Source organism: Polypterus senegalus, chromosome 5, assembly GCF_016835505.1.
Source record: "Polypterus senegalus isolate Bchr_013 chromosome 5, ASM1683550v1, whole genome shotgun sequence".
Lineage (NCBI taxonomy): Eukaryota > Metazoa > Chordata > Cladistia > Polypteriformes > Polypteridae > Polypterus > Polypterus senegalus.
The window spans coordinates 205020986-205165164 of record NC_053158.1 but is presented as its reverse complement, the minus strand read 5'-3'; the positions used below and the strand labels follow the sequence as shown (position 1 = coordinate 205165164).

The 144179-nt window shown below is 43.7% G+C and overlaps 3 protein-coding genes across 5 annotated transcripts in view; all 3 read right to left on the bottom strand.

Moving 5' to 3' along the window:
• The window catches only part of ranbp9 (RAN binding protein 9), a 133963-nt gene extending 109847 nt beyond the window's left edge, over positions 1-24116 (bottom strand). Inside the window, exon 1 of the mRNA XM_039754005.1 lies at positions 23358-24116. Within this exon, the coding sequence (XP_039609939.1) occupies positions 23358-23574 (217 nt within the window). The 5' untranslated portion in view covers positions 23575-24116. The remainder of the gene's footprint in view (positions 1-23357) is intronic.
• Positions 24117-41614: 17498 nt separating this feature from the next.
• Positions 41615-104838, bottom strand: mcur1 (mitochondrial calcium uniporter regulator 1). The gene is made up of 9 exons (XM_039754004.1): positions 104485-104838; positions 91760-91879; positions 88516-88619; positions 80554-80655; positions 77375-77416; positions 70299-70370; positions 56747-56800; positions 47963-48077; positions 41615-43949 (listed from the first exon to the last, which is right to left on the bottom strand). Exons 1-9 carry the CDS (start codon positions 104735-104737, stop codon positions 43894-43896), a joined length of 918 nt encoding a protein of 305 aa, XP_039609938.1. The 5' UTR covers positions 104738-104838; the 3' UTR covers positions 41615-43893.
• Positions 104839-128366: 23528 nt separating this feature from the next.
• The window catches only part of rnf182 (ring finger protein 182), an 18793-nt gene continuing 2980 nt past the window's right edge, over positions 128367-144179 (bottom strand). For 2 of the 3 annotated variants that reach the window (XM_039754002.1, XM_039754001.1), the window contains exon 2: positions 128367-129582. In XM_039754002.1, the coding sequence (XP_039609936.1) occupies positions 128626-129372 (747 nt within the window). In that variant the 5' untranslated portion in view covers positions 129373-129582 and the 3' untranslated portion in view covers positions 128367-128625. Of the gene's footprint in view, positions 129583-132010; positions 132060-144179 lie in introns of those variants that run through there. The other variant, XM_039754003.1, reaches the window with a different exon arrangement.

Genomic DNA, 144179 nt, shown 5'->3' with positions numbered 1-144179 from the left:
GGAAAATACATTAGCATATTAAATATAGAGGAGTCGGAGTCGGGGAGTCAGAAGTACCGGAAACTAAGGAGTTGGAGTCGAAGGATTTATCTAGCGACTCCACGGCCCTGGTGATAAGTGCGGCTCAATAACCAGGGCACATTTCTCACTCCTGTGTTTATTCATTCCATTAGATACTTCTGGAAAAAACAAAAAAAATATATATATATATCGGTGTGAATCATAGACAAGAAACGCATTTCCATTACGGTACGATGATATTAGTAAAATTATATATCACCATATTAAGAAATTATCAAGGTGCAGACCTAAAAATGTAAAAATCACTAAGATGTAGTCCTTCTGATGCCATTTATTTCAATACATTTGATAACTTGACATCAAGTAAGATTCTCTTTTAGTCATGTAAACTGCAATTAAACAAATGAAACTGAAAACGGATGTGCCAATAATAAATACTGTTTTAGAATAAAACCTGTCTGGCAGCAGTGCACAGAACTGCCTACAATACAACATGCCCACAATGTGCCACCCTGCTAGGAATGTTTTCATGCAACTCGGAATACAAAATTCCAGGGGTGCGGTACAACGGCTGACCCTGCGCTCTGACCTCCGAGGTCACGTGAAAAGACACATTTCCCCTCAAGGAAATAATAAAATACTCCAAATTAAATCAAAATATCCATAGCCGCGGTCAAAGTGCAGCAAAAGTGTGAGGGCAAGAAAAGTGCTCTGTACAAGAAGTACGCAGGCAGAACCAATTGTCACCTCAGTCATGGCCAAGTGCCACATTCCCATCAGTTCTTATACCAAAGATTTGTGCCGGTGTCTCCTGAATTGAAGATTCCACTAATCCCCTACAGCTGACTGGTCAAGAGTCCTGTCTTCAAATCAAAAGCTCAGTATTAAGAGGAAGACTTTCCAGTTTATGATGTGCACCAATGTGTCTGTCTCTAGCTAACAATAATGTAGCATGTTGTGATCAAATGAGCGGATAACTGATGTGTGCATTATGTGACACGAGTAAAGGGAGGCTTGCATCCCATTGGCTTGTATTATACAACCATTTTTTACATTCATTATTCATCAAAACATGAGATTACATTTTTTTTTATTGGTTGCCATTACAAAACACATAGTGTAAGTAGCAGATCACAAAAATATGTGCTCTTCACCTTGTTGCCAGTCTCCTTCAACGGCAACCTTTCAGGCCTAGCGAGGGGCTTTTGCTGCTTTCGCAGGGTCTTCTGGGTATTTTTCAGATTACTGGATTTCAAGATTAAGCCTAACACACTCTAGCTTTATTATAAAATATAACGGTTTACATTATAAAATATATTATATGTTCATATTATATATAAATCCTGATGGAAGCGGCCCAACTAATTATGCTGCAAACAGGTTTTTTTTAAGGCCAATACTGATTTCTGAATTCATGTTACTGCATCGGACAATCCCAATACCAATTTTTTTTTTCTTTTCTTTATTCCATCATAAAAGTTTTCACACTAAGCACCTGCAGTTGTATAGAAGCCTTATGTGTGTCTTATGTGCTATATTAAAGTGTCAGCTTTGGTATTTTAAAAAATAACCTATAGACCACAGGTGTTCACTGTTTATTTTTGTGACCATAAAAATACCAAAAATAAAAAGAAATTTCCTTAAAATTAACTAATAAAATCTGAACAAAAATATTTATCCATAATACATATAACATAAAAGAAAATAAAATGCTTCTCATAATTACAAGCTGTCATATTGTTTAATTTATTATGTAATGAAACAAATTTTATTCAAAACAATAGCTTTCACCATTCCTCTAACAACAACGTACATATATGTGGATTGATGGATAGAGAACTCTATTACATAAAAAAATCTTGAGACGAGACTATTGCCAAGAGATTTTTTCAAGTCCCACCCTTTCCTTCTCACCATTTCCGGGTCACGGCCCACGCCCGCGGTCCTCTCACCTCTCATTCGTGTGAATGCTTTTGTCAGACTCAGTTCCTGCGCTCTCAGCTCTTATCAATTTTTACGTTTTCCTCACTTTAAGCTCCCAATAAAAGAAGACTTATTATGCCCAAATCTTATTGAATGGGTTATCAACAGAAGAGATGAGTACACGGGCAATCATAGCACCGAGAAACGATGAAGTCCAACGAATGAATGCAAAAATTGTCGATCGGTTACACGGCAAATTGGTTAAATACGTATTACTAGACTCTGCTGAAACAGTTGGTGGTGATGGAAGATGAAAACATCAACTTACAATATCACGAAGAATATCTACAACCGTTAACACCGGCCGAATTACTGTTTAAAGAAAGACGTATCGAAATGTTATTGCGTAACTAATGTCTGAGTGACGGGCTATGCAAGTGACGAGATTAGTTGTATTGAAAATTGGGTGAACAATTCTGACAAGAAAGTTAATGTAGCACATCTTCAGGGGATAACACCAAAGAAGATCTTGATATGCCATTCTTATTAAAATGTTTACCGTTTCCCGTTAGAATAACTTTTGCTATGACAATTAGCAAATATTCAAAAAAGTTGTTTTATTTATTAGAGTGAAAGAAACGAAATGCAATCACATTGTGTTGTCAGGATGCAACTCCAAACACGAAATCAAAATTCAATGCGATTTTGACAAAAAGTTCATTCCAAATATTGTTTTTACTTAAGTTTTACAGTAAAAGTGTAAGTTTAAAAAGTATGTGTGTTAATTTCAAAGCCAAACAGAACGAAAACCTCTAACGCAACATGAAACAATTTTCTTTCAAATTATGATGTTTTACTTTTTTTTTTTTTAATATGTTTAATTACTCGCTGTAATGTAAAATAGTTTGTTCTATTATGCATATGTAACAATTCCCATGAAAATAACAATCTGTTTAAATTGTACATCCGCATCCCCAAACACGAGCGGCAGAACCATAAAGTGGCTAGCGGGTAGCGCAGGCAGGGGGTTGCGAGCAGGGGGCAAAGCCCCCAGTAGATAGATATAGATAAATATTAGATATAGATATATAGAGTATATATGTGTGTACAATGGAAGAAACCTTAATAATAATAATAATAATAATACATTTTATTTGAAAGCGCCTTTCAAAACACTCAAGGACACTGTACACAATAAAAAATAATAATAAAAGTAAGAAAATAAAAAGCAGGCAAAAGAGCAGGCAATTTACAAGATCATAAAACATAAAACAGTTCCAAGATAGGAAAATGGAGAAAGTTATGTGGGATAAGCTATTTTGAATAGGTGAGTTTTTAGTCTAGACTTAAAAAGAGAGAAAGAAGTGATGTTTCTTATTTCAGGAGGTAGGGAATTCCAAAGTCGAGGAGCAGAGCAACTGAAAGCCCTGCTCCCCATAGTGGCAAGACGGGGGACAGGGACAGAGAGAGAAAGAGAAGAAGAGGATCTGAGACACCGAGATGGGATGATGATCTGTACCAAATCAGAGAGATATGGAGGAGAGAGATGATGAATAGCCTTAAATGTATACAGAAGTATTTTAAAATTAATGCGATATTTGACCGGAAGCCAATGGAGCTGCTGGAGAACAGGGGTGATGTGGTGAATAGAAGGGGTCCTGGTGATAATACGGGCAGCAGAGTTCTGAACACGTTGAAGCTCATGAATTGATTTTTGAGAAAGACCAAAAAGAAGTGAATTACAATAGTCAAGCCGAGAAGTAACAAGGCTGTGAACAAGAATGGCAGTGGCCTGTGGAGTAAGAAAGGAACGGAGACGATTGATGTTACGCAACTGAAAATAAGCAGACCGAGTGACATTATTGATGTGTGAATTAAAAGACAGAGTACAGTTCAAAGAGAGACCCCTTTCCAAGTAGTCTGGGCGTGCAGTGGGTGTCAAAAAGAAAAGGGGGTCAATACAATATAATACAATACCCAGAACAGAACAAATCCTCAATACAGTATAAAAATAAAAATATTACAAGTATGGAGCAGAATTTAACAGTAGATGATATCCCATAATATGATTTGGATTTGTTTAGAGTCCTGGAGACCTCAGCCATCAAGCTGCCTCCCCCTATTGGCCATTCCACACCTGAAACAGCCAATCCGACGACAGGACCCCACTTTCCCACGATTCCTGCGATCCTCCATCAGGGATGACTTTACCTCAGGTAGGCAAAACAACTTGTCAGGTGGGCCGTGGCACCAAGTGTATACACACACACACACACACACATTCCCATTATACAATAAATCAGTCCGTCTCCAAGCTTTTAGTTATAGAATTTTAATAAATTTCTGTGTTTTATCTCATATTAATAGCTTGACGGGGGACTTCTTTTTATTCCATATCGATACTGATTTTACACTTGTATTGATCATGTTGTATTAATAGATATTTTCCATTTGCTAACTATTGGAAACACCTCTATTGGGTAAAGTTTCAAAAGCATTATATTTAAGAAAACTGAACAACAGTTGGCCAGAGACCCTCCACCGCTACCTCACATCAGTCAGACTGCAGTTTGCTGTTCATGAAAGCCACTGGGCCACCACAGGCCTCTTTGTGCTCCATTTTTAATTCTTTTACAAAGTGCTGTGAAAACGCGTGGATTTAATGGAGTCTTCTGACATGCAGAACTGCATTCCAGTATTGCCATGACTTCTGCATACGACTTCTTCTTCTGGCTGCTCCTGTTAGGGGTCATCACAGCGGATCATCTTTTTCCATATCTTATGACTTTTGAATATGACTCACTGTTATGAAACGTTGAAATGTAATAATTAACTCTTGGATGAAGTAAATAAAAAACTGAAATGCTCCAACTTTATCAGTGAACCTCATCGCTGAACGCACCTGAATGTTACGCCACTCCGACATCGTCTAACCTGTTTACATTTAGTTTTATTGTTCACATTCCTTTGTGTCCCACATCATTCTTTGTAATGACTGTTTCTCGCCTGTTGCCTTTATGTAGCTGCCCCCATATTAGCCGATGATGTGACGGACGCCATGTTACTTCTGCAGCGGAGGGTTACATTGAAGTCGTCTCTGAACTTTACCCTAAAAACTAAACAAAAGCCCCTTTGCGAGAAAGAAACAATGAAAACAGCTTTGTTTAAGAATTACAGGTCACAGTGCAGCTAAGAATGACTCCGTTGTGATTTCTGACTCATTTCCAATTATTTTTGTCTGACTGGCCAAGTTCGTTTGTCAAGTGAGCAAACCCGATAAAATGTGTGCAGACGTACGGTGGATTCATAAAGCATTGAGACCACTTCACTTTCTACACACTTCACTTTTTTGTATATTTAATTTGAAATGTCCTGCAATTTGCACTAACTAACTTAAATTGATTAATTGGCAGAGTTGAAGATGCTGAGATTTTCGTTCGGAGTAACAAGGGTGGACAGGATTAGGAGTGAGCACAGTGGAGGGTCCACACAAGTACGACAGATTGGTGACCAAGTGCCAGAGGAAAGATTGAGATGGTTTGAGTGCGTGAAGAGGAGAAGAGATGCCCCTTCGGTCTCAGCTTTCAAGACTCACGACTTCAGTTTAGCACACCCTGACTAGAGCTGCTGATTAACTGTACAGACTGCATCTCTGTTGTTAGTCATTAGCACTAAAACATAAGGAACATGACAGCTGTAACTGGATACTAAACCTCACCTCTTCTGTTTCTCTTCTTGGTACTCAAATGTGGCACTTGGTGCCACGGCCCACCTGCCAAGTTGTTTCGCCTGCCTGAGGTAAAGTCATCCCTGATGGAGGATCGCAGGAATCGTGGGAAAGAGGGGTCCTTTCATCGGATTGGCTGGCCCAGTGCTGCTTCAGCTGTGGAATGGCCAAATGGGGGAGGCAGCTTGATGGCCGAGGTCTCCAGGACTCTAAACAAATCCAAATCATATTATGGGATATCATCTACTGTTAAATTCGGCTCCATACTTGTAAATTTTATATTTTTTATACTGTATTGAGGATTTGTTCTTTTCTGTGTATTGTATTGTATTGACTCCCCTTCTTTTTGACACCCACTGCATGCCCAACATACCTAGAAAGGGGTCTCTCTTTGAAGTGCCTTTCCTAAGGTTTCTTCCATTTTTTCCCTACAAGGGTTTTTTTGGGAGTTTTTTCTTGTCTTCTTAGAGAGTCAAGACTGGTGGGCTGTCAAGAGGCAGGGCCTGTTAGAGCCCATTGCGGCACTTCTTGTGTGATTTTGGACTACTATACAAAAATAAAATTGTATTGTAAGTGAGGGGGACATCGGAAAAGAATGTGGAGAATGGGACCACCAGGTGACGAAAGGAAAAGAGGAGGTTTCTAGATGTGGTGAAGGGTGTGGCAGAGAATGACGTGAAAGATGCAGAGAGACGGATGATCTGCTGTGGTGACCTCTAAATCGGAGCAGCCAGAAGAAGAAGTTGAAACTGAAGAAAAAGAAGAATCTGCACTCAATAATTTCTAATAACAAAATGACCACATGGTTTGAATAAAAGGTTTGCTAATGTATAAAAAAATCAAAAACTGAAATTGTTAATTGCTAGAAGTATTCAAACACTTTGCTTTGGGTGCCTTCCTTCTGCTTTCATTCACCAATCTCAAAATCAGGGGACCCTAACTCTGGTCCTGGAGGGCCGCAGTGGCTGCAGGTTTTCATTCTAACCCTTTTCTTAATAAGTGACAGTTTTCACTGCTAATTAATACAATTAAGTGTGCAAAAAAAAAAAATATTTAAAAAAATGTACTTACAAATGCACGAAAAAGAAAAAATAATTTTTTCTGTAACCACAATTTCCGTGGTTATATGTGACTAAATAAAATTGTGGGGCACACGTAAATTAATTCATTCAGTCAATTAATAGAATGGATACTTTCATCATTAAATATAAAAAATAAAACAACAACATTGTAATTCCCCAGCATGCTAAACAAGTTTCAAAAATTGTTTGAATCAACTAATTTATGTGCACCCTCAGAATTTTATTTAGTCACATAACCACGAAAATTGTGATTAAAGAAAAAATTATATTTAGTGCATTTATGAGTAAAGTAAATAAAATTATTTTATACATTTTACTTTTTACTGCGGTGGGCTGGCGCCCTGCCCAGGGTTTGTTTCCTGCCTTGCGCCCTGTGTTGGCTGGGATTGGCTCCAGCAGACCTCCGTGACCCTGTAGTTAGGATATAGCGGGTTGGATGATGGATGGATGGATGGATTTTACTTTTTAGTCTGAGTATTTTGCAAATGATTTTTCTTTACTCATTTTTCATGAACAGGAAGCTTCTTTAAAAGGATTACATAATAAAGCTTCTTTGCAGAATTATTTGAATACTAAAAAGAATGATATTTTGGTCTCAGTTTTTCTGTTCCGGCTTTTATGGGATTAGCGATCGGTCGCCGCGAAAAAATGATATCGACGACAGAACGGCAAACTAACGGCAAAATGTCCTCACCGTGATCATCGGGGCTACGCCTTCGCAAGAGTAAACGTGTAAAGTCGGCCGGCGTATTGACCCCCTCAACTCACTGGAAAAGGCAAGTGGGGGGCAATCCGACGCGTCTCTCACTTGTATGCTCCGATATCGCATTATATTCTCTCTCCGTCATTGCTGTCTGTGTGTTAATTGGAATCGCGTAACAACCGATTACGGCGGATTATTGTAGTGTTATCGATACTGAACACATATGCACAATTTGAAGAAATTCACTTCACCAAAAGTGGGTTTAAAATCAGTTGCAAGATTTACCCCAGACAAACGGACACAGAAGTTAGGTTAAATAAAATCGTTTAATAAAAAAGAAGGGGTGCGGATACTTTCTGAATCTACTGTGCATGCCATGTCGTATGAGCCCTGCTGCTGTAGCCGACTGCAATCGGTCTTTCTCTGCGTCGTATAAAGGACAGTCAAGTTAGAGGCAGGTGGAGTCGAAACAGAAGTTTTTATTTTCCTTTCCAAAAAACAAAAAGGTAAAAAAGAAAAGGGCGTCACATAAGTGGCTTCGCCTCTATGCCTATTAAATAACAGAGATGGGGAAAATGATATCGAAGTTTGTGTCGGTCAATCTGAAGAGTAGCGAGTCGAATCATTGTGTCGGAAACACCACTGTCATGTGACCCGCGACGTGTGAAGCTTCGAACGCCATCAGTACTTCCCAGTGCACTTTATTGGTTTGACAGCTTTGGTGCTAAATTATCAGGTAGCCTATATAAAACACTTCACTCTCATTCAACAATGTTGGATTGTGAGGACAGAGGGATTTGGAGAGCTTTGATGACAGATGGCGACTAACAGCGGAAAGCGGCGTTCAAAAGTTAAATAGTATAAATGGACGAGGACCTTAGCAGAATAAAATGAACACAGACTTACTTCTCTGACCTTTTACTGGTGAAATGAGACTGAGACAGTGAGTGCTGCTTCACTTGCGCTCCTGAGAGTTTGCCTTGACTTCAGTTAACCACCAGATGTCACTCTTCATACTGGGGCTGAGGCTTCAAAGCTTCAAATTTTGTTCGGCACAAATAGAAAGAAAGCCTCAAAGCTTCATGAGGATTCATTTTCCCCATCACTATTAAATAATAAATTAAATCAATTACAAATTGTTTTAAACAAATCTATTAATAATCAGAAAAAGCTTGGGGAGAGCTGAAAACACCACCTACCCCCAACAGCCTCCACTGTGTTTCCAGCATCAGAACCAAGAAACGTGGTGCATGCGGGTTGTGAGGTGTAACGCTAATTAACACCCATGTGTGTCCTGCGGTGGGGTGGCGTCCTGCCAGGTTTTGTTCCAGCCTTGCACACTGTGCTGGCTGGGATTGGCTCCAGCAGACCCCCGTGACCTTGTGTTATGATATAGCGGTATAGCGGGTTGGGAAAATGACTGACTACAATATATTATATAAGTTGTTAATTTTGGGTAAGTTCATAACTAAAACAAAGCAAAATCTTAAGTAAGTAGGGGGCTCTGCACCTACACGCTTCGCTTGCCAAACCCCCAGGTGGGCGCTACCCGCTAGTCACTTCAAGGGCTCTGACGCTCGCGTATGGGGAAGTGGATGTATAACTTAAACAGATTGTTATCTTCATGGGAACTGTTACATATGCTTGATAGACCCAACTATTTTACATTACAGCGAGCAATTAACCACAGTAAAAAACAGTTAAACATAATAATTTGAAAGTAAATTGTGTTTCATGTTGTGTTTGAGGTATTCGTTGATTTATACGTTTTCGTTCTGTTTGGCTTTGAAATTAACATGCAAATAGTTTTTAAACTTACACTTTTCATGTAAAACTTCAGCAAAAACAAATTTTTGAATGAACTTTTTGTCAATATCGCACTGAATTTTGATTTCGTGTTTGGACTTTCATCGTGACAACGCAACATGTGACTGTCTGCGAGTGAATTTCACTTCTTTCTCTCTTATAAAGAAACCAACTTTTTTGAATGTTTGTCCCTGTGATTTGTTAATTGTCTTTGCCAAAGCTATTCTAATGGGAAACTGTAAACGTTTTAATACGAATGGCCTATCGAGATCTCCTTTGGTGTTTCATGTTAGATGGACTACATTACCTTTCTTGTTGCCTGTCAGAATTGTTTGACAAGTTTTGAATTACACTAATCTTCTCCCATTGCATAGCCACTCAGACATCGATTACGCAATAACATTACGATACGTCCTTCTTTCAACAGTAATTCAGACGGTGTTAACACTTGTAGTTAATCTTCGTGATATTGTAAGTTGATGTTTTCATCTTCCGCATCATCACCACCAACTGTTTCAACAGAGTCTATTGATAACCAATTTGCCGTGTAACCGATCGACAATTTTCATGTTAATTCGTTTGACTTCATTGTTTCTCGCGGCCATATTTTGATAAATGGGTGATTCTAAACTGGACCTTCATAAGTGTGTGTGTGTGTGTGTGTTGTGACCTCTGGCCGGCTTGTCATCCTGGTCAATACCCCCAGGCCGCCAGATGGAGCCCTCCCTGCAGTATGGAGGTGCCCCGAAAACCAGCAGGGAGTCATGGACTATGTAATTTTTATACAAGACCCTGCTGGATACCACAGGGGCCGCAAGAGGGAGCTGCAGGGAGGACCAAAGACTTATTTGTGCCCTATGACCCGGAAGTTCGTTGAGCTTCTGGGGTGAAGAAAAGAACTTTTACCTCACCCGGAAGTGATACAGGATCACATGGACTGGGATTGGGAACATTTCCGGGTCAGGGAATATAAAAGGACTGTGAGAGCTCCCAGACGGCGAGCTGAGCTTAACGCCTCTGAGGATTGGAGGATTGTATTATTGTGATTATTGTGATTGTGTTTATGAGTATTGTGGAGGAGAGGGTGCTTTGTGCACTGTGGCAATTAAATAAAGTCGAGTATTGGACTTTTAACTGGTGTCTGGAGTCGTGGACAGGGGTTCAAGAGAGCGAGAGCGCCCCCTATCTGTCACAGTGTGTATGTATGTATGCATGTTTCTCTGTGCTAGGACTGCCCGTGTACTCATTTTTTTTGTTATTAACCCTTCGGGATGAAATTCTTTAATGAGATTTGGACATCATAAGTCTTCATTTATTGGGAACTTAAAAGTGAGGAAAACATAAAAATTTAAAAGAGCTGAGAGTCGCAGGAGCCGAGTCTGACAAAAGCATTCACATGAATGAGAGGTGAGAGGACCGCAGGTGTGAGCCGTGAACCAAGATTTTCTTTTTTAATAGAGAGACATGTTACACTTTGCTACACTGCCACAAAATGAAATTGTCACACAGGCTATCATGAACATCAACAACATGGCTGCCCCTCTAATTAGTAAAAACTGTTTTCAAAGGAGGCCATCTGTGAAGCTGTCAGCTTATGATGGCAAGGGACAAAAAAAAAAAAATCATAATCAGAAGATTGCTGCTGTAACTATGAGTGCACTTACAACTGGCGACTCCATTTGTGCAAACCCATGGACACGAGAGAGGAGAGTGAGATGAGAAGGGTTTTGATGGAAAAATAGTGGTGAGGCCATGACAGAAAATCAAAGACGACATACGAGTAGCTACGTCAACCTCTGCCTGCAAGGCTCTCTGGGAAATACACAAGGTGGAAGCAAGCCGTCTGTATGATTGTAGTATTTCCCTCTACTTACCATTTACCTGTACTCATCAAGTTCATTACTGAGTTGGTCTACTGTTGCATTTTAAGATTAACACACACACACACACACACCCTAATCACAACAGTGCCCTATGAAAGACACACAAACACACAGCTGGTTAACCTCTGGCACTTTAAAACACACAAGTGCCTTATGAATAACACAGCACCTGTCATTCTCTCAGCACTTTAAGAGACTTACTTATTATCGGCACAAACAACATACCATGTTTTAATGATACCTAAATATTACTTTTGGTCTACAAGAATACATTTAAACATACAAAGGCTCAGCACTCTTGACTGTAGGCCATTTATCAGCCACGAATGCCTTACTTGAAGTCCTGTTCCCTACTATCGGGTGGAGCTCTCACCCTCAGCCTTAACACTAGAATTACCAAAGCCTACGAAAAACTTGCAAATCCGGCCAACCATAAATCCCTTCGCACTTCTCTGTCAGCGTCTTCTGTCTTGTAAATGTAAATGTAATGTAAATTAAGACAAGTGGCAATCAGCCTACTATTCCATCCACCACACCGCCACAGAACGTGCACAAAGTTCTCCCTGTTTCAGCCTTCATTATCTGGAGATTAGAATGGAAATTATAGATTGTTACTATAGTTTGTCTACATTTTGTCATCTATTACTAAAATCCATCCATCCATTATCCACCCTGCTATATCCTAACTACAGGGTCACGGGGGTCTGCTGGAGCCAGTCCCAGCCAGCACAGGGTGCAAGGCAGGAAACAAACCCCAGGCAGGGCGCCAGCCCACACACCAAGGACAATTTAGTATCGCCAATGCACCTAACCTCCATGTCTTTGGACTGTGGAAGGAAACTCACGCAGACACGGGGAGAACATGCAAACACCACACAGGGAGGACCCGGGAAGCGAATCCAGGTCTCCTAACTGCGAGGCAGCAGCGCTACCCACTGTGCCACTCTATTACTAACATCTGAAAAACATTTCTGTTTTAACAATATGCTTACACAGATTACTGCAGAAACAGAACACACATGAAATGCATGCGTTCCAAATAATCTATTAGAGCACACACAAAAAAAAATGAAACCCAAACACTATAAACAAAAAAACAGCCCAATTTGGATCGAAGACCCCAAAACTAGCAATGCTGCATTCAAGCCCTTGTTCTACTTTGTAATTCGAGGCAGTTTTAGTCTGCTTCATACAAAGAAGACCCCCAAGATGTCCGGCTGAATGAAGTAGGGGCCTGAGCTGCAGTATTGTTCCTGCCAGAAGGAATCTTTACTCCACTGGGCCCTGGAGCGAGACCCATAACCTGCACACTGATCCAGGGGCTGGCCCTGCGCTCGGAGCTCCAAGGGTCACACAAAAAGACAAAGTAAATCCAATCAAAGTGTAATCTGCTCAGTTAAGTCAATAAAAGGTGACGTGATCTTTCACTTCTTGTTGCATCCGTCGATGGCCAACACGATACAACTAGGGAATCCATTCCTGGACGGGTTTATCTATTCCCATATTTATATAATATATATATATATATATATATATATATATATATATATATATATATATATATACTGTGATTTTGGGCTATATACAATAAATTGTATTGCAGTGTATTGTATTATTGGGCGGCATAATATACAACAAATAAATTGCAATTCTGAATGTATTAAAATCTTCACATTTATGAAAACAAATAATAGAAATGTTAGTGACTCATTGCAAACACTTTTGTAAAATGTAAGAGTGAAGTTCTGCAAACAATGAAAAGCCAAGAAGTCGGCAGATTTTAGCATTGAGGAACACAAGTGCTGTCACCGAGGCAGTACAATGAAATGTGACAAATGGCACTGATTACATCTTGTCAGCAATACACATACAAACTTTACAACAAGCATGAAGTGAGCACTCAAGTAAAAAGAACATTGATGTGGCCTTTAGTGAACAATTGTTCAGAAAAGTAACAACAACAGTAGTGTCTTTCTTGTATGACCCAAAAATCACACGAGGAATGGCTCAGTGGGCTTTAACAGGCCCTGGTTTTTGACAGCCCCCCAGCCTCAAGTCCCTAAAAGTGAGTCAACACACGATACTTTTGACAACCCCATCAGAAATACAATGGTTAGAAGAGACTGTGAATAAAAGGCATGGTGGCAGTGGGCTTTGCCAAAACGACCTCTCTGCGGGCCCCACAGTGGCACAGTGGTCAGCACTTCCACTTTTGCGGATGTAGAATCTTGGCCTGGGCACTTCTCGGTGTGGAGTTTACATTTTCATCACTGGTTTCTCACCACATCCCAAATATGTCACTGCTGTGGCCCCGTGTGACAATGTGGACCCTGTGATGGCCTGCTGCTCCCCTCAGTGATGCTTCTGGAACAATCTGGACGAGAACAGGCCATTCAGGCCAACAAAGCACATCAGTCCTCTCCACTTAATTCTTCCATTTGGCCGTTCAGTCCAATGTTACTCGCTCCAAGTGGTTTAAAAAATGGACGGATGCGGTTCTCAGTGTTTCCCACCAAAAGTTATTCAACTGGCCACCAGTAAACAACTTGCCACCACTGCTTAGCACTCAGCAGATAGGCGACTGTAGCACTCTGTTGGTGGCAGGAAAATGCGTTTAAAAGGGACAATCGCCATTCTACAACTGAGAATTGTAAGATGAAGTAACTGGTCATTTTAATTTGTCACCAGTTGCTCCATTACGCTAGTCTGCCTTAATCATCAAGATGGTCGACTTTTACTGTTGTGACCACTACGGAGTATACGGATGACCGATGGCTATGCTGTGGCACACGTAACAAAAAACGATTACAGGCTGATTTGTCTATTCAGTGGCAGCAATTATTTGTTGCCGGTCCTCATAAATAAAACGTTCCGGCAACGTGAAATCAGTTGGAATTCAGTGAGAAATCTACGGGGACGACCTAAACCTCAAAATCAGGAATCCTTAATGCCAGACGACTGTGTGCTTTCGAGGATTCAGGTTCGCCTATTCAGTGGCTGCGTTCACGTTACAGGCCTCGTCGCTCAGTTCCGGTTTTTCCTGATGTATAGGCCTCTCGTGCCCGAAATCCACGACCATCGTGCCCATTCCAAAAAAAACGAAAAGTCTGCTAACCGGTCTTAGCGACCGTCGACCAGTCGCTCTCAACTCCGTTCTTGCAAAGCGGTCTGAATGACTGGTGATCCGTCACATTAAAGCTTTTGTCCCAGCTGAGTTCGACCAACACCAGTTGGCATACCAGGCAAACAGAAGGACCAAGGATGCCATCTGTGTGGCTCCCTCTCGCACCTTGAAAAGGCCAACGCCTACACTGGAATGCTCTTTGTTGACTTCAGCCACCATACCAAGTTAGCTGACCGACAAACTCCCAACTCCCTCCATGTGCAACTGGCTACTGGATTTTCTCACCAAAGTGAGCTGGACGAGCACACACAACACACTGGTGTGCCACAGGGCTGTGTGCTAGGCCCTCTCCTCTATGCCCTTTCTACCCGTGACTGTAAGCCCACCCACGTATCAGACATTACTGTTAAGTTTGAGAATGATTTGTCATTGGGCTCAAATCAAATAACGATGAAGCCGCATATACAGTATGGAGGAGGAGGAGGAGGCTCAGACCCTCCGACTTCCAATTTCAGTGCCCACGCGGCCCTGAAAACATCCGATTTGAGTCACATTAGGGCAACGAAAATCAGATTCGAGTCCCGTCAGCCTGGTAATGTGAGCCAAGCCTTACAGACTTGACCACAGATTCACAGTGCACTGCCGGCTTGGTTTTTTGTTAGAATAGCATCCTGCTACAATTTTCTCTCTTTATCATCGTCATCATCATCATAATTATCATTACTATTATTATCATTTACAGGGAAGAGAAAAAAGAGGAAGGCCTAAGAGAAGGTTTATGGATGTGGTGACGAGTGGAACAGAGCAAGATGACGAGGACAGGAAGATATGGAAGATGATGATCCGCTGAGGTGACCCCTAACAGGAGCAGCCAAAAGAAGAAGATGATCAAACTATTATTCTCGTGTTTGTTTTTCTGTTAGAATAGCAATCTGCTACAATTTCTTTATCATCATCATCATCACTATTATTATTATCATCCATTTGTTTGTTGAATTCCTCATTTCATTGTTTCAGCGCCCATCAGACTGTTGAAGACATTACCACAATCTGGATGACAACGGGCCACTCAGCCCACCAAGGCTCGCCAGTCCTGTTCATTTAATTCTTCTAAATTTCCACAAGGACCCTAAAGTCCTCCTGTCCGTCACGCTACTTGGTCAAGTATTCCAGGTGCCGGGGGTTCTCTTGTGTAAACAAAATGGCGTGCAATAAACTGAAACCCCAGACAGGTGGTCTCCATTGGACTAATTCTTTGCCATCTACAACTGATTGGCAGTGCCAGTAATGATTTAGGGAGCTCAGAACGCATACGCATCATGGCTGCCACACGTTCCCAGCATTCATTTGACGCATCCTCTAAGATTAACGTGACGCGTGTGCCAGTTGAAGTACCAGCAAAAAGTCGGGGGGGGTGGAGGGGGTGCAGTGTGAGAACGTCAGGGTCTCCGTTTACTATCCTCACGTGACAGAAAGCCACTTGGAAGATCCTCCAGGATCGAGGAACGCGTGGCTCGATGTGGTGAAGCACAATGCCGACATGCAAATGCATTCGTGGTGCTCTTATATTCAAGCATCGCATATCACATACCACCTTCTGTAACGCCTTTAAGTTACGAACACGGTGAAAAGGTGTATTTTGTGATTAAAGTGGAAATTCCATCTTAAATCTCAAAATGTCCACTTTAATCTCGTAGTTTACTTTATCATTAAAGCAGTAAAGTCGTAACCGGCGTCTTAAACACCAACGCAGCTGTTAATGGCTACGCGCTGCTATGGGCTTCCGCCTGACCGGACAGCAGCAATCGCCACACAGAACACGTGACAGGTGCATCTCAATAAATTAGAATATCATCGTAAAGTTCATTTATTTCAGTAATTAAATTCAAAACATCAGTCAGCTATTGTCTAACCCGCATTATCCTAACTATAGGGTCACGGGGGTCTGCTGGAGCCAATCCCAGCCAACACAGGGCGCAAGGCAGGAAACAAACCCAAGGCAGGGCACCAGCCCACCGCAGGGCACACACACACCAAGCACACACTGGGGACAATTTAGAATCGCCAATCCACCTAACTTGCATGTCTTTGGACTGTGGGAGGAAACCCACGCAGACACGGGGAGAACATGCAAACTCCACACAGGGAGGACCTGGGAAGTGAACCCAGACGGGTCTCCTAACTGTGAGGCAGCAGCGCTACCCACTGCGCCACCATGCCGCCCCAATTCAAAAAGTGAAACTCCTATATTCTATTGATTCATTACACACAGAGTGATACATTTGAAGTGTTTACTTCTTTTCATTTTGCTGATTATGGCCTACAGGTAATTCAGTACCTCAGAAAATTAGAATATTGTGAAACAGTTCCATATTGTAGACCTCTGGTGTCCCACTCACTCCACTCAGCTAATTAACCCAAAACACCTGCAATGGGGTCCCGAGCCTTGAAATGGTCTCTCAGTCTGCTTCAGTAGGCCCCACACAATCAGACTGCTGACTTGGCAGTTGTCCAGAAGATGGTCATTGAGACCCTCCCTCCACAAGGAGGGTCCTAAACCACAAAAAGTCACTGTTAAAGACGCTGGCTCTTCACAGAGTGCTGTGTCCAAGCAGATTAATGGAAAGTGGAGTGGAAGGGAAAAAATGGGGCAGCAGAAAAAAGGGGCACAAGCAACAAGGAGGAGCGCAGCCTTGAGAGGATTGTGAAGAATTTGGGGGACTGCGGCTGGAGTCAGCGCTACATGAGCCACCACACACAGACACGTGTTTTGGGGACGTGGACTACAGCTGTCACAGCATTCCTTGTGTCAACCAGAGACAACATCAGAAGAGACTGGACTGTTAACAGCTCAGTGGCCCCAAAGTCCTCTTTTCAGATCCAATCGAGGTCCGAGAGCCTGGAGGAAGACTGGAGAGGCACAGAATCCCAAGTTGCTTGAGGGTCCGCTGTGAAGTTTCCACAGTCAGTGATGATTTGAGGAGCCCTGTCATCTGCTAAAGGTTGGTCCACTGTGTTTCTATAGGCCGCACCAGTGTGTTATAAAGCCTGAGCAGGACCTCCTGTGACTTGTACTCCACACATCAAGGCGCTATATAAACTAATATCCTTCACCGTCACTTCAGTCCACTTCAGTCATGTCACCTCTGAATCTCCATTTGGTTCAGTGACTCCAGTCTTCCCTCCATTGTTGGTCTCTGTGGTCCAGGATCAGCTTTGTTACTTGCCTCTGCTGTGTCCTTTTTGGAGCCTTGAGACCCAAACTGCAGCCAGGACTCCAGATGAGGCCTCACCAGCCTGAGCGTCACCTCCTGTGACTTGTACTGCACACGTCAAGGCGCTATATAACCTGACAGTCTGTTAGCCATCTTAATGACTTCTGAACTCTGTCAGGAAGTCGATAGCTTAGAGTCCACTGTGACTCCTAAATCCTCATAAGATGGACTCTCGATTTTCGGACCCTTCATTGTGTATTCAGTCCTCACATTTTTACTTCTCATGTGTAATTCTTTACATTTACTGACTTTAAATTCAATCTGCCCGAGCCTGTCTGCTGTCCGAGTCCTTCTGTGATGAGATAATGGATTCCAAATTATCTCCCAATCCACCTATCCTGGTATCATCTGCCAACTTAACCAGCTCGTTCCTTATATTCCTATCTAATATAATTATTTATATACCCTGGGGCTCCGCCCCCTGTTCACTTCGCTCGCCAACCCCTGGGTTTGGTTAACCGGATATTTAATTTAAAGAGATTGTTATTTTCATGTGAATTGTCACATATGCATTCTTTTCACTTGGACTTTAAAACTCCAGTTAAAACAATATTAGGAATGAACTTTTCTTCAAGATCGCATTGAATTTTGATTCCGTGTTTCATCGTGACAACGCTACACATGACTGAGCGTGAGCGAACTTCATTTCTTTCTCTCTAACAAATAAACCGACTTTTTCAAATGTTTGTCCCTGTCATTTGTTGTTTGTCACAGCAAAAGTTATTCTAACGGGAAACATTTTAATACGAATGGCTTATCAAGATCTTCTTTGGTGTTATCGCCTGAAGATGGACTACATTACCTTTCTTGTCAGAATTGTTCACCCAATTTTCAACACAACTAATCTCGTCCCACTGCATTGCCCGTCACTCAGACATCAATTACGCGATAACATTACGATACGTCTTTCTTTCAAAAGTAATTCGGCCGGTGGAAGGCCAGATGGTGTGAACGATTACAGATATTCTACACGATATTGTCAGTTGATGTTTTCATCTACCATCGCCACCAACTGTTTCAGCAGTCTAGTGATACGCCTTTAACCAATTTGCCGTGTAACCGACTGACAATTTTCACATTAATCCGCTGGACTTCATCGTTTCTCAGTCCTAGAATTGCCCGTGTACTCATTTCTTCTGTTGATAACCCTTCGGGATGAAATTCTTCAATAAGATTTGGACAGAATACGTCTTTTTTAATTGGGAGCTTAAAGTGAGGAAAACGTAAAAACTCATAAGAGCTGAGAGTGCGGGAAATGTGTCTGTCAAAAGCATTCACACCAATGAGAGGCGAGAGGACCGCGGGCGTGAGCTGTGAACCAGAAAAGGTGAGAGGAGGTCAAGACTTGAAAAAATCTCTTGCAATATCTATCTATCTATCTATACACATATATGTATGTATGTCAGAATTGTTCGCCCGATTTTCAATACAACTAATCTTGTCCGGGATTGGCTCCAGCAGACACCCGTGACCCTGTTTTAGCATATAGCGGGTTGGAGAATAACTGACTGACTGACTGACTAATCTCGTCCCACTGCATAGCCCATCACTCAGACATCAATTATGTAATAACATTACGATACGTCCTTCTGTCAACAGTAATTCGTGCAGAGGAAGACCAGACGGTGTTAACGGTTGTAGATATTCTTCACGACATTGTAAGTTGATGTTTTCATCTTCCTCACCATCACCACCAACTGTTTCAGCAGAGTCTTATGATACGCATTTAACCAATTTGCTGTGTAACCGATCGACAATTTTCACGTTATTTCGTCTAACTTCATCGTTTCTCGCTGCCATATTTAGATGAATGGGTGATTCTAAACTAGACCTTCATAAGTGTGTGTGTTCATTAATAAGCCCTTTAATGGATTGGTGTCTGTCCAGGTTAAGTGCCGGAATGCACCTGCCGACCATGGTCTTGTTAGAAAATAGTGCCTAGTATGGCGTGACTTAAAGAATCTCATGGCAAAAGTCTCCGTCTCGCGGGATTTCCTTTCAAAAAGTCGCGTCTCATTGCAGGATTTGTTTTTTATTAGAATAGTCAAGTTGGGTGAGCATGCACTGGTACAGTGCGTCGCCGCACCCACTACACGGTGAAACAACTCGGAATCCCGGTTGGCAACCTCCCAGGCAGACACGCGGTCCTGTCCCACCCTCCGGAAAGGACCCTCTATCTGCCACAGCCTGGTGTTACATGGGCGACTCCTTGGAATTAGGTCCCCAACAGCGAGGCTCTTATGAGCCGGATCACCCTCGGGGAAAGGCACCACATGGCCGTAGTGCCGTAACTGACGCTCCCTCACGATGCAGGTCATGTGCCTCATTCGGGACTCCATGAGCAACTATAATAGATATTAAAAATAGCAGCAGCCCCCACACTGCCCCCTGCTGGTCGCCACCCTTAACATCGGCAAATTCTGATGAGGTTATTGGCACCATCACCCTCTGCTTCCTGTGTCTGAGCCAATTCTGCACCCATCGACACACCACTCCCTGAACTGCCACTTCTTTTAGTTTGGTGCCCAACCTCTCATGTGGCACCTTATCAAATGCTTTCTGAAAGTCCACATTAATAACATCATCTGCTCCTCTCTGCTCGTACCCTTTTGTTGCCCCCTCATAGAATACCAGCCTGTTAGTAAAACACGACCTCCCTTCTTCTGACCCCATGCTGACTCTCCTGTCCTTGCCATGTGTTGCTCAATCTTCTCCTTAATAATTCCTTCCATTAATTTTCCTCTGATGTTTCATGTTAAGCTTACTGACCCTATAGATGCTCTGATCTGCCCTGTTACTCTTTTTATATAATGGGATGATATTTGCCATTTTCCAATCCTTCAGAATCTCTCCAGTGTGCAGTGACTTCCTAAAGATGTGTGTCAAGGGTTTCTATCCATACTTGCTAACCTCCTAAATATGATTTGTTTGATTTCATCTTATTTAATCTGAGCTGCTCTTCTCTCTCTACAGTCCCTCAGCACCTCCTTAGTAGTCCCTGTTACCGCTCTGAGGTTATCCACTTGCTCACTTGTGAACACCTCAGAAAAATGTAAGTTTAGTTCATCTGCTATTTCACTGTCTGTATCTTTTAATTCCCTTTACTATTCCTGATGAACTTGACCTCCGCCTTGACTGTTCTCTTATTACTAAAATACTGAAGAGAATCTCAAGGGGTCTTCTTTCTCCTTATCTGCTCTATTCCTCTCCAACTGTCTTTCAGCCTCCCTGATCTCCTTCTTAATGGTGGCCCTCATGTTCTCATACGCTCTACCATTCACTTTGCAGTCCTTAGTCTTATATGACTTATACAGCAGTTTTTTTCCTTTGCAACTTCTTTTTTAAATCTTTATTAATCCACTGTAGAGTTTGTTTGTTTTTTTTTAAGTTTTATGTCATATTTGTGATTTTGTTTTTTTTTTTTTTTTTTTGCAGCACAGTCCTCCAAGAGTAGCGATTCCATCCTTTTTGCCAGTTTACTTGTGTTTTTACATCTTTACGAAACACACCTTTTCATTTAACATTTGGAACGTCTCCGTCTCTTTGCAAGGTTCCCTGAACCTGCTGTCGCTCCGTCCGGGGTATGACGTTAATCTCCACCCAGCCCTACAAGGAGGTCCTCTAACTTACAGAGAAAAATGTGAGTGTGGGTGGCAAGACTGGCACTCCAGCCACCCTAAAAAAAAAAACCCTCCCTCCGTTCCAGTGTGGTGCCGGGGTGTCACCCGCCGCACTCGGGTCCCAATCCGGCTGGTTCTGTGGTGGGCTGCGGCTATCGATGCATTGCTGCCCACCTTTGTTTCTCACCCGCTGGGTAGCCGTTTACTGAAATAACCAAGCGTTTAGACCCAGGGGTGTCCAAGTCCGGTCCTGGTGGGCCGCAGTGGCTGCAGGTTTTCATTCCAACCATCTTCTTCATTAGTGACCAGTTCTGGCTGCTAATTTTTTCTGTCCACCCTGGCCATCGGACCTTACTTATTCTATGTTAATTAATGTTGACTTATGTTTATTTTTTATCGTGTCTTCTATTTCTCTATTCATTTTGTAAAGCACTTTGAGCTACATTGTTTTGTATGAATATGTGCTATAGAAATAAATGTTGATTGATTGATTGATTCTGCTTTAGTCTTAATTAACTTGACTCGGGCCCCATAGTTGTTTCTTTTCCCTTAATTAGCAGCCAAACACTAATGAGACGCAAAACGCGCTGCCACATGACCAGCTCACCTGTGCCCGTCACACAATACCTAAAAATAAGGAAGGCTGGAGGTCTCAGTAAGGGTTAGGGTAATACAGGGCGGTCTCCGAGGTCACCAACACATTAGAAAAAACAGAACAACAATAGTGTTGGAAATGTCTGCTGTGGCGGAATGAGAGCAGCAACAAGTCATGGAATTAAAGAACGGCTTCTCATTAAGGCGCCCCAATTCAGCTGGTCATCCGTCGACTCATTTCTGTTTGGCTGCCATTTAATGAATTAAAGAATCAATTCAGAGGACTGAATCCTGAAAAACAGGGCTATTGAAATAAATGGAAATGAACTGAATTAGCACTGGTCACTGATTAGGGAGAGGGTTAGAATGAAAACCTGCAGCCTCTGCGGCCCACCAAGCCCAGAGTTTGACATCTGTGGTTTGGAGTATTGATTTTTTAATATGCTAGTTTTAAGTTTAATTATGCAATATACTCCCCCTCCCTTCCCTTGATCTGTCGCTGTTGATGCATTCCACTTGCTTTGTAAGTCGCCTTGGATAAAGGTGTCTGCTAAATAAATAATGGATGGTGCAACAATAAAGCTACTTGGACGGGCCGGGACGCCAATCCCTCCTCTTCAACACGCAAACCCATCTCGAAGATGCCCCTGGCATTAGACTGGCATGCCCTGCTGACGTCGCCTTCGCCATCATTTGAATGAGTGAACGCCACTGATTTCGATGCTGCGCATTTTGCTCGCTGCCATGGAAAAAGTGTTAAAAAAAAAAAAAGGATCCGAATTCCCGATTAAAAAAGCGCTTCCCGTTTACCCGATGCGGGTCACCGCTGCTGTCATCTGGGGGGCTGTGCGGTCGCTACGCACCCTGCTGCCGATTCTCTATTTTTTATTTTTGAGGCCTACGTAGACACGCGAATGACACGGGCAAAAGGGAAACGTGTCACGCTGCCTACGCTACAAACGCGCATCAACGTAACCGACGACACTTTTTTATTTATTTTTTTTCTCGCTCTCTCGTTCTGTTCTCAGGGCTGCCAAACAAAGCAAAGTTGACGGCGCTTCCCCTTAAGTGCAGGAGGCTCGGACGCGGGCCTGTCATCTGAAGCGCAGCGGTGCGGACAGGAAGCGCAATCGACGCATCCTTGTGGGGCCGTCCGCTCACCCGCTTCCCGCCGGCGGGTCACCCCGCTGCTTTATGTAACGACGCCGCGTCGATTTCTAATAACAAACACAATCCCCTTCTCCTCCCCCGGCACTTCTTCAATAACAATAACCGTCCATGTTTATTTACGGGCGTTTGGTGCCTCGCATCCCCGTCCATCACAAACCCGATTGGGCGGGCAACGCACGCGAAACCGGGGGATTCAGTGACAGTCGCAGCGGAGGAAACCGCCACCTCCGCCGCACTCACTCCACCCGGCCGCTCGCTTTTGTTGAGGCCTGCGCCGTCATCCATCCCCCTACAGGTTGTTTAGCGAGTCTCCCAAAATGATTACGTCGGTCGCCTGCCACAAGTCCGCTTCCCCCCCAAAAAAGGGAAGGATGACAGCAACGACACCCCTAATCCTCTTCTTCCCCCCACCGCCGTCGTGACTCGTACCTTTATAATGCACTCGAAGGTTGTTCTGAGAGAGTCCGATGTAGCTGAACTTATCCTTGGGGCTCCAGGATCGCGGCAGTGGGGTCTCCTGCTCGTTGACCGCCGGGTACAGTCGCTTCAGCCGATGGTTGAGCTCCTTTTCCTGCTCGTTGAGAGCCGAGTCCCCGTGTACCACCACCGACATTAGGGAGACACAGCCCGAGGACTGTCCGGACATGGCGATGACAGTGGCCTTTTTCTCCCCCGTCTCTCCCCAATTATCGTTGTTTTTAATGAATCAGAATGCGAATAAATGCAACAAAGCTGCTAACAATAACTTGAGCGTCGTCAACGATTCCACGGGAGTCAATGTCAGTTCAGAGAAAAGAACGGAAAAGCGGGCCGATGTGAGTGGTGCAAAATCCAAGGCAAGCGGACAGGAGATCTTTTGTTTGTTGTGAATCCGCAGCCCCGCAGATCTGATTGGAGCCGCGAGTCTCGAGTGAAACTAACAAACAGACTTCATGGACCTCGGGCGGCCGCGGAGAAGAGCTGAGCTGAGCAGAGCGAAGCACACAAGACAGGCAGCGCTAATCGAGCCGCGCTCCTCAACTCGGGGTAGGCGGGGCGGTAGCGAACCAGACTGACAGGCACTGCGAATGGATAACCGAAGAAGCCTTCATCCATTCCGTGGTTATCAGGTCGCCCTTCCGACGCGAGGAGAAAGAGTGTCATCCTCGGTGAAGGTCCGCAACAGAAAGGAGTCCGGCGTGGCCTCAATTAGGCTGCCGGCTCAGTCTGTGCTTTATGCTCGATGGCGCCTCTAGTGGCAGGGGAGGTTCCAGTTATCCGTCAGTCCCCTGGAGAAATACTCAAGTCGAATGGATTAGGATTCATACAAGGGTGACTTGAATATTAACAGGGCAGCGTGATTGATAGATAAGAAAGGCACTCTATAATAGAGAGATAGACAGATGGCTAGGAAAGGCACTATATAACCGATAGACAGATATAGTGGAAAGGAAAGTAACTATATAACACAGATAGATAGGAAAGGCACTATATAACAGATAGATAGGTGAAAAGAAAAAACACTGTGTAACAGATGCATAAAGGGACAGATAGATACATAGGAAAGACACTATATAATAGACAGAGAGATAGACAAAAGGATAGAAAGAGTCTGAAAATCCAATAAAGAGATAAGACAGAAACGAAAGGCATTATATAACAGACAGAGTGATAGATAGGAAAGGCACTATATAATACATAAGTAGATAGGAAAAGCACTATATAACAGATAGATAAAGGGATAGATAAATAGGAAATACACTGCATAATAGATAGGTGGCTATGGGAGGCACTATATAACGGATAAAAAGATAGATTGGAAAGGCACTATATAATAGACAGAATAACTGATAAAGAGAGAGACAGATAGGAAAGGCGTTATATCATTGACAGAGTGATAGATATGAAAAGCTTTATATAATACATAGGTAGATAGGAAAGGCACTATATAACAAATAGATAAAGAGATAGATATATAGGAAGGGCACTATATGACATATGGATAAAGAAATATATATCCATATATATTATATATATATATCTCTCTATATAATACATAGAGATAGACAAATGGATAGAAAAGGCATTTTATAAATAGGTAGACAGATATGTAGATAGGAAAGGTACTATATAATAGGTAGGTAGATAGATAGGAGAGTGACTCTGGGCGTGTGGCATCCCATCAAAGGTTGGTTCCTGTCTTGCACTGCCTGGCAATGTCTGCTACTAGGATGGGCTCCAGGTGTCCCCGCAGCCTTGGCATGTACCTGTAAGGTAAGTGGGCTCATAATGCCGATGCGTTATAACGATTGATCACAGCACCCCCTTCGGGACAATCCACTTCTTGATTCAAGCCACTAATCAAAAAATGCTTCACCCATCCCAACGTTTTCAGATTGTCCTTCTTAGAAAAAGGGAAAGAGTCGATGTGTTGTAACTTATCATCCACATCTGGAAACACTTCGCAAAATGATCAAAGAGCTTCAACCCAAGGAACAGAAAGACAATAAACAGAACCTCCCCTCCTTGCATGCAGACAACCGCCGAACCTCAAACAACTGATTGTGAGAAACTCTATGTGTGGCACATCTCCCTGCCTACACAGCGGGTGTGGCACCTGTGCACAGATCTACACGACAGGTCTGGTAGTTATACCACGTTGCCAGCAGGAGCATAAAATAAAAGGTCCGTTCACAGCAAATCTGCTAATATGCACATGATTATGTAGACTGGGCGGCACGGTGGCGCAGTGGGTAGTGCTACTGCCTCGCAGATAGGAGATCCAGGTTCGCTTCCTTGCAGGTTTAGGTGTATTGGCGATTCTAAATTGTCCCTGGTGTGTGTGTGCGTGCCCTGTGGTGGGCTGGCACCCTGCTCGGGGTTCGTTTCCTGCCTTGTGCCCTGTGTTGGCTGGGATCGGCTCCAGCAGACCCCCGTGACCCTATAGTTAGGATATACCGGGTTGGATAATGGATGGGGGCGGCACGGTGGCGCAGTGGTAGCGCTGCTGCCTCACAGTTAGGAGACTCTGGTTCACTTCCTGGGTTCTCCCCGTGTCTGCGTGGGTTTCCTCCCACAGTCCAATGACATGCAGGTTAGGTGCATTGGCGATCCTAAATTGTCCCTAGTGTGTGCTTGGTGTGTGTGTGTATGTGCCCTGTGGTGGGCTGGCACCATGCTCAGGGTTTTTTTCCTGCCTTGCTCTCTGTGTTGTTTGGGATTTAGCTCCAGCAGACCCCCGTGACCCTGTAATTAGGATATTGCGGGTTGGATAATGGATGGATGTTTGTAATGTGCCATCTGTTGGAATGAAAAATGTTCCCATTACTAAAATGCATTGCGTTAGTGATGCACCACCTGTTGGAGACATATCAAATTGTGTGTGAGTGTGTGTGTGCCCTGCCCAGGGTTTGTTTCCTGCCTTGTGCCCTGTGTTGGCTGGGATTGGCTCCAGCAGACCCCTGTTACCGTGTAGTTTGGATATAGCGGGTTGGATAATGGATGGATTATGTAGACCACAAAGTGCCCCGACACTGGAGTGTATGTGGAGGAAACTGAACAGACAATGCGCCAGCGAATGAACTCCCATAGACTTCGTATCAATCAGACCAGTGTCGATCTTCTGGTGGCAGCCACGGCCACAGCATGAAGGATCTGAGGGTCTCTGTGCTTAGGGGGACTTTCAAGACCCAACAGAAGCGGAGAGAATGGCAATACAAACTTCTGCTTAAATTCAATACTCTACAAAATGGTCTGAAGAGAGACAAGAGTTTCATGAGCAGATATGTGGACTAACAGACTGAGTGACCAGCTGACCACACCAGAGGCTCCAGTGATGCTTATCTTCTCTCTACATTTTATTAGCTCATTGTTCTCTTCTTTCAGGGTGAATTCATCTCAGGTTTATTCATTTTGCTAACATTTGAACAAAAAGGTTGTTAAGATGAAAGAAAAAAATCACTTTGCTGTCCCAATATAAGTGAGAGGATTGTTCAGTTTCTTTGCTACACTTTGCCTGATGAAGGAGCCTTAACTGCCTCGAAAGCCTCGCATTTGTAATCTCTTTAGTTAGCCAATAAAAGGTGTCATTTCACCCTGCTGTCTCCTGTATCAATCAATGGCTAACAGGGTACAACACTCTACTGCTAGGAAAATCAATGAAGATGTGGCCCCCTAGTGGCTAAGACATTAAACTGCAACTCGCTCGACGGCCAAAGGATTGCCCACCGTTATTTAACAATAAATATTTACATTCATAGAGCACGTTCTCATTATTCAAAGTGCTTTACATTGAGTGTGTGTGTGTGTGTGTGTTTGGGGGGGGGTTACTTCATCCACAGCTAATGTCCTGCACCCACCTGGATTATGTAGTGGCAGCCATTTTGTGTCATCACACATTAGCTATTTGGTGATGAAGGGATGGCGAAAAAGACAGAGAGACGACAATTACAGACAGGCGATGATTAGAGGGCCAGGCTGTGGTGGGCAATTTAGTCAGGACATATCGGGATACCCCCTACCCTTTATGTAGGATGTCCAGGGATCTCTGATGACCGCAGAGAGTCAGGTCCTCTGTTTTTGCATCTTATCTGAAGGACGGCTCCATTTTTACAGCACAGTGTCCCTGTCACCACCCTGAGGTATTGGGGTCCACACACAAACCACAACAGGCTCACCAACATCTCCTGCAGCAAGCAACCCATGTTTTTGTGCGTGTCATGCCAAAGAGGGCCGTGGTCCTCCTTTTGGTGACGGTCGTTCATAAAGGTCGGATCAAAGAAGTGTCACATGTTAGGTGGTGAAGGGGTGAGGCAGAAAGACAATTAGAGACAGGGGATGACTAGGCCGGGGTGGACAATAGGACATCAGGATACCCCCCTACTCTTTATGGAGAATGGATCTTTAATGACCACAGAGTGTCAAGATCCCAGTGTCACATCTCATATGATCAAAGGTCACCATATACTTACGGCCCAGTGTCCTCGTCACTGCACTGGGACATTAGGATCCACAAACAGACCACCAAAAGGCCAGCGCCCCCTGCTGGCTTCACCAACACCACTTCCAACAGCAACCCACATTGCGGAGGGGGGCTGCAGGTTTTTGTTCCCACCCAGTTTCTTAATGAGAAGTCAATGATGGCTGATGAAGCCCTTCGGGCTCAAGTGACAATTTGATGCTTCGTTGCAGTGGTCTCACTTGTTAAGATTGTTATTTCAATCTTAAACCGCTGCATTGTCTTCTTCTTCATTCGGCTGCTCCCGTTAGGGGTCGTCACAGCGGATCATCTTCTTCCATATCTTCCTGTCCTCGTCATCTTGTTCTGTCACCCCCATCACCTGCATGTCCTCTCTCACCACATCCATAAATGTCCTCATAGGCCTTCCTCTTCAGCTCTATCCTTAGTACCCTTCTCCCAATATACCCAGCATCTCTCCTCTGCACATATCGCCTCACTAGCTTTGTCTCCCACCTGAGCTGACCCTCTAATGTCCTCATTTCTAATCCTGTCCATCCTCGTCACACTCAATGCCAATCTTACCATCTTTAACTCTGCCACCTCCAGCTCTGTCCCCTGTGCCACCGTCTCCCACCCATATAATACAGCTGGTCTCACTACTGTCCTGTAGACCTTCCCTGTCACTCCTGCTGATACCCGTCTGTCACAAATCACTCCTGTCACTCTTCTCCACCCTGCCTGCACTCTCTTCTTCACTTCTCTTCCACATTCCCACTACTCTGTACTGTTGATCCATCCATCTATTATCCAACCCGCTATATCCTAACTACAGGGTCACGGGGGTCTGCCGGAGCCAATCCCAGCCAACACAGGACGCAAGGCAGGAAACAAACCCTGGGCAGGGCGCCAACCCACCGCAGGGCACACACCAAGCGCACAATTTAGGATCGCCAATGCACCCAACCTGCATGTCTTTGGACTGTGGGAGGAAACCGGAGCAGACACGGGGAGAACACGGAAAACTCCACACAGGGAGGGAGGACCCGGTAAGCAAAGTCAGGTCTCCTTACTGCGAGGGAGCAGCACTACCCACTGCGCCACCCGTACTGTTGATCCCAAGTATTTAAACTCCTCCACCCATTCCAGCCTCCCTGGTACGCCGATGAGCTCAGAGCTATGAAAGCCATTAGCCGGCGTCCTGAGCAGCTTTATAAGAAGACGGGCCTCATAGTTCACACACAGCTTTACACTGAGAGAGCGCAGACTTAAATATGGAGATGTCCTTAACACGTCTCGCTCCAACTAATATATAAATGGTGCCAAGTCTTGGCCTAGAACTCTTTTTTAGGACTGTTAATAAACTCCTCCAGCTCCCTCTGCTAGCATGATGCCCTAATACAGCTGAACAGAGTCAGGCTTTCCTACATTTCTTTTGACACCAAAATTGATCAAAGTGATCCGAGTTTCCCCTCCACACCTCAATCACTCGCTCATTCTAATCTGCCATCTCCATCATCAAGACTCACTTGTTTCTCGCTCGCCTGTTGACTCTCCTGCCATCTCTGAACTTATTAATACCTGGGGGGCTTCACCCTCTGCTCACGTCGCTCGCCAACCAGAGTGTTTGGTTTACCCGATACACACTTTTAAGATCTTTTGGTTTTTCTTTGAATTGTTGCTATTTCATTAATTTCAATTTTATTTTAGAACTTCTGTAAAAACAATAGTTGGAATCTTTGGAGTCTTTTTAATGAGGTCAGTGGGACGAGTTTAATGACTTTGTACCCTAATTCAGGACAGGTCTCTCTCTCTGGAATCATCAGCAGCTCATCATTTTATTTTGCAAAGTAACCGACAAATGCATGCGAGGTAAACTCCGTTTTTGAAATTCTCAGACTTAAACTTCAAAGCCTTACAATATTTCAATACTTCTGACAGATCCTGTGTCCATATATTCGATCTCTATTCGCCTTTTAGTAATTATTTCTCTTTCTTTGCGCTAATGTGATGCTTACTTTCTTTTTTTTTTTGACACTCGTTTTTTTTCTGCTTTCCTATTCTGTCTCTTTCTCTGCGTGTGTTTCTACGAGTCTTTTGAATTCCACTTTTCATTTTCTCTAACCTGCTCTCCATGTGTTTGGCCTCCTTGTTTTCTAACCTCTTTATGACGTTTTACTTTGTTTTCTACTCTTTGTCTTTTATTTCCGTCCTCGCTTTGTCCTCCTTTTGTTTAACGACACCTGGTCCGTGCTGATTATTTTCCCTTTTTCAAGTAATAATTTCTGTTTGTTTGCACGCCTGCGATCTTTACTTTCTTTTTCTTATACTTTCTAATTTTCCTTCTTTCATATTCTTTAACTTTCTCCACGTGTATCGCACAGTTTTTTTTAAGCCTTTCAAATTCCACTACTTTCCTAATCTCTAGCCTGCTCTGCACGTGTATAGCGCCAGCGTTTATGAACGTCTTTATGAAGTTCTACTTTGTCCTTTAATTCTGAGCCCGATTGGACCTGCTTTATTTAACAGTTCCACTTGTTCCAGGCTGATAATTACTTTCCTTATTTTCTGAACTTGCACCTCGATTATTCTTTTTCTTTTTTTTCTCTCCAACGCTTTTGAGTCTCTTTTCTCTGCGATGCTTTCTTCTTCGTTTAGTCGTCGACGTTTCATTAATAACGTATTGTCCTTATACGCTTTATATGCGCCGAGAGTCCTGGATCTGCGTCTGCTCAGAGCCTCTAAACGACTGAGTGAGTTGCTGCCCGTGGTCTTACTTGGCGCGTCTTGCAAGAATCTCATGTTCTACGTCATCGCGGGACGGTCCGGAGTCAATCTCTTGGCACCAAGTCTCATGTTTAACTCTTTCAGGGCGGATGTGGACTTTTGTCAAAAGGAGGAGCGGACGATGGTAACCAACTGGTTTGTGACAAAACAAACTGTCATGTTTTAGCTGGACTCTCGTTGCTTGAAGGAAAGTTACCTTCATAGGTTTGACCGAGATTTCCTGTGCTCACACGAGTAGCAAGGCGCAAACAACGGCAAAAATGGCACTGACATCTTGGGAGAGATCAAAGCGGATGTGTAAAGCAAAATGCTCCGTGGGCGACGTTTTGCCTGTTATCTCTAAACTGGACTATGACTTGTCGAACTCCGATTTTGATACAAGTGATTGAAAATGAATGCGAGGTTCCCGGCTAATTGTGGTGCCGACAATGTTTGCCAGAGAGGACTGCCGCTTAACAATGATAAGAGGAAGACACCAGATTGCAATGCATTGCGACCGTGATCACTGCTGCTGCCCCAGCCACCCCAAGACAACCTGGCAGCCCCAGCATGCAGTGACAGATGTTTTATGTTGACTTCGGTGTGAAACCATTGCTTTTCAGAGTTTTTTGGAAGAAATATTTAGCCCTCAAAGAGTTAGATAGATAGATAGATAGATAGATAGATAGATAGATAGATAGAAAGGCACTATATAATGATAGATAGATAGATAGATAGATATGAAAGGCACTATATAATAGATAGATAGATAGATAGATAGATAGATAGATAGATAGATAGAAAGGCACTATATAATGATAGATAGATAGATAGATAGATAGATAGATAGATAGATAGATAGATAGATAGATAGATAGATAGATAGATAGATACTTTATGAATCCCAAGGGGAAATTCACATAATCCAGCAGCAGTATACTGATACAAAGAAACAATATTAAATTAAATAGTAATAAAATGAAAAAATTAAAATAAAATTAATGTTAGCATTTACTCCCCCGGGTGGAATTGAAGAGTCGCATAGTGTGGGGTCTCCTCAGTCTGTCAGTGGAGCAGGACGGTGACAAAAGTCTGTCACTGAAGCTACTCCTCTGTCTGGAGATGATCCTGTTCAGTGGATGCAGTGGATTCTTCATGATTGACAGGAGTTTGCTTAGTGCCCGTCGCTCTGCCACAGATGTTAAACTGTCCAACTTTACTCCTACAATAGAGCCTGCCATCTTAACAAGTTTGTCCAGGCGTGAGGCGCCTTTCATCTTTATGCTGCCTCCCCAGCACACCACCGTGTAGAAGAGGCCGCTCGCCACAACCGTCTGGTAGAACATCTGGAGCATCTTACTGCAGATGTTGAAGGATGCCAGCCTTCTCAGAAAGTATAGTCTGCTCTGATCTCTCTAGTACAGATCATCAGTATTGACAGTCCAGTCCAATTTACCATCCAGCTGCACTCCCAGGTATTTATAAGTCTGTACCCTCTGCACTGTCACCTCTGATGATCACGGGGTCCATGAGGGTCCTGGGCCTCCTAAAATCCACCACCAGTTCCTTGGTCTTGCTGGTGTTCAGGTGTAGGTGGTTTGAGTCGCACCATTTAACAAAGTCCTTGATTAACTTTCTGTACTCCTCCTCCTGCCCACTCCTGATGCAGCCCACGATAGCAGCATCATCAGCGAACTTTTGCACGTGGCAGGACTCCGAGTCATATTTGAAGTCTGATGTATGTTGGCTGAACAGGACCGGAGAAAGTCCAGTCCGCTGTGGTGCTCCTGTGCTGCTGACCACAATGTCAGACCTGCAGTTCCCGAGACGCACATACTGAGGTCTGTCTGTAAGATAGTCCACGATCCATGGCACCAGGTGTGAGTCTACTCCCATCTCAGTCAGCTTGTCTCTAAGGAGCAGAGGTTGGATGGTGTTGAAGGCGCTAGAGAAGTCCAGAAACATAATTCTTACAGCACCACTGCCTCTGTCCAAATGGGAGAGGGATCGGTGTAGCATATAGATGATGGCATCCTCCGCTCCCACCTTCTCCTGGTATGTGAACTGCAGAGGGTCGAGGGCGTGACGGACCTGTGGCCTCAGGTGGTGAAGCAGCAGCCGCTCCATGGTCTTCATCAGATGTGACGTCAGAGCAACAGGCCGGAAGTCATTCAGCTCACTAGGACGTGATACCTTTGGGACAGGAGTGATACAAGATGATTTCCAAAGCCTCAGGACTCTCCCCTGTTCCAGGCTCAGGTTGAAGATGCGCTGTAGAGGACTCCCCAGTTCCAACGCACAGGCCTTCAGCAATCGTGACGATACACCATCTGGACCCGCTGCTTTGCTGGCACAAAGTCTTTTCAGCTCTCTGCTCACATGGGCTGCTGTAATTGTGGGTGGGGATGTCTCACCTATGCTGGTATCAGCAGAAGGATGTTTGGAGGATGCAGTACTCCGAGGTGAGAGTGGGTTAGGGTGGTCAAACCTGTTAAGGAAGTTGTTCATCTGGTTTGCTCTCTCTCGATGGTGGCACCCCGCTTCGAGCTGCAGCCAGTGATGATCTTCATCCCATCCCACACTTCCTTCATGCTGTTGTTCTGCAACTTCTGCTCCAGCTTTCTCCTGTACTGCTCTTTGCCGCCCTGAGCTGGACTCGGAGTTCCTTCTGCACGCACTTGAGCTCATGCTGATCACCCCCTTTAAAAGCCCTTTTCTTCTGGTTCAAAAGGCCCTTGATGTCACTTGTAATCCATGGCTTCTTGTTAGCGTAGCAGCGTACTGTTCTTACTGGAACTACAATGTCCATACAGAAGTTGATGTAATCAGTTGTGCATTCAACAGCCTCTTCAATGTTCTCACTATGTGACTCAAGCAATATATCCCAGTCTGTAGTTCCAAAGCAGTCTCTCAGTTAAGGTCTCCGTGGCCAATCTCTCTAGTCTCGCGGGTCTTTCAAGTGTCTTCTGTGATCTTAACATGAAGATCACGTCTCATCGCCCTACTGTTTTTTTTTTTTTTAATAATAGACAGGTAAGTCTAATTGCTCCTCCTGTCTGCTTGATCCTGACCCTACTCCTCTGCTCATCCATAATTAGTATTCCTGTTGCCTCACTGATACAGGCAGGTCTTCTTTTCAGGTTCTGTCCCTAGTGCTGCAGTTACCCTAACCCTTAACAAACCTGCGCTGGATCCTCCTCGTCGTCTCTCCAGTTACAGGCCTGGCTAAGGTGATGGATCGCGTGTTTGCTACACAACTCTCTCTGTACTTTTCTTCTAGACTGTTAATACACCATTATGAGCCTTTTCAGTCACAGCACAGCACTGAGTCGGCTCTTCTCCGGTCCCCTCATATTCTTGACCTTCTTGACTATTTGACCCTGTTAATCATGATCTCCTCCCGTCACGTCTCTCTGGTTTAGCCCTTCAATGGCTCACATCGTATCTCTCCGTTTGTCACACTCGGCTGATAGAAATCCTCCACCTCACCGGTGTCACGTGGTGTCCCTGAGGGTTCAGTCCTTGGGCCGTTACTCTTTCTACTTTATATCCTTCCTTTGGGTCTGATTATTCACAGACTGCTATGCAGACGAGAGACAGTTATATCTTAGGACAGACTCGCCTCCCAGCGCACTCACGCACTGCAGAACTGATCTTAAGCTATCTTCAACTCTCAAACTCAAACCAAAAAACTGAACTGTTACTGGTAGGCCCAAACTCCCAACTTTCTAAGGCACCCAATTTCTCGGTTTCTGTTGATGAACTGGTGTGGTGCGGAGGTGTCACTCGTTGCATGGCTGCACTCGGGTCCTAATCTGGATCCTGCGTTGGTTTGTCGTGTGGTGGGCATCAGCGCCCGCTCCTAACCTGTTGATGGCGCGCTTGTCAAACCTGCTCCAGTTGTCAGAAATCTTGGTGTTTTGTTTGATTCATCGCTTAACTTTGAGCTACACATCAGGTCCATCCATCCATTATCCAGCCCGCTGTATCCTAACACGGGGGTCTGCTGGAGCCAATCCCAGCCAACACAGAGTGCAAGGCAGGAAACAACCCCAGGCAGGGTGCCAGCCCACCACAGGGCAAAGACACACACACCAGGGACAATTTAGGGTCACCAGCGCACCTACCCGGCATGTCTTTGGACTGTGGGAAGAAACCTGGGGAGAACATGCAAACTCAACACAGGGAGGAGCCAGGAAGCGAAACCAGACGGGTCTCCAAACTGCGAGGCAGCAGCGCTACCCACTGCGCCACCGTGCCGGACTATAATAACACCCCATACTAATCATGGGACTCTCCTAATATTGAGTCCTGTCACAAGTCACTACTTATTGAAATCTCTTTCCTTACTGTAACACGTGATGTTCTTCTCTCCATCATCATCATTTCATTAACGCTTGTATTTAACGCAAGGCAGGAACCAATCCCGGGCTGGGTGCCAACCCACCACAGGGCGCACACACCAAACACAATTTCGGATCGCCAATGTACTTAACCTGCATGTCTTTGGACTGTGGGAGGAAACCTGGGGAGGACATGCAAACTCCACGCAGGGAGCGAGGACCCGGGAATCGAACCCAGACGGGTCTCCTAACTGCGAGGCAGCAGCGCTACCCACTGTGCCACCCCCACATTAGGCCTCTTTCCAAAATGTCATTCTACCATCTGCGTTACATTGCCCGCCTCCGTCCATTTCTGTCCATTAAATTCTGATTCATTGTTTCATGATGTCTGCAATTCCCTCTTCATTGGCCTCCCAGAAAAATCTATACAGAAGCTCCAGGACGTCCCGAACTCAGCAGCCTGAGTCTTCACCCACACCGAGCGTTTTGCTCACATCTCCCCTGTTCTCTCTTACCGGTTCTATCAAGGACTAAATTGAAGATTCTGCTTCTCGCCTTCACAGCCCTGCATAACCTTCCCTCACTCAGGTGTCGCTCTCTCAGTCATCTCCTTACCGTCCCACGCGCCAGACTCTCCGCCCTGGGCGGCAGGTCCTTCAGTGTTATGGACCCTCAACTCAGAGTTTGCTCCTCTTTCTGCACTTTTAAATCTCAACTGAAAACTTTCCTCTTCGATGAACTTTTGTCATCGGTGTCATTTTTTTTTTTAACTCTGTATGTAACGAGACCTTGGGTTTGTGATAGGCACTCAATAAATGTAACTAATTGTTATTACCTTCGCCAATTCTACTCTCCTCATCCTCACCATTCCACTGACCTCCCACTCATTCACACACATGTATTCTGTCTTGGTGGTCCTACTGACCTTCATTCCTTTCCTCCTCATATCTCCACCTCTCTAGGGTCTCCTCAGCCTGCAGATCACAATGTCTTCAGCAAACATCACAGTCCATAGAGACTCCTGTCTAATCTCGTCTATCAGCCTGTCCATCACCATTGACAATAAGAAAGGCCTCACAGCCGATCCCTGATGTAATCCCACCTCCGTCACTCCTACCGCAGACCTCACCACGGTCACACTTCATATCCTGTACCACTCTCACGTACTTCTCTGCCACTCCCAACTTCCTCATCCAATACCACAGCTCCTCTCAGTCCCCTGTCATTTGTTTTCTTCAGGTCCAACAAAGACGAAATGCAACTCCTTCTGTTCTTCTCTAAACTTCTCCATCAACATCCTCAGAGCTAACATCTCATCTGTGGTGCTCTTTCCTGACATGACACCATCCTGCTGCTCACTAATCATCACCTCACTTCTTAACTGATCTTCCACTACTCTTTCCCATAACTTCATGCTGTGGTCCATCAATTTTATCCCCCTGTAGTTACTACAGCTCTGCACATCCCCCTTATTCTTAAATATCGGCCCACCAGTTCACTCCTTCTCCACTCCTCATCATCCTCTCACTTTTAATAATAATAATAATAACTAATAAAAAACAATTACTGCAACAATCTACTATTACATGTACAACTGACGCTATTGAAGAAATTCAGTAAATCACCGAGTCAACTGCGCTTGAACTGGCTGCACACCGATGCCAACACTGAGGCTGGCAGGCTCATCTAGTGTCGAATCCCTGTGAAGGTGATGCTGATCCACTAGGGGGTGCCAGGGGTCCTGAGTGGGCTGCTCAATGAATGTACGGCGCGGACTGATCAGCTCCAGTGTGCTGGCAAATTGCACTGGGAATCGACTATAACCAGTTGCGTTGGTTTAATGGTTAATACCGTTAACGATGTGCGTCTCAATTTTACATTTTTCTCTAAACAGCTAGAAAGCTGCCTGTGCCTGTCAGCTCAAGACCACCTGCTTTCACTTACAGTGGGCCGGTGTTTCCCCAGCCTGCTCGGACAGTAGCATGAGGTGACGACAAGCCAAGGACCAACGTGTGTTCTATCAGAGGACTAAGCGCCATTGTCTTAGAGCTGCAGCCCCCATAACACTTTAGCCTTGAGAGACGTCAGTGCAACCAGAAACAATCCATTTGAGGGGCTCAGTATCTCATGTCAGGGTCCCCCTGTGACTCGGACCTGCTGGTGGGAATCGATCAATAAGCGGGTGTCAGGCCCTCGTTCATATCCTGTACCACTCTCATGTACTTCTCTGCCACTCCCGACTGCCTCATCCAATACCACAGCTCCTCTCAGTCACCCTGTCATTTGCTTTCTTCAGGTCCACAAAGACGCAATGCAATTCCTGCTGTTCTTCTCTAAACTTCTCCATCAACATCCTCAGAGCTAACATCTCATCTGTGGTGCTCTTTCTTTTTAGAAAATCAATCTATTCGACCAGAATTGAAGATTGTTAATTGATATTTTTATGAGAAATGCTGTGGAATGATTCCAACTTTTACAGATGGCTCAAAAGAAACTACAACTGGAAAGGTTGGGCAGCTCCTTATGTGCCAAACTTCCAGGTTAAAACAACTAAAAGAATTTCAAGTCATTTATTTGTATATACAGCCAGATTAGATGCAGTCATTCTAGGTTTGCAGAGGGTTGAAGAAATTGTGCCAAACAGGGGAGCTGTTATCCATTCTGATTCGTATGCAGGACTGGCGAGTATTAAAAATGGGCCGACTCATCGTAGACTGGATTTGTTATTGGCGGTTAATCGGATTTTATTTTGCCAACAAATTTGTGGTTTTCTTATTGGTTCCTGCACATAAAGGCCTTGAGGCGAATGAAAGGGTCGATGGCGCAGCTGAAGAACGGCTTGTAGTGGATATAAATACAGTGGTACCTCGGTATACAGTGGGTACGGAAAGTATTCAGACCCCCTTCGATTTTTCACTCTTTGTTATATTGCAGCCATTTGCTAAAATCATTTCAATTCATTTTTTCCCTCATTAATGTACACACAGCACCCCATATTGACAGACAAAAAAAAGAATTTTTGAAATTGTTGCAGATTTATTAAAAAAGAAAACCTGAAATCTCACCTGGTCCTAAGTATTCAGACCCTTTGAACCCTCAGTATTTAGTAGAAGCCCCCTTTTGAGCTCATACAGCCAGGAGTCTTCTTGGGAAAGATGCAACAAGTTTTTCACACCTGGATTTGGGGATCCTCTGCCATTCCTCCTTGCAGTTGGTGGACAGCCATTTTTAGGTCTCTCCAGAGATGCTCAATTGGGGGGCTCTGGCTGGGCCATTCAAGAACAGTCACAGAGTTGTTGTGAAGCCGCTCCTTCGTTATTTTAGCTGTGTGCCTTTCATATCTATCTATCTATCATATAGTGCCTTTCATATCTATCATATAGTGCCTTTCATATCTATCTATCTATATATTATATAGTGCCTTTCATATCTATCTATACCTAATAAATTATATAGTGCCTTTCAAAGCCCTCACTCACTCACTCACTCTATCTATTATATAGTGCACTGACTCATCACTAATTCTCCAACTTCCCAACTTCCCGTGTGGGTGGAAGGCTGAAATTTGGCAGGTTCATTCCTTACAGCTTCCTTACAAAAGTTGGGCAGGTTTTATATCGAAATTCTACGTGTAATGGTCATAACTGGAAGCAGTTTTCTCCATTTACTGTAATGGAGATGAGCTTCAACGCCGTGGGGCGGAGTTTAGTGTGACATCATCACGCCTCCCGTAATCACGCAGTACATAGAAAACCAGGAAGACCTCAAAAGCGCTGAAGAAAACATGCATTATATAATTGAGAAGGCAGCGAAACAATAAGAAGCGGCGAGTGACATATACAACCATATTCATGAGTTCTGCTACTTGAAACAAAGCACGATGTAAACCTACACTTTAAATTAAGTTCATAGACAGGCTGCGCTGGCGTTTGTAATTTAGTGCCTGCCCATATAAGGCCGTCCGTCAGCGGCAATCAATAGCAAACTCCACTAAATATTCACGGGTGAAGGACTGTGCTTATGGAGAGGAAGATGAGATGGTCAGGGTGGTGTTTGACACAAACTCAGCGAAACTGCGAGAGAAAGTTTTAAGTGCCAGGACTAAGGTAACATTAAATACAGCCATGGACATAGCGAGATGGCACCAGCACAGCTGGGAACCTTCGATGCAGTACACGAGTGGCTCACGTGAACTGGCGCAGTGCACAGATAAAAGCAACAGTTCCAAAGAGCTGAACAAAACCGAATTACACAATTGAAAAGGCAGCAAAAATATGAAGCGTCTGATACATACAAGCATATTCATAAATCCAGCTACTGCGGAAACAAAGCACACGTGGAAAAAGTCAATGTCCCGCTAAAGGAAGACAGTGTAAAAAACCCGTGCATGCAGTGTGTCAGGTCTCAGATAAAGAAGAAGGCGAGCTGTTTATTGATGCAGTAAGAAGCGAATCGATGAATGAAACCTGTCATCTTTACAGCGATTGACAAACACGGAATGTAACTTGAACACAACACATCCTACAAATACGAACCTGATTGAAAGAAATAATGATAATCAAATCCTTGATGACAGCAACACTCAGTAACACTCACAAAACAAATACTGTATATTGACAGTCATGTTACGTTATTTTTAAAATGTTCCCTTTTCTTTTCTAGCTTTTTAACACACTACTTCTCCGCTGCGATCGCGCGGGTATATATATATATATATATATATATATATATATCCCGATCTACATACTCGAATAATGGATACTTTATTAGCCATCAATGATTGTTTTGGTAAAGCCATACTCAGTGTATTCATTAGATGAGCGGTAAAAAGTAAGAGCGAGGGAGGATGACTTATTGAGGCATGCAGGCTGTAGTCTTGCGTCAACTCTATCTGAATTGCGATCACATTTGAAAAAATATATCTTTTCAAGTTCTATTTAGTCCATATGTGTCAAACTCAAGGGCCGGGCCACATCCGGCCCGCGTAATTATATCCGACCCGAGATCATTTTATATACTGTATTATTGTTATTAATGGCCGGGTATATGAAGCGCTGGTAACACAATAAACTACAGATCCCATAATGCAGCGCTTCAGCTGCCTTGCCAACACTTACGCGTTAATCAAGTCTACCTTATGATGCTGCAAGTTATTGCGAAGCTAGCTCACACGATGCTGAAGAGAAAAGTTGATTCTGAAAATAGAGCCTTTAAAACCGATGGGAGGCTGAGTATATGTTTACTGAACCCGTGTGTCTCATTTGTGGAGCTAATGTGGCTGTAATTACAGAATTTAATCTAAGACGGCACTATGAGACAAAACATCAGGGTAACCTGAATGCAATGCAGAAGATACAGAAAGCAGAAGAATTAAATAAGAATCTGACACTTCAGCGGACGTTTTACCGTGCACAATCACAAAGTGATTTCAAGTGAAGCTGCTTTTATGGGAGACACAAATGCACCAGTGCACTTGCCCCACTTTCCCTGTTGCCAAGTAATGTTAAACCAAGTCGTCACTACGGTGTTCCCAAATCGCACTTTGCTGATAAACTGGCGCACTGAGTTTGCGGCGCTTTGGTGACTTTGAAGAACAAAAAGTCCGTCTACATGCGGCTCGAACCTTGTGCATGTTTGGTAGCACATATCTGTGTGAGAAGCTCTTCTCAGTGATAAAGACTAACAAAACAGCACACAGGAGTCGCCTCACTGATGAGCACCTGCAATCCATCCTGAGAATCTCCACAACACAGAACCTCACACCAAACAGAAACGAACCTGTGGCCAAAAAGATGCCAGGCGTCCAGCTCTAAAATGACATCTGAGCAAAGACAACTGAATGATTTGATTTGTTATTGCTGAAAGGAACACATTTTATTTATATTTCCAGGTTTTGTTATGCAGCATGTTCATATTTGAATTTGTATAGTTTTGACAGGATATATTTTTATGGAGAGCAAAATCTTTTGGGATATTTAAAATCTAAGTTTATTTTTATATAAAATTACATAAGAGTAAAGAAATTTGAATGTTTGTTCTTTTAACGTTTACTTTATTTCTAACTTGTATAATTTAGACAGGATATATTTTTATGGAGAGCAAAATATTATAAGTTGTTTAAGGTTTGAGTTGATTTATTCACGAATAATATTCCTGTCTGTTTTTACCATTCCTACCAAAGATATTTCTGTCGACTAAATAAAAATTCCTTCTATTTAAAATTTAAATAGAACTTGAACAAATCGATAGTTCATAATATCCACAGACTTGCGTAAGAGCGGGAGTTATCCGTTTTAACAAGCAGCGTATTGCACTGATCTGAAATAGCTGTGTGTGTATTTATGTGTGTGTATATGTATGCGTATATATGTAGATATATATATATGTATCTATATATGTATAGATATGTGTATATATATATATATGTTTATGTGTGTGTGTAAATATATATATATATATATATATATATATATATATATATATATATATATATATATATATATATATGACAACAACACTCATCACTCACAACAGTGACAAAACAATTACATTGACAATCAGGTTACGTTATTTTCAAAATGTTTCCTTTTCTTTTTCATTGCTTCTTTAACACACTACTTCTCCGCTACGAAGCGCGGGTATTTTGCTAGTCTATTATATAGTGCCTTTCATATCTATCTATCTATCTATCTATGAAGAACTGGGCAAGAACTGCTGAATAATCCACTCTATCGAATAGGAAAACCTCTGGGTTTTGTAGGCAGTGTGACCAGCAAGAAACGGTAGAATAAATCATATTTCACTGTGAAGCGAACAAAGAGGAAAGGAAACAACTTCAGGCAGCAATTCAAGCAATGCAGGTTAACGGTTTTACTTTTGAAAGATCCGATTAGTTATGAAAGTATTCGTAGCGTGTGTCATTTGGCAATTCTTCATTATTTAAAACCTGTAGAGCTTTAGGGGGGTACGTTAGTTTGAGTCCTAAACTGAAGTTTATTTTTTTTTTTTCTTCATATTCTGCACTACACTCCAGTCCAGTAGGTGGCAGTAATGTGCCATAGGTGGGTCTGCCAACTGCCATAAAAAGACAACAGAAGAAGTAGTAGAGAATGATGGATGGATCTACTGAGGAGAGCAGAACCCGGCAGAGTATTAGCAGTGGGGCGGCTCAGTGATTGGCTGTAGAGTTACTCCTATGGGCCAAGTTAGACTCTTTGAGTTTTATTAATTTAGACGTGGGGCTGACGTAAGCCATTGGTAACTGAAGGGCTGCTATTTGTTCCCTACTTTTCGGTGGGTAAGGCAGTGACACAGTGTGGGTTCATTTTTAGTGTGTGGTTTCGATTTTGGGATACCCACATGTATGTAATTCATGGGACTTAAGTGTATTTTTGAATATCATTTTTCTTGTCACCGTGTATATTCTTTACTTTACCAACTATCCTTGTGAATGAATAAAAGAAACCTTTTTTATGTTTAAACATCAGCTTGCTTTTATTGTGCCCATTGCTTGATTTCTTTTTCTGCCACTCACAATACCCGGGGATAGCAGACGGCCCCATGCTACCTGCCAACAGTTAGTTAATCAGACAACGAGCTCAACCATAAGGCCAAAGAGCAGCTTCAAAACAGCGATGTGAGCAGGTCGCAATCGAGTCGACAATTTGTGGTAAGACTGCACAAAGGAATTAGGGCATGGGAAAGGCGCTATAGAAATAAAACGGATTAATATTATTATTATTAAAGCCTGTTCACCCACAAGCAGCAAGACCCTTGGTTTTGCAAAAAGGAAAGGAGGAGAAAATGTCAGATGTGCAAGGCCTGTGGACACTCAAGGCTGTCATGGCTGCCCAACGTGCATCTGCTAAATGCTCACTTGAAGAGGCTGAAGACTTGCACCATCATTCAGTGTTTTATATTTAGAATTCAGACCAATGTGCAGCGATCAGTTTTCACTTTGGCATTAAATTAAAGGCAAAAAACACTGTACTTGAATTATAACAATAAGAAAATGAATGGATTTTATGCCATTAAAATCAAATTACATTTTTGTTCGGTCCCGCCAGCATCCAAAAGAATGGGGCCAAGTTTAAAGGGTTAACGTAGACCACTTTGCAAGGACTGGGTTTCAATTTGACATCAGTCTCATTCTATCGATGTTTTAAAAAAAGCTAACTTAAGCCCACTTGTGATCCTTTGTTGCATAAAAATAAAATGTGCAAATTCCCAAGGGACCATTTTTTATTTTTATTTATTTTAAGTCAGCACTACGGTGGGACTCAAATAAATGGCTACCATCACATCATCCAATTAGATGCTGCACATGAGTAGGGTTTGAAGTGGCTCCCCACTCACTCCGTAAAGCGCTATATAAATGGAAAGAATTATTAACAACCACCAGCGCGATGCAGAGCGTTATTTAGAAGTCCTCGCCAGCAGGGGGCAGACTTTGCCTCCTTTTGGAGTAGATTTTTAATTTACCGTAACAAACTGAGACATTCCTCAAGTCGGGGTGGCAGCGGGTCCACAGCCCACCGTGCACGAGGCACAATGTAATATAAACAGTAATCTTAAAACCGGACAAAATGTATAAAAATAACAAAGCACAGCCACAAAAATCCCATAATTAATGACTGATGGGGAAAAAAAAAGTCAACAATTTTTAAGGCACGGAATGGTATTTAAGGTCGACGGTGACATTTCCACCTAAAGAAATGTTTGTACGTATTTTGTTAATCCTGTTACTCAATGGACAGAGAAGATGTGCACATCTACAGCAAATAAATAATACTGGCAAACAGTAAGTATAAATGGCAGCCGCAGAATAACATCATTTACAATCATAACTCGGATTTTAAAAATCAAAATCAGGAAGGTGTATGTTTGAGGCACCACAGGCCACAGGATCCCATCACGACTCTTAAATCCAAAGGCGGTAGAATCCGAGTGCAACAGTCAAACATGTGAACACGGAACCTGAAAGAGCAGAAGAGGAGAAGGTGGTTAGAAATGAGAATGGAATTAGGGAATGAGCAGCTGCAAAGCAGAGTGACGGTCAAATACTGTTAGGCAAACATGAAGCATTCAATGGAGCGTTTCGTGGAGACCCGATAGATAAACAGACAGACAGACACTTTATTAACCCCAAGGGGAAATTCTCATACTCCAGTAGCAGCATACTGATAAAGAACAATATTAAATTAAAGAGTGATAACAATGCAGGTATAACAGACAATAACTTTGTATAATATTAATGTTTACCCCCCGGGTGGAATTGAAGAGTCGCATAGTGTGGGGTCTCCTCAGTCTGTCAGTGTCTGTCGCTGAAGCTGCTCCTCTGTCTGGAGATGATCCTGTTCAGTGGATGCCGTGGATTTTCCATGATTGACAGGAGTCTGCTCAGCGCCCGTCGCTCTGTCACGGATGTCAAACTGTCCAGCTCCGTGCCTACAATCGAGCCTGCCTTCCTCACTAGTTTGTCCAGGCGTGAGGCGTCCCTCTTCTTTAAGCTGCCTCCCCAGCACACCACCGCGTTGAAGAGGGCGCTCGTCACAACCGTCTGGTAGAACATCTGCAGCATCTTATTGCAGATGTTGAAGGATGCCAGCCTTCTGTTGAAGTATAGTCGGCTCTGTCCTCTCTTACACAGACCATCAGTATTGGCAGTCCAGTCCAATTTGTCATCCAGCTGCACTCCCAGGTATTTATAGGTCTGCACCCTCTGCACAGTCACCTCTGATGATCATGGGGTCCATGAAGGGCCTGGACCTCCTAAAATCCACCACCAGCTCGTTAGTTTTGTTGGTGTTCAGGTGTAGGTGGTTTGAGTCGCACCATTTAACAAAGTCCTTGATTAGGTTCCTATACTCCTTCTGATGCAGTCCACCAGCAGTGTCGTCAGTGAACTTTTGCACGTGGCAGGACTCCGAGTTGTATTGGAAGTCTGATGTATGTTAGCTGAACAGGACCAGAGAAAGTCCAGTCCCCTGCGGTGCTCCTGTGTTGCTGACCACAACGTCAGACCTGCAGTTCCCGAGACGCACATACTGAGGTCTGTCTGTAAGATAGTCCACGATCCACCGATGCCACCAGGTATGAATCTACTCCCATCTCTGTCAGCTTGGCCCTAAGGAGCAGAGGTTGGATGGTGTTGAAGGCGCTAGAGAAGTCCAGAAACATAATTCTTACAGCACCACTGCCTCTGTCCAAGTGGGAGAGGGATCGGTGTAGCATACAGATGATGGCATCCTCCGCTCCCACCTTCTACTGGCATACGAACTGCAGGGGGTCGAGGGCGTGGTGGACGTGTGGCCTCAGGTGGTGAAGCAGCAGCCGCTCCATGGTCTTCATCACATGTGACGTCAGAGCGACATCTTCAACAAGGGTGTTGCTTCCTTCTGCTGAAACCGTCACTCAAATACAGCACTGCAAACCTAGAGTTGTGATTTTGATAATACAAACACCCTAAATGTGCACCGTCAAATGGGGCAACGGGGGCATGGAGCACAAATTAAAATATCTGTGGATGATGACAGGTGATTATCATTAGAAAGTTCACTTTAAGGAGTTCTTTCAGTGTTTTAGATATAAAAAAAAAAAACAAAATCAAATAGGATTTCAGATATACTACGGACATCTTCTTCTTCTTCCCTTGGCTGCTCCTGTTAGGGGTCACCATAGCGGATCATCTTCTTCCATATCTTCCTGTCCTTGTCATCTTGTTCTGTCACACCCATCACCTGCATGTCCTCTCTCACCACATCCATAAACCTTCTCTTAGGCCTTCCTCTTCTCCCCTTACCTGCCAGCTCTGTCCTTAGCACCCTTCACCCAGTATACCCCTCATCTCTCCTCTGCACATGTCCAAACCAACGCCATCTCGCCTACCTGACTTTGTCTCTAAACCGTCCCACCTGAGCTGACCCTCTAATGTCCTCATTTCTAAATCCTGTTCATCCTCGTCACACCGAATGCTAATCTTAACATCTGCCACTTGTGTCACCGTCTCCAGCCCATATAACACACCTGGTCTCACTACCATCCTGTAGACCTTCCCTTTCACTCTTGCTGAAACCCATCTGTCACAAATCACTCCTGACACTCTTCTCCACCTGCTCCACTCTTCTTCTTCACTTCTCTTCCACAATCCCCATTACTCTGTACTGTTGATCCGAAACTCATCCACCTTCACCAGCTCTACTCCCTCATCCTCACCATGCCACTGACCTCCCTCTCATTCACACACATGTAGTCTGTCTTGGTGGTCCTACTGACCTTCATTCCTCTCCTCTCATCTCATATCTCCACCTCTCCATGGTCTCCCTACTCTCACTACAGATCACAATGTCATCAGCAAACATCACAGTCCACAGGGATTCCAGTCTTATCTCGTCTGTCAGCCTGTCCATCACCATTGACAATAAGAAAGGGCTCAGAGCCGATCCCTGATGTAATCCCACCTTCGTCACTCCTATCACAGATCTCAGCACAGTCACACTCCCCTCGTTCATATCCTGTACCACTCTTACATACTTCTCTGCCACTCCCGACTTCCTCATCCAATACCACAGCTCCTCTCGGTCACCCTGTCATTTGCTTTCTTCAGGTCCACAAAGACGCAATGCAACTCCTTCTGGCCTTCTCTCTACTTCATTATCAACACCCTGAGAGCAAACACGGCATCTGTGGTGCTCTTTCTTGGCATGAAACCATACTGATGCTCACTAATGCACCTTATCTGCGTGTCCAGCCAGTTGGTATGCCTCTGTTTTTCCAGCATTCTAACAGATGACGCATCATAGACATTAACACTGCATGTACGAATCCCATACCAAGTGGCACACAGTATATCTGAGAATAAACATCACACACATTAACACTGCTTTCAGGACTCCCATACCAAATGGCACATAACACAGACCAAGACATAGCATTGTCCGTTCCTACAGATGGCACATCACAAATGTTTGTGCCACACTATCTGTTGGAATGACAACATGAACACATTTTATTACCTCAAACATAAGACTTTTAAAAGATAGGTTACAAGCGTCTGCGGTGCCACGTTGATTACTGAGATTTCAATGCGTCTGAGACAGGGAATACAGCTAGTGTGCAAATAAAGCATGCAGAACTGGGAATCAATGATGCATCCATCCATTATCCAACCCTCTATATCCTACCTACAGGGTCATGGGGGTCTGCTGGAGCCAATCCCAGACAACACAGGACACAAGGCAGGAAACAAACCCTGGGCAGGGCACCAGCCTACCGCAGGGCACACACACACACACACACACACACACCAAGCACACACTAGGGACATCGCCAGTGCACCTAACCTGCAAGTCTTTGGACTGTGGGAGGAAACCCACACAGACACGGGGAGAACATGCAGACCCCACGCAAGCGAACCGAGGCCTCCTAACTACAAGGCAGCAGCGCTACCCACTGCGCCACCGTACCGCCCATCAATGATTCAGTTCAATTCAATTTATTTTTGTACAGTGATCTTCACCGAGTGCAGACAGAGTGCGCAGTGACCCGTTCTCAAGTAAAATGCAAGTATAAATTGTGCAGATTACTAAATGCGGAATTAGAGCACAAAATGATGATGTGTTTAAACAGAAAGGAAAAAAATAGCATGAAACTGACTAATATAAAAGGCCTGCGCCATCTGTCCAGGGATTCTTTGTTGAACTCTGGCCAGCTGAAAACAGAGGAGAGGAAAACCATAAACTCCAGTCCAGCATCATCAATGTCAGGGGGTCCTCAGTCAGTCAGAACAGAAACAGTTTTGATACCTTTAGTACTACAAGGACCAGAAATGCTTAATGAAATGCTGTAAACTGCTACTTCAGGGGAACATTTAGTACATTAAGGCTTTAGGGGATCAAGGTGCCCAACAGCACTGGACAATAATTCAAACAAAGGAACAGCAGGTTGAAATCTAAGCAGATTTAACACCAAAAGACATGAAATCATCTCACCTGCAAGATATTTTATCGTATCCAGTTTATGGGATTCCAGCATGGTTTTCAGACCTGCTACTTCTGTGTCAATTTTTCTGATTGTTTGTGTTACAGCTTTGTCTTGTTCTGCATGCTATCCTTGGCCAGAAAAAAACCAACAAAAACATATATATTATGTATACATATATTTATAAATAAAATACATCATATGTGTATATGTATATTGAAAGTTGATGCATGCAATTCCTACAGGGGAACCAACTGGGGTGGATTACTTACAAACTCTCTGTCTGTATAAAATCAGTGTTATGATAAACTGTGCTGCACTACACCCTCCGAAATATCATCACACCATACACTGCTGTCATAATGGCAAGAAAAAAGGCAATTAAAGGGAGAAAGAACGAGCAGCTTAATCCTCAAAAGTGGATCGGGGTGTGGCAATCAGCTTTTTTTTTAAGGTTGACACCGATCACCAAATTCATGTTACATGATCATCCAACTCCGAAACCGGATTGTTTTTCCCCTTTATTCCTTTAAAATGGCCGGAGTGGTGGCTCTGAGGTGAGGGATCCGCACTGCCAATCGGAAGGTTGCCAGTTGAAATCCTGTAAAGACAAGAAGTGACTCGTTTGGCCCTTGAGTGAGGCCCTTGATCTGCATCCAGCCCTGCATGTAGGCCCTCCAACCGGCAGGGAAAAACCTTTGGCACTCCAGCCCCCATAACAAACCTCCCACTGTTTCATACCATCTGAACTAGTATGGTGCCGTCGCGTGGCAGCACTCGGGTCCTAGTCTGGGATCTTGAGGTGGGTGCAGCAACGTGCTGTATCAGCGCAGGCTCCTAACCTTACACTCTGTCTCTCTCTCTCTCTCCTTTAAAACGGTTTTTACACTAATCTCCTGCATAACTAGACAAACAGAAGTCATATACTATATTACAATGTATTTTCATAATTAAACTATACATGTTATTTGTTCATTTTTTATCAACAAAACAAAATTCTGTACGCTCATTGTTCAGCAACCATAAAATACTAAAATAAATAAAATGTATTTAAAATACACAATTTCTAATAAAATATGTACAAAAATACTTAATCCATAATACATACACATAATACATAAAATACTTCTCATAATTACAAGCTGACATATTGTTTCATTTTCTCCAATAAGGTGCCCATCTCCTACCCTGATGTCTAACTATCTGAAACAAGGCTTAATTTAAACAAAAAAATAAGTAGTTTTCACCATTTCTCCAACAGCAAATGTTATATATATTGCACTACCGTTTTCTGCTATTAATATATATACACTTACTAAATGTATATACATGTTTTTTGTCTTCTTCAGTGCATCAACTAGACATATACAGTGGTGTGAAAAACTATTTGCCCCCTTCCTGATTTCTTATTCTTTTGCATGTTTGTAACACAAATGTTTCTGATCATCAAACACATTTAACCATTAGTCAAATATAACAGAAGTAAACACAAAATGCAGTTTTTAAATGATGGCTTTTATTATTTAGGGAGACCCATTGTTTACTAGGCAGCATCTTCAAATTCGTCTTTATCCTTTTCTTTTGGACAAGCTCAGCTGTCCAAACTCAAGCAGTGCCCGTTTTAATTTAAAGGACAACATAAAGGCCTGAATTCCTTAAAGTAGCTTATCTTGCTGTTTGTCTAGTTGCACAGGGTGACTTCTTCAATGACCTTTTCTTCAGTTTATTACTCTACTTTCCTTAACGTAAAAGCTAATATACCAATCGGCTCTCGTTCACTGATAAAATGATCCTCCACTCGCTGCTCTTTGTGTACACTGCAGAAAGTTTCCTGCCAAAGAGTTTGCGAAGACAGGTGCTGGATCACCTACCATAATATCTCGTATAAAGGAGCACTACAAAGCTTAGAAAAGCAGGAGCTGAAAGGATCGTTTTTTTTTTTGTGTGTGATTTGCCTTTTAACCGAACACCAATCGAGTTCTTTTTTTTTTTTCTCCCCCAGTGAAAATGATCAGATTTCAGTCGGTGGCCAATCGATGGGAGCATCCTTACTTTTGGAGGAATTGTAGGGAAAACCAAGGTGTCAGTGAGTACAGATTTCTAAGCCATCAAAAGGAAAATTAAAACACTGACAGGAACACATCCACCAGACTCGATGCCACAACAGAATTAGAGGACGAGATTCGGAGAGCCAATGGGGATCTCGCAGGACAGTGATCAATGTAACCAGTGTCACTTTCAACTGTGAAGAGGACGCTATGAGCTGCAATAGGCAGTAAGAAAGCCTTGGCCAAAATGGACCTAAGTTTTAGAACACCCCCAATGCTTTCAGTTTTTATTTCAATTTATGCAGTTTAATATTTCAATGTACTGTGAAGTTAAAGCATAGAAAATTATACTTGCTCTACACCACTAGTGTATGTATGGATGGATGGACAGATTAAAGGTGATAGATAGATATGAAAGGCACTAGACAGACAGACATGATAGATAGATAGATAGATAGATAGATAGATAGATAGATAGATAGATAGATAGATAGATAGATAGATAGATAGATATGAAAGGCACTAGACAGACAGACACAGACAGATAGATAGATAGATAGATAGATATATGAAAGGCGATAGATAGATAGATATGAAAGGCACTAGACTGACAGACAGACAGACAGATAGATAGGAAAGGCGCTAGACAGACAGACAGATAGACATGAAAGGCTATAGATAGATAGATAGATAGATAGATAGATAGATAGATAGATAGATAGATAGATAGATAGATAGATAGATAGATATATGATAGATAGCTATAGATAGATAGATAGATAGATAGATAGATAGATAGATAGATAGATAGATAGGAAAGGCACTAGACAGACAGACAGATAGATAGATACATACAGTCATGTGAAAACATTAGGACACCCTTTGAAAGCATGTGGTTTTTGTAACATTTTTAATAAATGGTTATTTCATCTCCGTTTCAACAATACAGAGAGATTAAAGTAATCCAACTAAACAAAGAAAACTGAAGAAAAGTCTTTTCAAGATCTTCTGTAAATGTCATTCTACAAAAATGCCTATTCTAACTGAGGAAAAGATAGGACACCCTCACATGTATTCCCTCTTAAATTGGCTCAGATCTCACACAGGTATATCACACCAGGTGCACATAATTAGTAGATCGTTACTCTGCATGTTGAATGAGGCTTGCCCTATTTAAACCTCAGACATTTAGTTTGGTGTGCTCCTGACTGTTGAAGTGAGAGTGAGCACCATGGTGAGAACAAAAGAGCTGTCAGAGGACTTCAGAAAAAGATTGTAGCAGCCTATGAGTCTGGGAAGGGATTTAAAAGATCTCAAAAGATTTTGAAATCAGCCATTCCACTGTCCGGAAGATAGTCTACAAGTGGAGGGCTTTCAAAACAACTGCCAACATGCCCAGGACTGGTCGCCCCAGCAAGTTCACCCCAAGAGCAGACCGCAAGATGCTAAAAGAGGTCTCCAAAACCCTAAAGTGTCATCTCGAGAACTACAGCAGGCTCTGGCTACTGTTGATGTAGAAGTACATGCCTCTACAATCAGAAAGAGACTGTACAAGTTTAACTTGCATGGGAGGTGTGCAAGGAGGAAACCTTTGCTTTCCAAGAGAAACATCGAGGCCAGACTGACATTTGCCAGAGATAAAGTTGACAAAGACCAGGACTTCTGGAATAATGTTCTTTGGACAGATGAGTCCAAAATTGAATTATTTGGACACAACAGCAGAGGACATGTTTGGCGTAAACCAAACACAGCATTCCAAGAAAAGAACCTCATACCAACTGTGAAGCATGGAGGTGGAAGTGTCATGGTTTGGGGCTGCTTTGCTGCAGCAGGACCTGGTCAGCTCACCATCATAGAATCCACGATGAATTCTACTGTGTATCAGAAGGTGCTTGAAGAACATGTGAGACCATCAGTTAGAAAATTAAAGCTGAAGCGGAACTGGACCATGCAACATGACAATGACCCAAAACATACTAGTAAATCAACCAAAGATTGGCTGAAAAGAAGAAATGGAGAGTCCTGGAATGGCCAAGTCAAAGTCCAGATTTGAATCCCATTGAGATGCTGTGGGAGTGACTTGAAAAGGGCTATGCGTGCAAGAAACCCCTCAAACATCTCACAGCTGAAAAAGTTCTGCATTGAGGAGTGGGGTAAAATTTCCTCAGACCGATGTCGAAGACTGGTAGATGGCTACAAGAACCGTCTCACTGCAGTTATTTCAGCCAAAGGAGGTAACACTCGCTATTAGGGGCAAGGGTGTCCTATCTTTTTCCTCAGTTAGAATAGGCATTTTTGTAGAATGACATTTACAGAAGATCTTGAAAAGACTTTTCTTCAGTTTTCTTTGTTTAGTTGGATTACTTTAATCTCTCTGTATTGTTGAAACGGAGATGAAATAACCATTTATTAAAAATGTTACAAAAACCACATGCTTTCAAAGGGTGTCCTAATGTTTTCACATGACTGTAGATATATGAAAGGCGATAGATAGATAGATATATAGATAGATAGATATAAAAGGCGCTATACAGATAGATAGATAGATAGATAGATATAAAAGGCACTAGACAGACAGACAGACAGACAGACAGACAGATAGGAAAGGCACTAGACAGACAGACAGATAGATAGATACATAGATATATGAAAGGCACTAGACAGACAGATAGATAGATAGATAGATAGATAGATAGATAGATAGATAGATAGACATGAAGGCTATACAGATAGATAGATAGATAGATGATAGAATAGGAAAGGCACTAGACAGACAGACAGATAGATAGATACATAGATATATGAAAGGCGCTATACAGATAGATAGATAGATAGATAGATGAAAGGCACTAGACAGACAGATAGATAGATAGATAGATAGAAAGACAGACAGACAGATAGATATGAAAGGGCTATACAGATAGATAGATAGACATGAAAGGCGCTATACAGATAGATAGATAGATAGATATGAAAGGCACTAGACAGACAGACAGACAGACAGATAGATAGATAGATAGATATATGAAAGGCGATAGATAGATAGATATAGAAAGGCACTAGACAGACAGATAGATAGATAGATAGATAGATAGATAGATAGATATATGAAAGGCGCTATACAGATAGATAGATAGATATCAAAGGCACCAGAAAAGACAGACAGACAGATAGATATGAAAGGCGCTATACAGATAGATAGATAGATATGAAAGGCACTAGACTGACAGACAGATAGATAGATAGATAGATAGATAGATAGATAGATAGATATGAAAGGCACTAGACAGACAGACAGACAGACAGACAGACAGACAGATAGGAAAGGCACTAGACAGACAGACAGATAGATAGATACATAGATATATGAAAGGCGCTATACAGATAGATAGATAGATAGATAGATAGATAGATAGATAGATAGATAGATATATGAAAGGCGCTATACAGATAGATAGATAGATAGACATGAAAGGCGCTATACAGATAGATAGATAGATAGATAGATAGATAGATATGAAAGGCACCAGACAGACAGACAGACAGACAGACAGATAGATAGATACATAGATATATGAAAGGCGCTATACAGATAGATAGATAGATAGATAGATAGATAGATAGATAGATAGATAGATATCAAAGGCACCAGAAAGACAGACAGACAGATAGATATGAAAGGCGCTATACAGATAGATAGATAGATAGATAGACATGAAAACGGCTAGACATACAGATAGATAGATAGATATATAGATAGATAGATATAAAAGGCGCTATACAGATAGATAGATAGATAGATATGAAAGGCACTAGACTGACAGACAGACAGACAGATAGATAGATAGATAGATATATGAAAGGCGCTATACAGATAGATAGATGGATAGATAGATAGATAGATAGATAGACAGATAGATATGAAAGGCGCTATACAGATAGATAGATAGATATGAAAGGCTTATACAGATAGATAGATAGATATATAGATAGATAGATATAAAAGGCACCAGACAGACAGACAGATAGATAGATAGATAGGAAAGGCACTGTACACTTTTATATGTCCCTAATGGTGAAATTTGGCTTTTTACAGAAGCTCTTTAAGTAAATAAACATATAAATAGGTAGATACATAAACAAATAAATAAATATTTAGACACACACTTTGGACTGAACACAATCCACAATGATTATAAAACAAGAAAATTAAAAAGAAAGAAAATTTCTGACTTGGCTGTCACAGTCCCAATGAGGTGTTATACAGGTGTATTGCTACTAGTATACAGTAAAGGGGCCCCAGTTGCATTTTGTGACAGACCTCTGCTGAATAGTTCATTGGCTTATATATCACAGATATAGCTAGAATCAAGTATATCCATGTATCTATCTAATAAATTAATCATTTTATACATATACATAAATATATACATGGGCACATACACATATATATTAAAAAAAAAACACACACACACAAACTTAACATGCCTGTATCTTTGTTCTGGGTAGACAGAATTTAATTTGGCTTTTACAGAAATTCTTTCAATAAATAAATACATTAGTAGACAGACACACACTAGGAGGACTAAAAAGAAAGAAGATTTAAGAAGAAAAAAAATTCAGACTTGACATTGTTCATAGTGGCACTCGCTTTTATTGTTTTTCATTCTCTCCTCCACTTCTGCCCTCCAAGGGGTCCATAGTGTGTTCCATAACTGAGCCTGACCTTTTAATTACCTTGTTGATTTGGTGGTCCTCTCTTGAAGTGATGTAACCAGCCCAGTACACCCCACTGGCCATCCCAGAGTTATAGAAGGTGTGAAGGATGTCACATCACACATTAAGGGAATGCAGTCCCCTAAGAAAAAGAGCCTGCTCTTCCCTTTCTTCTGTAGTTCCTCTGGGTTACGAAACCAGTCCAAGCTGTCATTGATGGGGACCCCTCAAGTATTTGTAGGAGAGCACCACATCCCCTCCCTGACTACAAACCAGAATATGACACCACCTGTGCATAAACATTTATAAAACACACACTGGGCCGGCTTTGGCATCTCTACTGATCCAGGAAAAAAGGTGAAAATCATGAGCCCAAATTAAGGGTAGATTGAGGCCCCTCGCTCTTTGAGCTTTATGTGAGGCCAGCATAGATGTGAAGGTTAAGAGCAGTTGGGTCTCCCTTAGGGTTTATCGCAAATTGGATCAATGAACGTGAGGGGTTAGGCACCAAAGATCATCAGGGGCCACACACTCCCAGCGTCATGTACATGTTGTGTGAAGCTTGTCGCATCAAGCCAGGAAGGCTCTAGGCTGGAATGGCTGCCATAGTACTGAGGTTTTCTTTTTTGCAAACATTTCAAAAATTTTGTTTTTGCTTTGTCATTCTGAGGCATTGACTGTTGATTAAATAGGGAGAGAGTTAAGTTACCGTATTTTTCGCTCCATAAGGCGCACTTTTTCCCCAAAGAAGGGTGGAAATGTCTGTCGTCTTATGGGGCAATAAATGCGTCAGACCGTGATGTGTATTACGTGACAAAAGTCAACATCCAGGGGTAGAGGGCGACAATCAGCTGTTAATGGCGACCAAACTCACCGTTACGTCACAGGCATTCCCTCACTGCTTGGAGGAATGTTGGACTCATTATCTCGGCATCTAATCCGTGCGTGTGCGTGAGTTGCAAAATGTAAACAAAGGCAAGATGGCATCGACATCTCACGAGGGAGCGAAGCGAGTGCAGGAAACAAAACACTCAGTAGACGATGCTTTGCGCATTATCGCGGAGTCGTATATTTTGTTGAGTGTGATCAGGAGATCGCGCGAGAGAGTGAGGAACTGGCATCAGCTGATCGGACACCAGCCGATGCCGCCCAGCCGAGTACACAGCCGACACATCTATGGCAAGGCTCGCGTGGGAGAAATACCCAGACATTGATCCGTGGGAGCCAAACAGGCTACCGGACTTCACAAGATGGCACAGCTTGCTGTTGGACTCGACAGATTACCAGCCGCTGGACTACTTCAGGTTGATCTCCCCTGATGCCGCTTCTCAGCTGCTGTCAGACGAGACAAACAGGTTTGCAGAGCAATTTTTTGAATGGCGGGCTGGGATTGCATCGCATTCTCGTTTTTCAAAGTAGAAATCCACAACAAAAGACGAGATGAAGGGCTTTGTGGCATTACAAATAGAGATGGGACTAGACTGGGGATATAACTTCAGGGAGCATTGGTCCAAATGCGCGTTGTCCCCTGGTGGCTTTGGACAGGTTATGCCGCGTGATGATAGGTACACACTCCTGCAAAATGATTGTGAGCAACTGAGCTTCATAAATTCTGACACTAGCGATGAGGAGTTCTTGAAGTTTCCAGAAAACCGGAAGAGTGCATGAACCTTAAAGTCTCTCCTCATTTGTTAATGACAGTGATGACGGTTCTTAATACCGCTGTTGACTTTACATGGTTGAAGTATTATTCTGCTATATTTTATTAAACATATTAATTAGTACACCATTTGGCTCTGAATATTTTTTTTCTTGTTTTCCTCCTCTAAACCTAGGTGCGTCTAATGGTCAGGTGCGTCTTAAGGAGCGAAAAATACGGTAAATGATTTTTACTATTAAGGCTGCAACATCACAAAATGTGTACAAACGAAAACCTGGCCACCCTAGATGACCACCTCAATCCCCTAAATGACAAAGCCGGCCCTGGACAATCATAAGATACGGATATAATATTTAGTTATTTTCACTTACCAGCTCAACAATTTCACTTCTTCTTTCCAGAAGATTCTTTTCATGTTCAGCATACTAGAAGGAAAAAGCAACCAAATTATATGTCAAGCCCCCACATCTTACATACCACTTTAATAAATCTGCAATCTCAATACTTAAAAAGGACCAACGTTTAGCTGACACTTTGTTTAAAGCACCACAGAGGAGAACGATTGTCCATCTACTGAACAGACCAACAGGTCAGAGAAAATGAACTTTTCAGATTTCTGTCAAAAGTGAAGTGCTTACCGATTGATTAAATAAATAAATAAATAAATAATGACCAAAACTGTAAGTCAGGGGTGTCAAACTCCGGGCCTGGAGAGCTGCAGTGGCTGCAAGTTTTCATTCTCACCCTTTTCCTAATCAGTTTTCATGGCTAATTAACTCCTTTCTCCTTCATTTTAATAGCCCTGTTGTTAAGGATTCAGCCCTCTGAATTGATTCCCTTCTTCATTAAATGGCAGCCAAACAGAAATGAGACGTGAAACGAGCCTACAGATGACCAGCTAAACTGGAGCTTCAAACTCCAACCAATCTCTTAATGAGAAGCCGAATCTTGCTGTTAATTCAACCCGTTATTTAATTCCGTGGCTCATCGCTGCTCTCCTTTTGCCACAGCAGACATTTCCAAAACTGTTGATTTTTTCTAAGAACGCCGTCAGAATGTTTTGGTGACCTGAGAGATCAACCTTACTGTACGATGGGCACAGGTGAGCTGCTCATATGGCGGCTTGTTTTGTGTCTCCTTATTGTTTGGCTGCTAATTAAGGAAAAAGAGACAACTAAGGGGCATGAGTCAAGTTCATTAAAACCAAAGCAAAAGAAGTTAATTGGCATCAAAAACTGGTGACTAATGAAGAAGATGGTTAGAATGAAAACCTGCAGCCTGTGAACCTGCAGCCACTGAGTTCAACACCCCTGCTGTTAGTAGATTTGCCTGTCGTTTCAAGTTTATGTAAGAATGCACGGCTAACATCATGTATTAGACTTTAAAAATCCTGCTTATACAGTAATCCCTCGCTATATCACGCTTCGACTTTTCCGGCTTCACTCTATCGCACATTTTATACATAGGCATATTTAAATATATATCGCTGATTTTTTGCTGCTTCGCGGGTTTCTGCGGACAATGGGTCTTTTTATTTCTGGTATATACTTCCTCAGTTGGTTTACCCAGTTGATTTCATACAAGGGACACTATTGTCGGGTGGCTGAGAAGCTACCCAATCAGAGCACACGATTAAGTTCCTGGGTGCTGATTGGCTCGGTGACGGAGCTCAGAATTCAATTCCACTTTGCGCTAAACAGGAAGTCTCGTCTCGATCATTCAGCATCAATGTGTTTCGCTGTTTAAAGGATTAAGTTTCGTCAACGAGCTGCTCGATGTCCACTCCGAAACGCTGAGTGACGAAGATTTGGCCAAGATGACCAAGTCAGTGAGTGAGGAAGATAAGGAACAAGAGGATCCAGCACAGGAAGAAGACGCCAGCCTCACGACCATTCTACAAATCTCCAGACATTGGTTGATGAATGGGACACGCAAATGATTCGTTCTTTGCAATTTAGAAATGCTATTGACGACGCCACGCCTCGTTATACAAATGAAAAAGCAGCGCCAGCAACTGCCCATCACGATGTTCCTTACCCGCTTAACACCGCCGAGTACGCCTTCAGTGGAAGAAGAAACTCCAGACGACAACGCCGGTGCTACACAGTCGCCTGAAGAGGCTCCTTTAGAAGAGCTGTAACGCTCTCCTTTGTTGTGCAGTAAAATGAAACTCATCGTTATTGGACAAATCGTCATGTCATTGTTGGAGAGTAATCATAATTAATTTTCTACGTACAGTACTTAGTACATGTACGTACGTTTAGTGTCACTGTACACACATTTTACTGTATACAATTTCTCTTGCATTGTACGTATTTATTGCTGGTGGCCTGTCTATCGTAATGGCTGTAACACACGTGATATCAGAGACGCTCGATATCTTTAAAATAATATTTAGGTTTTACTGTATATAAACAGCGTGTTTACATACATAATTTCAATGAATCTTACCCAATATCTAAGAGAATACAAAGGGTTTATGCTGTATAACTGTGCGGGAAATGTTTAAAAGAGTGTGGGAGAGTTTATAAGGGCGTAAAATATCTAAAAATAGCCATTTAAACATATGGTGTTTAGTTTGCGGATTTTCACCTATCGCGGGGGGTTCTGGAACGCAACCCCCACGATTTAGGAGGGATCACTGTAGTTTATAAAGCCTTGAATAATCATCTGCTCCATCCTATATTTTAGAAGGCCGGTCACCTTAAACTCCAAATCGTAACCTTAGATCTTCAAATGAGGGTCTGCTTAAAACTCCAAGAGCTAAACTTAAAAGAAGTGGTGAGGCGGGCGGCCTTCTGCTGTTATGCACCTCAAATCTAGAATACGAGTTTACCGTTCAAAATTCACCAAGCTAATATAGCGGAGCACTTTAAAAAAAACCTGTGAAAACCCCGTTATTTTAATATGGCTCTCTCATAACTTTAGTTTAGTGTAACCCTGATATTCTGCATATGCATTGAATTATCGTCTTTATCATGGCTCCACAATCTGTACTAACCCCTACTTCTTCTGCTGTTCTCTTTCCAGTTTTCTGTGGTGCTGATCTACACCACTGCCACCTGATCAGGGCACCATGCAGTCCCCACACCTGCAGACTGAAGGCCAGAGGTCCACATGACCATCATCGTCTAATTCTTCTACGTGAAGCCTGAAAATTGATTAACAACTTCAACAGGTCTGACCACCCTAACCCACTCTCACCTCGGAGTACTGTAACCTCCCACCCATCCTTCTGCTGATACCAGCATAGGAGAGAGTTTCCCCCAACCCACAATTACAGCAGCCCAGGTGAGCAGAGAGCGGAGGAGACTTTGTGCCAGCAAAGCAGCGGGTCCAGATGGAGTATCACCACGACTGCTGAAGGCCTGTGCGTTGGATTAGGGGAGTCCTCTACAGCGCATCTTCATCCTGAGCCTGGAACAGGGGAGAGTCCCAAGGATTTGGAAAACATCTTGTATCACCCCAGTCCCAAAGGTATCACGTCCTAGTGAGCTGAACGACTTCTGGCCTGTCACTCTGACGTCACATGTGATGAAGACCATGGAGCGGCTGCTGCTTCACCACCTGAGGCCACAGGTCCGCCACGCCCTCAACCCTCTGCAGTTCGCATACCAGTAGAAGGTGGGAGCGGAGGATGCCATCATCTGTATGCTACACCGATCCCTCTCCTACTTGGACAGAGGCAGTGGTGCTGTAAGAATTATGTTTCTGGACTTCTCTAGCACCTTCAACACCATCCAACCTTGGCTCCTTAGGGACAAGATGACAGAGACCGGAGTAGATTCATACCTGGTGCCATGGATTGTGGACTATCTTACGGACAGACCTCAGTATGTGCGTCTCGGGAACTGCAGGTCTGACATTGTGGTCAGCAGCACAGGAGCGCCGCAGGGGACTGGACTTTCTCTGTTCCTGTTCAGCCAACATACATCAGACTTCCAATACAACTCAGAGTCCTGCCACGTGCAAAAGTTCACTGATGACACTGCTATAGTGGGCTGCATCAGAAGTGGGCAGGAGGAGGAGTATAGGAACCTAATCAAGGACTTTGTTAAATGCTGCGACTCAAACCACCTACACTTGAACACCAGCAAAACCAAGGAGCTGGTGGTGGATTTTAGGAGGCCCAGGCCCCTCATGCACTCCATGATTATCAGAGGTGACTGTGCAGAGGGTGCAGACCTATAAATACCTGGGAAGGCAGCTGGATGATAAATTGGACTGGACTGCCAATCTGTGTAAGAGAGGACAGAGACAACTATACTAACTTAGAAGGCTGGCGTCCTTCAACATCTGTAATAAGATGCTGCAGATGTTCTATCAGACGGTTGTTGTGAGCGCCCTCTTCTACCTGGTGGTGTGCTGGAGAGGCAGCATAAAGAAAAAGGACGCCTCACACCTGGACAAACTGGTGAGGAAGGCAGGCTCTATTGTAGGCACAGAGCTGGACAGTTTGACATCCATGACAGAGCGACGGGCGCTGAGCAGACTCCTGTCAATCATGGAGAATCAACTGCATCCACTGAACAGGATCATCTCCAGACAGAGGACTAGCTTCAGTGACAGACTGACAGACTGAGGAGACCCCACACTATGCGACTCAGGGGGTAAACGTTAACATTATACAAAGTTATTGTCTGTTATACCTGCATTGTTATCACTCTTTAATATTGTTCTTTATCAGTATGCTGCTGCTGGAGTATGGGAATTTCCCCTTGGGGTTAATCAAGTATCTATCTATCTAAAACCACGTGGACCGATTGAGATCATTTGTGTTAGGTGGTCTGGGTGGTCTCGTGGCCTTGGAACCCCTGCAGATTTTTTTTTTTGACAGCCCTCTGGAGTGTTTTTTTTTTTTTTCTGTCCTCCTGGCCATCAGACCTTACTTTATTCTGTATTACTTAGTATTGCCTAATCTTATTTTTCTTTTTTTCTTTCTTTTTTTTTTTTCAAAGCCCTCTGAGCTCCATCTTCTGTATGAAAACATGTGTTATCGGCCTCAGGCCTAGAGGAACCTGGGCCAGGTACATGCCAAGGTTGTTACAGGGAGTAGACACAGCGATATGATGAAAAGGCATAAAAGAAGCAGGCAGCAGTCACAAGTCTCAGACCAGACTTCTCTGTTCTCCTTTATTCCGATATGCCTACAATAGGCAACACACAACGACGCCTCCATTTTCTCAGGTAGCTAAGGAGAGCCGACCTCCCCTAGAAGCTGCTGGTTAATTTCTATAGATGCACGATAGAGAGCATCTTAACTAACTGCATGATGGCCTGCAGGTCCAACAGCTGCACCAAGGCTGCGAAAGAAGCCCTGCAGCGGCTCGTAAAAACAGCAGAGGCGATTATTGGGACTGAACTGCCATCACTCAAACTCTTGTGTGAGAAGGGCCGAAAACTCATCCTGGAAATTCTTTGTTTGAGCTCCTCCTGTCAGGAAGACGCTTTAGGTCAATCTGTGTATGCACAAAAAGACTAAAAAAAGAGTCTCCCCTAATCCCCCACAATCTGCCATAAACTTTGTGAACTCTGAATCTCCTCAGTTTGAGATAATTTTAATTGAACATGTGCGATAAGCTACATTGGTAATGTGCAATATACTAATGTAATACAACATATAATATGTAATGTACTATTCATTAACAGGTGCAATAACAATTTACGCTGCTGTACTTTGAGCAATAATTTGCTCTGGTTACTCGATCACTTAACACTGTATACAACATATTTGGAATTGTTTGACTTTTCTTTAAATGCACCTTGGGGCTGTCACAAAAAGTCATTTAGTTGTGTTACACAATGACAATAAAGTGATTAAACGGTTGAATTCTCAGTTACCCAGAAATATATAAATGCTTCAGTCTCTGCATAGATCAATCAACATGACGATCAGTGAAACAATGGTGCTTGCCAATTTCCTCTGCAGAACAAATACTGTAAACACATTCACTTTGGTTCAACAGTAGTATTATGGTCAGCTATCAAAAAGTACCTGATTAGAAACCAATGTCTCCAGAATCACATCTGGTATCACCACATTGTGTGTGGGTGACATACTTAATCAGAGCAGTCGGACTATTCAAAGCAGGTGACTCTTTAGCAAGACAGGTAAATATTTACAGATAAAGTAAACAGTATGTGAACCCCTAGGAATTCTCGCTATTTGTGTCTAATTCCCATATAAAACCTGGTCGTATCTTTGTGTCAGTCACAATAATGAACAAACACAGTCTCCTATAACTAAAGAGACACAGACTGAGACTTTGTGACCATATTGAATAAATCCTTCAAACTGTGAAACTGAAGGTTGGAAAAAGTAAGTGAAGCCTAAGCTAAGGACTTTTTAAAAAGCTCATTGCAGTCTGAATTTCGCACACGTGGAGTCCATTTAATGAGACGAGTTCAGCGGTGCGGCCCAGAATGACTCTGATTGATGATAAACACGATAAAGTTGGAGTTTCAGCTTTTGACAAGAAGCATATCCAGATGGGAATCACGTCTCGCACAAAAAAGCTGTCAGAAGAGCTACGATGGAGAATTGTTCATCTACATGAGGCTGGAAAGGGTTACAAAATCATCTTGGAGATTTGAGATATTCATCAGTCTACTGTTTGGCAAGTTGTCTGTAAATGGAGACAGTTTGGTATTGAGGCTACTCTGCCTAGAAGTGGGCGCCCTGCCAAGATGACCCCAACAGCACAACGCCAAGTCAGCAATGAGGTAAAGAAGAACCATTGAGTGACAGCAAAGGACTTGAAGAAGTCATCAGAACTGGCGAACATCTCTGAGTCAACTATAAGAAAAACATTGAACAAGAAAGGAGTCCATGGCAGGACACCAAGAAGGAAGCCACTGCTATCAAAAAAAGAACATTGATGAACGCCTGAAGTTTGTGAAAGAGCACCTGGACACTCCACAACGGTAGTGAGAAAATGTTTTGTGGAGTGATAAACCAAAATTGAACTATTTAGGAGGAACAAGCAGAACTTCATTTGGCGTAAAAAGGGCACCGCATATCAACATCAAAACATCATCCCTACAGTAAAGTATGGTGGAGGAGGGAACATCAGGATTTGGGCCTGCTTTGCTGCGTCAGGGCCTGGACAGCTTGCCGTCATTGAGGGGAAAATGAATTCACAATTTATCAATAAATTCTCCAGGATGATGTGAGGGTGTCTGTCTGTCAACGTAAGCTCAGAAGAGGCTGGGTGATGCAACAGGACAACGAGCCTGCAAATCCACAGCACAACGGCTTCAGAAGAACAAACTCGGCCTTGTGGGGCGGCCCAGTCAGAGCCCAGACGTCAATCCTACTGAGTGACTTGAAGAGAGAGAGACACACAGAAGACAATCAAAGAATATGGAAGAGTTAAGGAAGCTCTGCAGGCAAGAATGGGCAAAAATTCGATGTGCAGTTACAGGAAGCGTCAGGTTGAGGTCATTGCTGCCAAAGGAGGGTCACCCAGTTATTCAATCCCAAGGTTCACTTACTTTTTCCACTACCACTGTGAACGTTGAATGCGTTTGTAAAATAAAGACATGAAAGAGTAGAATTTGTTGTGTGTCATTGGCTTAAGCTCATGGTGTAGATCCGTACCTGTGACTTAGATGAAGATCAGATCACTTTTTATGACCAATTCATGCAGTAAACCAGATCATTCCAAAGGGTTCACATATGTTTTACTTTGACTGTATGTCCTGTAGATCAGGGGTCGCCAACTCCGGTCCTAGAGGACCACCGTGGCAGCAGGTTTTCATTCGAACCCTTTTCAGAATGAGCAACCTGGTTTTGCTGCTAATGAACTTCTTTTGACTTGCTCTTGAAGACTCAGATCCCTTAATTGTTTCTTTTTCCTTAATTAGCAGCCAAACAATAATGAGACACAAAATGATCCAAAACAACTGGCGTCCGCCATACAATATCTGAAAATTGAGAAAGATGAAGGAATGTTGATCTGCTCAGGTCCCCAAAACATTTTACCAGTGCTCTTAGAAAGAGAAAATTAACAATTTCAGAAATGTAAGCTAATGTACCACGAGAGCAGCAACAAGCCATGGAATTAAAGAACGGGTTTAATTAACAACAAGACTCGGTGCCTAATTAAGCAACAGGGTGGAGTGAAATTGGTTGAAGTTTGAGGCCCTGACTTAGTTGGTCTTCTGTTGACTCCTTCACTTCACATTTCATTTCTGTTTGGGTGCCATGTAAGGAAAGAAATGAAGCAATTCAGAGGAACGATGAAGAAATTCTGGGGAACTAATCTTGAAAAAGCAATTCAATTAAAATGAATTAACAAGAAGTTAATTAGCAGCACAAACAGGGCACTCATTTACAAAAAAAGGGTTAGAATGAAAACCCGCAGCCACGGTGGTCCTCCAGGATCGGATTTGGCAAGCCCTGCTGTAGATAGCCATCAATGATAACCTGTAGCAGAATTTTCCAGAAATTTTGCCTTTTCTTTAAAACACTGGTTTATCGCCCAATTACACCAAGCAACACAGAGAAATGTAATTTCCTTTAAAACACTAAATTCTAGTCCATTACACAGGTGATACAAATAAATGTTGTTTTTGTTGTTGTTGTTGTTGGTACAACATGATAAAGTGTGCAGAAAGTGACGGAGTCTCACTACTTTATGAATCCACTGTAGGGCTGTTCGATATAACGATATATATCGGATGACAATATGAAAACGTCTATCGCTGCACATTACGCTATCGTTTGTTTCGTGGTGTCGTAAAATAAACTGTTTACGGCAATATTTTTTTCATTGTTTTGATGGCCACCACGTGGATGCAGACACACTAGCATGGCTGATGAAGACGAGGCAACACCAGGTAGCTCCACACAGAAGGACGTTGTTCCTAAACGAGGGCTACCTCTGTAGTATGGAGATGGTTTGGATTTGAAGAGTCTGGCACGGACCAGAAAACGGTACTGTGCAAATTATGCTGCAAACCGATCGCTACCACAGACTCCAACACGACAAACCTCTTCTACCACCTCCATAAAAAGCACGTGGCGAGCATGCAGAGAGTTTACAACTGAGAGGCAGGCCACGTAGGATATTACAGTTGTAAAGGTACTATTTAAACGAGCATGTTAAAAGCTTGGAAGATTAATTGCTACCAAAACAATTTGCTTAAGGCATAATTTTCCCTGCAGCGTTTGCTGTCAGCATTAATCTTGTTAAAATTACGTTTACGCCACAACTGCAATAACACGGCAAATCTCCGTTAACGAGTTACAGCGGATGCGCCCGTGCTTGGGGCTGGGCGGCATCAACACGTTAGCGCCGTCCAGTCCCACGCACGGGCGATCAGCTGTAACTCATTAACGGTGATTTGCTACACTACGATGTGCAAATTAACATTTTACTAGAATGTAGCCTAAAAAATATTATATTTAATATTATATATTTAATATATTTTTGTCGTAAGCCTTATTGCTGCTACAGTTTGAAGTACAATGTTTACATTTGGTTTTGACAGTTAATGTTAGACTTGTATTTATTTTGTTTAAAGGGTTTATTGGCCTTATATAGTTTAGTTGTTAGTGCTTTGATCCTTTTATATTTAATATATGTTGTGAGAGTTATTGCTGCTACAGTTCACATTTTGTTTATGTCAGGCATTTTAAATAGCAGTATTTTATATTGGGCCTTTAGTAATTTATTTTTGAAAAGTGTTTTATATTTGATACATTAACATTTTATGTTTACATTCTAAGTCAAACATTTGCTCAAATGTTCTAAATAAAAGAACAGAAAGAATTACAAGTTGAGTACTTCTCATTTTTGATTTTTTTAATTTAAATGAAAAAAAAGGAGTGGTGATTATATAAACTATTCACTGAATACAAAGAAAATGTACTATATCGTGATATCGGGATATGAAATGAAATATCGGAATATAAGATTTTGGTCATATCGCACAGCCCTAATCCACTGTATGTCTGTACACATTTTATCGGGTTTGGTCACTTGCCAAATGAACCTGGAGGGTCAGACAAAAATAATCAGAAATGAGACAAAGTCATTTTTAGCTGCACTGCAATCACAGTGTCGGTGACAAAGAGAGCTGGATTGTGGCCTGTAGTTTTCAAACAACACTGTTTTCCGTATTCATTTTTTGTAAAGAGGCTTTTCTTTAGCTTTTCAGGTTCAAGTTCAGACAAGAGATAATTGTAACCCCCTGCTCTAGAAATGGCATGGGATCTAACACATCATCAGTTAATATGTGAGCAGTTGTACAACAGCAATCTTATATTTAAACGTCTACGCGTGGATGTGTCTGTCTGTCTGTCTGTCTGTCTGTCTGTCTGTCTGGCCCGGAAGTGCAAGGCTACAGAACGAAGCTGAAAGAGCCAGCAAGGCGGCCACAAGTTAACGAGTCGGAAGAAGAAAAAAGAATGAGGCTACAGCATGAAGCTGAAAGAAAACAACTCCGTCGCCAAAGTGAAATCACTGAGGAAAGACAAAACACGCTTAGCCGCTAACACACAAGCGAGTCGAGCGTATCGGCAAAACAAAACCTCCAAGGAGAGAGAAACTCACGTAGTCACATGACAGACCACAAAGGCGAGCACTTCCGCAAAACGAAACCGCCGACTCTGCATTTCAATTTGTTTTCTGACAACTTCAATAGTTTCCAGGAGCCCGGGCTTTTAACAGCTAGTGGTGATATAAAGCCTGATGTGACCCTGTGATGTCATCAACAAAGGGACACAAAAGAATGTGAACAATAAACTAAAAGAAATGAAAACATGTACAACAACGTCGGCGTGGTGTAACATTCAGGTGCATTCGACGACTAAGTTAACCGATACATAACCGATTTATTTACTTCATCCAATGTTTGTTTGCTGTAACAGTGAGTCATTTTCAGTAGGAACAGCTAGAACTCAATGCAACCCTCTGTGTTAGCAGATGACATTAAATCAGCACACGGAGCACAAACAGGTGGCTCTCATACACAGTAGAGTGCAATTCAAGTGGTGTGACAATGACATCGACCGATGTGTGTTCGTGCTGGAGGGTCTCTGACTATCTGTTGTGCAGTTTTCTTTTTCTAAAAGTGTACTCAATAGGGTCGTATCCAATAATTTGCAAGTGAAAAATATCTATTTATACAAAATGGCCGAATCTAGTATAAAATTAGTTTCAATATCATCCAAAGCAGCTGAAATAAATTCCCCATCTAGCTATTAATATTATTATAAACAAAATAATTCATTAATATTATTTAATTTAGTAGGAACTTGGAAAGGAGCTAATTTCTGATATGACGGGCAATATGAATGGTACACGAAGGGCCAAAAACATCAGAGGCTTTACCACAGTTGTTTGTGTATATCTGGGAGTGAAGCCTCTGAAGCCCCCGCACCTCCCGACGTCACTGTCCATTTTTAAACCTGCCCTGTGTTTATATCAGTTAGGGCAGCTGCACCTTTCCTGTGTTAGTAATTCACTCAAACACCCCGAACGTTGATAATGTCGGCTCTTCTCAATATTGTTCAATCAATTCAGTCTTTGATATGCTTACACATTTGCTTTCCCCTTCCATTTATTTCTAGAGAAGTGGCTTTTTTGTAGTCAGTTCCTTAACTCAGGAGTCGCCAAGTCTGGTCCTGGAGGACCACCGTGGCTGCAGGTTTTCATTCCAACCCTTTTCTTAATGAGTGACTTGTTTTTGCTGCTAAGCAGGGATGATGAAGCAGCATACAGAGATGAGGTGGAACGGCTGTCTGCGTGGTGTGAAGACAACAATCTATCTGTCAGTGTCGACAAGACAAAAGAGATAATCGTGGACTTCAGAAGATCACATCCTGCCCACATCCCACTCAGCATCAACGGTTTAAATATGGAGACTGTTAGGAGTACCAAGTTCCTCGGTGTGCACATAACTGAGGAACTTACATGGACGCATAACACCTCATCACTAATCAAGAAAGCCCAGCTGAGACTACACTTCCTGAGGCAGCTGAAGTGAGCGTGTCTTCCCCATTCCATCCTCACCATGTTCTACAGAGGAACCATTGAGAGTGTTCTGACCAGCTGCATCACTGTCTGGTATGGCAACTGCAACATATCTGACCACAAGCGCCTGCAAAGGATAGTGAGGACAGCAGAGAACATTATTGGGGTGCCTCTCCCTTCACTACAGGACATACTTTACAAACGCAGTGTCCGCAGGACCCCTTACACCCCCTCACATGGACTTTTCATACTTCTGCCATCCAAGGGAAGATACTGCAGCATCAGAGCCAGATCTGCCAGGCTGCAGGAGAGATTTTACCCCCAAGCTGTCAGACTCCTTAACACCAGGCTGCCCCTGGGATCTTCCACACGGCCTCAACCAGCTCTAAAAACAGAACTTTTATACATGCAGGACACTTTCCTGCAAAGACGAGTGAGCAGGTAGAAAAGAACTGAAAAGTTGGGAGCTGGGAGGTAGAGTGACGGCGAGGAGGAATATTATTATTGTTATTATTATTGTTTATTGATTGGTTTATGGGGGTGATTGCGGTGCACTGTGGCACAATTGAAAAAAGAAAAGAAATTAAAAATATTTCTGGTACTTTTACCAGGTGTTTTGAACGTTTGTCTATGGGGTTTGAGGAGCAACAGCGCCCTCTAGTGTCACACTACGTAACTTTCTTTTCGAACTAAAACGTAAGAGCGAGTTCTATCGCATTTTACAGCTGATTACCATTCTCTACTCCTGCATTTTTACACCTTGCCCTCTATAAGCAAAAACTGAACGAAGAGTTCCTGAAATGAAACTGGCACACAGAAGAATATCTTCAGGTTTCAAGAGCACGTTCACTCACTGCACTTAACCCGAGACCTCAGAATTCTCTCCTGTATAAGTGACAGATTTATTTGCACAAATGCACATAAAACTTACATTATGCATTTACATTTAAGGTGTAGCATTTAAACAAATAAGACTTCAAATTCCATGGGAGCATCTGAGACGCACCTTAAGCGGAGCAAGCTGTGCTTTTGTGATATTTTTCAAAAGATGCCTTAACTACGCTCCCGGACAAATGTTTTACAACACCTCCGTTGTTTCTTCAAATGTAATCAGTTGAAATGCAATGAATGACCTAAAATGGTGAAAAGGTAAGCAGTAAACTGTCAGAGGTTTACATTTAAAACTTAGCAAAAACTGAAAAAAGGGAGATTTGAGAACAAAACCAATGGGCCATCTTCAGGGAGCGACTAACAGGTTACAACCTACAGATGTTCTGCAGCAATTCCTATATATAAGAATATATATATACAGGGTGACACAGAAAAACGGGAACTTTTGAAATGCGTTAGTGGCAGCCATGTACAGTTGGCAGCACTGCGGAACAGGGACCTTGAGCTGTAAACAATCTCGCCATTTAGTAATCATGGATCAGTGGAACGGTCAACAGCGTAGTTTTGCCATAAAAATGTTTTACAAAAACAATGATAGTTTGGAAGGTGCACAGAGGGAGTTCCGACGTTTTCTCAACTTAGGGTGTCATGGTCAGGTTCCCTCGAAACACGCGATAAAAACTTGGATTAAAAACTTTAGAGAGACTGGATCTGCTCTAAAAAATAAACCAACAGGACGACAGAGAAGTGCTCGTACTCCGCAGAATATCGAAGCTGTACGCGTTTCAGTCTTACGGAGCCCACGGCAGATTGGAAGAATGCATACGTACAGGAGGACGCCATCTACAGGACGTAATTTTCAGACATTGATAATTTGGATTTCTGTCTCTTAAAAGACAAGTTGTAGTGGTTCAATTGCTGCCAATAAAATGTTTTTGTTGGATTTCTTCTATTTTTATTGGGTTTTTCAAAAGTTCCCGTTTTTCTGTGTCACCCTGTCGTAGCTGAAGGAGGAAGCTTTCGAGCACTGCAGGCTTTCCGACTCACTTACCATTTCTTTGACTCTGCTCTTTTCCAAATTCATATCCATAATGGCATCAGAACGCACTTTGTTCATTTCGTCCTGCAAAAAAAAAAAAAAAAAAAAACAATAGTGATGTCACTTGAATGACACACAATTTGTTTTCAGAATACTAATAAACTATTAACAGAACAAAACATTCAATAATAACAATAATAATTCTTCACATGTATATAGTACTTTTCTCATTACTCAAAATTCTTCAGTGAGTGGGGAGCCACTTCAACCACCACTAATGCTTAGCATCCACCCGTATGATGCGATGGCAGCCTTTTTTTGTGCCAGCACACTCACCACACATTAACTGTTAGGTGGCGATGAGGGGTGAGAAAGATAGCCAATAAGAGAGAGGGGATGATTAGGGGGCCAGAACGACCAGGCCGTGGTGGGTAATTTAGTCTGGACATAGATACCCCCTACTCTTTAAGAAGGATGCCCAGGGATCTTTTATGAGCACAGAGAGTCAGGACCTCGGTCTTATGTCTCATTCAAGGGACAGTGCCATTTGTACAGCACAGTGTCACTGTCACCTCACTGGGGCATTGGGATCCACATCCAGACCACATAGTAAGCAGCCCAAGCTGCTGGCCTCACCAACACCTGTTTCCAAGATGGTTTCCCGGGTCCAAACGTGCTTAGCTTCAGGTGGATGACCTCTTCTGAAGTGCATGTGGTATTAAGAGAATGGGCCCATTTGGCTTTTCTTATGAATCACATTTGTAAAATATCATCAACATCAGATGATCGATAAGATGATCTTTTCAACTGCAAAACCTGGTAATTTGCTCCGTGTATTAACAATTCCCAGAGTGAATTAATATTTACTAACAAATAGTACTCAATTTACCTTTAGCCTTATTTCATCGCCAGAAGCAAGTATTTCAGCAAAAAACAAATAGATTTTTAAATTCAGGTTTTATTAACCTCCTGAATGTCTCTCATGGATAAGCTGTTACAGTCCATTGTACAGTACAGTGTTAAGCCTGAATAACCCTTGGGACAGTATACTGCTGCCATCTAGTGGATAAAGTAATATTATGTTACAAACAAATCATGAATATTTCTATGTGTTTTGCCACTTTACGGTAATTCATCAATATTTATGAGTGGGGTGGAGTCTTCAACCAAAACAATAGCATTTTAATGAGAAGCTGTAAAGCCAGTTTTAGAACAAACAGAAACTGAACCATTACTGTAATAAAACAATAGCAATCTCAATGGGAAATGATCAACTAATGTTGATATGGACGGTGAACTGATGCATACGGTACTGAACGACCAAACCGCCATGTTATGCCTCATATATTCGGTCACCTGAAGGTTCACCAAGGTGCGGGTAAGTGTGAGGCAAAACGATTGCAATCAAGTGGAAGGATAAGAAAGATGTTAGCCCTCTAAGCAATGTTCACAATGCAAAGACTGTTAATGTTCATGTTGGGGAAAATGAAGTCACTGTGTGGTGTGGCAGCCTACAACAACACTAGGGGTGCATCGATTGGGTGGATCAGGCGCTGACCTTCTGTCCTCTCATGCGCAAGCAACAGAGAAAACCTTATAAGAAAAGTGCACGCGTCTACAGTCTCGGTTGTGACATCGGGCTGTGCATTGGTGACTAATTCACAAAATGTCACACAAAGGAGGCGTAGTAAATTGACATCAGTTCAACAGTAAATACTAGATGTACCTTTCCAACAGTATTTATGTTAATGGTTTGGAATTTACAAGTTGCTGTTACACCTTGCTGAAACAAATTCTACGTTTTTGCCTCTCTTTCCAAGGTAAAACATAACGCTAAAGAGGTTAATGTATCTTAAACAACAGTAAATATCTATATATATAATTCACTAAGGCAAGACAACCATGGAAAGCACGCCGAAAGGGGCGTGGATTCACTAAGCCGCCGACAAGTTAGACACCTATGCCGCATGCAGGAAGGAGCCACGCCCACCAACTCCAAGACCATTGTTTACGACAACTCACAGAGCCACGCCCACCAACTCGGATACGACGATACAGAAAAACCGGCGTCATTTATATTCGTCTGTTGTAGAGGTCACATGCAGCTCTGACCCACGTTGACTGTTCATTGAGGCATGTTTCTCACGGAGGTGAATCGCCATATGCGGCGTGTAAAACTGTTTGCGAGGGGTATCCCATGGGATCCTTAAAATGTTCCTTTACAACTGAGGTTAAAACACAATGAAGTGAGCAGTCTTTAAAAAACGAGTTTTCGGTTACGACGCACGACCGCGTGCACCATAGCAAACTGTCTTACACGCTACATTCAGCAATTCACATCCGCGACAAACATGCGTCTTCTTAGATACTCCTGCACTTTGTACACACCGCCCTCCCACCGTGGTCGGGTGTCTTGGTGGATTATATATAGAAAGGCAGACAAAACCGCACAGAGCAATGAAAAGTCTACGTGAGTCACGGGTGCATCTGGACTGTGCAAAGACGACAACGACTCGAGTGATGAGTTAGAGGTGGGCACATGAGCAGGCAGTGCATACTGGACGAGAAATCAGCAGACTAGCATGACGGAGGGAGCGGAGTGGATGTCCTTCTCCTCTCTTCCCGTTCCACCCTCCGCACCACACGGACGATTGTGTGTTGGTTCGTTCCGTGCATTGGTTAAAACCCAATGAAGGAAGCAGTCTTTAAAAACCAATAAGCCCTGTGCCTCTGTTTCATTACCGTCTCACCTGCTTCACCAATGCAGGCCCTGCAACAGGGCAGCCAACGGGGTAACCAAAGTCTTTGGGTTCAGGGGAGTATGGTTACAAAGCTGAAACTTAAAGGAATTGACGGAAGGGCACCACCAGGTGTGAAGCCTTTCGCTTCATTTGACTCAACACAGGAAACCTCACCCGGCCCGGACACGGACAGGATTGACAGATTGATAGCTCTTTCGATTCTGTGGGTGGTGGTGCATGGCAGTTCTTAGTTGGTGGAGCGATTTGGCTGGTTATTTCCGCGAGCGAGACTCCCGCCTGCTAAATAGTTACCCGACCCAAACAGCGGTCGGGGTCCAAATTCTTAGAGGGACAAGTGGCTTTCAGCCATGTGAGATTGAGCATTAACAGGTCTGTGATGCACTTGTATGTCCGGTACTGCACGCACGCTACACTGAATGGATCAACGTGTGTCTACCAGGCGTGCGTAAACCATTGAACCCCATTTGTGATGGAGACCGTGGCTTCCAATTGTTCCTCACGAACGAGAAATTCCCAGTACGTGCGGGTCATACGCTCGCACTGATTACATCCCTGCCCTTTGTAAAGCCCCCGATGGTCGGGTGACTTGGTGGATTATATATTAAAAAAAAGCAGCGGAACCGCAAAGAACAATGAAAAGTCAACGTGGAAACCGACTGAGGCGGTGTTTGGAAAATTAACAGTCAAGCGTGACTCACAGGTGCGTGTGGACTGTACACAGGTAGGGAGTTGGGGCGGGCAGCGGGCAGTGCGTACTGAGCGAGCGCCGTTCAACCCCGTCCTTCGCTTTGGAAGGAGAAAGTGCGACGGCACTCCTCCGTCACGGACAATTGTATGTTGGTTCGTAGCATGCATTGTTGCAATGTTACTTTTCTTGGTGGTTTATTAAATTACGGATTTTTCAAATGTTTATTTTTTCCTCTGTGCTTAAAAATCATTTAAACAGCGGCCTGATTATGCGGCGTATGCTACACCGCGGGTTGGCTAGTACTTAATAAAATATTAAGAACAAGTCCTGAGAAAGAGTATTTAAGGGGTCCATTGTAAGTTTCCCTCCTCCTTTCATTTTCTCTGAAGAGTAGCAACATGGGGGTCACAAAACAACTCTCAAATGACCTGAAGACAAAGATTGTTCACCGTCATGGTTTAGGGGAAGGATACAGAAAGCTGTCCCAGAGATTGAAGCTGTCTGTCTCCACAATTAGGAACATATTGAGGAAATGGAAGATCACAGGCTCAGTTCAAGTTAAGGCTCGAAGTGGCAGACCAAGAAAGATTTCGTATAGACAGAAGCGACGAATGGTGAGAACAGTCAGAGTCAACCCACAGACCAGCACCAAAGACCTACAACATCATCTTGCAGCAGATGGAGTCACTGGGCATCGTTCAACCATTCGGCGCACTTTACACAAGGAGATGCTGTATGCGAGAGTGATGAAGAGGAAGCACAAACACAGCCGCTTGAGGTCTGCTCGAGCACATTTGGACAAGCCAGCTTCATTTTGGAATAAGGTGCTGTGGACTGATGAAACTAAAATGGAGTTATTTGGGCATAACAAGGGGCGTTATGTATGGAGGATAAAGAACACAGCATTCCAAGAAAAACACCTGCTACCTCCAGTCAAATATGGTGGTGGTCCCATCATGCTGTGGGGCTGTGTGGCCAGTGCAGGGACTGGGAATCTTGTCAAAGTTGAGGGACGCATGGATTCCACTCAGTATCAGCAGATTCTGGAGACCAATGTCCAGGAATCAGTGACAAAGCTGATGCTGCGCCGGGGCTGGATCTTTCAAAAAGACAACGACCCGAAACACTGCTCAAAATCCACTAAGGCATTCATGCAGAGGAACAAGTCCAACGTTCTGGAATGGCCATCTCAGTCCACAGACCTGAATAGAATTGAAAATCTGTGGTGTGATTTAAAGAGAGCTGTCCATGCTCAGAAGCCATCAAACCTGAATGATCTCGAGATGTTTTGTAAAGAGGAATGATCCAAAATACCTTCAAGCGCAATCCAGACTCTCATTGGAACCTACAGGAAGCGTTTAGAGGCTGGAATTTCTGCAAAAGGCGGATCTACTAAATATTGATTTCATTTCTTTTTATGTGGTGCCCACATTTATGCACCTGCCTGACTTTGTTTGAACAATTATTGCACACTTTCTGTAAATCCAATAAACTTCATTTCACTTCTCAAATATCACTGTGTGTGTATCCTATATGATATATTTAACTGACATTTTTAATCGTAACAACCAACGATTTATACAGGAAAATAAGGACTATTAACAAGGTTGCCCAAACTTTTGCATCCCACTGTATGACATTAATAGGTGATATCCCTCCCATAGTGATACGGCGGTAAAAAAAATCACATAAGAGAAAATAACAATTTACGCGGCATTACAGGCGAAGGAAGCCAAAGCAAGACAATTACCCAGGTGGGAACTCAGTGTATACAGTCTGCCATTTTTCATCGCTGTGGTGGAAGGCTTTTCAGGACGGATGACGATATCACCCATCACCGAAAAATGGCAGACTGTAGAGATCAAGATCCTACCAAATTAATCAATTCATAGATTGTTTTTGGCAAATGATTGGTCTCTCTTAAATTGGTTTTAGTTACTGAGTAAAAATCATTTTGTCAAACTCAATTTATAGAAATGCAGTGGATACGGAAAGTATTCAGACCCCCTTCAATTTTCACTCTTTGTTATATTGCAGCCATTTGCTAAAATCATTTAAATTAATTTTTTTCCTCATTAATGTACACACAGCACCCCATATTGACAGACAAAAAAAAGAATTTTTGAAATTGTTGCAGATTTATTAAAAAGAAAACTGAAATCTCACCTGGTCCTAAGTATTCAGACCCTTTGCTGTGACACTCATATATTTAACTCGGGTGCTTTCCATTTCTTCTGATCATCCTTGAGATCACCTTCATTTGAGTCCAGCTGTGTTTGATTATACTGATTGGACTTGATTAGGAAAGCCACACACCTGTCTATATAAGACCTTACAGCTCACAATGCATGTCAGAGCAAATGAGAATCATGAGGTCAAAGGAACTGCCTGAAGAGCTCAGAGACAGAATTGTGGCAAGGCACAGATCTGGCCAAGGTTACAAAAAATTTCTGCTGCACTTAAGGTTCCCAAGAGCACAGTGGCCTCCATAATCCTTAAATGGAAGACGTTTGGGACGAGCAGAACCCTTCCGGCCAAGCTGAGCTACCGGGGAGAAGAGCCTTGGTGAGAGAGGTAAAGAAGAACCCAAAGATCACTTTGGCTGAGCTCCAGAGATGCAGTCAGGAGATGGGAGAAAGTTGTAGAAAGTCAACCATCACTGCAGCCCTCCACCAGTCAGGGCTTTATGGCAGAGTGGCCTGTCGGAAGCCTCTCCTCAGTGCAAGACACATGACAGCCCGCATGGAGTTTGCTAAAAGACACCTGAAGGACTCTGAGATGGTGAGAAATAAGATTCTCTGGTCTGATGAGACCAAGATAGAACTTTTGGCCTTAATTCTAAGCGGTATGTGTGGAGACAACCAGGCACTGCTCATCACTTGTCCAATACAGTCCCCACAGTGAAGCATGGCGGTGGCAGCATCATGCTGTGGGGTGTTTTTCAGCTGCAGGGACAGGACGACTGGTTGCAATCGAGGGAAAGATGAATGCGGCCAAGTACAGGGATATCCTGGACAAAAACCTTCTCCAGAGTGCTAAGGACCTCAGACTGGGCCGAAGGTTTACCTTCCAACAAGACAATGACCCTAAGCACACAGCTAAAATAACGAAGGAGTGCCTTCACAACAACTCTGTGACTGTTCTTGAATGGCCCAGCCAGAGCCCTGACTTAAACCCAATTGAGCATCTCTGGAGAGACCTAAAAATGGCCGTCCACCAACGCGTTTACCATCCAACCTGACAGAACTGGAGAGGATCTGCAAGGAGGAATGGCAGAGGATCCCCAGATCCAGGTGTGAAAAACTTGTTGCATCTTTCCCAAGAAGACTCATGGCTGTATTAGCTCAAAAGGGTGCTTCTACTAAATACTGAGCAAAGGGTCTGAATACTTAGGACCATGTGATATTTCAGTTTTTCTTTTTTAATAAATCTGCAACAATTTCAAAATTCTTTTTTTTTGTCTGTCAATATGGGGTGCTGTGTGTACATTAATGAGGAAAAAATTAATTGAAATGATTTTAGCAAATGGCTGCAATATAACAAAGAGTGAAAAATTGAAGGGGGTTTGAATACTTTCCATACCCACTGTAATTTGTTCTATTAATCCAATCAAAACAATAAAAAAAGAAAATCCTTACTGCTAGCTGCGTCTTCAGCTGCTGAAGTTCAATCTTCACCTTCTGAAAAAGAGTCACAGGAATTACTAAACACATCAGATCACAGGAGCTTAAAATAAGTTAATCAAGTTTCTGCCATTAGGTCTGTAAAGGATTAATCACTACAATAACAACAACATTTATTTCTATAGCATGTTTTCATACAAATGATGGAGCTGAAAGTGCTTTACAAGAGGAAGATGGAAAAAAGAAAAAATATAAAAATTAGGCAATATTAATTAACAAAGAATAAAGTAAGGTCTGATAGCCAGGGAGGACAGAAAAAAAACTAAATCTGCAGGGGTTCCAAGGCCACGAGACTGCCCAGCCCTCCCTCACTGAGAATTCTATCTAACATCAATGATCTCAATCAGTCAACTCATAGTATTGTCTTGGTCTATAAGATTTGGTTTACCCAACATTCCAATGGTGTAGAGCAGGGGTCCTCAATCACGGTCCTGGAGAGCCGCAGTGGCTGCAGGTTTTTGCTCCAACCCAGTTGCTTAATAAAAAGCTCTTATTGCTAAAGTAACACTTCTGCTTCACTTTAGTGATTTTGAGCCCTTATTGCTTCATTTTGTCTTAAACAGCTATTTGAATTGCTCCTTATTATCAATAACATGCAAATGACAAGAGAGAGCAGCATTTCTCCATTTAGCTTCTTTACATTGACACCTGTGTGTATTTATCTGCACTATTGGGTTTAATTAAATACTTGAAAGAAAAATGAAGAGAAAAAAGTGAAGGACTGAGAATTACTCGTCCATTTTAGCCTTCAAATCATTTGCATGATAGAAAGGGAACGAAAATCTAGGATATGAGAATGAGCTGACATAGCAGAGTTCATTTAATTTCATAGCTTGTTAGTGCTTTATTGGCAAGAATTGCTTTCTAATTAAGCAACCAGGTCAGAACAAAAACCTGCAGCCACTGCCGCTCTCCAGGACTGGGACTGAGGACACCTGGTGTAGAGTAAAGCCAGCAGCACATGACAGAACTTCTAGTTTATAATCTCTAAGATAGATAGAGGATAGATAATCTCTTCAACTGAGAATTTCAAAAAAACACGACGAAGAACCACAGGGATGACGGGTTACAGAACGACTTTCCAGCACAGATTCACATGTGCGAAGTATTACAAAGTAGCCATTTTTCTCACAACCAACAATTTGCTGCACGAATGTTGTAGTGTTGTAAGGATATTTTCCAGGTACGGCAGTTTCATCAAAACAATTCGAACACCGTGACATTGCACCATCAGATAAACACTTCAACACAGACTTCAGCTGGGAGGACTGCAGCACGGTGATGATGGCTTCATGTGACTGAGTGAAGTGGGGGGTGTAGCAGGCTGCGTTCTGCTAATCTACATATTTGCTATTAGCGTAGAGATAAGGATCTACGAGCTTCTTGGCGTAACTCAGGAAAATTTAATGAGGTTGGAGACAATGAAAAAAAATCGTAAGCTTCAGGGATTCTAGTGTTAAGGGGGTGTCTGTACATTTCAGTCACAGAGTGCAGAAACAAAAACACTTTTTCTACATCCAGTATTTACAGTGGGTACGGAAAGTATTCAGACCCCCTTCGATTTTTCACTCTTTATTATATTGCAGCCATTTGCTAAAATCATTTAAATTCATTTTTTCCCTCATTAATGTACACACAGCATCCCATATTGACAGACAAAAAATTTTTTGAAATTGTTGCAGATTTATTAAAAAAGAAAAACTGAAATATCACATGGTCCTAAGCATTCAGACCCTTTGCTCAGTATTTAGTAGAAGCCCCCTTTTGAGCTCATACAGCCAGGAGTCTTCTTGGGAAAGATGCAATACGTTTTTCACACCTGGATTTGGGGATCCTCTGCCATTTCTCCTTGCAGATCCTCCCCAGTTCTGTCAGGTTGGATGGTAGCGTTGGTGGGCGCCATTTTAGGTCTCTCCAGAGATGCTCAATTGGGTTTAAGTCAGGGCTCTGGCTGGGCCATTCAAGAACAGTCACAGAGTTGTTGTGAAGGCACTCCTTCGTTATTTTAGCTGTGTGCTTAGGGTCATTGTCTTGTTGGAAGGTAAACCTTCGGCCCAGTCTGAGGTCCTTAGCACTCTGGAGAAGGTTTTTGTCCAGGATATCCCTGTACTTGGCCGCATTCATTTGTCCCTCGGTTGCAACCAGTTGTCCTGTCCCTGCATCTGAAAAACACTCCCACAGCATGATGCTGCCACCGCCATGCTTCACTTTGGGGACTGTAATGGACAAGTGATGAGAGTGCTAAGGACCTCAGACTGGGCCGAAGGTTTACCTTCCAACAAGACAATGACTCTAAGCACACAGCTAAAATAACGAAGGAGTGGCTTCACAACAACTCTGTGACTGACTGTTCTTGAATGGCCCAGCCAGAGCCCTGACTTAAACCCAATTGAGCATCTCTGGAGAGACCTAAAAATGGCTGTCCACCAACGTTTACCATCCAAACTGACAGAACTGGAGAGGATCTGCAAGGAGGAATGGCAGAGGATCCCAAAATCCAGGTGTGAAAAACTTGTTGCATCTTTCCCAAGAAGACTCATGGCTGTATGAGCTCAAAAGGGAGCTTCTACTAAATACTGAGCAAAGGGTCTGAATACTTAGGACCATGTGATATTTCAGTTTTTCTTTTTTAATAAATCTGCAACAATTTCAAAATTCTTTTTTTTGTCTGTCAATATGGGGTGCTGTGTGTACATTAATGAGGAAAAAAAATAATTTAAATGATTTTAACAAATGGCTGCAATATAACAAAAGTGAAAAATTGAAGGGGGTCTGAATACTTTCCATACCCACTGTAGATATGAAATAATGTGACAGTTCAAGCTACTTAGACCAGAAGTCCACATGACCGCCATCATCAAGTCCTTCCATGTAAATCCTGAATACCATGAGGACGGATTGAGATAATTTATGTTAGGTAGAACGCCTAGAGGGGTCTGGGCGGTCTCGTGGATTGAGTACCCCTGCAGATTTTATTTTTTTCTCCAGCCGCCTGGAGTTTTTTTGTTTTTTCTGTCCTCCCTGGCCATTGGACCTTACTTTTATGCTATGTTAATTAGTGTTCTCTTATTTTAATTGTAGGCTCTTGCTATTTGACAAGGGTTTAGTAAATTGGAGTAAAAAAATTCACTCACCTCATTTTCTGCTCGCAGAGCTGTGAACTCACTTTTCTCGAGGATAACCATGTCTTTTTTAACAGAAGCTATATGAGACATTACTTGTTGAAGCATAATTTCCTACAAGCACAAAATAATAATTGTTAGGCTTCCTAAAAATAAAATTCAAGTGTAATAAAGGTTCAGAAAGGCATATTTACTAACATATAATGGCATTTCTTGCAAATCTCCATGCCATACCATTTTCAAAACCTACTTATGTCCTTAGCAGGGTGGGTGGAGCCAATCCCAGCAAACAAAGAGACCGGGATAGGGAGAGAACACACACACAAGCCGATTTAGTATCGCTAATCCACCTAACCAGCATGTCTTTGGACTGTGGGAAGAAAACTTCGTTTAAATCTAATAAATGAAATGTCTCTGCTTTATTGTGGTAGTAAGAAATTGAACAGACAGCACATTTATACGGACAAAACTGATCTGCTCTTAGACTGCCTCAACAGTATGTGTTTTATACAAACAGACTTACAGACAGACCTCAGTATGTGCGTCTCGGGAACTGCAGGTCTGACATTGTGGTCAGCAGCACAGGAGCGCCGCAGGGGACTGGACTTTCTCTGGTCCTGTTCAGCCAACATACATCAGACTTCCAATAAAACTTGGAGTCCTGCCACGTGCAAAAGTTCACTGACGACACTGCTATGGTGGGCTGCATCAGGAGTGGGCAGGAGGAGGAGTATAGGAACCTAATCAAGGACTTTGTTAAATGGTGCGACTCAAACAATCTACAACTGAACACCAGCAAAACTAAAGAGCTGGTGGTGGATTTTAGGAGGACCAGGCCCTTAATGGAGGAAATGGAGGTGACTGTGCCCAGGGTACAGACCTATAAATACCTGGGAGTGCAGCTGGATGATAAACTGGACTGGACTGCCAATACTGATGCTCTGTGCAAGAGAGGACAGAGCCGACTATACTTCCCTAGAAGGTTGGTGTCCTTCAACATCTGTAATAAGATGCTGCAGATGTTCTATCAGACAGTTGTGGTGAGCGCCCTCTTCCACGCGGTTGGTGTGCTGGGGAGGCAGCATAAAGAAGAGGGACGCCTCACGCCTGGACAAACTGGTGAGGAAGGCAGGCTCTATTGTAGGCACGGAGCTGGACAGTTTGACATCCGTGGCAGAGCGACGGGCACTGAGCAGACTCCTGTCAATCATGGAGAATCCACTGAACAGTGTCATCTCCAGGCAGAGGAGTAGCTTCAGTGACAGACTGCTGTCACCATCCTGCTCCACTGACAGACTGAGGAGACCCCACACTATGCGACCCGAGGGGGGTAAACGTTAACATTATACAAAGTTATTGTCCGTTATACCTGCATTGTTATCACTCTTTAATTTAATATTGTTTTTTATCGGTATGCTGCTGCTGGAGCATGTGAATTTCCCCTTTGGATTAATAAAGTATCTATCTATCTAAACTATTTGTGGGAACTAGAGTTGTCAAAAGTATTGAAACGTCGACAAGTATTTTAAAATTACTTCAATACTCATTTTGTAGAAAAGAATATTCTTAAAGATGATGATTTGCATTTATCTAAAGAGAATCATAAAGCATGTTTGAGAACAAGAATTATATATTCTGACGCACATTAGCATAGTAAGGGTTAAACCTTTAAAAGCCCTCGCTTGTCTATTTTATTATCTTTCTCTTTGCAGCTGCTAAGCTTAAAAACTTCATTCAAGGACATTGTGTACTTTTAGAGGGCTAATTGTTTTAAGAAATGCAGCCACTGAGGCTTTGGCCATGAGAGAAAACCAGATAGGCCGTTCGCTTCCATTTGCAGCGGCTGGGCTTCTGCCGACCTGGACAGGTGATGACGAGTCAAGGAAAGTGTACCTCATAAGAAACAGCATTTTTGTTTTAGGGGCGCAACTGCCCCAACCTCTAGCCCAATATCTAATGTGTGGGTCTGCCTGATTCTGACTTACTGGTGGGAATCGATTGATAAATAAGTTTTGGACACCTGCACAGGGTATGAAGTAATGATGGCAGTTTGGTCAGGTGATGGACATTAGATAATGATGGGAAGAGCCAGAAGGGGGAAGAGTATTTTGCATAAGTGATTTTGCTAATTGCTCGTTTCACTTGATTTGGGTCTGTGTATGCATCATGCAAAAAAACTTGATTCTGCCTTCCTGAAAGTGCATGTGCCTTCTTTGAGCAGTGTGATTCTCCCACAACACTTTTGTGCCAATTCCGGTGGTTCGTCGTGTGGTGGGTGCAGCAATGAGCTGGCAGTGCACACTCCCAACCTCATTTTTCATAACACAGATTCTACTTCCTGCATCACGAATGCACTTAAGTTAGCTCTGGCTTTTGAAAATTGAGCCTCATAGGCTATCAATCAGCATGACTAGAGTTGCAGGCCAGTAAAAAGGTAACTTGAGTGGCATCAGAGCCTTCACCAGCACACTTAACGCACAAAGAGGGCAGGCAGAGTGGCATCTGGAAATGCTTCGTCTTTGTGGCAAACAGGGTTGGAAAACCACAAGATACATGCCAGCCTGTATGCAGGATTTGCTAGCACACAAACCCAACTGAAGGGGCTAACACGACCAGTTTAGCCAAGCATTCCAACTTAGAATCGGAAGAGATACAGTACACCCCCAAAATTTGCGGGGGTTACGTTCCTAGAGCACCCGCAAATTGTGAAAAAACGTGAGTTTTGGATGTGGTTAAAAAATGCCTATTTTTATAGTTTAAACCCTAAATACAGTACGCCCCCAAAGCACTTTAATTCTGTTGCGAACTCAGCTTAATACATTACCTAAAAACAGAATGTAAAGGTAAACCCGTATACTGTGCAGTACTGTACTGCTATGTCTCCCGCGGTGCTAAAATGTAAAATACCGATGTTACCGCTATCCGTACTATAATTCATGCAAGCGCGTTTTCTTTGGTATGCGCTGTCGTTTTTTTTGTTATAAGCAGAGTAAATACATCATTTCATTTAATTAAAATACAGCAAAATGTACGGGTACTCACCAATGATGAATGATATTGATGATGATGATGATGATGATGAAGTAGCTGTGCAGTACGATGCAGAAGATTTAAAACTCTTCGGGTGGCGCCTCTTCTTCCGGCGCTTCAGGAGTCGTCGTATCTTTGGACGGCTCTTTTTCTGGTGGGGTTTCATGCTGACTTTGCTTTCTAGGTTTCAGGAACATTGTGATAGGAAGTTGTGTCGTTGTTTCTTCATGGTGGTGGGGAGCGTTTTATATGTCTGAATGGCAGCATCGATGCCATTATTAACTGTGAGAGCCCGAACCATATAGGGATCCCATGCTTCAATCATTCCTTGTAACTCCTTCGACGTCCGAATAATCTGGGACAGATTGATCCACAATGCCAAAGCAGATTCTATCCTGACTATATTTTTATTCCTTACGGTTGTTACCTTTTTTTGGCACATTCACAGAAATGTACAGATATGGTACTCTGGATCGCTGCTTTGTTTTTTCTTTATGTAGCGTACGGTGCTTTCATTAATGCCATAGTGGCGGGGTACTGCAGCATAACATTTTAGTTCCCGGAGCAAATCCAGTAATTCAACCTTCTCCTGGAGTGTGTTAAATTTCTTCTGGCGCTTAGGCTTAGAGCCAGAAGCATTAGAAGGTGCAGGGCGATTCGACAACATCGTGTGCGTTGTGACAGATTAAGGGTATGCTCGCACCCTTGCACCCTCAGACACCACGTCAGACACCAGGTAAAAGTCCAATAATGATATTTATTATAACAATAATGTGCACAAAGCACCCTCCACTCCCAAATACTCCAATAACAATAAATAATACCAAATCCTCCAATCTCCCAGACGCTTAGCCACCCTGCCTTCCAACTCAGCTCGTCTGTCTGGGATCTCCCAGAGTCCTTTATACTCCTTGACCCGGAAGTGTTTGTCCCTCAGTCCATGTGACTTTCTATCACTTTCGGGTCAGTAAAAAACTTCTCTTTTCTTCATCCCGGAAGCACGTCATTTCTTCTGTCCATGTGAGTGGGACGTACTTCCGGAGTGTAGGAAAATAGTCCCTGGGCCTCCCTGCAGCGACTCCTGGCGGCCCCCATGGTATCCAGCAGGGCTGTGCATTTAAAGACCACTGTCCATAATTCCCTGCTGGCATTTGGGGCACCTCTACGCTGCAAGGAGGGCTCCATCTGGCGGCCTGAAGGTATTGGTCGGGGTACATGGCCGGCCATATCTTACAGCGTTGAAGAACAAAATGAAAACAATAACAAAATGGAAAACACGAGGACACTCAGCTGGAGACGCGTCACAGGGCAACAGTTAATCAGCAGCAAGGAGAAATGAATAACGCTCTTGGATTGGTTACTTTCACCATCCCAAATCACGTTTCCCTCAGTGGCTGCCTCCTGTTCTCTCTACAGCACAGTATTGCCACGAAAAAAGCCGTAAAAAATTGCGGAGAATATTTGCGCTTTCCGCCAACAATTTATAGTTCGGTTCTAAGGAAAAATCCACGAACGACTGAGTCCGCTAACCCTTAACCGTGACTTCGCAGGGGTCTACTGTATCTTATTTCTAAATTACAGAAACATTAATAAGTATAAGAGACACATCATATAAGCTGTACCACATGCACTTCAGAACAGGTCATCCTCCTGAAGCTAAGCATATGTTGAGGCCTGGTCAGTCCTTGGATGGGAGACCAATCAGGAAAAGCTTGGGGTGTTGCTGGAAGAGATGTTGGTGAGGCCAGCAGGGAACACTTACTTGGTGGTTTCAATGTGGATCCCAATGCCCCAGTGCAGCGACAGGGAAAGTGCGCTGAAAAAAATGGCACCGTCTGTAAGAGTTGACTTTGAATCCTGATCCAATGTGCACCTAGCATTTGTCGGAGTGTCATATCCTTCTAAGCTGATGCTGTTATTTTATTATTTATTACTATGATAAATGCATTTTCTCTTGTTTTATATAACGCTTAAGAGAAAATGTTATATTTTTGGTATATCATTGTTCTATTGTTATGCGCTAAGTTTCCTGTTGATGGCAAACTTAAGGAACATATGGTTGAGAACATAAAAATGAACGTGCATCCTGGTGTACTTTTAACCCTCCTGAAAGGACTATAAATCATCTGAGTTGTCACGGTTGATTGTAATTATTTAAGATATCAACATTTGTCATGTCCCGTTAGCAACTAGGTGTAACCAATCATGTTAGAAGTTTTCCGATTATGTAATGATTTTTTTTTTTTGTTTGTTTTGAGTGGTGTCCTGATCAATGAGTTATGTAAACAGAGCACAGGGGACTCTTTTTTTTCTTTGCAAAAACACTAGCATGACAACTTTTTGCCTCTTGCGAGATTTAGATAAAGAATAATGTTTTGACGCTTTCTCCTGCCTGTGTTTTATTGTTTAAACTAGCAAAATACCCGCGCTTCGCAGTGGTGAAGTACTGCATTCAAATTTTTATTAAGAAGAAAATTAAACCTTTTTAAACTGTGGGACAATATGCCAATAATTATCTGTTAAAGATCTCTTTGTATACCACTTTGTCAGTTCGGCCCTCCGGTTGTAACATGACCAAGCTGTGCGCTGAGCTTACTCTGAGCATGTAACGTACAGTCGGCCATGTGAACAGTAATCTTGTCTCAAATCTCACAGCTTGGATTGCTGCTGTCATAATCGGTTTGAGTTTCATGGTTTGTTTCAATTACGACAGTATTTGCAGGATTTGTTGTGTTGAAGAGACATTCGGCATCTGTCAAGCGTTGTAAGTATACAACCAGTTTCATCGATAAAATCACATCCAGCTTTTGAGAGTTTAAACATTCATAAACATCAAAGTGTCCACTACTGAAATCGTCACCTGTGAATCTAAGATGTTTAAGAGGCATTGGCGGTTGTCGAAAGGTGTAAAATATTTGGCCATTTCGGTACACTTGAAAGCGACAACCGAACAATTCAGCGGCAGCCATCAACTCACATGCAGATCCATAGGTGAAGGGCTTAAGCATTTCACTCTTCTAGTGCTCCTGTGTAGTCTAATTATCTCCTGTACCGTCATCAGTCCACACCTTGAACCTGTCCAGTCATTCAGTACATAAGACACAATGGATATCAAGAGTGAGCCTGATATGGTCGTGCAATATGTAACAAAGAGAATGGAAAAGGCAGGTGGCATCTCTGGGCATGGAAACCACTCGGTAAGTGACAGTTCTTTGATCGATAGAATTTCTTGAAGATGGGCCCATAAGTAACAAAGACTGTTGAAAAGTTCAATATGGCGGCCGACAGTGGCATCATACCACCGAAATAAGTATGTACATTGGTTTCAGTTAGTGGAGGGAAGCCGCCTACCAAATTTCGAGAAGATGGGGCCATAAATAAGAAAGTTCAACATGGCGGACGTTGTTGACCGTTATGACCATTACGCGTAGAATTTCGAAATGAAACCTGCTTAACTTTTGTAAGTAAGCTGTAAGGAATGAGTCTTGCAAATTTCAGCCTTCTACCTATACGGGAAGTTGGAGAATTAGTGATGTTGGAAAATTCAATATGGCGGCTGACAGTGGGGTCATACCACCGAAATAAGCACGTACATCGGTTTTGGTTAGCGCAGGGAAGCCGCCTACCAAATTTCGTGAAAATGGAGCCATGAATAAGAAAGTTCAACATGGCGGACGTTGTTGACCGTTATGACCGTTACGCGTAGAATTTCGAAATGAAACCTGCTTAACTTTTGTAAGTAAGCTGTAAGGAATGGGCCAGCCTTCTACCTACATGGGAAGTTGGAGAATTAGTGATGAGTCAGTCAGCCAGTCAGTCAGTGAGTGCTTTGCCTTTTATTAGTATAGATTAGGGCATTCTAGTGCGAGTGTCTGTATTCATAATTTTCTTCTACATGTCCTTTGGATGAGATGTACAATCGAGGACCTGACTCTCAATCGTTATAAAATATCCCTGGGCATCTTTCATAAAGAGTAGGGTACATCACAACGTGCTGGCGAAGCTGCGCCTACTCATCGTCATCCCCGGTCTCTAATTGCCTAACTGTCTAACCCCTTCACCAACCAACTGGCACAGAATGTCTACCATCACATCATCCAGTTGGACATATAAACCTGTAAACTCTCGTATCTGAAGTAGGGATGTGACATTATTTTTTTCTACAGGTTAAAATGTTTTAAGGTTTAAAGGTTTAATGCATCAAGACAAGGGTGTGCAATTATATTTACAATATCTGCAGGCCAGTTTCGATCTGTGATGCTCTTCAGGGGGTAACATTCTTTACAACCACAAAAATGTATTTCTTGTATAGCCCAGTATCACACAAGGAGTGCCTCAATGGGCTTTAACAGGACCTGTTTTTTGACAATCCCCCCCGAGCCAAGAAAAATCTCCCGGGGGGGGGAATGCAAGAAAGCTCAGGAAAGGCAGTTCAGAAAAGGACCCAACAACCACCCTCTTCCAGTTAGGCTGGGTGTGCAATGGGCATCAAAACAAAATGGGGTAAGCATAACACACAAAACAGAACACAAGTCATCCTCTTCACAGAGCTTGATGGCCAATCCATCACGGCCACTTCAAGAGTACAGAGCAGGACACACTACTTTGTTCTTGCCCAGCACTCCTCCGACAAGTGAGGCGCAGACCACCGCGACAACTCTTAAGGCAAAATGCACACACAGATTATACATTAGAATGCTAAAAATAAGCCTTATTATTCATGCTGGCAGTGATGAAATTCCTTGTATCTTGTAGTTGTGTGCTTTTAAATCAACACAGTAAGATGACTGTTTAAAGATGAGCTATTTACAGAAAGGAAAAACTGCATTTTAATAATAAATACTTAGGTTGGAAGTATGTGCTGATTACAGCTCGTTGCCTCACCCACCACATGACAAACCACCCGAATTGGGAAGCCGAGTGTAGGAGCTTTGCAAAATTTACCTGCTGGACTTTGGTCACCATATCTTTGTGCACTAGCTCCACGAAGGACTTCAGAATTTGAATTAAAGAAGCGACAATTACTTCAGCCTGTGAAGTGGACAATCCTGCAGAGAAGAAGAAATTTATGTTAGCTCTAAACTGCCACCATGTAATCAGAAATGCATACATTAAGCTGATGTAAGGACGGTTCTCTTGGGCAGGGATTTTGGTTAATTAAAGCAGGCCTGACCTGTCACTTTCAGGAGGAGACCAGGAGTGATTAGAGCAGGAGCTCTGCGCACAGAGAGGGAAAAGGCGCTATGTGGGTCTTAGAAGAGCACAGGCCATAAATAACGTTGTTCAGATAGATGGTAGTTATCCATACTTGGCAAATTTCATAAAAAGCCCTCTAAATGTGCAAAACATGTCGGTATTTAAAATGGAGAGGGACCGTCCAGAAGCCGTCTGCACTCTGCTACAATGGCTTCTCTTCAGCCTGGATATGTATGTACAGATGATTATACTACATTGTATAATGGGAGTGAAAGCTGCATTTTAAACCATGTTAAAATTTATTGCCTGACTGCATTATATAAATACACAGGTTCAAGTATATCCTACATTTTTATAAAGGACACAATCCCAGGGAGCATGTGCCCGCCTGCCTGCCTGCTTGGTTTGAGACGTATGAAAAAATATGCGGTTAACGCAGAAAGACATCACCAATTGAAGCTTTATGAATAATGGATACTTTATTCGCCATCAATGACTGTTTTGGTAAAGCCATACTCAGTGTAATCATTAGATGAACGGTAAAAAAGTAAGAGCGAGGGGAGGGTGACTTATTGAGGCACGCAGGCCAAACCACAATAGCACGCGGGCTCGTGTGAACACACAGGCAGCACGAGAGACAGCTGGACGCTTTAAGGTAGGAAGGCAGTTAAAGAATGCACTGGACTGTTTCCAGCGATCTGTTCGTAGCGTGTATTGTTGCAATGTTACTTTTCTTGGTGGTTTAGTAAATTACGGATTTTTTCAAATGTTCATTTTTTTCCCTGTGCTTAAAAAAGCGTGGAGCAAGCAAGCGATGCCTGTGTGTGTGTGTGTCGCGAGTGCGCGACACACACAGGCAGCGAGAGCGCGACATACACACACACAGGCAGCGCGATTGCGCGACATACACACACAGGCAGCGCGATTGCGCACACACACAGGCAGCGCGACACACACAACGCAGTATGCGCGACACACACAGGCAGCGCGACACACACAGGCAGCGCGAGACACACAGGCAGCGCGACACACACACACAGGCAGCGACACACACACAGGCAGCGCGATTGCGCGACACACACAGGCAGCGCGAGGCGCGACACACACAGGCAGCGTGAGAGCGCGACATACACACACACAGGCAGCGCGAGGAGCGACACACACAGGCAGCGAGAGCGCGACACACACACAGGCACACACAGGCAGCGCGAGAGCGCGACACACACAGGCAGCGCGAGTGCGCGACACACACAGGCAGCGAGAGCGCTGACACACACAGGCAGCAGCAGCGCTAGCGCGACACACACAGGCAGCGCGACACAGCAGGCACACACACAGCGGCGCGACAGACACACACAGGCAGCTGAGAGCGCGACACACACAGCTGACGCGCACACACACAGCTTGCGCTGACACACAGGCAGCGACACACACAGGCAGCGAGCGCACACAGGCAGCGAAAGAGAGAGCTGGACGCATTAAGGTAGGAAGGTAGTTAAAGAATGCACTGGGCGGCGCCCTTGACTGATTTAACAAAGAATTTGGCCCCAAATATTGTGGTATGGACTGAGAAGACAGGCGCTGCATTTAGTGACTTAAAGCAGGCCCTTACGTTGTTTTGATGGCACCTAACTTTTCTTTGCCTTTCATCCTCCAGACGGACGCTTCGGACACAGGCCTGGGTGCCGTGCTGAGCCAAAGTGTCGATGGTGCGGAACACCCCATCATGTTCCTGAGCCGGAAATTGTTGGACCGGGAGCGAGATTAGGAGAGAGAGAGACGCTACTTGCAGCAAGTGAGCGTAGACAAAGTGTATCCATACTACTCGTATTGCAAGACATCGCTTGTTTATCAAGTCAAAATTTATTAAAAATTTTTGCTCGTCTTGCAAAACACTCCTAAACCGAGGTTCCACTCTATTACATGTAGGAAGTAAAAATGTGGGGTTTGAATACACATTAGGAGGTCTGAAAATTGAGAGTCGACCTTGTGAGAAGGATTTAGGAGTCGCAGTGGACTCTAAGCTATCAACTTCCAGACAGTGTTTAGAAGCCATTAAGAAGGCCAACAGAATGTCAGGTTATATAGCGCCTTGATGTGTGGAGTTCAAATTACAGGAGGTTCTGCTCAAACTTTATAACACACTGGTGAGGCCTCATCTGGAGTTCTGTGTGTAGCTTTGGTCTCCTGGCTACAAAAATGACAAAGCAGCGCTAAAGAAAGTCCAGGGAAGAGCGACTAGGCCAATTCCAGGGCTACAGGGGAAAAGTTATGAGGAAAGATTAAAAGAGCTGAGCCTTTACAGTTTAAGTAAAAGAAGATGAAGAGGAGACCTGACTGAAGTGTTCAACATCATGAAGGGAATTCGTGCAGTGGATCGAGATGGAGTTTAAAATGAGTTCATCAAGAACATGGGGACACAGTTGGGAATTAGTTAAAGGGAAATTTCACACAAACATTAGGAAGTTTTTCTTCACACAGAGGACCACAGACACATGGAATAAACGACCAATTAGTGAGTTAGACAGGAGGACGTCAGGGACTTTCAAAACCCGACTTGATGTTATTTTGAAAGAATTAAGTGGATAACACTGGTGAGTTTGTCAGGCTGAATGGCCTGTCCTCATCCAGATTGTTCAAATGTTCTAAAAAAAATAAATACATAAATAATAATAATGCCCTGTGGTGGGCTGGTGCCCTGCCAGGGGTTTGTTCCTGCCTTGTGCTGGCTGAGATTGGCTCCAGCAGACCCCCGTGAACCTGTGTTAGGATATAGCGGGTTGGACACTCACTGACTGACTGACTGATATAATAATAATAATCATAATAATAATAATAATAATAAAACAACAAACCCTTTGTGCTGATCTTGTCCTGGTTCCTGGTACAATTAGTAATGCAGCTCAAGGGGACCACCTCTCAAAGTTCACTTTATTTACCGTATTAGCAAGTCATTTTCTCACATACAAATAAAAAAAACCGGGGGGCTCACCTTGGTCTTCAAGAAGCCGTACAACTGCATGGGTATCAAAGTAGAACTTGCTGGATTCAGGTGGAGGGATGTCCACTTTCCTTAAGCCATACTGCAGGAGTGCTGCTGATGTACTGAACTCTAAAAGGATGGGAAGAAAATGCAAATGGTGAGTCAAGTGTAGAATATGCGATTGTGTTCCAGTTGGCACATGTATTGCCAGATGGAAGGGATGATAACAGATTTCGTATGCGAGTCATAAAAGCAGCAGCCGTGAACGCGAGTACGTGATCTTTCCTGCCTTAAAGTGCAAGTATCCTTCCTCATGGACCCCAAACTATATAACTGTTACAATGTAAAGAAATGAGGCAAAAAAATAATCAGAAGAGTTGTCCAAGAGCCAAGGAGCACTCGCAGAGAGCTTCACAAAGACCTGGAATTAGCAGAAAACAAGTAGTAATGCACTCAATGGCTATTCTGCATTTGAAATCTGAACTCCTCTGCTGTAACAGTACATTTACTGTAGATATCTCTCTATTATATAAAAAAATCTTGGGATGAGACGTGACTTTTTCAGAAAGATACTTTCATATCCCACGAGACAAAGAGTAGATGACAAAGTAGAACGTCGTAAAGAATTCAAAAACGTTGGCGCGTTTACACATGCAGAGCCGGTAGAGATAATGGAAGTATGAAAATTCGAAAGTCTCCAAAAAAATGATAGTAAAGATCACAATAGCGCAAACAAATGGAAGTTATTACTCGGTGAAATGACGGAACAGCAAAAAGAGATCGAATATATTGTTTCGGATTTAAACTTTAAGTCGGAGACTTGTAGATCGTCTAATTTGTGTTGCCATCAGGGAAAATTAGTGTTTCTTTCCTAATGAAGAGGCATATCTGTGAGGATTAAAAGATTTGTTATTTGGTGAAAGTGAAATCCTCATAGGGCAGCACGGTGGCGCAGTGGGTAGCACTGCTGCCTCGCAGTTAGGAGACCTGGGTTCGCTTTCTGGGTCCTCCCTGCGTGGAGTTTGCATGTTCTCCCCGTGTCTGCGTGGGTTTCCTCCCACAGTCCAAAGACATGCAGGTTAGGTGCATTGGCGATTCTAAATTGGCCCTAGTGTGTGCCTGGTGTGTGTGTGTGTCCTGCGGTGAGTTGGCACCCTGCCCAGGATTGGTTCCTGCCTTGTGCCCTGTGTTGGCTGGGATTGGCTCCAGCAGACCCCCATGACCCTGTGTTCGGATTCAGCGGGTTGGAAAATGGATGGATGGATGATGTCACATAGTATGATTTGGATTTAACAGCTATTACCATACACTGATAATTTCTATTATTTATTACATATCTATTGGGGTGGCACGGTGGTGCAGTGGGTAGCGCTGCTGCCTCGCAGTAAGGAGACCCATCTGGGTTTGCTTCCCAGGTCCTCCCTGCGTGGAGTTTGCATGTTCTCCCCGTGTCTGCGTGGGTTTCCTCCCCCAGTCCAAAGACATGCCGGTTTGGCGCATTGGTGATCCTAAATTGTCCCTAGTGTGTGTGTGTGTGTGTGTGCCCTGCGGTGGGCCGACACCATGCCCAGGGGTTTGTTCCTTCCTTGCATTCGGTGTTGGCTGAGATTGGCTCCAGCAGACCCCGTGACCCTGTGTTAGGATATTGCGGGTTGGATGATGGATGGATGGATGAAATCCTCATACGCTGACACGCTGGACTCCAGATGAGGCCTCACCAGTGTGTTATAAAGCCTGAGCAGATCCTCCTGTGACTTGTACTCCACACATCAAGGCGCTATATAACCTGACATTGTTAGCCTTCTTAATGACTTGTCTGGAAGTTGATAGCTTAGAGTCCACTGTGACTCCTAAATCCTTCTCATAAGGTGGACTCTCGATTTTCTGACTGCCCATTGTGTATTCAAACCTAATATTTTTCCTTCCTATGTGTAATTCTTTACATTTACTGTCATTGAATTTCATCTGCCGAAGCCTGTCTGCTATCCAAGTCCTTCTGTGATGATATAACGGATTCCAAATTATCTGCTAATCCACCTATCTTGGTATCATCTGCCAACTTAACCAGCTTGTGACTTACATTCCTATCTAAATCATTAAGTTAAGGGCTCAGGGACCAGCAGAGTGACGTTTATGGGATTCAAACCGGCAGCCTTCTGATTGCTGGCACAGATCCCTGGCCTCAGAGCCACCACTCCACCCTAATCTATAAAAGATGTATAAAAATGAAGCTACGCAACACAAACAAGCACCAGTAACAGAATTTAAAGCATCAGATATGTTTGGCGTGACTTTTGCTCCAGAAGAACTGAACATTTATTAAAAGTCTAAACAAAACTTATTATGTGAATTTGCAGAGCCTTGGAAAAAAAGAACAGTCAGATGTGAAAATGCGCACAGATAAATAAAGCAAAGGCCTTCACTGCAGGACAACACACAACATCTCTAGCTGCAGTTTTCCAGGGTCTTGACTGCCCACCTGTATCAGTCCAGCAAATAACTAAACAATGTGCTGAACTAGGCGGCACGGTGGCGCAGTGGGTAGCGATGGGTCCTCCCTGCGTGGTGTTTGCATGTTTTCCCCGTGTCTGCGTGGGTTTCCTCCGGGTACTCCGGTTTCCTCCCACAATCCAAAGACATGCAGGTTTGGTGCATTGGCAATTCTAAATTGTCCCTAGTGTGTGCCCTGCGGTGGGCTGGCACCCCGCCCGGGGTTTATTTCCTACCTTGCGCCCCAGCAGGCCCCTGTGACCCTTTAGTTAGGATTTGACGGGTTGGCTGATGGATGGATGGATGTGCTAAAGTGGTGGAAGGCCTAATTCATATATAGCAGGGATCTTTCACTCACGGTCCTGGAGGGCCACAGTGGCTGCAGGTTTTCATTACGCAGGGCTCTAGACTAACTTTTTGCACTGGTTGCACTGGTGCGCCTAACTTTTTTTCTTAGGTGCACCAGCACAAAAGTTAGGTGCACCCAAATTTTCAACCGCATCACATTTAACACCACAGTTTTACAAGTTCACTTTATTTATTTATTTATTTATTTTATTTATTTATTTGTTGTTTGTTTTTTAATCGCTGTCCATATAGGCAATATTGACTTGTAAATGATTAACTAACAATCTGGTCAATATAAAGTTCTTTATTTGAAGGCAAGCACAATTCTACAAGAAAGGTAACTTACTGAAAAAGTGTTGGTGCTTAAAGTGCTTTACTGAGCTGAAATTTAAACTTAAAAAATCTCAAGATAAATTAACTAAAAAGAAAATCTAAATTAAGTGTTTTAAGGGCTTCAAACTGAACATCTCATGGCTCAATGTCTTATGGACTATCCTCCATTGCAGTCACATGCCCTCGGATGGCCAACTCCTGTAGTTTGGCCTTCTTGATCTTTGGCCTTGACTAAACCAGCTGGCCACACTCTCTCTAGCATCAAAATCTTCCAGACTTGGGCATGAGCATGCTCGACCTCAATGTGTCCAATAAGTATATTCACCGCTCTTCCTCTCCACAAGATACGACCGTACACAATGACGCATTCCTTTGTGGCGATATCTGTGTCTCCGTCGATCAGGAATGCCATGTACGCACTGTTCGCAATTTGCACAGACGTCTTTTTTCAATGTATCTCGATGACTCCTATAAATTGGGGCGCACGCGACATCATTGCTGTACGTCGGGTTTACGTTCAAGCCATTTTTCTTCATAAGAATTATTTCGGACTTGAATTTAGTGAAGGGAAGTTCTTCTTTGCAATATTGTAGGCAACGTTAAACTTAATTATCATCTCGGCCTCGTCTGATGCTCTGTTTGCTGCTCCCTGCCGCTGAAAGGCAGCGGGGAGAGGGGACACTTGAGCAGTGCATTTATCGCGGCATGTAATGTGTTTTATAGATGCATTGTGCTTTTTCAGCGTTTCAATTCTAAATGTATTAGAACCAGTCACAAATGCACTACTGCCGGCCATGGTCTTCCCACACTCTTTACAGTAAATACAGTGCATTATATTATCAGCTTTACTGTATCTTAGCCAGAGAAACTGGTCAAGCCACTCTTTTCGAAATGTATACACTTTACCCCTTTTAATTTCAGTGGGCTCGGACTCGATCGTATGATGCTCATTATCTAATGCCGTCTCCGGACCAGGGCTTGCTATAACTTGGGAGGTTGATGACTCCGTGTCAGAGCATTGGTTATGATTTTCGGACGGATCAGGCCCTAACTTAACATTCTTAACGAAAAAGCTGTCAATCGTTCTTTTCATCTTCTCTCATAATCCGCGGCTATATCCATTGTTTACCTGATGGGCTACTCACCTCTCTCTGTCTGACTGCATCACATGCATTTTCAAACGTACACACACGTACAGGAATATCTGGACCATGGCCAATCAGAGGGGGGGGGGGGATCCGCCCTTCACTATCTCTGATTGGTTTAGACCACGATATGGGCCTAATGTGTGTCTGTTGTTGAACAACAGGGAGACTTTAAGAGTCACGGAGTTTCGTTTTTCCCCCCACGAACGGCTGGTCGCACCGGTGCAACCTTTGATTTTTTTTAGTCGCACCATTGAGAAATTTGGTCGCACTCTAGAGCCCTGTTACGACCAATTTTTTCCCAATTAGAAGAAAAAAAAACTTGCGACATTAGAGAGACGAGACGTGATCTTTAGAAGACAGACAGAGAGACACTTTCATGTCCGGCGAGACGGACAAGTCACGTCACACTTACAACCTTTGGAAGCAAGTCCTGTGATACACATGCAGAGCAAAATTAGAGAAAATGGGAGTCGGAAAATTCGAAAGTCTCAAAAAAATGAGAGTAAAGATCGCATTAGCGCAAACAAACAGAAAATATTACTCGGTGAAATAACAGCGAAAAGAGATTAAATTGTGTTTGAGGATGCCTGGGGAACAAGAGAGACAAAGCAGTGAGACAAAAGGACAGGTGCTGGACAGGCTTTTAAACGTTTGAAGCAACACACAAAATGCAGATCGCGCGGCACGACACCTTCAGCAGCTACTAAAGCAAAGAGGAGGTTAAAACAAAAAAACCTATTTGTTTCTCATTGTTTTACCGATTAAGAGGGGTTTCGAAGGAGCGGCCGCACAAAGCAGAACATTGTAAAGAATACACATACAGAGCAGGTTAGAGATAATGGAAGTATGAAAATGTGAAAGTCTCAAAATTAAAGGCCAGGCTCTTGGCGTTTATCAAGCCCTGACACTCAGACTCAACGACAACATTTATTTATATAGCACATTTTCATACAAACAGTAGCTCAAAGTGCTTTACATACTGAAGAAAAGAAAAATAAAAGACACAGTAAGAAAATAAGTCAACATTAATTAACATAGAATAAGAGTAAGGTCCAATGGCCGGGGTTGACAGAAAAAACAAAACGGCTGGAGAAAAAAATAAAATCTGTAGGGACCACGAGACCACCCAGTCCCCTCTGGGCAAACTCCTCACTTAGTCTCTCGAGCGTCCCGATCAGAGCTTCCATTGGCTCCACGAACATCACAGCATCGTCAGCTAAGTCACGATCAAGTCAAGAAGTGGTGAGGCGGGCAGGCGGCCTTCTGCTGCTATGCACCTAAAATCTGGAATAGCCTGCCAATAGGAATTCACCAGGCTGATACAGTAGAGCAGTTTAAAACACTGCTGAAAACACATTACTGTAACATGGCCTTTTTATAACTTCAATTTAACTTAATCCTGATACTCTATATGTTCAATTTCCTCAAAATAACTATTCATGGTGGCTCTAAAATCCGTACTGACCCCTACTCTCTCTTTTCTGTTTCTTTTTCCGATTTCTTTGTGGTGGTGGCCTGCGCCACCTCCACCTACTCAAAGCTTCATGATGCTCCAACAATGATGGACGGATTAAAAGGCAGAAGTCTACGTGACCATCATCATCATCAAGCCCTTCCGTGAGAACCCTAAATCCAAAGAGGACTGATTGAGGTCATTTATGTTAGGTAGGATGTCCAGAGGGGACTGGTCAGGCAGTCTCATGGTCTGGAATCCCTACAGATTTAATTTTTTCTCCAGCCGTCTGGAGTTTTTGTTTTTCTGTCCCCCCTGGCCATTGGACCTTACTCTTATTCGATGTTAATTAATGTTGATTTATTTTGTTTTCTTATTGTGTCTTTTATTTTTCTATTCTTTATTATGTAAAGCACTTTGAGCTACTGTTTGTATGAAAATGTGCTATAGAAATAAATGTTGTTGTTGTTCTTCTTCATAAAGAAGCTCTGCCGATATTCGCATTGGCGTTCAATGAGAACCTTCAGTGCCAGGATGTGCACGATGGTAGACTTCTTAGGCATAAAAACAGACTGCTCCGGTCGCTGGCAGGTGAACAAGTGATCAGAGGATCCCGTTGAGGGCGACCCTAGAGATGACCTTACCCACGGGTTCAAATAAAGACTACATTCACATTACCAAGTAAAGTGACTCAAATCTATTTTTTTTTTTCTGCCTTAATGTGACTCAAATGTCCTTTTTGTCAGGGCGGTGTGGACACACATCAGATTTGAGTCACATGCATGTGTGGTTATAGATCAGGTACGTATCAGATTTGTATCCATGCGACATGAACGAGAATGGCCAGATCGGAATATACACATGAACTGAGCGCTGTAGTCATCAGCCAGCACTGACCGGCAGTGCGGCAAAAACAACAATGGAGGAGATCTACAGCTGTGACGACTACAACTAGAACTAAAACGGACGATGACAATAGAGATCATGTAAAACCAAAGATGAAATAAGGCCAGATGACAATGAAGAAAAGCATCAACTCCAGCCAAAATAAACCTTGAGGGGAGGCCTACCACTTTCTTAATCAGAACTTGTTTATTTAGTACTGAAGTGATATTTTTTGGGATTAGTTTACAATTCAGAACCCACTGCCTATTTTACTTTTAAACAGGAACATTTAGGCTTTAATTGCTGTCAGTTTTCTTTACCAGCCATTAGTTAAGAAGAAGATGAACCCAGCCACACAGGACGCACAAACCAGTGTGCTTCTTCATGCCGGTCCCAAGTCCAGATAAATGAGGAGGTTTACGTCAGGAAGGGCATCCGGTGTAAAATTTTGCCAAATCAATATGCGGACAACAATACAAATTTTCATACCGGATCGGTCGAGCCCCGGGTTAACAACGACCGCCACCAGTACTGTTAGCCAACAGGGTGCTGGTGGAAATTGGGAGAAGATGGGGAGACGTGTCCGGAGGCAGGAGGAGAGGAGGAAGGTAAAGAGAGTGGATCTGAGGGTAGGAACTTTGAATTTGGGCAGTATGACTGGTAAGGGGGAAGAGTTAGAGGATATGATGGAGAGAAGGAAGGTTGATATATTGTGCGTGATGGGCCAGGTGGATCAGAAGTGGATTCAAATTGTTCTATCATGGTGTGGAGAGAAGTAGAAATGGAGTAGGAGTTATTCTGAACGAACAGCATGTCAAGAGTGTTTTGGAGGTGTAAAGAGTGTCAGACAGAGTAATGATGATTATGAAGCTGGACATTGGAGCTGTGATGATGAATGTTCTTAGTGTATATGCACCGCCATTTGGGTGTGCAATGGGTGAGAGAGAGAAGAATTTTTGGAGCGAGTTGGATGAAGTGATGAACAGAGAGTGCCGATTGGAGAGGATTTCAATGGGCATGTTGGTGAAGGGAACAGTGGAGACCAGGAGGTGATGGGTAGGTATGATGTCAAGGAGAGGAATGAAGAAGGTCAGAATGGACATGGGTTTGGTGAATATATATTTTAAGAAGAGGGAGGAACATAGGGTGACGTACAAGAGTGGAGGAAGATGCATACAAGTAGATGACACCTTATGCAGAAGAGTCGATCTGAAGGAGATTGAAGACTGCAAAGTGGTGGCGGGGGAAAGTGTAGTTAGACAGCATAGGATGGTGGTCTGTAGGATGACGTGGGAGATCAAGAAGAGGAAGAGAGTGAGGGCAGAGCCAAAGATCAAATGGTGGAAGACTGCAAGGTTGAGTTTAGGGAGGAGGCGAGACAGGCACTGGGTGGCAGTGAAGAGTCACCAGACAGCTGGGAAACTACAGCAGATGTAATAAGGGTGACAGAAAGAAGGGTGCTTGGTGTGACATCTGGACAGAGGAAGGAGGAAAAGGAAATCTGGTGGTGGAATGAGGAAATAGAGGAGAGTATACAGAGGAAGAGGATGGCAAAGAAGAAATGGGATAGTCAGAGAGATGCAGACAGTAGACAAGAGTACCAGGAGATAAGGCGTAAGGTAAAGAGAGAGAGGTGACAAAGGCTAAAGAAAAGGCGTGTGATGAGTTGTATGAGAGGCTGGACACTAAGGAGGGAGAATAGGACCGGTGGGCTACAGAGAGGGGCCGAGCTGGGAAAGATGAGCAGCAGGTTAGGGTGATAAAGGATAAAGATGGAAACAAGAGAGGAGAGTGTGTGGAGCAGATGGAAAGAGTACTTTGAAAGGCTTGTGAATGAACAGAACGAGAGAGAGAAGAGGTTGGATGATGTGTAGATAGCGAATCAGGAAGTGCAACGGATTACCAAGGAGGAAGTAAGGGCAGCTATGAAGAGGATGAAGAATGGAAAAGCCATTGGTCCAGATGACATACCTATGGAAGCAAGGAGGTGTTCAGGAGAGATGGCAGTGGAGTTTTTAACCAGATTGTTTAATGAAATCTTGGAAAGTGAGAGGATGATGAGGAGTGGAGAAGAAGTGTACTGGTGGGCTGATATTTAAGAATAAGGGGGATAAAACTGATGAGCCACAGCATGAAGTTATGGGAAAGAGTAGTGGAAGCTCAGTTAAGAAGTGAGGTGATGATTAGCAAGCAGCAGGATGGTTTCATGCCAAGAAAGAGCACCACAGATGTGATGTTTGCTCTGAGGATGTTGATGGAGAAGTTTAGAGAAGAACAGAAGGAGTTGCATTGCGTCTTTGTGGACCTGGAGAAAGCAAATGACAGGGTGACCGAGAGGAGCTGTGGTATTGGATGAGGAAGTTGGGAGTGGCAGAGAAGTACGTGAGAGTGGCACAGGATATGTAAGTGTGACCGTGGTGAGGTCTGCAGTAGGAGTGACGGAGGTGGGATTACATCAGGGATCGGCTCTGAGTCCTTTCTTATTGTCAATGGTGATGGACAGGCTGACAGACGAGATTAGACAGGAGTCCCCGAGGATTGTGATGTTGAGATAAAGATGCTAAGATATGCACTGGGTGTGACGAGGATGGATAGGATTAGAAATGAGGACATTAGAGGGTCAGCTCAACTTGGACAGTTGGGAGACAAAGTCAGAGAGGCGAGATTGTGCTGGTTTGGACATGAGGAGAGATGCTGGGTATATTGGGAGAAGGGTGCTAAGGACAGAGCTGCCAGGGAAGAGGAAAAGAGGAAGGCCTAAGAGGAGGTTTATGGATGTGGTGAGAGAGGACATGCAGGTGATGGGTGTGACAGAACAAGATGATGAGGACAGAAACATATGGAAGAAGATGATCCGCTGTGGCAACCCCTAACAGAAGCAGCCGAAAGAAGAAGAAGAAGAAGAAGTTAATAAGAACATGCAAATGATAAGGGAACCAGCATCTCCTCAGCTATCATCCTTCCATTTAATCCTATGTATACATCTCACAAAGTGTCTGTCTGTGTTAATAAAATTTTTTGAAGTAAATGAGAGAGAAGGCAAAGACCAAATGGAGCAAATCTTTTTGGGACAACAAAACATTAGGCATAATATGGTTCTCAGATATTGAAAAATCTATAATGTGATGAGGATTTGTCTTGGAAAAAAGAAAGTACTGCCAAGCCATGTAATTAAATACCAAGTTTCGTTATCTGCTAAGATTTGCTTCTAATTCTAAAACCAGTTGGAACAGAAACCTGAAGCCACTGTGGTCCTCTTGGACTTTAATGGCGGACCCCTGCTCTAAGAAATCCGCAATCAAGTATACAGACAAAGACAAAAGTCTGTGTTCTGGTGTCTGAGCCCAACTTGTTGCCCATCTTCATAGCCAAATTCTAGTTTATTACAATGGGCACAGTGGTACAGTGGTAGGTCCGTCTGTTTCAATCCCGTTGTTTATTTAGGAACCTCTGATAATTAGATAAGATAGCCCTTCTGTCCATCTTTCTTGGGTGTCTTGTTGCCTTGGTTTTTTTTGGACATTGCAGCCCACTTGTGGATGCTGGACATTACACATGGACACTGGACATTTTGTCATTTTATATACAGGGATAAATTGTAAGGTTTTCACTTTATTGTTTAGCATAGGAGGTAGTTGCTACAGCATAAATGGCATCATCTCATATGCAATAGACAGAATTTTATTTTTCCCCCTGGGACAGAAGCACATTAATTAAATAAATAAACACATACTATGGTCTGAACACACACCATAATGACTAAACATAAAGAAAAAGTCTGACTTGGCACTGCCAGTCATACTGAGGCACTATGCTGGCAGAAAGGACCCCCCCGAGTTGTGTTTCTTCATCACACACTTCTGCTGAATGATTCTTTGGCTGAAAATTCACAGTGCTGGTGTGTCAGAGTAGGGATGTGCAGCACTGTTCATAATGGCACTCGGTTTAATTTTAATTCTCTCTCTTTGCTACGACCTCCAGTCAGTTGACAGTGCTTCCCATAACTGAGCCTGTCTTTCTAATCAGCTTGTTGACTCTGTGGGTCTCTCTTGAAGTGATATTACAGGCCCAGCATACCACAGAGTAAAAAATTGCACTAGAAATTATACGGTTATTACACGATGTGAAGACGACATTACTCACATTAAAGAAAAGCAGTCTCCTTAAGAAAAAACGTTAGGCTCTGCCTTCTCTAATGCAGGTGTCTCTGTGTTACAAAACCAGCCCAACCCGTCACTGTTGTGGACCCCCGCCAAGTACTTGTAGGAGTGCACCACCTTTACATCTACTCTCTGAATAGTGGCAGGCGTACAGGCTCTGGTAGTTTGGTATAAAGTCAATAATCTGGAAACAAACTCCTGTCCTCTGTCTCATCCCCCTTATCAATATACTGTATACTTGTGCAGAATCATCTGAGAATTGACTAAGACCACAAAGACTTGTTAAATACGGCAGGAATACCAACCGCAAGTACAACATTAAGCAGATGTGCCATTAGTTTTAGAAGTAGACTAATATAAAAATGGGTTTTCCTGCCCACATTCATGTCTATTGTAGGTTAAGGGTAGGCAAGCCAGCCCCTATTGACTTTCTTTTCTATCAGATTAGCCAACGGCTAAAGGCACACCTTGTTGACTGGATGTTCTGCACTTAGTCTGCAGCAGCTCAATACCTCTTGCCTGAAGAAGGGGCCTGAGTTGCCTCGAAAGCTTGCATATTGTAATCTTTTTAGTTAGCCAATAAAAGGTGTCATTTTGCTTGGCTTTTCTCTACATTCATAATGGCTAACACGGTACAACAACCTAGTACTACAGATTTTCTACTGTAAAGTCATTTGGGTACTCGTGTGTTATAACCCCGCGACTCAACCAAGACAGCGCTTGTGGACAAATAAGCTCAAAGGCGATGACCCTTTTGATGTTACAGTACAGTCTCGCTTATCCAACCTTCTCTATTATCCGACGTCTCACCGCAAAAAAAAAAAATAAATCAATCGGCAACAAGAACTGCAAGATGCGAGCGTAGTCTATTTTTAGTTGCCAAGTTCATTTTTTCTGTTGTTTGGCTGTAAAACATGATTACAGTGGATTATGTGGCCAGCCCTCTCTGGTGGGTGTGTGTGTGTGCGTGTGCCTGTGTCTAGAGTGTGTGTGTGCATGCGCCTGTGTGTGTGTCTCTCTCTCTCGCTCGTGCGTGCGTGCGTGTCTCTCTCTCTCATGTATGTCTCTCTCGTGCGTGTGTGTGTCTCTCTCTCTCTCTCGTGTGTGTGTGTGTCTGTCTCTCTCTCACGGCACAGGGAGAGACTGAACACGTTCGGAAATCATCAGCGCACACAAACCGAAAGGGAAACTGGCTCGTTCGTATACCTAGTGTGTAGTCGTGAACAGATGCAAAAGTTTGGCGAACTTTTTGGTCATAACCCGATTTGTACGTGTCCAGAGACGTTCGTGAAACCGAGGTTCGTAATGTGTAAAATTATAACATAGTTTGACGCTTAATAGGCTTTTTCTTAACACCTCCCATTATCCGACATTTTCGCTTATCCGACGTTCTGCCGGCCTGTTTATGTCGGATAAGCGAGACTCTACTGTATACTTAACAACATTAGAAACTTCGCGACTGAAGTCATGTTTCAAAAGTAATTAAAAACCGAATTTTACGTATTCTTGCTTTTGTTTTGTAAATAATTGGATGTAAAAAACGATTTGTTCTTCTCTTGCCTGTGGAGGGTTTATAACACTCGAGTACTGTCATTTGGTTTTTAGGAGCGTATCTTTTAATTTTTCATTAAAAAATTGTCTCGGATCTAAGCTCTTTGCCATTTTATAGTAGCCTGATCACTATCTACAGTACATTTTTAAAAACACTGCGTATAATCTTACGAAAAGAACCTCACGAAACGGCCAACAAGATTTGAAATCCCTGGCGAGACCTTGCGGTGACCCGGCTCAACAAGCACAGGAACTCCAAGCCAACACCTCATCGAAGCGAGTCGAGCAGCAACCCCAAGATAAGGTAACTACTAACAGGTCAAATAAAAGTCACATTTCATCCTCCGTCCCTTTGGTGTTACGTACCTCTTGCTACCGGGCTGTGCAATGACAGTGGCGTTATGACATCCTGACTGTGTGCGGTTTTGGTAAAGCAGCGGTGGCGGCACGCTGAACCGAAACCGTGAGCCTGGAGAAGGGAAGACACCGCTTCATAGCGGGTCTGCCTAGAGTCCAGCTGTTGCGTTCCGCTAGCCCGCCAGCAGCTCCTCACTGCCTGCTGTTTACAGTACAACGGCCTCCTTACAGGGAGTAACAAACAAGTCGGCTTCTTCATCATAGTCTTTATCTTCCGTCTGACTCCACTCCAGTCTCAAAACCAGCAAGGCGCGCAGGAGTTAGACGTCGAGCATACACCCGCACGTCATGCGTCTGAAGCGACCAAAGGCTCCGCCCACTGAAGAGGCGTGACCCTAGACATAGAATTACTAGACGCCGCATGACCTGCAGCATCGTACGTCAACGTCGCCGCCATATTGCGAGTGGCACTGCTGTGGATTGCAGTAATGGATAAAGATGCCTCACGCATGTGCTGCTTGGAATTGTACAAATCGCTGTACGCTCCAAACCAGATCCCGGGGGATTACATTTCATAGGTAAGGCTGAACAATTGTTTCGGTTATATTTGGCCATTAGAAAATCCCGTTTTATAATATTAATTAGCAAAGCTATACATTTATGTGCTCAAGTGAGCTTCGAAACAACGTTTTTGCTAAACGTATTTAGTCACTAACTATGTAGATTGTTGTTAGCTGTTAACATTTCTCAAACTTTGAAGCTTTCCCAAAGAAATCCACTTCAGGAAGCAGTGGGAGGACAGGTAGCCCTTAGACGGGATTTTAAGAAAGCTGTCCTGTGATGTGTGCCGTGCTAGTTTGGTAACAGATGCTGTACCGCCATCATATGATCAAAGCTACCACTCGCTCACATTAAAAAACAAAGGAGGTCTGATGATTCCTTCTGAGGACACAGTCAAGGTGGTCAAAGTAGCTAAGCGTGTTATCCGACAGTCGACATTAGGGCAAGCTGTCAGTGTATTTTTTATCAATCAGTTTGTTCGGGCTGAGATTGGTTCAGATGATGTGTTTTTTTCTCAAGGAGCACATTGAGGAACCACAGTTTGAAATTGACAGCCATCATTTTATGCTCATGTCTTTAGTTGTGTCTATCTTCCACAAACTAAGGCTGCGCCATATTGCCAGACTGAATACTCTCAAATTATGGAGTGGCAACACACGGAAAAAGCTATGTTAGATAGATAGATACTTTATTAATCCCAAGGGAAAATTCACATACTCCAACAGCAGCATACTGATAAAGAACAATATTAAATTAAAGAGTGATAACAATGAAGGTATAACAGACAATAACTTTGTATAATGTTAATGTTTACCCCCCCAGGTGGAATTGAAGAGTCGCATAGTGTGGGGTCTCCTCAGTCTGTCAGTGTGTGTCACTGAAGCTGCTCCTCTGTCTGGAGATGATCCTGTTCGGTGGATGCAGTGGATTCTCCCTGATTGACAGGAGTCTGCTCAGCGCCCGTCGCTCCTCCACGGATGTCAAACTGTCCAGCTCTGTGCCTACAATAGAGCCTGCCTTCCTCACCAGTTTGTCCTGGCGTGAGGCGTCCCTCTTCTTTATGCTTCCTCCCCAGCACACCACCGCATAGAAGAGGGCACTCGCCACAACCGTCTGGTAGAACATCTGCAGCATCTTATTGCAGATGTTGAAGGACGCCAGCCTTCTAATGAAGTATAGTTGGCTCTGTCCTCTCTTGCACAGAGCATCAGTGTTGGCAGTCCAGTCCAATTTATCATCCAGCTGCACTCCCAGGTATTTATAGGTCTTCACCCTCTGTACTGTCACCTCTGAGGATCACGGGGTCCATGAGGGGCCTGGGCCTCCTAAAATCCACCATCAGCTCCTTGGTTTTTCTGGTGTTCAGGTGTAGGAGGTTTGAGTCGCACCATTTAACAAAGTCCTTGATTAGCTTTCTATACTCCTCCTCCTGCCCACTCCTGATGCAGGCCACGATAACAGTGTCCTCAGTGAATGTTTGCACGTGGCAGGACTCCGAGTTTTAAGTCTGATGTATGTTGGCTGAACAGGACCGGAGAAAGTCCAGTCCCCTGCGGCGCTCCTGTGCTGCTGACCACAATGTCAGACCTGCAGTTCCCGAGACGCACATACTGAGGTTTTTTTATAAGATAGTCCACGGAGTCTACTCCCATCTCATTCAGCTTGTCCCTGAGGAGCAGAGGTTGGATGGTGCTGAAGGCGCTAGAGAAGTCCAAAAACATAATTCTTACTACACCACTGCCTCTGTCCAAATGGGAGAGGGATCGGTGTAGCATATAGATGATGACATCCTCCGCTCCCATGCGAACTGCAGAGGGTCGAGGGCATGGTGGACCTGTGGCCTTAGGTGGTGAAGCAGCCGCCGCTCCATGGTCTTCATCACATGTGACGTCAGAGCGACAAGGCGGAAGTCATTCAGCTCACTAGGACGTGATTCCTTTAGGACTGGGGTGATAAGATGTCTTCCAAAGCCTTGGGACTCTCCCCAGTTCCAGGCTCTGGTTGAAGATGTGCTGTAGAGGGCTCCCCAGCTCCAGCGCACAGGCCTTCAGCAATCATGGCGATACACCATCTGGACCTGCTGGCACAAAGTCTCCTCAGCTCTTTGCTCACCTGGGCTGCTGTAATTGTGGGTGGGGATGTCTCACCTATGCTGGTATCAGCAGAAGGATGGGTGGAGGGCGCAGTACTCTGAGGTGAGAGTGGGTTAGGGTGGTCAAACCTGTTAAAGAAGTTGTTCATCTGGTTTGCTCTCTCCACGACTCTCTCGATGGTGGCACCCCGCTTTGAGCTGCAGCCAGTGATGATCTTCATCCCATCCCACACTTCCTTCATGCTGTTATTCTGCAACTTCTGCTCCAGCTTTCTCCTGTACTGCTCCTTTGCCATCCTGAGCTGGACTTGGAGACCCTTCTGCACGCGCTTGAGCTCATGCTGATCACCGCCTTTAAAAGCCCTTTTCTTCTGGTTCAAAAGGCCCCTGATGTCACTTGTGATCCATGGCTTGTTGTTAGCATAGCAGCGTACTGTTCTTACTGGAGCTACAGACAGTTCTGTTTCAAGGATTCTAGATCCTATCCTGTATATATTTAAGTAACCACACTGCGTGTGTGTGTGTGTGTGTGTTAGAGAGATTGAGAGAGGAATGAGTGAAATGTTTTCAACAATTATTAAGTCAATTTGTATACAATAAAATTGTTTCTTTTTGTCATTGAGTGGATCATTTCACTGTTAAAAGAAAGACCAGGCTGCCAGTTGCAGTCTTATTATTTTGACTTTCAGACATTGGTCAAGTTTTCATCGCAATAATCGATAATAATAATAATAATAATATTAATACATATTATTTAATAGGGGCCTTTCTTAGCACTCAAAGTCACCTTACAATAAAATTAAAGAACATTAGTAAAATTAAAACAAGAGAATGATAAATCAAAAAGCAACAATTAGCAAACAAACAAAGATAACTGGCAGTAACAGTGCAACATTCACAATTTGTATGGAAAAGATAAGTTTTGAGGGCAGTTTTAAAATGTGTTATTGAATCGAGCTGACGAATATGAGAGGGAAGTTGAGGAGCACCAGGAGAGACGCTCGAGCTGCCATAGCACTGAGTCTGACGTGTGGGACAGAAAGTCGAGCTGCAGATGAGGATCTGAGTGAGCGAGAGGAGTGCCAGTCTGGAGGAGATCAGTGAGGTGTGGAGAGCTTGAAATGTTCAGAGCGGGATTGTGGATTGTAATCGGTAGTGAACAGGGAGCCAGTGAAGCTGAGAGAGAAGCAGTGTGATGTGTTCAGTGGATTTAGAACAGCAGGTTATTATCCTGGCAGCAAAATTGTGAAGAAGTTATAAGCGATGGATACGTTTGTGTGGGATGCCAGTTAGAATAGCATTACAGTAATCTATACGTGAGGTGACTTGGGCATTAACCAATACTTCTTGTTGAGTAAGAACAGGACAAAGTCTAGAAATGTTTCAGAGATGGAAGAAGGCAGTCCGAGAAATGTTACTTATATGGGTGGAATTATTTAATAATAATAAATAATAATAATAATAATAATTATTATTATTATTACTATTATTATTATTTAATAATTGTCATTATTAGTGTATAATCCTTCTATATAAAAGCGGTCGGGATAGTCCTTCCGTCCCGTGAGTGCTACGCAGGCGTGGAGTTTCACACACGCCCCGTCCATTTTGCAATGCACGATGGGATTTGTAGTTTCGTTTTTCCAGGTAAAAGATGATTTTCTACTCCAGACTGTGCGATATCTTCTTCTTCTTTCATACTATATAAAAGCGGTGGGGATTGTCCTTCCGTCCCGTGAGTGGAAAGCGTAGCGGTATTCCGCTTATCACAGACTTACTACTTGCAGCTTGCGGTACGAAGCGACATGATGTGAGCAGAGTTCTGGTGCTCTCATCGTTCCCTTGCTTTTGTGCGCGATGCGCTGGAAAAATAGACACAATGATGTCTCTGGAAATAATTAATGGAGTACAAATGCCTCACCGTGTAGTAAATATCAGGGGGGTTCAAAAGGGCGACCTCAATATAGAAAAAAAGTTACAAAAATAACAGAAACTACGAGTGTTAAAGTAATACCGCTCAAATGCAATATAACCAAATTAATGAGTTTGTGTAAAATATCAAATTGATCTACATATTGAATTGCCTTAAGAAGTGGTCAACTTAAAAGTCGGTCGCCTTAAAAGGCGGGTCAGCCTAGTTGGATATAAATAATTGCATTTAAATGATTCGCCAAAATCTGTTGTATGTAAACGATACTGTTTTAAACGTTATTGTTTTTTCATCAGAAAACCCGGTTTCCATGTCTACCTGTATTAGTTTAAATGGCACTTTTGCCACTCGCAATATGGCAGACACGCCGACGTATCGTGTCGACTGGGCAACACAGTAAATGTGGCGTCTATCTATATATGTCTATGGGCTTGACTATGACGGACAGGCCATGACGTATAAGGGAGGTGGGAGAAATGCAAATCTCTCGATGGCGTCACTCTCCAAAGACCATCTCAGAAAATCACCCTGTTAAAAAATCGGTAGTGGTCTCCCCTCGACTTTCCATACTCTGATATGAGGATGGATATTTGAGGAGTAAACCGCAAGACAATGTTTATATTTTTATATCATGTACATTAAAGAACAAGTCAAGTTGGGGAGCATGCACTGGTACAAAGCGTTGCCACACCCACTACATGACGAAACAACTCAGGATCCCAGTTGGCAGCCCCCCAGGCAGACATGCAGTCCAGTCCCACCCTGTGGAAATGACCCTCTATCTGCCGCAGCCAGGTGTTACATGGGCGACCCTTTGGCCTGGTCCAGCCACTCGGGTCCCCAACAATGAGGATCTTACGAGCCGGATCACCCTCAGGGAAACACACCACATGGCCGTAGTGCCGTAACTGATGCTCCCTCACAATTCAGGTCACGTGCCTCATTCGGGACTCCATGAGCAACACAAAGTCAAACCAACGGTACCCAAGGATTTTCCGGAGAGACACGGTACCAAAGGAGTCCAGTCTATCTACTGTTTTCATATGAAGAGTCACCAGCGATATGAATGCCACTGCTGATGGCCGTGCCCAAGAGGTCATTAAAGGCCTGGATATTGTTTTTTATCAGGACACTCACAAGCCCAGCCACTCAGACTCCTCACTCAGTCTCTCGAGCGCCCCGATCAGAGCCTCCATTGACTCTGCGAAGATCACAGCATCGTCATCAAAGTCAAGATCCTTGAATCTTTCTTCACCAACAGATGCCCCACAGCCGCTGCACCTCACTACTCTGCCCACCACACCCAGTCTATGCAAGCAGTGAACAAAGTAGAAGCAGAACACACTGCTGACGGACCCCAAAATCAACTGGGAAAAGCACAGAGGGTCTGCCTCCACTCTGCACAGCATTCACGGTACCAGTGTACAGGCCGGCCATGATAGCCAGCAACCTCGAGGGGATCCCGTGAAACCTCCGGATGTCCCACAGGATAGATGGATTAAACAACCCTCAACATCAAATCAAATTAATAATATATTGAACAATTATTATTAAAGTGAAGTTGAATAAATCATACTCTGCCAATGCAAGAATAAAAGGTAAAGTCCCACTTTCAGTTAGCAGAAAAAGCTCAAAATTTGACAGAAATCTTCATTTTCTACCTAATACTTGTATGCAAAATTGGGTTGACCCAAGTGAAAGCGAACTCAAGTTATCATGTTTACACACACACACACACACACAGGGAGGTCTAAAACGTCAAGATTCGTCAAAATCTCAACATCAATTTTTTGGACGATTACAATACTTTCTCTGTACTTTGTATACGAGAAAGTTAAAGATAAAAGTCGCTCTTAGATAATATTTAAAGTCAAATTTAAATGTTCAGTAGATGAATAGGGAGACTCAAATTATGAGAGACCATTACAATATGGACAGTGAAGAACAGCAGGTCGTCGATCTCCACCCCTTGGTGATGTGCCAGAATAACGTGCTAAATAGACAGAATAACATGACGGATGGGGTTCTGAATAGATGGATGAGCTGGAATAACATGAAGGTCTGTCTCCTTGTTATCCCAGCCACGATATAGATAGATAGATAGATAGATAGATAGATAGATAGATAGATAGATAGATAGATAGATAGATAGATAGATAGATAGATAGATAGATAGATAGATTATTAATCCCAAGGATAGAAATTCACATAATCCATAGATAGATAGATAGAGTGAAAGGCACTATATGCAGTATACTGATACAATAGAAACAATATTAAATTAAATAGTAATAAAAATGAAAAGAATTAAAATAAAATTAATGTTCGCATTTACTCCCCCGGGTGGAATTGAAGAGTCGCATAGTGTGAGGGAGGAACGATCTCCTCAGTCTGTCAGTGGAACAGGACGGTGACAAAAGTCTGTCACTGAAGCTACTCCTCTGCCTGGAGATGTCACTGTTCAGTGGATGCAGTGGATTATTCATGATTGACAGGAGTTTGCTTAGTGCCCGTCGCTCTGCCACGGATGTTAAACTGTCCAACTTTAATGCTGTTTTCTTCCACCATTGTAGACTGGCACTAAGTTTGCCCTGTTTTGATTATGAATAGCAATTATTTAATTGAAGTTGAATTAGTCTGAGTAACAGAGCCATGTGATTGATCCATAAATGAAACTGGTTTTGCTTAGGTGGTCTGCAGATAGCCAAAAATGTCTTGTCAAGCTAGTATTTAAGTCAATGACAGAGTTGGAGCTTTATATCTACTGTATATATATATATATACTAGCAAAATACCCGCGCTTTGCAGCGGTGAAGTACTGCCTTAAAATTTTTATTAAGAAGAAAATTCAACCTTTTTAAACTGAGGGAAAATATACCAATAATTATTTGTTAAGGATCTCTTTGTATACCACATTGTGAGTTCGGCCCTCCGGTTGTAACATGACCAAGCTATGCGCTGAGCTTACTCTTGAGCATGTAACGTACAGTCGGCCATGTGAACAGTAATCTTGTCTCAAATCTCACAGCTTGGATTGCTGCTGTCATAATCGGTTTGAGTTTCATGGTTTGTTTCAATGACGACAGTATTTGTAGGACTTGTGTTGAAGTGACATTTGGCATCTGTCAAGCGTTGTAAGCACACAACCAGTTTCATCGATAAAATCACATCCAGCTTTTGAGAGTTTAAACATTCATAAACATCAAAGTGTCCACTACTCAAATCGTCACCTGTCAATCTAAGATGTTTAAGAGGCATTGGCGGTTGTCCAAAGGTGTAAAATATTTGGCCATTTCAGTACACTTGAAAGCGACAACCGAACAATTCAGCGGCAGCCATCAACTCACATGCAGATCCACAGGTGAAGGGCTTAAGCATTTCACTCTTCTAGTGCTCCTGTGTAGTCTAATTATCTCCTGTACGTCATCAGTCCACACCTTGAACCTGTGCCAGTCATTCAATACATAAGACACAATGGATATCAAGAGTGAGCCTGATATGGCCGTGCAATACGTAACACAGAGAATGGAAAAGGCAGGTGCCATCTCTGGGTATGGAAACCACTCGGTAAGTGAGAGTGCTTTGATCGATGGTGAGCACCTCGATAGACATGTTAATGGGGGTTGGAATGATAAAGGAAATGGGGACCTGAACAATGTAAAGTAAGTCTAAAATACCTACACAATAACTATAATCGTAATAAATGAACAATAAAACAGCGGAGAAGCTGTGGATTAAATAAAAAGGCTGTAGTTATCAGCAGGGAGACGTGAATCCCGTGGCGAAGAAAGTAAGGGAATGAAGAGACCGGAGTGACGGACGGCCTTATATAGGCAGGCAGCCAACAACGTGGGAGGCGTTGGGATGGGGGACGGTGACCGAGCTGCAGGCTATGGACGTATATATGTACGTAAGTAGGATTCAGTTAGCGTTGGGAACCCGCGTACCAAATTTCTTGAAAATGGGCCAATAAGTAACAAAGACCGTTGAAAAGTTCAATATGGTGGCCAACAGTGGCATCATACCACCGAAATAAGTACGTACATCAGTTTCAGTTAGCGCAGGGAAGCCACCTACCAAATTTCGTGAAGATGGGGCCATAAATAAGAAAGTTCAACATGGCGAACGTTGTCGACTGTTATGACCGTTGCACGTAGAATTTCGAAATGAAACCTGCTTAACTTTTGTAAGTAAGCTTTAAGAAATGAGCCGGCCAAATTTCAGCTTTCTACCTACACGGGAAGTTGGAGAATTAGTGAGTGAGTGAGTGAGTGAGTGAGTGAGTGAGTCAGTCAGTCAGTCAGTGAGGGCTTTGCCTTTTATTAGTATAGATAATCCTAAGCCTACAAGTGCAACCATTTTGTGCAACTATTTTATGTGACGTTTTTATGTCACGATTTTTGTCACTCTTCAAATAGGGCTTATTTTAAAACCTACATATTTTTGTTTGGTATCATTCTTTTTGGAATTTATCAAACTGTAATGTGATGTTGTTAGATTTTCAGCTTCTTATGCCATTTTTAAATTATAAACTATAAAATATCAAGAACCACATCCTGCGAGACGACGTGGGGGCCGGAAATAAAAGACAAAGAGTAGATGACAAGGACAGCTGCTGTACAGGCTTTTAAATGTTGAAAGCGCCACGCGAGATGCAGATCACATGGCACGGCAGCAGCAGAGCTAATCGAGGGAAGAGGAGGCTATATAAAAACGGTATTTGTTTCCCACTGTATCACCGTTTAAGAGGGGGTTTCAGACAAACGACTGCATCTCCTTGGGGTGCGTTCAGCCCCCCTTTTCACGACACGAGCGTCAGAGACGCGAGTGCAGGCCCAGGGGGTTGGCGAGTGAATCGAGCAGGGAGTAAGTTAGATTTAGATTAGTTTAGATATACACATATGGTATGTGCAGGGGAATTAAAAACATTCTTCTGCCTCCACCATTTAGATGAGCTTTAGGGAGTTTCATTCTACTCCTTACCCTTTTCCTGCAAAGGCACAGATGCAGATGGATGGTTAAAATGGATTTAAAACCAAAGGTGATTTCCCTAATCCTGCAATGGCAGGTGAGGTTCAGCAAGGGGACTGAATGGATTGCTAAGTCATATGATCTGCACGTAGCAACAATTAATCAGGTAACAGATGGAAAGAAAAGCATTGCACTTATGGACTGGGTTGGCCATCTGCTTAGATAGAAACTCAGTAAAATAAAAAAAATACAGATTAGGGACATCTGACGTCTTTCATTTGTAGACCTTGTCTCTATGACATAACATAACACAACATTCTCAGACCCACTTAATTCAATTCCTGGTTGCAAGGGACTGCAGCCTATCCTGGCAGCATAAGTTGTAAGGCCAGCGCCGGACCCCCTCAGATGTGCACCTGCAGGCACACTCACACGGGGCCAATTTATAGTCCCCAATTAACTTAACACACATATGGGAGATGATATGCAGAGAACAAGCCGACTTCATGGAGGCAATGACCAGACTCGGGATTCCAGCCCAGCCTGATGAATCTGTGCCATCGGCTCCGGCCCAGCATCTTTACATTAGGGTTACATGAACGTTCTGAAGAAGTTCTGTGTATTTTTATATAAATATTTTATTTCTATTTATGTTCTTTGTTAGTTTTCTTTTATTCTATTATTGTAAAGCAGTTTGGCCACAGCATTCCTCTGTTGTTTTAAGTGTGCTACCCAAATAAATTGACATTGACATTTATCAAGGGTCTCAGAGTGAGAAAACGGTCCTAACTGGGCAGCATTGTTCATAATGGCACTCAGTGCAGTTTTAGTTCTGTCCTTTGCTACAGCCTCCAGTCAGATGACAGTATGGAAAATAAAAGGTCATGTATTAGCACACGTTGATATAAACTTAATATGAACTTCTAGGGGAACTGAACTTAATATGAACTTTTATGAGAATCAAGTATGCTAAGCAGTTAATCAATAAAGGCATTTGCTGTATTTCATTTTAGATGAAGATCAGAGAAAAGCTACCAATATTTAATAAGTCATAAGGTCAGAGGACAGGAGGAAGTTGGATAGGGATCAGCCCAAGGCCAGAAGGGGAGCTCATGCCAGTTAGGAGATAAGGGTAGCAGGGGAATAGATATAAGATACTGCCAGGCAGGTGGCGCACGTGCATTGAGAAGGGTGGAGACTCCATTGAGAAATGACGTTAGTATTTTTGTTAAGGTTTGTTCCATTTTCTAACTTTAGCTTGATTCCCCCTCGTATTTATATAGCGCCTTTCCGATGCTCTCAGAAAGAACAGCAGAGTATATGTAACATCCATCCATCCATTTTCTAACCTGCTGAATCTGAATACAGGGTCACGGGGGTCTGCTGGAGCCAATCGCAGCCAACAAAGGGCAAAAGGCAGGAACCAATCCTGGGCAGGGTGCCAACCCACCGCAGGACACACACAAACACACTCACACACCAAGCACACACTAAGGCCAATTTAGAATCGCCAATCCACCTAACCTGCATGTCTTTGGATTGTGGGAGGAAACCGGAGCACCCAGAGGAAACCCACGCAGACACGGGAGAACATGCAAACTCCACGCAGGGAGGACCCGGGAAGCGAACCCGGGTCTCCTAACTGCGAGGCTATATGTAACATTGGATACAAATATTTTCTGCATAGGACACTAAAACAGATAAATACAGGATACACAAAGCATTCAATATAATGAAAGACAATAAAGCAGTGTAAAATATTGTAGAACTTGAACCGGACCCTGGACGCAGACAGACATGGACTCAGAATGTCCAAAAGCACACACGTTTATTTCTCCTTTAAATTCCTGCACTCAACAGCCTCACTAACTCAGTTCCTTTTACTTTCCTTCCTTTTCATCTGCCTCCTCTACTCCTTATCTCCCAAGCCTTTTCCTCTTCCACCCGACTCTGGCCTCCGAATGGATCGAGACGGCCTCCTTTATACTGCACCCGGAAGTGCTCCAGGGGTCTCCCGATTGACGTCCGGCAGTACTTCCGGGTGTGTTTGGCGGAAGTGCTGCATGTCCAGACTCCGGAGCTGTCTATGCGCCCCCTGGTGGTGGCCACGGATCCCCGCCGGGTTGAGCTTCTAAGCTCCAATTCCGTGGCCCCGATGTAAACCAAGGGGGCTGCCCTCTCGTGTCTTGGAGGAGGTACTGCTAGTAATATGTTCTCTTCAAAAGGGCATCCCGGCCCTCCATCACAAGATGAAATTCAATACAAGAAGAACAGCCTGAACAAATCACTTCATTTATGATATGACACACACATGTACACACACACAGATACTCCTGAGCATCTGGACAGAGAGGTCAACTGAAAGAAGCGTCAGAACGTCAGGTGAAGTTCAAAGCCTCCCTGAACAGATGAATTTTCAGTTGTGTTTTAAAAGAATGAATGGAGTCGGATGATCTCATTTATTTCAGGAGGTCATTCCAAAGTCAAGGCACTATACAGCTGAAGACCCCGTCACCAACAGAGTGCAGGTTAGCGTGGTGCACAACAAGATGGCCAGAATCAGAGAACCTTAGTGGGCGACCAGGAGCAGAGTGACAGAGAAGTCTGGTGTGAGGCCATTTAACGCTTTGTAGGTCATTAATGGAATTTTATATTCGAGCCAGTGGAGGTGAAGCAGGGTGGCTGTGATGTGCTCGCTGGTGATGGTCCTTGTCAGGATTCTAGCAGCAGACTTTTGAATTAACGCCTGACCTACAGTATGTCATAGGTGTAGCAGGCTGCAGTTAGAGCCATCTCAATTAACTGGAGATGGGATGTAAGATTTGAAGGGGCACCTGCCAGTAGGGAGTTACAATAATCGATGTGGGGTGTGACAAAAGCTGGGGCAAGTGTCTCAACATTAGAAAAGGAGAGGAATGGGCGAACACGGGACATGGGACGGAGGTGGCAGTACCGTATATTATGTTTTCCTCCTTCTCCTACTCCTACTACTTTTAATTACTATTATACTATATACCATTATCATGCCAAGAAAGAGCACCACAGATGTGATGTTTGCTCTGAGGATGCTGATGGAGAAGTAGAGAGAAGGCCAGAAGGAGTTGCATTGTGTCTTTGTGGACCTGGAAAAACCAAATGAGAGGTGAGGAGAGAGGAGCTGTGGTATTGTATGAGGAAGTCGGGAGTGGCAGAGAAGTACGTGAGAGTGGTACAGGATATGTACGAGGGAAGTGGACAGTTTCACCTTCACCTCAAATCGCAATTCCAGCATGGACAATTCATGGATTTAGTCATTTAACATGAGGAAGATTCACATAGTAAAGACAACTAACCGTTGAATACTGGGAACAGTGAGCAGATGAACATGGCCGTTCTATGACTTCACCACCATGGCCAGTCACTAAGGTGCCACCAGCTTGACTTGGCAGTGCTTTCTAAGGGCATCAAAGCCAGCAGCACTCTGCTCCTGGTGCTTCCTTTCTGCCATTCCCTGACCTTAAATTCTTGGATATTTGAGATTTGACTTCCACCTCATGGCGGGGGGATACCTGCATTTATCAGACCAGAAACCCACCCGGGCTTCCCCTGTGCCTTTGTGTGGTGGCTCTGAGGCTGAAGATCTGGGCAGGTAACTCGAAGGTTGCTGGTTTGAATCCTGGCAGTGACAGAAGGAATGCTACTCCGTTGGGCTCTTGAGCGAGGTGAGGTCTGCAGTAGGAGTGACAGAGGTGGGATTACATCAGGGATCGGCTCTGAGCCCCTTTCTTATTGTCAATGGTGATGGACAGGCTGACAGACGAGATTAGACAGGAGTCCCCGTGGACTGCGATGTTTACTGATGACATTGTGATCTGTAGGTCGAGGAGACCCTGGAGAGGTGGAGATCTGCTCTGGAGAGGAGAGGAATGAAGGTCAGTAGGACCACCAGGACAGAATACATGTGTGTGAATGAGAGGGAGGTCAGTGGAATGGTGAAGATGAGGGGAGTAGAATTGGTGAAGGTGGAGGAGTTTAAATACTTGGGATCAACAGTACAGAGTAATGGGAATTGTGGAAGAGAAGTGAAGAAGAGAGTGCAGGCAGGGTGGAGAAGAGTGTCAGGAGTGATTTGTGACAGATGGGTATGAGCAAGAGTGACAGGGAAGGTCTACAGGACGGTAGTGACATCAGCTGTGTTATATGGGCTGGAGACGGTAACACAGGAGACAGAGCTGGAGGTGGCAGAGATAAAGATGCTAAGATTTGCATTGGGTGTGACGAGGATGGACAGGATTAGAAATGAGGACATTAGAGGGTCAGCTCAGGTGGGATGGTTGGGAGACAAAGTCAAAGAGACGAGATGGCGTTGGTTTGGACATGGGCAGAGGAGAGATAAGGGGTATACTGGGAGAAGAATGCTAAGGATAGAGCTGACAGGGAAGAGGAGAAGAGGAAGGACTAAGAGAAGATTTATGGATGTGGTGAGAGAGGACATGCAGGTGATGGGTGTGACAGAACAAGATGATGAGGACAGAAAGATATGGAAGAAGATGATCTGCTGTGGCAACACCTAGTGGGAGCAGACAAAAGAAGAAGAAGATACTATATACCATTATACTTTATACTTTTATATATATTATTAGTACTTCTTTGGTATTGTGTCTTTTTGGAGAATCCTTGGGTGCCGCTGGTTTGAGTTTGTGTTGCTCACCGAGTCTCCAATAAGGCACATGACCTGCATTGTGAGTTAGTGTTTGTTATGGCATTACGGCCACATGGAGCCATTACCCGAGGGTGATCCAGCTCATTATTGAGGACCTGAGCGGCTGGTCCGGGCCAAGGGGATGCCCACGTAACACCTGGCTGTGGCAGAGAGGGGGTCATTTCTGGAGGGTGGGACTGGACCGCATGTCTGTCTGGGTGGGTTACCAACCAGGATCCCGAGCTGTTTCGTCATGTAATGGGTGCTGCAACACGCTGTACCAGAGCCAACTCCCCAACCTGACCTGACCTGACCTTTCTTATTCTTATTCTTCTCCTTCTTCTTCTTATTATTATGATTTTTGTGGTGAAGCCATCCATCCATCCATTATCCAACCCGCTATATCCTAACTACAGGGTCACGGGGGTCTGCTGGAGCCAATCCCAGCCAACACAGGGTGCAAGGCAGTAAACAAACCCCGGGCAGGGTGCCAGCCCACCGCAGGCGGTGAAGCCATAGTGCTGCTATCAGAAAACTGCAAATCATCATCGTGATTTCTAAGAAAGCTGCCAGACGCCTTGATGGGTGACATTTTGTGTCTCAGGATGTCATAAAATCGTGATGTCATTTTTTCCTCAAACGTGAACACTTTGCAATGTCTCACTCTGAGGTGGCACACATTTGACCCGAGTCAGATTTTTTGTGCAATTCCTAGGAATAGTGTGGACTTGAATACATTTTTTCCAATTTAAGATAAAAGAGAAGAGTGACTGTGGGGACTTCACACAAAAATGTTTCTTTTTGTGGAACCCCTATTAAAGTTTTTGGGGGAAAAAAAAGAAAACCTGCAAAGAAACTGCATTTAAAGCATTAGGACATTAGTTAAGGAGAAGGATTTGGGTTTGCATTGCATTGAACAACACGAATTCTCAGTATTTGTTGTAAGGTCGGTTAAACTTTTTGGGATTAAGGTGGGGCGGCACGGTGGCGCAGTGGGTAGCGCTGCTGCCTCGCAGTTAGGAGAACTGGGTTCGCTTCCCGGGTCCTCCCTGAGTGGGGTGTGCATGTTCTCCTCGTGTCTGTGTGGGCTTCCTCCAGGTACTCCTGTTTCTTCCCAAAGACATGTCCCTAGTGTGGGGGTGTGTGTGTGTGTGCGCCCTGCGGTAGGCTGGCACCCTGCCCGAGGTTTGTTTCCTGCCTTGCACCCTGTGTGGGCTGGGATTGGCTCCCGTGACCCTGTATTTAGGATATAGCGGGTTGGATAATGGATGGATGTATTAAGAGCATCATAGGCCCCAAGTAGTGCGCTGGGACCCCTGTATCCACAGCAAAACAGAAACATATATTGGCATCAGAAGCATTGTGTGCCCCCCAGCCAGTGCCCATTGTGCCCTGAGCCAGGCAGTTCTCTACGGACACCGCAGTCTGCTTTCTTGCTGTCAAGCAAATTGAAAACATGTTGTGTGTGAAGTGAACCAGAGGGCGACACACTCAAGCACCATAACAAACACAAAGCAAGAAGCCTTGTGTCACAACTGCATGAGCATCAGCGGGCATATTTGGCCTAAAGAGGGAGACGGGTATGGGAAGGGTGGCGATCCTAGCAGCTGCTCATTTCAACTGGTTTCTTAGTTTTTTTTTTTCATTTATTCAACTAAAGCATTTGTTTAGCCTTTACCATACTGAGAAGCTACCGTGTAAAAGACGTTGAATGTCCTTTTCTCGGCAGGGTAAAAAGTTCAGGAGAAGTTGACAGTCGTAGGCAAACAGGCAGGAGGAAGGCATTCACGGTCCTGACAGTCTGATTACGGCCAGGATTACCATGAAAAAATAAAATGAAATAGGAATTTGGATCTGAAAAACCGTGGACCTTCACCTCAAATCACAATTCCAGCATGGACAATTCATGGATTTAGTCATTTAACATGAGGGAGATTCAAAAAGTAAAAGCAACTAACCGTTGAATACTGGGAACAGTGAGCAGATGAACATGGCCGTTCTATAAATTCTCGTCCATGGCCAGTCACTAAGGTGCCACCAGCTTGACTTGGCAGTGCTTTCTAAGGGCATCAAAGCCAGCAGCACTCTGCTCCTGGTGCTTCCTTTCTGCCATTCCCTGACCTTAAATTCTTGGATATTTGAGATTTGACTCCCACCCCTGTGTGAGGTGGATACCTGCATTTATCAGACCAGAAACCCACCTGGGCTTCCCCTGTGCCTTTGAGTGTTGGCCCCAGTACTCCGTTATAAACAAAGTCAATTCTTTCACCAGGATAGATTTACCTGATTTATATAAAATAATTTCCCAACTGAGACCCTCCGCCTGCGTCCTTGACCCAATACCAACAAGTTTTTTCAAAGAAGTACTAATTGATAATATTCTTGACGTTATTAGATACGGGGGTCTTCCCAGACTGTCTTAAGACTGCTATAGTTAAACCCCTTCTCAAGAAAAATAATCACGACTCCTCTGCTTTTGAAAATTTTATACCAATTTCTAACCTGCCTTTCTTAAGTAAAAGTCTAGAGAAGGCCGTCATTATGCAGTTAAATGGCCACCTCAATAAACCTGCTATTCTTGATAAATTTCAGTCGGGTTTTAGAACAAATCACAGCACAGAAACTGCACTCGTTAAAGTAGTAAATGACTTGCGGGTCAATGCAGACAGAGGCCATTTATCTGTTCTCATCCTCTTAGATCTGAGTGCCGCATTTGATACCATTAATCACAATATTCTTCGAAATCGCCTTAGTCAGTGGGTGGGCCTCTCTGGCAGGGTCTTAAATTGGTTTGAATCCTACCTGGCAGGGAGAAAATTCTTTGTTAGTTGGGGTGATTATACTTCAGAAACACATGATATTCTATATGGTATCCCACAAGGCTCTATCCTGGTCTGCTGCTCTTTTCAATTTACATGCTTCCATCAGGTCAGATTATCTCAGGGCATAACGTGAACTACCACAGCTATGCTGATGACACACAGCTGTACTTATCAATAGCTCCTGATGACCCCAACTCTCTTGATTCACTGACCCTCAATGTCTTACTTGTGTTTCTGAGTGGATGAGTTGTCATTTTCTTAAGCTAAATAAAGAAAAAACTGAAATTTTAGTGATTAGAAATAATGGATATAATGAGGTTATTAGAAATAAACTTGATGCATTAGGATTAAAAGTCAAGACGGAGGTAAAGAACTTAGAGGTAACTATTGACTGTGACCTGAATTTTAAATTACATATTAATCAGATTAGCAGGACAGCATTTTTTCACGTAAGAAATATAACAAAAGTTAGACCTCTTATAACATTGCAAGATGCTGAGAAATTAGTTGATGCTTTTGTTTTCAGTCGACTAGATTACTGTAACGCACTCCTCTCAGGACCACCCAAAAAAGACATCAATCGACTGTAACAAGTGCAGAATGCAGCTGGTAGAATCTTAACTAGGAAAAGAAAATCCGAGCAGATCACCCCAGTCTGAGCGTCACTACACTGGTTACCTGTGCCATTCAGGATTGACTTTAAAATCCTGCTGATGGTTTACAAAGCCTTCAATAATCTGCTCCATCTTATATATTGGAGTGTCTGACATTTTATATTCCAAATTGTAACCTTAGGTCTTCAAATGAATGTCTGCTTAGAATATTCCAAGAGTGAAACTTAATAGAAGTGGTGAGGCGGGCGGGCGGCCTTCTGCTGTTTGGCACCTCAAATCTGGAATAGCCTGCCAGCAGGAATTCGCCAGGCTGATACGGTGGAGCTCTTTAAAACACGGCTGAAAACACATTACTGTAACATGGCTTTCTCAGAGCTTCATTTTAATTTAATCCTGATGCTCTGCACATTCAATTAATTATCATTACAATTCATGGTCCCTACTCTCTCTTCTGTTCTTTTTCCAGTTTTCTGTGGTGGCGACCTGCGGCCCCACCACCTGATCAAAGCACCGTGATGTCCCTACAATGATGGATTAAAGGCTAGAAGTCCACGTGACTGTCATCATCAAGCCCTTCCATGAGAACCCTGAATACAATGAGGACTGATGGAGGTCATTGATGTTGGTTAGGTAGAATGCCTAGAGGGGGCTGGTCAGGTGGTCTCATGGCCTCGGTACCCCTGCAGATTTTATTTTTTCTCCAGCCGCCTGGAGTTTTCTTTTTTTCTGTCCACCCTGGCTGTTGGACCTTACTCTTATTCTATGTTAATTAATGTTCTCTGATTTGAATTCTTACTTTGTCTTTGTCCTCTTTCTTCATCACGTAAAGCACTTTGGGCTCCATTATTTGTATGAAAATGTGTGACAGAAATAAATGTTGTTGTTGTTGGCTCTGAGGCTGAAGATCTGGGCAGGCAACTCAAAGGTTGCTGGTTTGAATCCTGGCAGTGACAGAAGGAATGCTACTCCGTTGGGCTCTTGAGTCAGGCCCTATACCTGCAGTTACTCCAGGGGGCGCTGTCCCTGCACTCTGACCCCAAAACTCTGAATAACTTCAGGTATGCGAAGAATAAATTCCACACACAATAAACCGTAAATGGCAAATAAAGTTATCATTATCATCATTCTGGCCTCAGGTAATGATAATGTGAAATAATTGGGAGGAAAAAGCAGCGGCACCACCAGCCCTCGGCATTCACAGCACTCCATCAGTCAGAGGTGGCTACATGGAAGTCGCTGTTGACTGAAAGACACATGACAGCCTGTGTGAAGTCTGCCAAAGGGAATTTGAAGGACTCGGAGAGGATGAAGACAAGGATTCTCTGGTCTGATGGGACAAAAATGCAACTCTTTGGACAGAACTGTAAGCGCTGTGTCTGCTCATCACCTGCCTACAATGCTGCAGTCAAGCCTGGTGGTGGTGGCAGCCTCATGACATGAGGGCACAGGGAGACTGGCCAGAATTGTGGAAAGGGTTAAAACAGCTAGAAACCGAAAAACTGCTACCTAAGGATGGGGTGAAAGTTCACCTTCCATAATGATGATGACCTGAAGCATTCCACCAAGACAAGGCTGGAGCGGCTTTGGGACGAGTCTCGGAGTGTCCTCGAGTGGCGCAGCCAAAGCCCAGACTTAAACGCCGTAGAACATTTGTGAAGATGGCAGTTCACCGACCTGTCCAAAGGGACTGCAGATGATGTGCCAAGAAGAATGGGATCAACTGGCCAAATCCAGGTGTGCAAAGCTTGTAGAGACTTTACCAAGGAGCTGGAATTGCTGGAAAGGGGGCTTCTATAAGAAAAGGAATTATGGGTCTGAAAACTTCCCTGAATGAGAGATTTCAGGTTTTCGATTTTGAACAAATCTGTAAACTTGTCACTTTGTCAATATGGGTTAAGGAGTGTCAGGCGGAGTGGTGGCTCTGAGGCCAGGGATCTGCACTGGCAATCGGGAGGTTGCCGGTTTGAATCCCATAAATGCCAAAAGGGACAATTGCTGAGCGCTTTGAGTAGTGCGAAAAGCGCTCTATAAATGTAAAGAATTATTATTATTATTAGATTAATAAGTATAAATCGTCATTTTTATCCAGTTAAAATTAAGTGTAAGACACAACAGAGTACTGCTGGTTTGACTTTGTGTTGCTCATGGTGTCGTAAATGGGGCACATGACCTGCATTGTGAGGGAGCGTCAGTTACGGCACTACGGCCATGTGGCACCATTACCCGAGGGTGATCCGGCTCATTGCTGACGACCCGAATGGCAGGACCAGGCCAAGGGGACCCCCACATAACACCTGGCTCCGGCAGATAGAGGGTAATTTCCGGTGGGTGAGTGTCTTGCCCCTTGCCAACCAGGATCCCAAGCTGTCTCGTCGTGTGGTGGGTATGATAGCATGCTGTACCAGTGCATGCTCCCCCCCTGACCTGACCTGACAATAAAGTGTGCAGAAAGTGAAGTTGTCTGAAGATTTCTGAATGTTAGGATCCTTTAAGAACTAAATTCATATGCAAAGACCCCCATCTCAAAATTAAATGGTTCTTTGTCAGTTAGTAAAGAAGGATTTAAGTAGCTGTTTGTTATTTTTAAGTGGGCTGATGCCCAATTCTTTGACGAGCCCCCACAATCCCTAAAAGCTTTCTGCATTCATTCCAGGCCTGTTACAACAGCCCGGGCAATGCCAGTGTGGCTGGGCGTGTCTCTGTAAACTCACTGACCCAGCACCCTCTGCTTGCCTCGTCTGACCTCCTAAAGGGATTGATGCCAGCAACAGAAAATGCCGGAATGTGGAAATTGTGGCAGCGGTTGTATGCCTGCCAGAATTGCCCCGCTGAGAGGCGCTTCCTGGCTTCTGAGGTTTGGTTCCCAGGGGTCTCTTTGACGAGGATGATTCGCCGATGGACTTGTGTGAGCATAAGTAGACTTGATGGCACCCTGTCCTGGGATGGCTCCTTCCTGGCAGCTGAAATTGACAGGGTGGGTCACCACCGCCACCCCTTTTATTAGCCCGATTTGCAATCCAAGGCCAAGCAGCCAGAATGACTACAGGCCAGTGCCACTCGCGTCCATTCCAATGACCTGCTTTGAACATTTGGGGAAAGAATAAGAGTGACTACAAGGTGGACACCAATCTGCTTACAGTGCAAACACAAGTGTAGGAGATGCTCTGCTGGACATCTTACATCACATCTATTCTTTGTCAGAGAAGCCCATGACGGAACACAGTTTTTGGAATTTTCTCCAGCATTTCATACCTTTCAAGTTTTCAGGTCATCACAGTAGACTTAATCTGGAGTGTACGCCACCCAAAATGATAATGTGCCAGTGGCTTTGGGACAACTCCCTGAGTCCCACCCAAAGCCGAGACTTCAATCCCATAGTACCTGTGTGGAGAGACCTGAAGCTGGCAGATCACGGACCCCTTCCTTCAAAACTAACGGAGCTCGGAGTCACAAGCATGTATAAATAAGTATGCCCCCAATTTGGTTGAATGAGGATTTCTCCCATAGACCTTGCAGTAAGGAGATTGTGGCTTCATTCTGGGCCCCCCCAAACCCTCCTGATTGAATAGTGAGATAAGCACAATATAAATGTAATGAACTGTATAGGTGAATTTCAGAAGTAAATCCACTAGAGGGCGCTGTTGGAGGGGGGGCACTGCAGAGAGATACTGGTACTATATGGATCTGAAGTGCTAGCTAATATGGTGATTTTAGGGGTTTGACCACCTGGGGAGGGGTAGTCACTTGGAACAGCATCCTTTTTAGAGTTTATAATTAGGGGGGTGGCATTTAGAGGACGATTGCCCCCCTTATTTGTGGCATGGCAGAGCATTTTGGCAGTGGGGTGGACGTTTCACCCATAGGGTCTTTCCATGGGGAATCCGTCGGGGGCAGCTTTTTTGGGGGATGTGTCACATGCTTCTTAGGATGGGGGGCCACAGAAGGGTGCATTTAGTTGGAGGGGGGCCACTACAGAGAGATACTGGTACTATTTGAATCTGAAGTGCTGACTGATATGGTGATTTTAGGGGGTCTGTCCACTTAGGGGATCTGGGGGTGACAAGGTGGGCAGGGATAATCTAGAATAGCAATAAGTAGCTGCTATATGAGTAGGAGTATGTTTGGGGTTCAGGAATTGGGGGACAGCATTTGTAAGAATTTGTGCCCCCCATGTGTGGCACAGCAGAGTATTTCCTTAGTTCTGTGGAGATTTCACCCATAGAGGATTTCAGTGGTAAATCCACCAGGGGGTGCTGTTGGTTTGGGATGGTGAGGTCCTGCATGAGCATCTCGTGGCACATGACATGTGGAGTGGGGGGGTCCACAGATGGGTGTGTTCAGTTGTGGAGTTCACAATGTAGAGTTATTAGCAGTATTGGGTCCAAGAGAGAGCAATCTCTAATCCCAGGGGATTATATTTTTTATTTGGGGGGTTTGTCACTTAGTACAGCGCCAAGTGCTTCTTCATTTTTAGGGTTCAGCTATTAAGGGACAGTCACAGTGAAAGGGTTAAAGGAGGAGGGGGCCACACATTTGTACTCACAGCAGAACATTTTGTTAGTTGGAGGTGAACTTCAGAGGTAAATCCACCAGGGGGAGTTTTTTTTTGAGGGGCATGCAGGAGTATCTGATAGGAATGATGTGGAGTTTTGGGGGTCCACAGAAGGGTCCACTAAGGACGATTAATACTAGTATTGGCTTATTAGATTTGAAAAGCTTGCTCAGTTGGGCATTTTAGGGGTCCGCCCACCCGCAGGATCATTTTAGGGATTCTCAGTGGGTTGTTTTGCATTTTTAGGGTTTAACTGTTGAACAAATCCAGCAGGGGGAACTTCTTTAGGGAGTAGTGGAACTTACATGGCCATCTTACTGGAGTTATTTGGGGGGGCGAGGGTCCACAGAAGGGGGTCCACTGTAGTTAGTGGAAGTGTTCACATCTGAAGTGCTGACTGATTTGGTGATTTTAGGGGTTTGACCACCTAGGGGGAGGGAGTCACCTGGAACAGCATCCTTTTTAGGGTTTGTAATTAGGGGGTGGCATTTAGAGGACGATTGCCCGCCTTATTTGTGGCATGGCAGAGCATTTTGGTAGTGTAGGTGGATGTTTCACCCATAGGGTCTTTCAGTGGGGAATCCATCGGGGCAGCATTTTTTGGGGATGTGTCACATGCTTCTTAGGATGGAGGTCCACAGAAGGGTGCATTTAATTGAAGGGGTGCCACTGCAGAGAGATACTGGTACTATTTGAGTCTGAAGTGCTGACTGATTGTGATTTTAGCGGGTCTGTCCACTTAGGGGATCTGGGGGTGGCAAGGTGGGCAGGGATTATCTGGAATAGCAATGAGTAGTTGCTATATAAGTAGGACCATTTTTGGGGTTCAGGAATTGGGGGACAACATTTGTAAGAACTTGATTGCTATGTATGTATTGTAAAAAATTAATTAAAAAAAAAAGAAATTGTGCCCCCTAATGTGTGGCACAGCAGGATTTTTCCTTAGCTGGGTGAAGATTACACCCATAGGGAATCTCAGTGATAAATCCACCATGGGGAGTGTTTTTTGTGTGGCACAGAGGAACAACTTGTGAGGGATGGGGGGGGGACATTTTGGGTGGGGGTCCATAGAAGATGGAGGCACAGAGTTAGTGGTGGTACTGGGTTAAAAAAGAGCAATATTTAGGATCCAAAGTACAGCCTCAGGTGGGCATTTTAAGGGCTTGTCCATCAAGAGGATAAGATGGGGGGTTTAGGCAGGGGGCAGGTGGTAAGTGGGCCTTTCTAGAGTTGCAACATTGGGGGACAATCACAGGGAGAGCACTTCTAGAAGTCTGTGCCCTACATTTGTGACACGGCAGGGTATTTCAGGGGTGAATCCACCAGGGGGAGCTCTTGTGGGAGGTTTGGGTGGGATGTTTTAGGGGTGAAATGAAACAATTGGGGTGGGGTGTCCATAGAAAGGTGCCTCGGGATGGAGTATTGGGTTAGGAGAGAGCAATATTTAGGATTTGAGCAACAGGAACCTATGTGGGTGACTTAGGGATCATTTGGGGGGCTTTGGCCGGTCACTTAGCGTGTCACCAGGTGATTTTGGTTGATTTTTAGAGGTGAGAGTCATAAGCATATGTTGATGCTGAGTAGGACCCCTTTAGTTTGTATCTTTCTGCCAATGTGTGCCCGGCGTGAATCCCACCGCTGACCCCAAGTACCTTGCTGAACAAGTCATTGGTTAAGATGCCAGATTTAGTATTTTTTGCACATACATTAGAACCTGAAATATAACAAAATTGCATACGAGTCCAAGGAGCTATAAAAGTCATGAAGTGGCTTACTGCTGTCACAGAGGAAGGTGAGGCGAGGGCCAATGTGGCACTAATGACACCCCGGCAGGTCCAGCTCGTTTATCGCATTATTTTTAAAATGACCTTTTTAAACAACAGCAAGCGTCCCCATTCCAGTCTGAAAGAAAGGCACAATCAATTTCTTAGGAAGAGATGCAATCTAGGAGCTTGTGACAAAAGCATTGGCAGAAGCCGTAGATAATAAAAATGAGCAGGCTGGAAGGGACCAGGCTGACAAACACGATGCCCAAAGTGACCTCACGTAGCACCAACAGGTAGACGCCCAGGGGCAGCGAGCTGAAGTAGAGGAGGCCGAGCAGCCAGACCAGCACCCTGCCAGACGTCTGGCACAGCGAGGAGATGAAGCTGCGCAGTGCCCACCGGCGCGACATGGCGGCGATCGGGTTAAAGCCGGACGGCTGGTAGAGCTCGACGACTGGAGGGCCGGTGCCAGCCGCCTGGGCGGTGTCCCCCTGCACCTCCATGATGGTGATGACCAGGCAGTTGGACGACGAGTCGTGGGAAGGGTTGACAAAGGAGGTGAGCCTCTTGGGACTGAGCAGCAGCTCGGCCGAGTTCTCCTGCAGGTAGCGGCCGCTCTTCTTGCCGAAGGCCAGGGCCGTCACGATGTTGTGGTCGTCGGGCAGCTCGTCCACCGCGTCCCCTGACAGTAGGCAGGTCTCAAAGCGGCAGAAGGGGCAGGTGACCATGTGACGCGGCGGCTCCTCCAGGTCCACCAGCTTGGTAAGGCACTTGGCGCACATCCTGTGGCAGCACTCCAGCACCTTGGGTCTCCGACTCTTGAGGTTGTACTGGTTGTAGCAGATCTTACACTCCAGCTCCTCAGTGCAGCAGGCGTCCACGGGCACCTCTGACATTGGCCCACTCATGTTTATCCCCCACCGACTCTCTTTCTCCTCTAACAAGGGGGTCCTTTTAAAAGGCAGGAGGAACAACAGCGACCTGCATCATCTAGCAAAATAGAAAGCACTCTGGGAATCCAAAAGGATTGTCATCTTTGCAGGCGGATGGGCAAGCCAGACGCACTGGGCTATTGCTGGAGAGCGGGCACAGCCATGCCAGAGGACTTTGGAGACCATCTGCAGAGAGAGAAAAAGAGCAAGAGAGAGAGAGATAAGAGGAGGCCATTGTTGAGTCCACACTGAGAGCTGAAACAGTGGCACAAAGCTGGCTCTGTGACTGTCCTGCTGGCACAAATGCCACCCAATTAGTGGCTCAGTCTGGGGTTTGTGCCAAAGCAATAATGGTGAGTGTGTCATTTAGAGGGGCTGCTGCTTTTTTAATGAGGCCCCCAAACATTCACAACCTGCCACCCCCCTCAGGCCTACCAAAAATCAACTTTCTCAGTGCACATCAATGGCAGGAGCAACAGCCCCCAACAAAAATGCCATCCAGGACTCGTCACCTTCTTCCTCCAATACGTTACTTACCACACGGTCACTTATGGACCCCCTCATCATCTGACCGGCACGCCGTCTGAGTAGCTTTTAACAGTCTGATACAACAGAAAACGAACATTGTAGTGTTTTACTTAATGATCATTGGGTATATAGCGCCTTTCATAGGGTGCCGTGTGATTTAAACAAATTGGCATCATAGCAAGAATTCTGTCAGTCAGTGAACAAGTAGCACCTGTCGAGTCTGGAGTGTCCACTCTGATCACTCATTTATCAGTCATTGCACATATAGCGCCTTTCACAAGAAGCAGGAACATCCCACTGCTGCCACCTCGTGACCACAATGCTGTACAGAGCAACGGTCTTTAGAGCCTGAACTCTACTTTATGTAAAAAACATGGCGTACTGTATATAGTGCCTTTCACACATAGTGAACCACGCGACTTAAAAATCAATTCTCATTTCATTCAGATACAGGAAGTCAGGATTCTAATGCACGAGTCAGTGAGTGCAGCAACGTTCACAGGGTGACATCTGATTTAAATATTAATTGTCTTTATAAAAGGCATTCTAAAGCAACACACATTCTATATGTACAGTTTATAGTGCCTTTCACAGGAAGAAATATGATCCCTCCGCTTCCACCTTGTGACCTCAATGCTGTATATCTATCTACAGTATTACATAGTGCCTTTCATCTATCTTTCTATCTCTGTCTATATATATTATGTAGTGCCTTTCATTCTATCTATCTATCTCTCTATCAATCTATTATATAGTGCCTTTCACGTCTATCTATTACATAGTGCCTTTTCTATCTCTCTATCTATTATATAGTGCCTTTCATTCTATCTATCTATCTCTCTATCAATCTATTATATAGTGCCTTTCACATCTATCTATATTATATAGTGCCTTTTTATCTATTATACAGCACCTTTCAAATCTATCTATCATATAGTGCCTTTCATATCTATCTATCTATCATATAGTGCCTTTCATATCTATCTATCTATCAGAGGGGACTGGGCAGTCTAATGGTCTGGAATCCCTACAGATTTTATTTTTTTTCTCCAGCCATCTGGAGTTTTTTTTTGTTTTTTCTGTCCACCCTGGCCATTGGACTCTTATTCGATGTTAATTAATGTTGACTTATTTTATTTTTCTTTTCTTCAGTATGTAAAGCACTTTGAGCTACTTTTTGTATGAAAATGTGCAATATAAATCTTCATAATGTTGTTGTTATCTATCTATCTCGCTATATTTATATATATAGCGCCTTTCATATCTATCTATTATATAATGCCTTTTCTATGTATCTCTCTATTATATACTGCCTTTCATATCTATCTATCATACAGCACCTCTCATATCTTGTCTCGGGGTACTAAAGGAGATCATCTATTTGAGCGCTTTATGAGTTAACAAATCAGTTCACGTGACTCTTGTACCACCCATTGTAAGTCTTGGGGGGGGTGGGGGGTCTTGTGCTCAGCTCCATTGTCTACAGTCAGGGTGTTAGCGGCTGCAAGTTTTTTTTATTTTTGGTCTCAATAAAAAGTGAAGGTCTATAGAAATGTCGGTCTGCTGCGGTTTGTAAGTTTGGTTACATACTGTATCTGGTGACTGGTGTGGCAGAGTGACAACTCAAACAAGCACGCCATGCAGAATTAAAACAGCGAAATGCTGTAGAAGGTTGGTTAGAGTGGAGGTTTAGCGGGTGTGCGCCCCCCTAAGGTTGGTTTCTGCCCTGCGCACGTTGCTGCCAGGATGGGCTGAGGCTTCCTGCAAGACTGAATTGCGTTAAGTGGATTCATTAAATGACAATGACAAACACATAAAGAACTTAATGCAGAGGCTACGCTGAGAATTGAATTGTGTTCGATGGGCATTTCAGATGTAAACGCCTTGAGCATGGGAAAGGCGCTATATAAATACAATGTATTGTTACTACTACTACTAATAATAATAGTAATAATATTGCTTCCACACATAAAACATTGCCTTCGGTAACTGAATCTTCCTAATTGCCTTTCTACGGTGCCCTGTCCGTGCTGCCCTTGTCTCCCTTACGTGATTCTCAAACAGGCGTATAAAGTCTCCTTCCTACCCACTTGATGGAGAGTCCTGGTCAGTGGCTTTGCCCGTCAGTGGTGTCGCTCCACACAAACCTCCAGTCTCCTTTGGCCGTCTGTGCCTCCCGTTATCTAAATCTTCACTTTGTTGCGTCCTTTTCCAAGAATGGGAATGCAAAGAGCTGCGACCTCAGAAGTGACAGAGAGGACAAGGAGACGAAAGGCGAGCTCAGGGCTGCGACCCAATAATGGGGGTCCCAAGGGGTCGGTGCAATTCTGGCAGACAATAGCATGGCATCTAAGTGAGCCCGTCATGAACTGCCTTGGCATGACCTTATTTTCCCTTTTCAGCATGTCATTTGGATCTTCTGCTTCACTGATCATGAAAAGAACAACAAAAGATTGAAAACGAAAAGAGACAAGTGTGCATTGGTCGACAATGGCGTCAATCGACAGAGACATTAGCGAAACAGCAAGGATGAGAGGCGCTATAAGCCAACATGAGCCTGTTGAAAATGAAACACATCCGAATGGGAACGTCTCTGGGTATTTAATAAGACCTCAACAACGGCGCTGTTCCTAGCAAAGCCCATTCACTACATTTGGGAGTGTGCCCACTTTGCCAACCAGTGTTACCCGGGTACCCACTTTAGGCTAGTCAACACTCAACTGTAGTAATTGTGGTGGCCCGATGCCATTATTACCCTTTACAGTGCCCATTTAACAACACAGTGAACCCCATTCATTACATAAGGGAGTTTGCCAACTGTGCCAGTTAGTTCTACCCAGGTATCCGCATTGGGCTGGGCAAGACTCGCCTGTAACTTAACAATGGGTATCTGTCATTTCTCAAAACTGTGACTTTTACGGTGCCCCAATGCCATTTAACCCTTTTCAGTACCCACTAAGCATCACAGTGAATCCTATTCATTAGATATGACAGCGTGCCAACTTTGCCATTTAATTTGACCCAGATGTCCACGTTGGCCCAGACCAGCTCAGAACTAATTTAAAAAAAAAGTCATTGGTATTTACTTAAAATTGGGAAAATTAGGGTGGCCCAATGCCACTTAACCCTTTACAGCACTCATTAAACGGCAGAGTCAATATCATTCATTAACTGTGGAAATGTGCCAACTTTGCCAGTCACTTTCACTTGGGAACACGCATTAAGCCAGGTAAAACTGAACTGAAATGCGAAAAAGGAATCTGCCTTGTCACAGTACTGCAATAATGGGGGCATTCTAATGCCATGTAACACTTAACAGTGTGCATTAAACATTACAGTAATTCCTATTCATTAGATATGAGTGTGCCAACTTTGCCAATCAGTTTGACCCAGATCCCCACACTGATCTTGGCAAACTTGAAAAGACATTGGTATTTACTCAAAATCATGAAAATGATGGCTGCCCAATTCCATTTAAGCATTTACAGTGCCCACAGTTAATGTCATTCGTTAGATACCAGCTGTGCTGCCCATTTAAGAGGGGTTGAAATAATAAACAATCAATGTAGACCTCAGCGTTAACATTTACAGCACTCCATGTACTGGAAAGTATTTTGTAATGAATGAATTACTAAAATGCATTGCATTTGTCATTCCAACAGATGATGCATCACAAACACTTGTAGTAATAAAATGCATTATTACAAATATTTGTGATGCGCCATCTGTTGGAATGACAAGTGCAGTGCATAGGTTTCTCTTTTATGCCATTTGGTATGGGATTCATAAAAGCAGTGTTAATATGTGTAATGCACCATCTGTTGGAATAACAGGGATATAGCAACTGAGTGAACACAGATGTTGTTATATTAAGGTAGATGGGAAGGTGCCATCTTTCCCAGTTAGTTTGACCTAAATTACCCACATTAGGCTGGGCAAATCTCAATTGCAAGCATTTTATTACAGCAAATGTGTGTGATGTGCCATCTGTTGGAATTGCATAGACATAGCGACCAAATGGACACATGGATACACAGACACACACATGCTTACTGTTTTATTAAGGTGGGTGGGAATGTGCCAACTTTGCCAGTCAGTTTGACTCAGGTACCCACACTGGGCTAGGCAAAACTCAACTGGAAGCATTTTATTACTGCAAAAGTATGTGATGCGCCATCTGTTGGAATGACAGAGACATAACAACCAAATGGACATACATATATACAGACACACAAATGCTTATTGTTTTTTTAAAGGCAGATGGGAATGTGCCAACTTTAGAAATCAATTTGACCCAGGTACCCACACTGGGCTGGGCAAAACTCAACCTGCAAGCATTTTTTACTGCAAAAGTATATGATGTGCCATCTGTTGGAATGACAGATACGTAGCAACCAAGCTGTCACACAGATACACAGACACCACAGAGGCTTATAGTTTTATTAATGTGAATAGATGTGCCAACTTTAGAAGTCAATTTGACCCAGGTAACCACACTGGGCTGGGCAAAATTCAGCATGCAAGCATTTTATTACTGCAAAAGTATGTGATGTACCATCTGTTGGAATGACAGAGACATAACAACCAAATGGACATTATATATATATATACAGACACACAAATACTTATTGTTTATTAAGGTGAATAGGAATGTGCCAACTTTAGAAGTTAATTTGACCTAGGTACCCATATTGGGCTGGGCAAAACTCAAATGCAATTTAACAAAGGCATCTGTGTTTTCTCACAACTGTGAAAATGAGGGTGGCCTGATGCCATTTAACCCATTACTGTGCCCCAATAAACAGCATAGTAAATCTCATTCATTGGATATGGAAGTGTGCCAACTCTAACAGTCAATGTGACCCAGGTGCCCACATTGGGCTGGGCAACACTCAACCTACAGTTTAATAAAGACATCTGTCTTGTCACAAAACAATGAAAATGAAGGTGGTCCAACATGCTGTAACTCGTTTGTATCCATGCAGGGCCAGACATGGAGTACGGACGTTTAAGGCACATCTACCTTCTAAAGCTCAATGTGTGTGTCTGTGTTTGTTCTTTATACAATTTCACTCCCATTGTCCAATCTCAATCATGATATCCACTTGGTCAGGAGGAGACACTTGACTACATTGGAACCCAGCATTTTGACTCTGGGGGGTACATTGGGGGTCCTTATTACTGCAACTGAAGTGCCTTGAACATGGGAAAGGCGCTATATAAATAATATGTATTATTATTAATATTATTATTATTGTGTTTTAAATAGGGCGGCATGGTGGCGCAGTGGTAGCGCTGCTGCCTCGCAGTTAGGAGACCCGGGTCCGCTTCCCGGGTCCTCCCTTCGTGGAGTTTGAATGTTCTCCCCGTGTCTGCGTGGGTTTCCTCCCACAGTCCAAAGACATGCAGGTCAGGTGTATTGGCGATTCTAAATTGTCCCCAGTGTGTGCTCGGTGTGTGTGCTCTGTGGTGGGCTGGCGCCCTGCCCGGGGTTTGTTTCCTGCCTTGCGCCCTATGCTGGCTGGGACTGGCTCCGTGACCCTGTAGTTAGGATATAGTGGGTTGGATGATGGATGGCTGTTTTAAAGACTAAAGGCTTTGAGCTCCTAATGGAATTCGTCTCCAGGATGGCCCACTTAAGTTTTTGAGTTCTGCCTTCACTTACTCCCACCCACTGCTAGTTCATATATGCGGACATGGTGGAATATTTTGTCCTGCTGTTGATTAACGTTGAGTACACAATGGATTTGCACGCCTGGTGTGGATATCCTTCACAGAGCAGGGAAGCCAGAATGCTGGATGACTGACCAGAATGGAGAGGCTACTCGACTAGTATGGTCAGCGGTCGGTCACTTTCCTGGTCTGGAGGCCAACAGAAATGAGGGACACGGATGACAGTTCTTTTCTGGATTTACGTTCTTGTCCCGTACCTGCTTGTTCGCGTGATTTCGTTTTCTCCTGAGGTTCGCCCTTCCTGAACACTGGGATGGGGTAGGACAAAACTTTACATTTCACTCTGAGGTGATTTTCATTCCAGTCCACCATCATCATCATCATTTGCACATCTTATACCGGACTTTTGCTGCGTGTGTTTACCATTTTGTGCTCCTTGTTCATTCAGTAACCATCGCCTTCAGGGGGAACTGGGTGGGTTTTTGCGTGCACGTTGTTTGTTAAAATATTTCTGAGGACTTCTGAGGGAAGCACTGCAGGACACGAACTCCTGGGGTCCCAAGGTCTCAAAAGTAGGCGTAGGGGTCCGGACTGGCAGACCCACAAAGAGCTGGGATTGAATTGGCAGCTGGGCGCACGGGGCTGGGCAGGTCCCCAAGGCCTCAGTATGGCAAAGAAAGGCAGCAACTCATCCAGGAGTAAGGAGGAGACACGCGTGAGTAAAAAGGTAGGGATGAGGCAGCAGGGGGCCTGGACTAGGTGGGACAGTGCGCTGGAGCGTGAGGTCCCCTGGTCTGATGTCTGGCGGGCACTTAAAATTCCTGCTCCAGTAAAACATCACGCCTGTGGCATTAGTGAGACACCGACTTACCCCTTCTGCTCAGGAAGGGGGTCATTAGAACACGTCCTCAGCATCTGCCCTAAAGCCCTGGGAGATGGTCACCATCATCGGTGACATGGCCGAGTGTTAAGAGCAGTGGTGACTCCTGTCTCCTCGACCATCCTCACCCACCTAGCAGGGACATCGTCTTTGTGACGGCAGGTGAAGAGCCCCCATCTAAAAATGACAGGCATGCCCACTTCACTCTGAGCAAGACTGGCAGCTAATGGTGGAGCGGAGTAAACAACTTAACTATCTGGCGCTCGTCACATTAACGTCATGACGGTCAGATATTGTTGTACCGTCAGTAGCCACGAAACAACCGGCAGTCATGGAGCTCACTGTGCCTTGGGAGGATCACATGGAGGAATTACGCCAAGTATGAGGACCTTCGAGAGCAGCGCCAGGCACACGGATTGGCGAGGTCATTGCCTACCAGTGCAAGTGGGTTGTGGGGGCTTTGGGACTCTGGAGAGTCTTCACTCATCTAGGCTTGACAGGGTCAGAAAAAAGGAAGAGCCTCGAGATGGCTCTGGATAAAGTGGAGTGAACTGATCATCCCTGGGTGGCTCGCCTGGGTGAGGCTGTCTGATGTCGGGAGACCTGACATACCTGATGACCCCCAGGATACATCACTGGTGGCGCATCCCAGTGCATCCGTAGGTCACATTTGTATTCTTTATTGTCAATTCATTTATTATGTGTCACCTGTTACCTCCATGTCAACTCATCCCACCTTTGGACCTCATCGTCATTGTCACAGATGTTAATGAAACTTGGCCTGCTGATTTTCCGCTGGTCATTAACTGCTGTTCAGCAGCATTGTAGGGGAATTGTAGCTGTGATGGACACTTCAGATAAGGAGCCATGGAGAGCAAAACAAAGACCACATTATCAGGAGATATTATAGTACAGCTTTAGTAGAGAAATGGACCAATGTTAAAATATACATTTCTTCAATATTCCATTTTTAATATTATAATCACTCATAACATGGGAATTTTTATTTTTGGGGATAGCATAGTACTTACACGAAATATAGAGTGAGCTGGATAAGAGCTTTACAATGATACAAGAACCATTTCTGTGCAACTCATATGTGGGGGAAAATAGCCAATCAAAGTCATAACCCCCCCATGCCCCCCAATAAGTTCAGACTTTGTTAGCTTAAATCTCTCTTCATATTAATCCAGGACATGGGGACATTTCAGTTACTCACATGGCCAAATAAACACCCCAAGTTTCTTTAAAATCTGTGACAACGGGTTCAAAAGTGGGACGATTTGACATGAGGTTACCCAGATGTGCAAACTGGACGAGGATGAGTGCACTCCGGGGGTCCCTAAAGTAAATGAAAGAAATCACCGCTTCAGGATGGCGTAGATCTAAACGTCTTGCCACTGCTGGCCTATGCTGTTGGACGTATTCGTGGATATTTACATTTGTGGGGGTCCTGAACCTCCATGAGTCACGGGGGCTTATTGTACAAGGATGGGAAAGGCTCTACATAAAATAACATGTATTATTATTATTAATATTATTATTATACGCAGAAAGTAAAAATGTGAGGTTTACAATACATAATAAGAGGTCTGAAAACTGAAAGTCCACCTTATGGGAAGGATTTACGAGTCGTGGTGGACTTGTCAGTATTATGTTCAGAAGCCATGAAGAAGGCTAACAGAATGTCAGGTTATATAGCGCCTTGATGTGTGGAGTGCAAGTCACAGGAGGTTCTGCTCAGTCTTTATAACACACTGGTGAGGCCTCATCTGGAGTTCTGGTTGCAGTTTTGGTCTCCATAAAGAGACAGCAGCACTAGAGACGGTCCAGAGGTGAGCGGCTCTGTTGATTCAGGGCTGCAGGAGATGAGTTATGAGGAAAGATAAAAAGAGCTGAACCTTTACAGAGATGAAGAGGAGGACTGGCTGAAGTGTTTGAAATTATGAAGTGAATTAGTGCATTGAATTGAGACGGTGACTTTAAAATGAGTTCATCAAGAACATGGGGACACAGTAGAACATTAGAACAGTCTGGATGAGAAAAGGCCATTCGGTCCAGCAAAGCGCATCCATCCTTCTTCTAAAATGACATCAAGTTGAGTTTTGAAAGACCCTCAATTCCTTGTGTCCACCACACTACTTAGTAATGGATTCCATGTGTCTGTTTTTCTCTGTGTGAAGAAAACTTCCTGATGTTTGTACAGAATCAACTTGATGTTATTTTGGAAGAATTAACTGGACAGGACAGTTGGGCTGAATGGCCTGTTCTCATCCAGATTGTTCCAGTGTTCCAACTGTGTCCCTTTGTTCTTGATGAACTCATTTTAAAATCACTGCCCGCGGCTTCATGTGGTCCAGCGCTTGAGAACGTTGATGCTGATGTCTCGTGAAACTTTCATGATATTTGTAAGTAATTCTGAGGCCAGTTTATCTGACTCCCAAATCCCTTGGTGGCATCCTGCTCACCCTCCTCTGTCACGAGAGAGCGACATCATCTCCAAGTGGACATCCCAGCCGCTTGCTTTTAACTGAGAGTCACAGGCTTTAATAATTGATTGTGCTTCGCTGCCAGCTTTTCCTCAGGTGACGCTGTTTGTGTTCATATCCGAGTCCGCAGGGAGGCCAGGCAGGCCAGCAGATACTCGTTGTGTGACATGCTGTGTGCCTCTATGAAAATACACTTTAACTACCCACCTAAATGCTACACACTAATAATAAATAATAATAATAATAATAATAGATGTGAAATACACTATAATAATAGAAAGATAGATAGATATGAAAGACACTATATGATAGATAGATAGATAGATAGATAGATAGATAGATAGATAGATATGAAAGGCACTATATAATAGATAGATATGAAAGGCACTATATGATAGATAGATAGATAGATAGATAGATAGATAGATAGATAGATAGATGTGAAAGGCACTATATAATAATAATAATAATAGATAGATAGATAGATAGATAGATAGATAGATAGATAGATAGATAGATAGATAGATAGTGTGGTCGGGCTTGTGCCTCCTCCAGACTGAGAGGGGGCGTCCGTCCTGGTTATGTTGGGGGCTTCGGGTAAAGGGCTTGGAAGCCCAGCCCTGTAAGGACCCGTGGCCACCGCCAGGCGGCGCCCCAGTGCCTGATTATCCCAGGAGCCCTGCACTTCCGCCACACCAGGAAGTGCCGGGGGGAAGACGACAGGGGACACCCGGACGGTTTCCGGGTGCGCAGCCGGCACTCCCGCCACACTGGGGTGTGTCCGTGGGAGATTGCCGGGAAGCAGCTGGAGCCCATCCGGGTTCCTATAAAAGGGGCCGCCTCCCTCCAGTCAGAAGTGGATGTCGGGTGGAAGTGGACAGAGCTGGAGTGAGGACGGGAGGCGGTCAAAGAGAGAGAGGCACTGGACTTTGGGGAATCGGTGCAAGAGGCACTGGGGTTTGTGGTGCACGTGACTTTTGTAAATAATTAATTGTAAATAAACAGTGTGTGGGTGAAACTATGTTGTCCGTCTGTGTGTGTCCGGGCCAGCGTTCACAATGGATAGATGTGAAAGGCACTATATAATAATAATAATAATAAGATAGATAGATAGATAGATATGAAAGGCACTATATAATAGATAGATAGATAGATAGATAGACAGATTTGAAAGGCACTATATAATAATAATAATGATAATAATAATAGATGTGAAAAGCACTTTATAATAATAATAGATAGGTAGCCAGATGGCTGTGGAAGGCACTATATATCAGATATTTTATTAATTTCAAAAGGAAATTGAAATTTTGCAGCAGCTGTTGCCCCACATCGACAAAGCTCAATGTTGTAATAGACAGGTATATATCAAAGGCGCTATATAACGCAGTGGCTTATAATGCAAAGAAAGCGCATGTTCAGCACGTCCCTGCAGAGTTGCCCAGTGATGTTCTTCCACTTTTTTTCTACTATGGGCTGGCAGGGAGGCGACACTGCCACAGAGACACTTTGTAAGGACAAACCTCCAAAGGGTCTCCAGTTTCCTTTGAGGACCTCCAGCCAGTTTGGATTCTTCAGTCAAGTGAATTCAGAACGAAACTGCAGCCCCCTTGCCCATGTAGAGCTGGTCCGTTGGGCTTCTCTGATGGTCTTTATCGCCCACATTTTACGACCCTAAATGTGTCCCCCAGGTGTTTGTGTGTGACAGCCTTTCGCCCCATCGTCCAGGACGGAGTTGAACCCTCGTCCAAGCTCAGTGACTGACATAAATGAAGGTTTTTAAAGGGGGACTCAGGTAGCAGCCGACCCCCGCAGCACAGGCTGAGAGGCGCCGGGGACAAAGATAGCGCAACACAAATAGAACCCCTTTAATTATTCATGAGTGAAGCTCCGACATAAGGCACATGGTAATGTATCTTTGTTTAAAAATGTAACACACCGCGATGTCACCAGCGACACCCTGGCACATCCCCAGCTGTCACCATAAGGGTTGTTGTATTATTAAACAGCACGAGTTTACAAACAGCAGTTTTGTGTTAACCTTACTGAGATGAATAATAATAATAATAATAATAATAATAATAATAATATTTACCAGACGCCTTCACCTGCAGAGACTTCCAAGGACAGCGTGTTATAAGCGGGGCTCAGGCGTGCGGGTGGCGCAGCGTGTAACAAATGAGAGCTGAACGGTTGGTCTTGCGCTGTAAAGTCAGAATGCTTGGCGCGCATACTCGGCCTCAACGAAGACGGACTGGGGTCCCCATCCAACGTGACTTCTTACTGGTGGCGTCTTTGGAAGTTGGTGGGGGGGTGGTGTGGGGGTCTGGTGGTCCTGGGGCTTTAGCCCCCGATCTCAGACCTCACGTCAAGTCCCACGTTCTTCGAGAACTCCCCCCGTTCAACATTCTAACGGCTTCGCAAAAAAAAAAAAACAAATATCAAACCAAAATTCCCTCCAAATGCCCACTTTGGGGGTAGGTGGGGTATGGGGTGGTACTGCGCTTAAGGTGGGCATGCCACTTTGCCATCTAAAATGAAAGGTAGGACTAATGGCCTTATTAGCTGCTTCTACCGGGTGTCCCTTGCCCCCTGCCGGAGGACGAGTACACACTGGAGCGGTAGGGTGCCGCAGTGAGTAGTGCTGCCTTCAAGCAGACAGTTAGTTTTTTAAATCTTTACAGAATCCTGTCTTGTGAAAAAGTAAGTGCACCCCTTGGAATGTTTTTTTCTTTTGTTTTTTTTATAACCACACGTGGACACTGGTGATGTAGTTGAAGGAAAACAAAGAATATTTAATCTTGCAATAATTTATTCAATAAAAAAATCAACAGCTGATTCATTTCCATCTGTGGAAAAAGTAAATCCCCCTTTAGGTCTAAGAGCTGGCATTGCCCCTCAAGTCAGTGTTTCCGACATCATCCATGACCTAATCCATGCAAAGTTCTTTCACCGGTGTCATTTTAGAGGGGTGCCTTACATACAAAGCCCTCCAGACCCCCCGAGCATTGCCTTGGCTGTTCCAGAACCTTCTATCTCATTCTTTTCAGCCCTTCCCTGGTGGATTACCTCATACGTATGTCATATTTCAAAGGTCCACTTGCACTTGAGCTTCGATCTTCGGACGGGTGGTCTCACATGATCCTCAAATCCCCACCCATCACACAATGAAGAAGCCCCCTTGGATTGCTGAGCAGACCCTGATGCAGCACAGTAGCCCCCCCACCAGACTTTACATTTGTCGTCTTCTGGTGCGGTGACCAAATAAATCAGTGAGGGCCTCGTCAGCTCCAGAAGTCCTGAAGATCTCCCCGCGCAGACTGCAGTCTTGCCCCGATGTTCTTTGTGGGTTTCCTCCTGGCTCGCCTCCCACGTTGATCTCAGGTGTGCAGCCTCGGGGTTGTTGACATCGAGAGCTACCGGGTGGTCCCGCTTCTCAGAGACGTCCTTCAGCTTCTCGTGTTTCTGCTCTCAGCCTGGACCTGCTTGGGGGGGCCTGGCCTGGACAAGTGGCCAGTTGGTTGGAAATCTTCTCGATTTCTAGATGACCTTCCAGAGAGTTCCATGGCTGATGTCCGATTGTTTGGAGGTTCAATGCCTTCCCAGAGTCCTTCTTTCTGAAGCCCTCAGAGGGCTCTTTTCGGTGCCAACACACACTTGGGCAGTGAAGAGCAAACCAAACAGAATGTCTGAGGTGTAAGTGAGATGGGAGTTTCAGCTGTTATGGGCTTAGCCCCCCTTAAACATCATATCGGAAAGCATTTGGGCTGAGGGGGCTACTGAAGATCATGGGCTGAATTCCAGAGATCCTCACTTAAGCCCCCAAAGCCCCCCAGTGACGCAGTTGGTTCAGACAAGGTCCTCTCTCGTGATGTTCTCACCATCTTCATTCCATCTATTCTGAGGTATTTGTTGAATGATTAAATGTAGGGATGTGCTTACGTTTTCCATATTCGACATTTATTTCTGTCCCCTTCATCCATCGAATCGGTTTAAATGAAGGTCAAATCTCAGTCTCAAGGGGTGTCTTTACTTTTTCACACTCCTGGAGCAGTTGTTTGCATGTTTGTGGAGCACAAGACCCCGTCTGAGGGTGGCACTGGCAGTCTGGGCATTCCGTCCAGGTTTAGTGCCAACCTCAGAGCCAATGCTACCACTTCCATCACCGGGACCCCGAAAGGGGATAAAGCGGAGGGAAGTTACAGAAACGTTCAGTCCACGCAGATTCCTCACAAACACAATGAGCGTGGGAAAGGCACTATATAGATAAGCCCCTAACCCTGAGGACGACACCTCAGCCAGTCCTAAACGTAAAACAAATAATAACGGATGGATGGACGGGCGGGCGGCCTAAAGCAAAAATCACAAACCAAGAAGATACTCGCCAAGTACTCAAGCATTTCATTTAAAGTCAATACAAAGCAAATCGAAAAACCTACCGAGTGATCCAGAGCCTTAAAAATAATGGATGGGCAGGCTAAGCTTAAGAGAAGATCAAATACATCCAAGAAAAACAAACTGTAAGTCCAAACAGACACGAAAAACCAGGACTGGAAACCAGTACAAGGCAAACAGAAGAAAACGCAGAGGCCAGTCCTAAACGTAACAAACAACAAACTGAGAACCGAAAAGAAGACAAAACCAATGCAGAGGACAAGCCTAATCTTACAAAGACGCTTTTGGGAGCTTCTTGCTGTAGGGAAGTCCTTATCTGAGCTACCAGCTGTGCTGGTTGGAATCTAAATAATTAACGCCGACCTCAGAACTAATGTCTACTATGCACCATGTGATGTGTGGGTCTCTGTCATGTGTCGTATGGTATGGGATTTGTAAAAGTAGCGTTCATGTTTGTGATGCGCCATCTGTTGGAATGACAAATGTAATGCCTTTGTCTCCATTATATGCCATTTGGTATTGCATTTGTAAAAGCAGCATTAATGTTTGTGATGCGTCATCTGTTGGAATGACAAATGCAATGCATTTTATTACTACAAATGTTTGGGATGAACCACCTGTTCGAATGACAGAGGCATAACTGGATGAATACGCACAGACATAGACACTCATTTGTAGTAATGAAATGCATCACAAGAAGCATTTATGATGCAGCATCTGTCAGAATGCCAAATACAATGCATATGTCTCTGTTGACTGCCATTTGTATCGCATTTGGCAAAAGTGTTTATGTTTGTAATGCACCATCTGTTGGAATG

What these genes read in the sequence shown, in the direction of transcription:
- mcur1 (XM_039754004.1), bottom strand. Translation starts at nt 104,737, where the DNA reads ATGATGAAGAAGCCGACTTGTTTGTTACTCCCTGTAAGGAGGCCGTTG. An exon ending in CTCTGCGAGCAGAAAATGAG is followed by an intron (nt 77,417 to 80,553) that starts GTGAGTGAATTT and finishes ACTCTTTTTCAG; the next exon opens with AAGGTGAAGATTGAACTTCA. An exon ending in GAAGTGAAATTGTTGAGCTG is followed by an intron (nt 48,078 to 56,746) that starts GTAAGTGAAAAT and finishes GGCCAAGGATAG; the next exon opens with CATGCAGAACAAGACAAAGC.